Here is a 144,179-nt window from a genome sequence, read left to right as displayed (position 1 = left end):
CTGATCTTTGAGTTTGGTCATTGATTTACAGTCTAGAAGGAAGATAGCTTAAACATTATAGACATCATCCCTTGGGACTTTGTTTTGAAGTTTATGGTTTCTTATGTGAGTAATTGTTAAAGGTCCTTTTCAGGTGTATTTACAGTGTCCTACTCAGACCGTAGGTAAAGATATTGAACTGCTTATTTTGTTAGTTTAATATCAGCAGTTAAAGGTGAAAGTTTAACTTTATTTGTCACATTTACATTGAGACATACAGTGAAATGTTTGTGTCAAAATTGAGTTAGCAAGGATCATGGTGGGGTATCCCGCAAGTGTTTCCACACATGTGGCACCTATAAAGTATGCCCACAATGTACTGACTCTAATCCTGACCTTACGTCTTTGGAATGTGGGAGGAAACCAGAGCACCTGGAGGAAACTCACTTGGTCACAGAGAAAACGTACTAACTCCTTACAGAAAGACTTGGGGATCAAACCCTGATTGGTGAACACTGGCAACGTAACTGCTGTGCTACCATGCCACTCAGTTGGTGTGGTAAATGTGCAGCAATAACATTTGGGATGACTTCCAGTTAAACTTGAGTGCTATATTAGGAGATAAGTGAACATGGAAGAGCACGTTTCCTGAATGTTCTCAAGGGTTTAACTATACTGTGGGAACTCCTGCTAGTACTTTTAACCCTGTCAGCTCCCTGTCCAGAGACAGGTTGACTGATAAACTAGACACCTGCCTGATGTCTGAAGAGAGTTCAGAGGGAGAGAGAGGGTAGGTATGCATTGTGGGCAGGTGGGCTGAAGGCTTTGGACCACAAGGGGTTAGGTTTTGCTGATCAAGGTGTGTGTCGCAGTAGGAAGCAGGTGTTGGACCTGCTCATGTGGTAGGTGGGATTGCTTAAGCATGCTTCCAGCCATGACAACATTAGTCAGTGTGTCACTGTCAATGTCTCAATTTTTGTACTAACAGAATTCCCCATCACATTGTGTGGAAACACTATTGGCCTGCTTTGCCATTTATCAAAAGCATGGATAATCTTCTATCTCCACATCATTTTCTTTTACCAGACCCATCTCCCGTGTTTTCCTTAATACCCAGCTATATATAGATCTATAAGACAGGATTAGCATTAGTTTTCACATGGACATTGAAACTTACAGTAAAATGCATTGTTTGCATCACTGACCAACGCAGTTGAAGGATTGCTTGGAGCAGTTCACAAATGTTGCTGTGGTTCCGACACCAACATAGCATACCCATAACTTACTAACCCATGCTTTCTTGGAATGTGGGAGGAAAATGGATCACCTGGTGGAAGCCCACACGGTTATATGGAGAACATACAAACTCCCTACAGACAGCGGCGAGGATTGAAAAATGGTTACTGACACTGGAAAGAGTTATGCTATCTGCTATTGATTGGGCCACACGAAAACCTATGGATCTATTTTGAATTAACTCAATGACTCTGCATTCACAGCCCTCCAAGGTAGAAAATGCAAACTAAAATTACTCATATTAAGAGATCTCTAAACACAAGAAATTCTGCTGGAAATTCAAAGCAACATATACAAAATGCTGGAGAAACTCAGCAGGTCAGGCAGCATCCATGGAAATGAACAAACAGTCGACATTTCAAGTCAAGACCTGTCTTCGGTGCTTTAAAACACTTCTGATCTTTTTTAGTGCTATGCTGCTCAGTCACATCAACATTTTCCAAGTGACTTGAAATCACGTTCTTCATTAAGGTTTCTAGCATTTTCTCTACAATTGACATCGGGTAGCTCTCTCTCCCTTTCTCGGCTTCTGCAGTGGCACTTCCTACTATTTCAGCATCTACAGAATTTTGGAATATAAGAAACAGTATATGCATGATCCTTTTAAGTCATCTCTTTCAAAACTTTGGGAAATAGATAATCAGGTCTTCAGTATTCAGCAGTTTTAATTTGTTTCTTCACTAGTATTCTTCTACTAATATGAATTTCTTTTATTACTGCACCCTTGGTTCTAGGGAATTTTTGTTTGCATCTTCTTCTATGAAGAAAACAAAAGGTATCTGTTCAATTCCTCTGCCATTTTATAATCCCCCATTATAAATTTTCTAGTCACTTTCTATGAGAGACCATATTGGTTGGTACTGCTATTTCTCTTTCTACGTTCCCGTAAAAGTCTGTATAAATGTTTCCTCCAGTTTACTCTCATATTCTGTTTTCTCAGTATTAGCATCTGAACTCCAAACCACATACATTTCTCAGGCTTCCTGCCTTTTTCTGTCAACTTTATAATGTTTCCTTTAAATATAAGTTTTATCTTGAAAATTATTTAAATCTATGTATGAATCACTTTCATCGTTCTTTGAAGGAATATTTATTGCAAATCATGTACTGTTTCTTTAAATGCAAGGCATTGCCTGTCCACTATTGAATACACATTTCCAGTCTACCCCAGCCAATCTTCATTGCTTACTTAGCTTAGATTGAAAAGTCTGGCTTTAGATTGAGCCGCATGACCTTTGTACATAAATTTGCTGACGACACAGCTATTGTTGGCCAAATTTTAGATGGTGATGTAAGGCGTACAGGAGCGAGATAGATCAGCTGGTTAAGTGGTGTCCCAGCAGCAACCTGGCTCTTGACATTAGTAAGACCAAAAAATTGACTGTGGACTTAAGATGAGGGAGCAAATGCCAGTCCTCATAGAGGGATAAGAAGTGGAAAGAGTGAGCAATTTCAAGGTCCTGGCTGTCAATGCCTCAGAGAATCTATCCTGGGACCATCTTGTCGATGCGGTTATAAAGGAGGCATGGCAGCAGCTATAGTTCATTAGAAGCTTGAGGAGATTTGCTATGCCACCAATGACACTACCAAATTTCTACAGATGTACCATGGAGAGTGTTCTAAATGGCTGGTATGGTTGGGGGAGGACATTGCACAGGATCAAAATAAGCTGCAGGAAGTTGTAAACTCAGTCAGCTCCATCACAGCATCCGGGTTATCTTCAAGGACTGATGCCTCAAGAAGGTGGCATCCATCACTAAGGACCCCCATCGCCTACAACGTGCCCTCTTCCCATTGCTACCATCAGGGAGGAAGTACAGGAGCCTGAAGACACACACTTAATGATTCAGGACCAGCTTCTTCCCCTCTGCCATCCGATTTCTGAATGGACATTGGTCTGATGAACACCTACTAAACAGTATGTTAATTTAAATAAGTATAGCAAAAAAGTAATTCTGATCCTCTGTGAGGATCCCTCTATATAAGTAGTGCAAATATATACATATATTTATCTTTACTGTAATTCATGGTTTTTATTATTTTGTATGCAATGCATAACAACAAGTCTCATGACACATCCCAGTGATATTAAATATGATTTTGATTCTGATGTAAAACTATATCATTTTCTGTTTCTCTTTTCTGTTGGTTCCTTTACAAACTCCCCCTTTCTTGTCACACAGTACCAAATCTGTTTTCCAGGCACTTCCTCAGCAGAACCCAGAAACCAGACAACATGTTAGCGACTTGAGCTACTTGTAGTAACATATTATTTCCCCTGGCTTCTGGACTAAGTTTACCTTTGACTATAGGCTACCATTAAATCTATGGGTGTTACAGGACAGAATTGCCTAGCGTTCCTGGTTCTGACCTTCGTAGATACTATAAAACCTACATGCTAAATCAAACACAAGGCTTTACGTGCCTGATAGCTTTCTCCGGATCCTTTTTGTCCCTAAGGCCACACACAAATCTGCCTCTGATGCCACAATCTAAAATCTCTCTGGTTACAATAGCTGGATAAGTCCTTGAATGCGACAATGTAATAGCGCATGCTTTTCCCCAGCATTTGATTGTGTGTGCTGAATTTATGGCCTTCTGCAATCTCAAAGGACTGTGGATTGAAGTATTCTTCCAATCTCTGTATGACCTCTAGAATCTGTAGCTTTATATCTTGGTAAATATATGATACACTTTAGAGCTGAATTGGTAAGTAATATAACTTCCAATCCCTTACTGGAACTTCCAATATTTTCAGCACCATCTTCCAGTTCAAGTATTTCGTTGGTCATAAGATCTAACTTCATTCCCTCCACGCAGAATATGAACGTTTTGCATCAGCATGTCAACAATATCTGCTTGTGCCTAAGCATTGATTTTCTTTCTTTTTCTGCCAAAATTATTTCAAAATACTCAGGCCTCATATGTACTTGGACATAAACACTGAGCTTGTTGCATTAAATGCAGCTGTGTACAGTCACCCCTGATTTAAATTTACTTTAGGAATGCATTGGTGCAGCTGAATGACAAAAAAGTGTTCACCCAAGGAGAAATGCTGTCTATCAGCCTTTCGCTATCCATAATGTTAAAGACTTCTGCTTGTGTTTACTGAAATGTGGATGTCCAGTGGTGGAATATTGAAGAGCCAAAGAGAGAGACTGGGTATCACTTTACATTCAATCTTTAAGCTGGACGCAGGGGAGTGAGCCAGTGTATGGATGGTGACTGTGTTTGTTAAAATGGGGTTGACAGAAAGGTGCAAATATTTTGGTATTGGTTTTGGTTAAATATTGTCACATGTTGGACCCTGATACTTTTGGGATTCAAAGGTTCTTTGGAAATCAAGAATGATGCATAAAGCTTGTTGCTTATGATAACTTTATTATGTATTACAAGAGGTGAAATAAACAAGAAAGAGGAGCCAAGAGAACAAAGAAAAGCCATCGTGGTCATCTCATACCCAGACTAGAAATAATAGCAAATGCCAGTGATAACAATTAACAAATATAATAGCCAGATTAAGGTAGCGTGACATCTACTACCGAAAACTAAGAAGCTTTGAGAAAAATACAGAAAATAATTACTGGAAAATCCACTGAGCAATTGCATGTACAGAACTATGCAAAAATCTTAGGCATACATATAAGACTAAGACTTCTGCCTAGTGCTGTATTTGCCAATATGATGTAGAGAGTGAATTTCTAAATCTGGAAGGAGCAAAGGATGCTGGGAATGGTGAGGGTGGCGTGCCTTTGGAGAGTTGTGGGACAGGTGGCGGAGAAGGAGTGCCAAGTGCAGGGGGTGGCGTGGGTGAAGACTCACCCAGCCCTGAGACACCAGGCAAGGTCATTTGATTCCAAAAAATTGGTTTGTTGATCATTAAAGAATATCTCTCTGATGCTTCCTGCTCCCTCCCCTCTCCCTTCCCCTCTCCCTTCCCCTTTTCCCAACCATGATCTCTCTCTCCCTGCCCCTTCACTCTCCTAGCCCACAACAGAGACCCTCATCATAATCAGCTTTATCATCATTCACATATGTCATGAAATTTGTTTTATCTGCATCAGCAGTATAGTGCAGTACATAAAATTACTGCAGTGCTGTGCAGAAGTCTTAGGCACCCCAGGGCTATATATACAGTATGTGTCTATGACTTTTGCACATTAATGTATATAGGTGATTATAAACAGTAAATATATAAATATCCATAGAAAAGTTAAACTACCAGGAAAATACAGGAAAAATAACAACTCGATACTCTAATCCAACACATGCACCAAGATACAGTGAAAAGCTTATCTTGTATACTGTTCATACCGATCAATTCATTACACAACCCTCTAAGGAGAATGAGCAAAATAATAACAATGCAGAATAATGTATAAACGCTACAGAGAACGTACAGTGCAAGTAAACTAATACAGTGCAAGATCATCATGAGGTAGATTGTGAGGTCAAGAGTCCAACTTATCAAACAATAGGTTCATTCAGGAGACTGATAACATTGGGATAGACTTTGTCCTTGAGAACGATGATACACCTTATCAAGCTTTTGTATCTTCTGCCCAATGGGAGAAGGGAGAGGAGAGAATGTCTGTGGTGAAAGGGGCTCTCAGATTATGTTGGCTGCCTTACTGAAGTTTTCACTAAATTGCAATTTTACCTTTGGTTTCAAAAATTTCTGAATAATCTTTAGTTTAATTAAATTATTGAAATGTATTTTAAAGGTTTTTAATTCTTTGACAGCAGTGAACTGCTAAAGACTGCAGGGGGTTTGAGAGATTCAGCCTCAGTGATACCCCACCTGAAGCCCAAATACCACTTGGAACCCAATCCACTGCACAGGACACCTCTCAGGTGTAAAGGGCCAACTCCTTTAGCCCTGTTCACCTGGAAACGATAAGCCAAGTTGGGTAATTACCAGGGATAGATGAGCCTCAGCAGTGAACCAAGTCGTTATGTAACTTTTCACAGATATAAGTAACTTTCACAAGTCTTGATATTATGGTTGGGTATTATTGTTCAACCTACTTCAACCATTAATAAAATTCAAAGACACAACATGTTGCTAGAGTCTTTGGTTGTTTTGAGTAACAGAACAGGATGACAGAGGAACACTTCCTTTCCCAGGTATCTCTCTCACAGAAGTGGTGTGCAGTTGACCATATTTAAGTCTTCTACCTATTCTGCTAAATAACTAATAATTCACCATGGCAAAATCAGCTATGGAGTGTTTCTCTTCTCCCTTAACTGGCCCTCTCTACCCCTGGAGAAATGAAATGCTCCCCTCCTTAGGAACTTACCATCTGTAATCCAGAAGGACCAACGCCAAGGTGACATTTCAATTGATGTTTCATTGATGGAGAACAGTTGATTTTATAAACCTGGATGTGTGAGTTGTCAACTGCTCTACACTCCCTATGCCCATGACTGCATGGCTAGGCACTACTCAAATCATGTCTATATGTATGTTGATGCCACAATCTCAGGCGATGATGAGAAGTCATATAGGAGTGAGACAGGTCAGCCAGTTGAATGGAGCGGCAACAACAGCCTTTTTTTCAGTATCAGTAGGAAGTGATTATGGACTTCGGGAAGAGGAAGTGGAGGGATCACATATCAGTCCTCATCAAGGGGTCAGCGGTGGAAATTGTTGACCCTTTCAAGTTCCTGGGTGAGATCATCTCTGAATATTTATCCTGTGTCCAACATATTGATGCAGTTATAAAAAGGGCGTGATAGCGACTATATTTCATTAGGAGTTTGTGAGAATTGGTAAGTTGCCAAAGACTCTAGCAAATTTCTACAGGTGTACTATGGAGAGCATTCTAACTGGTTGCATCACTGTCTAGTGTATAAGATGATGAGAGGCATTGATTGTGTGGATAGCCAGAGGCTTTTCCCCAGGGCTGAAATGGCAAACATGAGGAGCACAGTTTTAAGCTGCATGGAAGTAGGTACAAGGGTGATGTCAGAGGTAAGTTTTTTTTACACAGAGAGTGGTGGGTGTGTGGAATGCACTGCTAGTGGCAGTGGTAGAGGGGGACACAATAGGGTCTTTTAAGAGACTCTTAGATAGATACATGCTTAGAGGGTTATGTGGTAGGGTAATTCTAGACAGTTTCTAGAGTAGGTTACTTGGTCAGCACAACATTGTGGACCGAAGGGCCTGTAATGTGCCGCAGATTTCTATGATTCTAGTATAGAGGGGACACTGCACAGGATCAGAAAAAGCTGCAGAACGTTGTAAACTCAGCCAGCTCCATTATGGGAACTAACCTCATCAGCATCAAGGACATCTTCAAAATGAGATGCTTCAGAAAGGTGGCATTCATCATTAAAGACCCTCACCACCTTGGATATGCCACTTCTCATTGCAACCATCTGGTAGGAGCCTGAAAACACACACTTAATTGTTTTGGGACTGCTTTTTCCCCTCTGCCATCAGATTTCTGAATGGACAATGAATCCATGAACAAGACCTCAATTTTTTAAATTTTCTTCTCACTTTGCAATACTCTTTAATTTAATTATATATATATCTTACTGTAATTTATAGCTTTTTAAATCTATTGCTGCTGCTGCAGACCAACAAATTTCACAATATATACCAGTGATATTAAGCCTGATTCTGATTGCAGTTTGTTCTTTTTAAATCTTTTTATTAATTTTAAACAAACATAAATGAAACATGAATACAAAGTGTTTGAGAGTACATAATTAATAGTTTAAATAGACATTCATATAATAATAAAATAGATAACCTCCCAAACTCATAACATTGATGAACAAAGAAATAAAAAGAAAAAAAAAGACCCCAGAGAAAAAAAGAGAAAAAAAAACACTAACCAACATGGGCCATTGAATAATGTTAAGTACATATACAGTAGTGCCAATAACTCCGAACCTCCATCCAAACAATTAAGGATAATATAAGTAAGGTTTAGGAAAAGACAGTTCAACTCATATGAAAATGTTGAATAAATGGTCTCCAAGTTTCTTCAAATTTAACTGAAGGGTCAAAAACAACACTTCTAATTTTTTCTAAACTCAAACAAGAAATGGTTTGAGAAAACCACTGAAATATATTTGGAGGATTAATTTCTTTCCAATGCAATAGAATAGATCTTCTAGCCATTAGTGTAACAAATGCAATCATTTGTCGGGATGAAGAGGATAGACAACTATTATCCACCATTGGTAAACCAAATATTGCAGTAAAAGGATGCGGTTGGATATTAATATTCAAATCTCTTGAAATAATACTGAAAATATCTTTCCAGTAATTTTGTAAACAAGGCCAAGACCAAAACATATGGGTTAATGAGGCAACATCAAAATGACATCTGTCACAGGTTGAATTAACATAAGAATAAAATCGAGCAAGTTTATCCTTAGACATATGAGCTCTATGTACAAACTTAAATTGTATTAGAGCGTGTTTAGCACAAATAGAAGACAAATTAACTAATAGTAACATTTTCTCCCATTGCTCAGTGGATATAAGACAATGAAGTTCTTCTTCCCATTCCTTCTTAATTTTTTCTGATACATCTGGCTGTATATTCATAATAATATTATAAATGACAACTACTAAACCCTTTTGAGAAGGATTCAGAGCCAAAATTCTTTCCGTAATGTCTAATGGACCTAGTTTCAGAAAAGACTAACTCATTATACAAAAAATTTCTAACTTGCAAATATCTAAAAAAATGAGTTTTAGGTAAATTATATTTATTAGATAACTGTTCAAAGGACATAACGTTATCATCTAAAAACAAATCACAAAAAACATGTTATGCCTTTTGTTTCCATAAAAAAAAGTTTGATCCATAAAAGAAGGCCGAAAAAAATAATGATACTATAGGGCATGATAGAATAAACTTATTCAAACCAAAAAATTTACGAAATTGAAACCAGATTTGCAATGTGTATTTGACAATAGGATTAGTTAATTGTTTATTCAATTTAGATAAAGAAAAAGGAAGAGAAGATCCTAAGATTGAAAACTACGAAAAGTCTAGTACAGATCTGATTGCAGTTTGTAAGGTCACCTCATTTGTCAATCAGTTCTTTCGTCACCTTTGAATATAATTTTAGAAGCTTGACAGAGTTTTGAAAGAGGGTGAGGCTCTGTCCCTGGTAGGTTCTTTGTGGTACACCGTTCGTGGACTTTTCATTACCAATGCCTCATTATGTTTGCAGGACACTGGGAACTTAGGGTCTCAGATTTGTTGGACCAATTCAGCTGTGCTTGTGGACAGTGCAGGTCAAGGGTGGGGCAAGAATTTGTGCAGCAGGTTGAATTGAGCAGGATTTGGTGAAGTGCGTTTGAGTACAGCAATGTCATTTTCACACTCCAGATGTTGTGCTGATGGTCAAAAAGTTCAGACATAGAGTTCCTTCAGAGCGTTGTCTGAAAATTGGTTCTCGTAGACATGGTATATCATATTAACCCTTTTCAGGTTGCACTGCACTGCATTGGAAAATTCACTTCCAGATGAGATTTTCTTGGCTCATGGTTTCTGTGTCAGACGTACCTCATTCCCTTTGAGGTGGTCCTTTTGGAAAATGGTGAGAGAATTTTGTTGAACATTTTTACCAGGATGTGAGTGTCACTGGCAAAGCCAGCATCTATTACACATCCCTCAATGCCTCTGAGAATGCATTAGGTAAGCATTAGGGGTTGCAGTCCATCGGGCAGCACAGAAGCATAGTGGTTATCACAACACTTTACAGTACTGGTGACGCAACTTCAATTCCTGCCAGGGCCTGTTAGGAGTTTGTACGGTCTCCCCGTGACTGTGTGTGTTTCCTCCCACAGTTCGAAGACGTACTGGTTGGTAGGTTAATTGGTCATTGTAAATTGTCCTGTGATTAGGCTAGGATTAAATCAGGGGATTGCTTGGCTGCGTGGCTCGAAGGGCCTATTCTGCATTGTGTCTCAATACAAAAAATATATCACTGGAAGTGTGCTTGTAAGTGCTTTTTGTATTTCTACCATTGCTTTGAATTTAGTTACCTTTAGATTAAGTTCAATTGATAGCCATCTCTCCCCTGACAACTCCCATCGTAAAGCCAATCACTCCCCACCCACGAGTCTTGTCCTTCAATGCCCTCAGTAAACTTAGCACTCCACACTACCCCACCCCCCACCAAAAGCTGACAACCAAATTGTCATCTGACTTTCTGATCCTTCAACCACGTCAATCGACACACTCCTGGATGCCACAATTCCACTCCCCTCTGATAGGATGTGAGTCCAGCTACAACTCCCTTCCCAATGAAGGGCCGTGGTCACTGGACCTGGCCTGCTGCCAGTCTCCCCGGTCAGTAAGAAGTGTGTGCAATGGCCAATCATTAGCACTTGTGGCCTTGTATATCAGATACCAATGCAGTGAATACACTCAGGGTGAATGCACTCAGACTTCTTCCCTGGAGTAGGGAATCAATAACTTGAGGGCATAGGCTTAAAGTGAGTGGAGAAAGTTTTAATACGAATTCAAGGGGGATTGTTTTTACACAAGGGGTTGATTTGTAAGTGAAGTTGCCAGATGAAGTGGTTGAAGCAGGTACAATAACAACTTTTAAAAGACAAATGGACAGGTACATGGATAAGAAAGATTTAAAGTTCATTTGTTATCAAAGTATGTATACTTTACACAGTCTTGAGATTTGTCTCCTTACAGGCTGCCATGAAACAAGAAGTCCCAATGGAACTCCTGAAAACAAAAGAAGACCGTCCAACACCCAAAGTGCAGAGAAGAGAAAAATACAAATTCTGCAAACAATAAAGCAAGCAAACAGCATTCAGAACTGAAGTTCATAACACTAGGCATCATTGCAGCTGATTCTGAAGGTTTCAGTCCAGCAGAGAGTTGAGCAAACTCTGTGGAGCGGCAAGCTGAACCGGGCCGTCTCTCGCCTCTGATCCCAACACGCTGACCATTTCAATCTGGCCTGGCACTTAAATCGTCCAAACCTCGGATTGTTCTCCACTCTCGGGCTCAGGCTACATTGCCTCCATAAGGCCAATACCCATCCTTTTCAATTCTGCTCGGCTCTTAAATCATTCAAACCTCAGATCTTCTCCTCGCTTCTCCTCACCTTGACCCTGCCGCTTTGAATTATCTGACCTTTCCAATTCAACTCAGCTCTTGAATTGATTAAACCTTGAATCTATCCATGCCTCAGCTCCATCGCATTGAATTGCCTCCAACTCCAGCTCGGAGTTGGTGCAACTGTCCTACCCCAGTGAGACTCCAGTCACACTGCAAAAATGCCTGATCGTACAAGTGATTCTACTTAACTCCCATAGAGGAGCCACAGTCCATTCTGTGGAGCAATTATTTACCAGAAAAGTGTGAATAACGAAGTATTTAGTTGCTTTTTAGATGTCAATGAGATCAAACATAGGTAAAAGAGTCTAGCTTGTATGGACATTCTGGTCAGCATGAACCAGAAAGACTGAATGGCCTGCTTCCATGGTCAATGCCCCTAAGATATAATGACCATCACGTAGGTCAGTACATCATACAATGACCCTATGGCTCACCTTTCAGGACATGCAACAATTACCTATCCTATTGCTTGAACTTTTACATCAGGGTTTATAAAAAAAGGTTGGGAACCCTTGTTTTACAGAATTATCTGCCTAGTTCTTCTTCCTCCAAATTAAAATTCTACTTGCTCAGTCCAGTTACTTTTATATGGAATTGCAGGATCTGTAGTTTATATATTTAGACGACTATGATCACAGATAAAATATGTATTTTCCACAAAATGGAATGAGCTTCCAGTAGAAGTGGTAGAGGCAGGTTCGGTATTGTCATTTAAAGCAAAATTGGATAGGTATATGGACAGGAAAGGAACGGAGGGTTATGGGCTGAGTGTGGGTCAGTGGGATTAGGTGAGAGTAAGCGTTCGGCATGGACTAGAATGGCCAAGATGGCCTGTTTCCGTGCCGTAATTGTTATACGGTTATATGGTTAAAAAACAACATTATGGGGATTATAGATGGATAAGTGCAAGCAGGATTTTTCCAACTGAGATTGGGTGAGACTAGAAGCTGAGGTCAAATTGAAAGGGAAGCTGAGGGGGAGCTTATTCACTGAAAGGGTGGTGTGAGTGTGGATCAAGCTACTAGTCGAAGAAGTGGATGTGAATTCGATTGCAACATTTAAGAGAAGTTTGGATAAGCACATGGATGCAGGAGAATGGAAGGTAATGGTCCAGATGTGCATCAACGGGGTTAGGCAGAACAGCAGCTGGATGGGCCAAAGGGCTGTTCCTGTGCTGTAGTGTTCTCTGACACATTGAAATTATTTCTCTGGATAGAATAAATCTGTAGCAGAAACATTGTGTTTGAGGTTTTCTTAACCGTACTGTTTTTCTCTAGGGCATGGAACAGTACAGTCAAACTGTTTCTCACACTGCAATTGAGAGTCTGGATGCTTTTCTCACTCTCTGACTCTACTTGCCCAGCTTGTGTTACACCTGGGCACTGCCTCCAGCTTGCCAGCCAGTAATTACAGTTCTTCATACCTCTTGATTGAAAATCTGTCATTACTATCGTCAATTGCTATGCACTCCTCATTACAGAGAACCATTTACACCACCTACACATAGATGATCCCACGCCCTATCGCTTCCCGGTTTCAGCAACGTGTTCCGAAATACCTATTTAACCATTAACCACATACTTTGCATTTGGCACAGGATGAAGGAAACGGTGAGAGTGTTTACTGATCGGAGATTGGCAGTCGTGGCTGCAGTTCCAAACAGCAAAAGGATTGTTTTTGCCTGAAATAAATGTTCCTGGTTTTCTTTTCCTGCCAAGGAGTTTTTCTGAGTCTTGCCGAAGGGTTTCTACAGATTTTTTCATAGATGCTGCCTGGCCTGCTGGGTTCCTCCAGCATTTTGTGTGTGTTGTTTGGATTTCCAGCATCTGCAGATGTTCTTTTGTTTCTTTGCTTTTGCCTCTCCTGTTTTAGAAAATATAATCTGCGGATTGCACTGTTGCACTGAAGTTCCATTGATCCCAGTTTTTTCGGCATTTGTAGAATCTTTCATGTCCTTTTTTTCCGAAAACAGTCGGATAAATGATGGTGCCTCAGCTCAGATGCACTAAATACATTACATGCTCATTCAGTGAGAGAATTTGTTATTCTGTTTTATTGCACTTTATTAAGACCAAATGGAAGGCCATGCATCCTCCTTATAAGTGACTGTTAGACCATAAGACATAGACGCAGAATCGGACCATTTGGCCACCGCTATTCCACTCTGGCTGATTTATTATCTCTCTCAATCCCATTCTCCTGCCTTCTCCCTATAACCTTTGACACCCTGACTAATCAGGAACATATCAATCTCTGCTTTAATATACTCAATGATTTGGCCCCCATAGCCATCCGTGGCAATGAACTCCACAGATTCACTACCCTCTAGCTAGAGAAATTCCTCCTCACCTCTGTTCTACATAAAGCCTCAGCATTATATCCTTGCTTTTATATTCTAGACCTCTTGAAATGAATGCAAATAATGCATTTGCCTTCCTTACCAGCAACTTAGCCTGCAGGTTAGCTTTTAGGGAATCCTGCACAAAGACTCCCAAGTCCCTTTGCATGTCTGATATTTGAATTTTCTCCCTAAAATAGTCTATGCCTTTATTTCTTATACCAAAGTGCATGGTTATATACTTCTGTACATTATATCCCATCTGTCACTTCTTTGCCTCTTCTCCCGATCTGCATAAGTCCCTTTCTAGTCTCCCTGTTTCCTCCAATCTCATCATCTGAATCATTGACATATAATGTGAAAAGAAGTGGTCCCAATACCGACCACTGCGGAACACCACTAGTCACCGGCAGCCAGCCAGAAAAGGCCCCCTTTATTCCCACCCTTTGCCTTGGGCCAGTCAGCCAATCTTCTATGCATGCTAGTTCCAGGGTGTCAAGATCTCTGAGGATCTAACCTGGTCCCAACATATTGATGTAGTTATAAAGAAGGGAAGACAGCGGCTATACTTCACTAGGAGTTTGAAGTGATTTGGCATGTCAACAAATACACTCAAAAACTTCTATAGTTGTACCGTGGAGAGCATTCTGACAGGCTGCATCACTGTCTGGTATGGGGGAAGAGGCTACTGCAAAGGACCAAAAGAAGCTGCAGAGGGTTGGAAATGTAGTCAGCTCCATCTTGGGCACTAGCCTACAAAGTACCCAGGACATCTTCAGGGAGCGGTGTCTCAGAACGGCAGCGTTCATTATTAAGGACCTCCAGTACCCAGGGCATGCTCTTTTCTCACTGTTACCATCAGGCAGGAGGTATAGAAGCCCAAGGGCACACACTCAATGATTCAGGAACAGCTTCTTCCCCTCTGCCATCTGATTCCTAAATGGACATTGAACCCTTGGACACTACCTGACTTTTTTTAATATACAGTATTTCTGGTTTTTGCACATTTTTAATCTATTCAATATACATATACTGTAATTGATTTACTTATTTATTATTATTTTTAGTTTATTTATTATTTTTTTCTCTTCTATGTTATGCATTGCATTGAACTGCTGCTGTTAACAAATTTCACATCCCATGCTGGTGATAATAAACCTGATTCTGATAGTATCTTTCTTGTAATACAATGGAGTCTTATTTTGTTAAGCAGCTCAGGTGTGGAACCTTGTCAAAGGCCTTCTGAAAATCCAAGTAGCAACATCCACTGATTTTCCTTCATCTATCCTGTTTGTTATTTCTTCAAAGAAGTCCAACTGGTTTGTCAGGCAAGTTTTGCCTAAAGGAAACCATACTTACTCCAAGTACCATGTGCCTCCAAGTACCCCCAAACCTCATCCCCAGTAATGGACTCCAACATCTTCTCAACCAATGAAGTTAGGCTAACTGGCCTATAATTTCTTTTCTTCTGCCCCCTTCCCTTCTTAAAGAGTGGAATGATGTCTGCATCTTCCCTGTTCTCCAGAACCATTCCAGAATCTAGTGATTCTTGAAGGATCATTAGTTATGCCTTCAGATACTTCTTTTAGAACCTGGGGATGTAGTTCATCTGGTCCAGGTGACCTATCAACCTTCCAATCTTTCAGCTTCCCAAGCACATTCTCCTTAGTAATAACTACTTCAATCAATTGTGCCCCCTGACACTCTTGAATTTCTAGCATACTGCTAGTGTCTTCCACAGTGAAGACTAATGCAAAATGCTTATTCAGTTTGTCCACCATTTCATTGTCCCCCATTACTACCTCTCCAGTGTCATTTTCCTGTAGTCTGATATCCACTCTTGCCTCTCTTTTACTCTTTATATATCTGAAAAACTTCTGGTATCATCTTATTTTTTTACTTGCTTCCCTTTTCATATTTCATCTTTTTTCTCCCTATGGCTTTTAATTGCCGTATGATGGCTTATAAAACTTCCCAATCTTCTACCAATCCTCTAAACTACCACTAGTTTTTGCTGTATTATATGCCCTCTCTTTTCCTTTTATGTTGTCTTTCACTTCCCTTGTCAGTCATGGTTGCCTCATCCCACCTTTAAAATATCTTTTCATCTTTGGGATGTATCTATCCTGCATCTTCTAATTTTTCCCCAGGAACTCCTGCCATTGTTCTTCTTGCCTGTCATCCCTGCTAGTGTTTCTACTGATTAACTTTGGTCAGCTCCTCTCTCATGCCTCTGGAATTCCCTTTGTTGTACTATAATACTGATACATCTGGTTTTATCTTCTCCCACTCAAATTGAGGGGTGAATTCTATCATATTATGATCACTGCCTCCCAAAGGTTCCTTTACCTTAAGCTCCCTAATCAAATCTGGTTCATTAAACAACACCAATCCAAAATTGCCTTTTCCCTATTGGGCTCAGCCAATCAGGATCTTACATGCTTCAATCAAATCTGTTTACTCTCCTAATCTCCAGCAGATACAAACCTAGTTCATTTAGTTTTTCAATGTAAGATTAACAAACAATCTGCTGCAGGAACTCAATGGACAGAGCAGCAGCTGTGGGAGAAAAGGAACTGTCAACATTTCAAGTTGAATCCCTGCATGAGCTGTAGTCTCCAGCTTTCTATCTTCATCACTTTTTGAATAAAGAAACACATTTGGTATTTCTGAAAAATTTTGGAAAACTAAAGCCAATGCATAAACGAACTCACAACTTGTTCCTTTTAAGACCTTAAGGTAAAGTCCATCAGGCACTGGGAACGTGTCAGTCCACAAATTGTACAATTTGCTCAGAACTACTTCCTGGTGGTTGTAATATCCCAAGTTCCTCCCTCCCCTCTAGTTCCTGATTGACAACTGTTTCTGCCTTGTGATCTACATATTTAATTATTAGTTCTTCAGCATTACTTTCCATAGCATCAATGCTCACTGGCGTAAAGTTTTACTTTTGTAAATATCTGTCAGAATTGATATTGAAAAAGGATCTAGTGCTTTCCCAGTGTATATGATGAACAAATGGTTATCAGGCTTCCAGCCAGGTACAGGTATGATTTTAATCGATGCTTCAGTAACAAACTCTGCCATCTTCATTTTGGATAATGCCTGGGCATATCTATTCTGGTGGTATTTATATCCCCGGCGTCCATCTCTCCTCATTGGATAGTCCTTATCCAATTAGGTGGGACAAACAATAAATTGACTAGCCATGCCCAGGCATCATCCCTGATGAAGATGGCAGAATTTGTCATCGAAATGTGCGTTAAGATTGAAAATTGCACCTGGCTGAAAGCCTGAGAATTCCTATTATCTATTTTTACATTTCTGGTCAGCCTTGTTTACAACTCCAATCTTAAGACAAAATTGAGATATGTACATAATTTGGTTTGGAACATTGGAATGTTTAATTATGAAGTGGCATCAGCTTTAAAGTCCTTCTGTCTAAGGAAAGATGCACTATGTGTGTTCTGAGTGCAAGGATCTGCCACACGGGGATCATATTCCATTCCAAAGTGAGCAGAGGAAAATAAATGGATTCAAGTCACAGGTCCTGGGAGTGGGCGATCAGATGAGGGTTTGATTTGCAAAGAAGGGATTGCGACGTTGGAGAAGAGGGCTGCTGATACTGTCAGAGGGGATTAGTGGAGAGGTGAGTCATGATCAGCAACTGGGGTTGAGTCAGGATCGTGCTCAGGATTGGACGGGTATGCAGGGTTTGATGTTCAGATGGAGTGAAGGTGTTGGTGGTCATGATCAGGTGCAGTGTGGGGTGCCCACAGGAGAACAGAGGCAAGGAATATAATTTTAACCAAAATGTTTTAAAAGATTCAAAGATTCAATGTACATTTGTTATCCGGGTACGTGTGCAGTATACAACCCTGAGATTCTCCTTCCCACAGATAGCCACAAAACAAAGAAACATCATGGAACCCATTCAAGTAAACATCAAACACACAACATGCAAAAAAACCGAAATTCCACAAATGGCAAATAACACCCAGAATATTAAACATCAAACCACAGAGTCCTTGAAACAGCATAGGACTGTTCAGTTCCGTTCAGTTTAGTTCAATTTGCAGTACATTTAAAAGAAGAAGGAGAAGAGAAAGTAGTTTTGTGAAAATCATCATCTGCAACAGATTCTCAGTGTCAGTTTCCATGAACTGGAGATGGACCAGGCTCATGCACTTTATTGTTAAAGCATTGTGTAAACATTTTAATATTAGAGTAAAGAGTGTAAATTGGAGCAACACATCAACATGCTCACTTTAATCTCGATTTATACCAAAAACAGCATGCTAAGAATGTCAGATGCTTCAGGTAAAACTGCGATTTTATCTTTTCAATACAATTGGAACAGCAAAGAGCTTAACATGATGCAGGAGTTTGTCAGTGCACTCAAACTGAGTGATATGAAGAAAAGAAAAGGGTTATAATTTTAGTGTGACTAGATTCCATCCCATTTCAAAAGCATGTGGTGGACATTCCAGTGCATTAATATGGGTCTGTTGCAATAACAAAAAGCACACATTTTAGATAAAACAATCAGCTGAGTTGCCCCACGTGCATTTTTGTTGCAGCTTAACTCTGGTTCCCTCGCTAACTTTCAAACCCACAATCAATATCACCAAAAGAGATTAAACAGTCGATATTTTCCATTGTTTTGTATTTGAGACATTACTGTGTGCAAATTTACCTTTGTATTCCCTACAATGGTTAAGAGTATTTATTTGAATGTTAAGTGTAATAGGACGTCCTGACATTTTAAGGTTGAGCTATACAAAATCTATATCCCCCATAGTAGCATGGATGGGTTTTGCTGAACACCTATGCTCTGTCCACCAGAGGAAGCAGGATCTCTCAGTGGCCATACATTTTAATTCCATATCCTATTCCCATTCCGATATGTCAATCCATGGCCTCCTGTACTGTCGAGATGAAGCCACACTCAGGTTGGAGGAACAACACCTTATATGCCGTCCGGGTAGACTCCAACCTGATGGCATGAACATTGATTTCTCTAAATTCCATTAATACCCCTCCTCCCCTTCTTATCAAAGCCCTATTTATATATTTATATATTTATCCATCCATCTATTTATTTATCTATCTATCTATCTATCTATCTATTTATCTATCTATTTATTTGTTTGTTTATTTATTAAATACATATTTTTTCTTTTTTTCCTCTCTCTTTCCCTCTCACAATAACTCCTTGCCTGTTCTCCATTTTCCCCTGGTGCCCCCTCCCCCTTTCTTTCTTCTAAGGCCTTCCGTCCCATGATACTCCCCCCTTCTCTAGCCTTGTATCCCTTTTGCCAATCAACTTCCCAGTTCTTAGCTTCATCCCTCTCCCTCCTGTCTTCTCCTATCATTTTGGGTCTCCCCCATCCCCCTCCCACTTTCAAATCTCTTACTATCTCTTTTTTCCGTTAGTTCTGACGAAGGGTCTCGACACAAAAGTCGACTGTACTTCTTCCTACAGATGCTGCCTGGCCTGCTGCATTTTGTGTGTGCAGCATGGATGGGTGTCTATTTTGCAGAAAGAACACAGTGTAACTAAAATGTAAGGACATTTGTCTTGTTGAAGATAATTGACTGATTGAAAAACAAATATGAACAATCTTTAATGTGATCCCAAATGGACACAGTAATTTCCTTGGGCAAAGAACAGAAGCTGGAGAGACACTTAAAAATTTGTGTTTAAATTGGAGCAGTTGAATGTGTTGAAATAACCAGTTCTCCATGGCAGAAGGCTGAATAATATTAAATGACATGACTGATGAAATAAAGCATAAAACAGAAATAAATAAAAATCAATGTTGAACACTATTGAATCACAATTAGAAAAAATGATGTAACTGAAGTATTGTGAAAAAAGTATTAGGCACATATATATATGGAGCTAGGATGCCTAAGACTTTTGCACAGAAATGTACTTGTCAACGTGAAACAGAGAGCAAGTTTGTAAATCTGGCGGAAACAAAGATGTTGGGAATGCTGAGAGCGGAAGTGGCGTGGAACAGGTCACAAAAAGAATTATCTGGGGCAGTGGTAGCGTGGGTGCAGACACACCCAACTCTGAGACACCAGGCAAGGGCATTTGATTCTAAACAACTGGTTTATTGATCATGAGGAGTGGGAATAAAAGAATCCTTTTCTGGCCGGCTGCCAGAGACCAGTTGTGTTGTGCAGGGGCTGGTGTTCAGACGTCTTCTTTTAATGCTGTATATCAATGATTTAGATGATGGAATAGATGGCTTTGTTGCCAATTTTTCTGATGAAATGGAGATTTATGGAGGGACAGGTAGTGTTGAGGAACCAGGTAGGCTGCAGAAGGACTTAGACAGATTAGGAGAGTAGGCAAGAATGTGGCAATTGAAAATACTGTATTGGAAAATGCACTGTCATGCAATTTGGTAGTAGAAATAAATGTGCAGTCTATGTCCTATATGGGCAGGAAATCCAAAAATCTGTGATGCAAAGGGACTTAAGTCCTTGAGCAGAACAGCCTAAAGGTTAACTTGCAGGCAGAGTTGGCAGTGAGGAAGGCAAATGCAATGTTAGCATTCATTTCAAGAGGTCTAGACCACACAAGCAGGGAAGTGATGCTGAGGCTTTTTGAGGCACAAGTGGAGCCCCAATTTGAGCATTGTGAACAGTTTTGGGCTCCTCATCTATGAAAAGATGTGCTGGCATTGGAGAGGATTCAGAGGAGATTCACAAGGATGATTGCAGGAATGAAAGGGTTATCATATGAGGAACGTTTGTTAGGTCTGGGTCTGTACCCGCTGGAATTTAGAAGGATGAAGGGGGCTCTCATTGAAACCTTTTGAAATTTGAAAGGCCTAGACAGAGTAGACGTGGAAAGGATGTTTCCCGTGGTGGGGAGTCTAGGAGAAGAGCCTCAGGATAAAGGGACATCTATTTGAAACAGAGGTACAGAGAAATTTCTTTAACCAGAAGGTGGTAAATTTGTAGAATTTGTTACCACTGGCAGTTGTGGAGGCCAGGACTTTGGGTGTATTTAAGGCAGAGTTTGATAGGTTCTTGATTGGACATGGCATCAGAAGTTATGGGGAGAAGGTTGGGAAGAGGGAAAAAAGTTCAACCATGATTATTCAATGGCAGAGTAGACTTGATGGGTCAAATGTCCTAATTCTGCTCCTATGTCTTATGACAAAATGTCTTTCTGGTGCTTCCCATTCCCTCCTCTCTCCATTCCCCTTTTCCCAACCTTCTCCCCTCCCAGCTCTTTTCCCACTCTCTGTCCACAACAGAGACCTGTGTCAGAAACAGATTTATGATTACTCACTCACATTTACCATGATTTTTTTGTGGCAGCACAAAAATATATACGCCTAAGACATTTGCACAGTATCGTATAGTGACATTATCCTATACAGTTTGAGTTTTATTATTACATGGTCAGGTATACAACTCAAAATTGCTGAGCATGTTTGAAGTAATTGAAATTCAGAGACTCATTTTTCAGATTACAGTGGCTGTCCTGTATAGATTACAGCATTTATTCTTTTCTCCCTTGTATAACTCAGGTGAACGTAAAATGTTCATTTGGTGATTTTGTGAAATTTAGACTATTTCACACAATGTTCTCTCTACACTGGTTGACCATAGAGGGACCCTTAATAATTGAACATCCCTTTAATCCACGAAGTAATGGATAGAAGTTGGTGGCAATATTTAATGTTGTACTCTTTCATGAAATTGCTGGGAAGCCAATAAACTCTGAATTTGTTTGAATTTTATTTCATTAATAAGTTTCTTATATAGATAGTGCAAAATGAACCATGTTAGCCCCCCACTAATAATTTAAAAAACACTCAATGTAACCATACAGGTACTGCAACAGGAAACAAGAATACAGTATTTTGGAAATATTTATTACCCTTCAGTAATATATACAAGTTGCTTCTTCTCCTCTAGGCTTGCATTTGAAGTAGATCCCATGTAGAATTGCAAGAATGACCATTGAACCGAAACGTCAACAGCGCTTCTCCCTACAGATGCGGCCTAACCTGCTGTGTTCTACCAGCGTTTTGTGTGTGTTGTTGATTGAATCGATTTTGGTGATATTCTTCCTCTCCTTCTTTTAAATACACTTCAACTATTAATCTGCATGCGATTGGAGCCTGTAATTTACATTTTGATATTGTGCTTTTGGGCTGACTAAGCAATCTGCTGCTTTAGCTGTCTCCAGGGGAATTCTGTGTGGTTGAGGGGCGAGGTTGAGAATGGAGTCATAGCATCAGAGAGAAATACAGCACAGAAACAGGACTTCCATCTATCTACTCCATGCCAAAACCATTAAAGCACCTCCTCCCATCAACCTGCACTGGGACCATGGCCCTCCATACCCCAACCATCCATGTACCTATCCAAACTTCTCCGAAATGTTGAAATCAAACTCACATGCACCACTTGTGCTGGCAGCTAATTCTACACTCTCACAACCCTCTGAATGAAGAAGCTTCCCCTCATGATTCCTTTAAACTTTTCACCTTTCACCCTTAACCCATGACCTCTGGTTGTAGACCCAACCAACCTCAGTGGAAAAAGCCTACTTGCATTAATCTTATCTATACACCCCATTCACCTTCACTCTATCTAAACATCAAACCCCACGCTCCCCTCCAAACCTGAGCACAATCCTGACTGTACCCCAATTATTCATCATGATTTAGCTCTCCATCAATCCCCTTTGACAGCATCAGCAACCCTCTTCTCCAATCTCATCCTCTCTCCACCTCAATTAAATCTCTCTTCAGTTTCCCCACTCCCTTGACCTGTGACCTGGATCCACTATTTTCCTCTGCTCACTTTGTAATGGAATATGATCCCCGTGTGGCAGATCCTTGCACTCAGAACACACTTGGTGCATCCTTCCTTGGACAGAAGGATTTCAAAGCGGAGGCCTCTTCCTATTTATTCATTCCAATGTTCCAACTAAATTATGTACCTATCTCAATTTTGTCTTCAAAATTGGAGTTGGAGACAAGACTGGTCAGAAATATAAAAATAGATGATAGGAATTCTGACAGATATTTATAAAAGTAAAATTTTAACTCAGGGAGCATTGATCCTTTGAAAAGTAATGATGAAAAATTAATAATTAAAAACAAGGAGATAATAGATAGATAAAACAGTCACTTTTTATCAGTCTTCACAATGGGAGATACAGATAACATGATAGAAACAGCTGGCAATCAGGAATTCGAGGGGAGGGAGAAACGCGGGATGCTACAATTACCAGGAAGCAAAATGTTGGATTTGTGGACTGTCAGGTCCCCAGGTCCTGATGGACTTTACCTTATGGTCTTAAAAGGAACAATTGCGAGTTGGCTTATGCATTGGTTTTAGTTTTCTGAAAGGTTGTCAGGCCTGCAGAGGCAGGCACCTCCCAGTCTCCACCCAGTTAATAGGAGTCATCTGCCACTTGTTTCCAAATCGTCACCTGCAGCCTATTTAAAGCCAGCTCTCATCTACAATTCTTCTTCATTTATACGAGCTAGCCAGCCTCAACCAAATGTCACACAAAATGCTGGAGGAAGTCAGCAGGCCAGTTAGCATCTATGGAAAGGAGTGAACAGTCGATGCATCAGCCTGAGAACCTTGGTCGGGACTTCTGATCTGTTTTTCCAGTGCGGACTGAACGAAAATTGCCTTTGTCATTTCTCTCTTGACTGGGCAAGCTCTGATCTTGGTTGTTGCTAACTGCGACAATAAAACCACCGATTGCAATAAATATGCAGATAGTACCGTTGAGGTGTGCTGGGTTATCAATTCTCTGGGAAGTGGAGGAAAGTCAGTGGATCAGCTACTTTGCCTGCTTCAAGGCTCATGGTCGGTGCTGAATTACTCAGTGGAATTCAAGACCCTTGTGGCAGAGAATGGCTTGAACATGGAGGCACTGCTGACCCTTTACCATTACTCAGAGCGCTTGTTAGATGAACTGTCTAACTGGGAGTTGCCCACCAACCTCAAGCCTCATCACTCACTCTGGTGCTCTGAATTGACAATTGTCTTAAGGCATGGTCCTCCAGGTCAACAACCAGAACCCTCACTCCATTCCCAGAACCACTTCAGGGCTGCAATTTCCTCATTTTCAGTGCCTCCTGAACCCAGGCAATTAGAGGGAGTTCCTTTAATCCCCCAACAGCATAACAGAAACAACCTGTCCACTTACTACCGAGTTACTGATCACCCACACATTCAATGCCCTCTGCATCTGGGAAAATGACAACATCAATTAGAGATGAGGGTCCTTTTACCTGGTGAGCTCCCGCTCAGCCTCTTGTGCCAGCACCATGATCTGTCTCACTTTCTCCGCTCTCCTCCACATCCCGGTGGCTCTATGCACACAGGAGGCTCTGGTGGAATCTGGGGCAGCGAAGAACTTTCTGGACCAGACTCCGTGTGTGTGTGCAGCTTGGAGTCCCTATGAAGCCTAGCTCTCATCTTTTTCGCATCACAACCATTGATGCATGTCCCTTGGGATTCTCAGAGTGAGTACAGGGCATCGGAGAGCAATGCAAGTCCATTCGATTCCTCCTTATCGACTCCATATGAGTACCATGATGTGGCTGAATGAATGAAGAGTTTCTGCACGGGGAGTTCAGGGTGTTAGGTGCTAAGTTAAAGGGCAAGACATCCAGGGTTGTGATCTCAGGAATGCTACCCAATCCATGTGTTAGTGAGGCCAGAACTAGGAGGAATATACAGCTTAACATGAGGCTAAGAAGTAGGTATAGGAGGGAGGGCAGAAGATCCTTGGATCATAGAGCTCTCTTCTGGGGAAAGTGGGACTTATACAGAAGGGATGGTTGCACCTGAACTGGTGGGGGACTAATATCCGAGTGGGAAGGTTTGCTGATGCTGCACAGTGGGGTCTTAACTAGAGATGCAGGGAGATGGGGACCATAGTGCCAGAACAGATAGTAGAGAGGTTGTGGAGACGGATGTTGGTAAGACCCCAGACAAAGTCAGGAATCAAAAGGTTGAACATGGTGTGACTAATGTTCTGAGCTGTGTATATTTCAATGCAGGAAGTATCGTAGGAGAAGCGGATGAACTGAGAGTATGGATAAACACCTGGAATTAAGACATTCTACCCATTAGTGAGACTTTGTTGCAGGAGGGGTAGGACTGGCAGTTCAATATTCTGGGGTTCTGTTGTTTTAGATATGACAGAGTGGAAGGGATTAAAGGAGGAAGAGTGGTGTTACTAGTCGGGGAAAATGTCACAACAGTGCACTAGCAGGACAGACCGGAGAACTTGACTAGTGAGCTGAAATGGATGGAACTGAGAAATAGGAAAGGTACGACCACATTAATGGGGCTATATTACAGACCATCCAACAGTGCTAGGGATTTAAAGGAACAAATTTGTAAAACGATCACAGGCTATTGCAAGGTTGTTATCGTAGGTGATTTTAACTTTCCACATATTGGCTAGGAATCTCAAACTGTAAAATGACTAGATGTGATAGAGTTTGCCAAATGCATTCAGGAAAGTTTCCTTCATCAGTATGTAGAGGTCCCAACAAGACGGCGTGCGATACTGGATCTGCTATTAGGGGATGAAACAGGGCGGCTGACAGAAGTTTGTGTAAGGGAACACTTTGTATCTGCTGATCACAATGCCATTAGTTTAAGAGTAAATATGCATAAAGATAGTTCTGGTCTTTGGGTTGAGATTCTAAATTGGCGAAAGGCCAATTTTGATGGTATCAGAAATGATTTGACAAGTGTGGATCGGGACAGGCTGTTTTCTGGCAAAGGTGTGCTTAGTAAGTGGGAGGATGTTACAAGTGAAATTCTGAAAGTATAAAGCTTGTATGAGCCTGTCAGAATAAAAAGTAAAGATAACAGATGTAGAGAACCTTGGTTTTCGAGAGATATTGAGGCTCTGATTACGAGTAAAAAAGGAGGTGCATAACAGGTATAGGCAGGTAGGAATAAAAGAGGTACTTATGGAGTACAAGAAATGTAAGAGAGGACTTAAGAAAGGAATCAGGAGGGCTAAAAGAAGGCATGAAGTTGCTCTAGCAGGCAATAAGAAGGAGAATCCTAAAGGATTCTACAGGTATGTTAAGAGCAAAAGGATTGCAAGGGACAAAATTGGTCCCTTGGAAGATCAGAATGGCAATTAATGTGATGAGCCAAAACAGATGGGTAAGATCTTAAATAAATCTTTTGCATCTGTATTTACTCAGAAAATGGACACAGAGTCTATAGAAGTGAGGCAAAGTGCCACCGACTTCATGGATCCTATACAGATTACCGAGGAGGTGTTTGTTATACTGAGGCAAATCAGGGTGAATAAATTTCCAGGGTCTTACAAGGTGTTCACACTGACTCTGTGGGAGCAAGCACAGAAATTGCCAGGTGCCTAGCAGAGATACTTAAATCAATCTTAGTGGCAGGAGAGGTACCAGAGGATTGGAGGGTAACCTGCATTTTCCTGCTGTTTAAAAGAAGCTGTAAACATAAACCAGAGAAGTATAGGCTGGGAAGTTGGACAGTTGTAGAAAAGTCATTGGCATGTATTCTAAGGGACTGGATATATATATAAGTATTTGGATAGACGTGGACTAAGGTTATTCAGAATGGCTTTGTGTGTGGTCAGTCAGTTGTTGTTTGTCATGATCTGGATAATAATGTGGTCAACTGGATTAGCAAATTTGTGGATGACAGCAAGATTGGGGTGTAGTTGACGGCGAGGAAGGCTATCACAGCCTGTAGAGTGATCTTCTAGAAGAATGGGCTTAAAAGTGGCAGGTTGAATTTAATGCAGACAAATGTGAGGCTTTGCACTTTGGTAGGACCAGCAAGGGTGGGCTTACACAGTGAATGGAGGACTGTGGTAGATAAAGGGATCTGGGAATACAAGTCCATAATTTATTGAAAGTGATGTCACATGTAGATAGAACTGTAAATAACCTTCTGGCACATTGGCTTTCAGAAATCAATGTTTTCAGATACGGGAGATGGGACGTTATATTGAAGTTGTAAAAGACATGGTGAGGCCTAATTTTGAGTATTATATGTAGTCACCTACCTACAGGAAAGATGTAAACAAGGTTGAAAGAGTGCAGAGAAAATTTACAAAGATGTTGCCGGTCTGGAGGACCTGATTTATAAAGAAAGATTGAAAAGGTTAGGACCTTATTCCTTAGAACATAGAAGAATGAGGGGAGATTTGATAGAGGTAGACAAAATAATGAGGGGTATAGATTGGTAAATGTAAGCAGGCTTTTTCCACTGAGGTTGGGTGGAATTACAACCAGAGGTCATGGTTAGGGGTGAAAGGTGAGAAGTTTAAGGAGAAAGTGAGGGGTAACTTCTTCACAAAGAGGGTCATGAGAGTGTGGAATGAGCTCCAAGCACAAGTGGTGTATGCGAGCTCGATTTCAACTTTTCAGAGAAGTTTGGATAGGTACGTGGATGATAGGGGTATGGAGGGCTATGGCCTTAGTACATGTTGATGGGAGTAGGCAGTTTAAATGGTTTTGGCATGGACTAGATGGGCTGAATAGCCTGTTTCTGTGCTGTTTTTCTGTTGGACTCTATGGCTCTATGTGAGAAGTGGCAATTCTGGACCCAACTTGAATCACTGAAGGATGCTCGACTGCTGTGCTATCACCTCGTACAAAGTGAAACCAAGTGACATAGGATTCATTCCCAGCTGAGCCCAGTGCTTTTTATGCTTGATTTGACCAACAAAAAATGGAGGCACCTTCACAAACTCACACAGCCCCTAAGCATACAGTCTATCACCCCAGTTGACTCGCAGGTGAAGTGGTGCCTCACCTGAAAGGACTGTCTGGGGCCTGGGATGGTACTGTATCCGGTGCTCCCGATGTGGCCGTTTATACATTGGGGAGACCCGCTGCAGACTGGGAGACCGTTTTGCCGAACACCGGCACTCAGTCCTCCAGCAGTGGCGGGATCTCCCTGTGGCCACACACTTCAATTCCACAGACCACTCCCACTCCGACATGTCTGTCCATGGCCTCCTCTACCGTCAAGATGAGGCCACACGCGGGTCAATAGAGCAATACCTTATCTCCCGCCTGGGTAGCCTCCTGCCTGCCGGCATGAACATCCAACTCACAGACATCCGTTGATACGCCTGCCCCCCCTTACCCCCATCCTTATCTATAATTTTAGTCTGGTTCTCATTCTCTCTCTTTCCCCCCCCTCACTATAATCTCCCCCCAGCCCTACCTTTCTTTCTCTTTTATTTCCCATAATTCTCCACCTTCCCCCTAGCCCATTTCCCTCCAGCCTATCACTTCCCAGCTCCCTACTTCATCCCTCCCCCCACTTCTTATCCCCTCTTCACCATCCCATGTTACTTCACTCCTGACCCGAAACATCATCACTACCTCCTCCCATAGATGCTGTCTGGCCTGCTGAGTTCTGCCAGCATTTTGTGTTTTTATACAGTATATGTACTTTGATAATAAATTTCCTTTGAACTTTGAAGACACAAGAGGCGTGTGTACAAAGCACAATGGAACACATCAGACCAGAACACAACAAGCAGCAAAACAATAGCAAAACAAGCTCCTTTCTTTCCTCCCACCTACACACATGCACAGTCCTCTTACCCCAAGCTAGACCATCATCTTTGGACTCTCACCTTGGACTTTAACTCAGACATACAGACATTAAGTCTTTGGACTCGTTGAGGTGTTTTCTAGGTAAACAATGGAGCAATGATAATGCTGAGCTGTGGGTTGCAATCTGATCAGCTGTGATCTTATTAAATGCTTGAGATGTCTTGTGAGCCCACTTCTGCTCCAGACTTGTATGGTCGATGATGTTTCCATAAAATCTTCTATGTCTTTAGCCCAGTTCTCTTAGACACCCCTGGCAATGCCCTAATATTGGGAACAAGAAAAAAATGCTATGTAGTGTTCATTTCATCCATCAAATTGACAGCACCCCCCCCCGTGATCTGTCTGGGGTCTCATACTATTCCTAGACTTAAGTATTCAGTGTTGCCAATTTTAATTTTTCATTTGCTAACTATCCAAAGACATTTTTAGTGCAAAGGGGAAATCAGAATCTGGTTTAATATCACTGGCATATGATGTGCATTACATTTCAGTACATTTCAATACATAATAAAAAATATATTCCTATACAATATATATAAAATTTAAAGTAAATAAGTAGTGTAAAATTAACGAAAGAACCTTGTATTTGTGTTTTTCTTCTGCATCTGTCAATGAAATACATTTGGAGATCAATACTGTTGTATTGTAGGAAAAAATTGCAATCAATTTTCACTTAATGGAGACTCCCAAATCAGTGCATCATAATGACCGGGTGATTCATCTTATTGATACTGGGTTGAAGAATGAACACTGGGAATAACTTCCTTACTCTATTACCATAAGATGTCAAGCACTCTTAAATATGTGTTTGCAATGAAGTTCCTGGTGTGTGACTTGAACCCTGACTTTCTGACAACAGGATAGAGTCCTGCAGGGAGCATGAGTTGTTTGTACATCCTTGTATTAGCTCTTTGTTCTACCAAATCCAACATAATCTCAATGACCTACTTTTTCGCAGCCTTTTGTCTTCACTCAAATCCTTAACTACATTTCCCTTAAAAAGGTACAATGGTAACTGTCTCAAAAACAACTCCAAGATACATTCTGCCTAAAAAAATGTCTTTAACCTTTTCCCTTACTACATTCATGAATTTAACCTTGATGATCAGTCTCTTTCCAATCAGAATAAATAGCATTTCAGTGTTTATTCTGCCACTGGATCCTTGCCTTCCTGACCAACAGGCTACAATCAGTGAGGATAGCAGCAACACTGGTGCTCCACAAGGTTTTGTCCTCAGCATCCTGCCCTACTCCCTCTGTACTCAAGACCGGAAGGCCAGATTCTCCTCTAGCTTCATCTACGAGTTTGCAGATATTACCAGTTCAGTGGACAACATCTCAGATAATGAAGAGTCAGAGTAAATAAAGGAGAGAGACTTTAATGACATGGTGTCATGACAGCAATATTTTCATCAGTGTCAATTAAAGGGCTGGCTATTGACTTTGAGAAGGTACACATGCTTCAGTCTACGTCAACAGTATTGAGGTTGGGAAGGTTGAGAACAAGTTCCTGGGAGCAAGCACCATCTCTCTTTGTCCAACCATATTGATGTCACAGCCAAGAAAACAAATCAAAGCCTTTAGGTCATTAGGAGGCAAAAGACATTTGGCATGATGCTGTCGATCCTTACCAATTTTTATTGCTCCACCATCGAAAGCATTCTACCTGGCTGCATAAAAGATTAGGATGGCAACTACTCTGCCTGTGACCGCGAGCAACGTAATTCAAAATATTGAGCAAAGAAGAATATTCACTTGAAATGAAAGCATATATATTCTAACACCCTGAGTGGCAATGTCCAGCAATTGATGGTACAGTCTCCCGGCAGTGTACAGACACACGCAATCCAGCCTGTCACTCCACCACTCTAAGATGGGAGGGCAGCACCGATGGGCGAGGCGAGGTGAGGCCCCAGATGGGCTCAACCACGTTGTAGTGCTTCTGCATCTCTCACCTGGTCTACAGTATCACACAAGCCTGAGGCATGAGGCCTAGTTCTCGCCATGACTGTGGCTACATAGCTCCCATGTCGACTGTCCCTCCACCAGACAAGGGTAATAGACCTGTGTCAACTTACATTATCAATATCCAACAGAATCTTGCAATCGCAAGTGAAATTTGAGACCATCTCCCATGGTTATACTGCACCAACTCCGAGTAGGGGCAGCAACATGTTCTGCAGCCAGGTCAGCTCCTCCATATCCAAACCGGCTTCTCCGATACATTGGTGAGGTCTTCTGATATCCCACAGGGCTCCCCCAACGTCCTGACCAGCTCCTTCGACCCCTCGGCCAGTTCTGCCACCAACACCAGTCCAGCTATTGCATCAATACGCAGCTCACATTTGGAGCAACCCTGCAGTATTTGATGTTCTTGGAGCAGAATTGCTTATGGATCATAAAACACAAAGGTGCATACAAAAGGATGCTCTTTATTGATTACAGCTTTGCATTCTATATAATTATACCCTCAAAACTAATCAATAAGCTAGAAGCCTCAACACCTCCTTGTGTGATTGGATCCTTGATTTCCTCACTTGCAGACCCCAGTCAGTATGGATTGACAACAATAACTCCCCCACAACATCCATCAGCACAGGTGGACCACAAGGCTTTGTGTTTAGCCCCCTGCTCTACTCACTTTCCACTTATAACTGTGTGGCTAAGCATAGCTTCAATGCCATATCGAAGTTTGCTGATGATGTCGCTGTCATTGGTCAAATCAAAGGTGGAGACAAATCAGCATATAGGAGGTAGACTGAAAATCTGTCTGAGTGGTGCCACGAGAACCATCTCTTGCTCAATATCAGCAAGAATAAGGAGCTGATTATTAATTTCAGGAAGAGGAAGCCAAAGGTCCATGAGCCAGTCCTCGTCGGACGATCAGAGGTGGAGAGGGTAAGATGAGGTTCTCACACCAGTCTCATACAGGGATCAGAAGTGGAAAGAGTGAGCAACTTGATGTTCCTACATGTCAATATCTGTGACAATCTGTCCTGGACACACCTTATCAATGCAGCTACAAAGAAGGCACACCAGCGGCTATATTTCATTAGGAGTTTGAGGACATTTGGTATGTCAGCAAAGACACTTGCAAATTCCTACAGATGTACAATGAAGAGCATTCTAATTGGCTGCATTACCATCTGGTTAGGGGGGACAGTGGCTACTGCACAGGATTGAAATAAGCTGCAGTGAGTTGTAAACTCAGTCAGCTCCACCATGGACACTAGCCTCTACAGGATCCAGGACATCTTCAAGGAGCGATGTCTCAAAAAGGTGACATCAGTCATGCCTAGTCCTGAATGCGATCATCAAGAAGGAGGTATAGAAGCCTGAAGGCACACACTCAATGATTTGGGAATAGCTTCTTTCCCTCCAGCATCTGATTTCTGAATGGACATTGGACCCATGAACACCACCTCACTACTTAACCATATAACCATAAAACAGGCCATCTCAGCCCTTCTAGTCCATGGCGATGCTTACACTCACCTAGTCCCACTGGCCCGCACTCAGCCCATAACCCTCCATTCCTGTCCATGATACTTCAATATTTCTAATTTTGCACCACTTAACTAATTTAACTATTACTTCTTGTAATTCACATTTTTTTCTATTATATATTGCATTATACTGCTGCTGCAAAGACAACATATTTCACAGTCTGGTGATATTATACCTGATTTTGATTCTTGTGTTTTTCAGCACTTTAAGATACATTTGTTGTGGTAAAGTGTTAAGCAAATTCAAGCAGTGTTTTAGCGGGCTGGAAGGTAATTATATTGTTCCAATGCCCTCCTGTAGATCTTAGTCCAGTTAATTATACAACAGTGGAACAGGGTTATGGGAATGTAGGAAGCAAATTGAAAGAAAATCACATCTGATGATAATCACAGACCAAGGATAACGATTCAAAGAATACATTTTGGCTTGAACTTGCTGGGAAGCATTGAAAATTCTGAACTAAATTGCTGGATTTTTCTTTTTAAATGTCAGGAAGTTTGGGCCTCCCAAATGAACACTCAGTCCATTTCTCACCTTTTGTGCTCTGACATTGAACACTTTTTTGCCCCAGCAGTGGAACTCAAATTTGCTTCAAAGTGTACTATGGGAAATCCTCCCTTTCCGTCTGTGCATTGTCAGAAAGCAAATGCATTCCTTTCAATGGAGTAAAATGTCTAAGAGGGAAAAGAGTATGTTCAGGAACAGTTATTATTCTACAACTATATACTGGCTGTTCTCAGTATATAGTGGATTCCAGTAAACTGGGACTCATTGGGACCAGTACATTCTGGCAGCCCCAATTAACTGAAGTTTCATGGAAACAGTTTAATAAACTACTGTTTAACTAAGTAACAAATCATGTACTTAAATAAAATACAGAATTAATTAGAACACTACCAATATTACTACAGTACTATAAAACTGTGTATTAGTTCCTAATAGTTATTGAAAGAGGAACTAATCCGGTGTACATTGGTATATTCTTTTGATTGACTGTAAATTAACAAAGTCAATGTAGACATCCAGTGCAGATAATGGACTGCCTTCAAACAATGCTTTCGATGACTGCATCCTCCAAGTCTTCATTTTTATTGCAACATTGAAGATGATTGTCCATACTTTCAAATTCTTCATAGTTTTAGCATGTTGAAGTTGTGAACTTGTTTCATTTTCACTGTCATTTTATTGGCGGAGGAACTAATCCAGTGAATGCTGGTGTGTTCTTTTGATTGACTGTAAAAGAAGAGAATCAGAGTTGACACCTAGTGCAGATAATGGATTTTCGTCATTGCCTTCCTGCATGAAATAATGCAATAATGCAACAATAAATTTCCTGTCATCCTGTGTAGGTTCAGTTGCGTCATCCTCATATTCCCACCTTGGTGTTTTGATACAATGTTTTTGATGATTCCATCTTCCAAATCTTCATTTTAATTGTAACCTTCGTAGTTCCTTACTTCACTAATTCCTGTTGAATTAGTGAAGTTTCATTTTCACTCCTGCCAGTTTCTGGCATCTCTAAACCTGAATGCTTGAAACTGCAGTGAGCAAAACAGTTCTGAATTATCTTGCTGCTTAATTCTTGCCAAACATCACTGAAAATCTGTAATGCCTGTAAAAGGTTAACCCTTTCACTCACTTCCTTGGCTGTTGGAGAAGATGTCAATAGATATTCCTCAATTGTTTTGAGAATGTGGTTCAGCAACTTTCTGTGATACAACCGCTTTAATGTTTTTAATATAATTCCCATCTGATTGCTGCAACAAGGATGTTGTATAGGCAGGCAGAAATTCCAGCTGGATGGCACTGAAAAGAAGAAGGAAATGGCAAACCACTTCTGTAGAAAAACTTGCCAAGAACAACATCATATGACACGGCACATAATGATGATGACATTTCTCAAACAGTCTACATTAGCATGTGCTGCTCAATTGTTAACAGGCAGAATGTTGCTTAGTTTCTGCTGTAGCTCCATATTCCAACTCATCAGCTATTTCTGAAAAATTTGTAAGGCGTCCATGCATCCTTACTAGGATAGTGACCAATCAGTAAACTATCCATTCTTAGCCCCTTAAAGCTTTGAGGTTTAATGCTTTTCCCAAAAACCAACAACATTTTTTCATCAGCTCCTGACATCTTTGAACAACACAACACAGATATGCCATTCATTGCTTTCTTTGAGCCTGATAGCATTGCATGTTTGTAGCAAAGGGAATCGTCCAGCATGGCATGATAGAAAAAAGGCTGGTTTCATTGATATTGTAGATATCATCTGCACAAAATTTTTGAAGCAGGTCGGGGAGTTTTGTAGATTTCCAGGTTTCTGTACTTTCAACGTCAGCACTACCTTTCTCGTCATGCGTTTTCCTAAATGTAATGTGCTGCCTTTGTTTTCATTGAGATAACCAGCCATCTAAGAAACAAATCAGTTTCTTAGCAGACTCCTCTGGCTTGTTTCTTAATATTGGTCCAATGTAACAAACACCTCATCTAGGTACAATGGAAAACCATTGACTGAGGGCATCTTCAACATCTGGATCCTTAGCTTTGTGGCGACTGACTTTCCACGCAGGCGAACGGGCTCACAAAATGGCGTGTGCGTCGGCAGAGAGGCCAGCCCCAAAATAGCGCTGGGCCTTCTTCTAGGGGAGAAAGCCCAAGCATGGAAGAGACTTTTGTAATGCACCTCAGACGTCATTTCCGCCTGGAGAGGGTGGGAACGGAACTGCGTAAAAGCCAGCGCCACGAAGTTTGAATAAACTAGTCTGGAGTGCAACTTACAGACTGTGTGTTGTTATTTCTAGCTCTGTGTGTAGCACATCGCTACACCTTCACACTTTTGTTTTTGGGATTTTCCCTGTTTTCCCTCACATAATGCCCATTTTTCTCATAGTGTGTCTGTGAGATATAGCGTGCTATTGCAGCTTTTGGCACTGCCGTTGTCTCTGCTAGCTGACACTGAGTGGTGTTAAGCAGATGGCTTTTAATTTAGTCCAGTAGGGTAACTTTTTGGGCTAGTGTCAAATCTTTTTGTGGCATCTTGCTGAGGATTTCAAAAAATATTTTGACATCAAAATAAAAAAATGATCAAGAATCATTGTTTTTTGAATTGGTGTTTGTCGGCCCAAATTGATAACATAGCACAAGCAGAAGCAACTAACATAGTTGTTTGCTCTAAGCATAGTGTAGTGTCTAACAGCCACACAAGTGCATGTGACTGACTGACTCCTGTCCTACTTAAGTGGCATAGTGTCCCAAACAAACAAAAAGAATCCCGGTTATTTTCTTTATTTAATTTTGTTTTGTTCAAATTGTCTGCCCCAATTAACCAGAACCTCTTGCACATCAGTTGTTTATCAGTCTTTATTTATGCATAGTTTCTCATAAATTCTATTGCATTTCTTTATTTTCTCGTGAATGCTCAAAAGGAAATGAATATTAAGGTAGCTTATGGTGACAAATGGTTTGATATTAAATTTATAATAATTTGGTAATAAATTTACTTTGACTTTGATTGGTATTTGCTAATCAGTCAGTATTTACATAAACATTTTTATTTATTTACATTTTTAATGATTTCTGCATGCTTCTAAATATCAGGAACGTTCAGAAACAATTCATAGATTTTCACAGGTTTGAAAACTGACTGTATTAGGGAATGGCTTTGCCAATTGTCTCAGTTTTCTCAGTGGCTGAGTGGCTTGCTCTGGTCCACCCACACGACTGCTTTTTGCCTGAAAAATGCAGGAATCCATTAATAAGATAGTAGTGGCAAGATTACATCAAGCAGAATCTATATGACTTTACAAAATGAAAGTAATGTTTGACAGCTTTATTAAAGTTTTTTGAGAATGTAACAAGCTGATATAGCAAAGCCATTTGGAGTAGTGTATTTGGATTTCCAGAACTGAACTCTCAGTACAAAAAGTATTGAACTTCTGGTTTACACTTAGTACCTTGTATTTTGTAGTTTGGATTACATGCTGGCATATTATTTCACTTACTGGGCTAGCAGTGGACTTGGTAGTTCATTGACTTCAGAAGCATGAGGTCAAGTCCTATCATAGTAGCTGGGGAATGAATCACAAGTAATTAAATAAACTTGGACTATTTTTGAGAAGAAGGTAATGGCAAATACAGAACCAGGGGATTGGTGCAAAATTACACATTGTTCACTAATGCCCTTCAGGAATGGAAATCTGCCATCCTTAGCCAACTGTCCAAAACGTGACTCCAGACACATCTATGTACTGTAGTTGACTTTAGCTTTATCCTCAGTTCTATGAAAAAACAGGAATGTAAACAACTGCCAAAACTTCCAATGGCATTCAATTCCCATAAAGAAAAAGTAAAACCAGAGCTAGCATAAGGATATAATTATAAGGTCAGAAAATAATCAAAAAAAAGTTTTCAATAAACCGCTGGGGTAAACTATTTTCAGCAATGGTGGGATGATTTTCCCCTCATTGAACCAGCCTGCAATTATCACCTGATTGTAGTGTAAAACTAAGCATAGAGAATCACAATGATAATTTTATTATTTTCTTTGTGTACATGCCCAGGAAATCTTCTGTACCCAAGAATTTAATTGAAGATACGCAGACAACATTCTGAACTAACTCTGCAGGCCAGGCAGCATCTATGGAAAGGAATAAATGATGTCTTGGACTGAGACCTTTAATCAGGAGAATCTCTTGTGTTTAACTGAAGCCGCCCAGTACTAGTAAAGAAATACATAAATAAATCTGTGATTTTAATATTAGCAGGCTGCTCCAAATGGTGGGGATATTGTAATAGTTCTAAAGTGCAGCAAATATGCCTTTTATGACCTTTTTCTTGTTTCATAAAATCAGCAAATCCACTTAAAATAAACATGTTGATACACTTATTCAGATATCACATAATAAGGTTTCACACAAGAGCATTAACACACAGGTAATTTCAAAACAAATGGAATATCTTATTTCCCATGTAAGCTCTCTTCGAACTATGCAAACTTTCTTGCTGCAGTGTGAAAACTAAATTGCCTTTCTTCACTGATGCATCAATTCAATCAACGGTGAAGTGTACCCTGAGGAAGAACCTCCCAGAAGCTTTCCAAAAACATTCTTCAGTGTTGTCAGAACTGCAATAGCTAACTTCTTGAACCTGGTTATTTTAGTCACAGCACAGAATGCCATTCAGGTTTGAGTGAAATTTCTTGCCAATTTCTAGCTCGTGAATGGTGCTTATACTGTCTGCGTTCTATCCACCAATTCAATCATTCTCTGTCCCATTTTTATGAACTGACTGTGGATCAACTAAGTGTTGAGTAGAGGTACTGAAAGCAAACAGTATAGTCTAGCTCTTAAAAGAATTGAGCCTTCATTCTCGAAGAAATTGTTTATTTTTCTTTTAGTTATCTCTGACTTTAGTGTAACTGGTTTATTCAAATATTCTTTTCCTCCTCCCTTTACATTGCTTTATTTTCTTTATAAGACCATAAGAAATAGGAGCCGAATTAGGCCATTTGGCCTTTTGAGTCTACACTGGCATTGCATCACGGCTGATTTATCATCCCTCTCAACCCCCATTCTCCTACCTTCTCCTGATGATCTTTGGGACCCTCACTAATCAAGAACCTACCACCTTCTGCTTTAAATATACCCACAGCAGTCTGTGGCAATGAAATCCACAGATTCACTGCCCTTTTGTCAAAGAAGTTCTTCCTTGTCTCTATTCTAAAGAGACATCCTTCTAATTTGAGGCTGTGCCCTCTTGTCATAGACTCTCCCACTATAGAAATGTACTTCAACATATAGGTTACAAGTGTTGAAAAGATAACTTACTTATTACAAGGAAGTATTTGAAAAGTTTGGAACATTTTCATGGAATGTGTCTATAGGAAGCATTCTTAGGGACTGGAGAACGGAATGCGATAGATGCTTACTCAGCGATTGTGTGAAATGACTGATAGTGAATTGACACCTCATATAACATCAAGCTAAAAAATTATTTCAGTTGCCTATAAATCAATAGAGCTGAATTGCGGATTCAGTATTGTTTACTTTGGAATACTGCAGAATTAATAAATACCCAGATGAGATAGCATACTTTCCTTTTTATCATTGCATCAAACACTCAGCTTGGATTTATGGAATTAATGTTGACAAGAGTTTTATTTAATTTGTCAAAGCAGTCTTACCCCCATTCCCTGTGGCTGAAGAGTGACAGTATATAAATACCCAGAAATTCACACTCAGTTGTGGATTGTACTTCAGAGAAATGCAGCTAGCAGATACGAGTGGTGAAAACCAATATCACAGCACATGCTTTGGGGTCTTTTAAGACTGTGTCAAGGCACGTCAATGTGACAGAAGAGAAAGAAGCTTTGCTCTGTCTAGTAATGGCCTTCATCAGCTGAGGCCGTGTGGCACTGATACTAACCACCCCACAATGGGAATAAAATGTTGATGCAAAATGATAGGAATGTAAAGGACTTGAAAGTGTATAACATTCAACTCCTTTATGTTACCCTCAGAAATAATTCCACTGCTCAGTGGGTTAGGTTCAGTGGTCCCATTTAATATCAGAGAATGAGTACAGTTTACAACCTGACCTCGTTACACTTCACAGGCATCCGCAAAACAGAAGATGGCTCCCAAAGAATTAATGACAGAAAGAAGTTAGAACACCAAAGCCCGCCCACCCCTCTCCCATGCACAAGCAGCGGTAAGGTACCAACTGCCCCCGCCTCCTCCCCTCACCCACCACCCAACGTGCAGTAGCACCCACCTACCAAGCAAGCCCCCAAAGAGCCCATGATATGCAATCCACCAACAACTACAGTCCATAAACCTTGACATGCCACAGGCTCTCTCTCTCTCTCTCTCTCTCTCTCTCTCTCTCTCTCTCTCAGTCACCCTTTCCACAGAGAAAGGGGATTTAGCAATTCATGTAACCACAATGATACATTCAAAAAGGGATGCAGATACAAAAAGAATTCCTGCAAAATCTTTTGTGACTCATGGTTTTTAATTATATACATTAGAAATAATTTGTGGTTTTATTAAGTAAATTTCGCAAAGCAAGAGGTATTAGAAGCATATTGCACAACTGATACACTCATCTTCAGGTAATGAGTCACAATGTGTTGAACAATTTACAATTTTTAGCTTTAATGGTACACACTGTATAAACTGACACACAAATGTATTCTGATTCTCACTGCCCTACCTAAAATGAGAACCCCAATACTAGCACTGAGTTTGGGGAAACTGTCGTGCATTGGTATGTTTACGAACTTCAGAATAAGAGGAATTAGGAAGGGTCCTGATAAAGGGCCTTGGCCTGAAACGTCAACTCTTCATTTTCCTCCATGGATGCTGCCTGGCCTGCTGACTTCCTTCTTCATTTTGTGCGTGTTGCTCCAGATTTCCAGTTTTGGCAGTCTCTCTTGCACCTGTTCTTCTTCTTAAGTCCACCACACCCTACTGGGGCATTGGCTACCAACAACAGCTGTCCAGAGTCCCTCTGTCCTGAGCATGCTTTTGCGTTGACCCCAGGAATAGCTGATCTTTGACGATCCTTTCTCTCCCAGGGACGAGGTCTTTGGAGCTTCTGTTGGCATTTCTGTAGCTCTGGGTTTTTATGGGATGGGACTTCTAGACCTATGCTTAATGAACATCTTTAGAAATGTTGAATGTTAGTTTTTACTAATCTGAAGATGTATCAATTACTGCATACAGTTCCAAAAATCTGAAGATATTTTATTAATATATCTTGTATCTTCCCTCCCACCATACCTGCCATTTCCTCTACATCGCATCAAAAATTCAAAGGATATGTAGTACTTTTGCTTTGAACATGGACCGTCCTGTTCCAGCATAAACCTATGCATTAACTCAAAAGTATTATCCAGATGAAGAGTCTCGACTCAAAACATTGATTGTCCACTTGCTTCCATTGGTGTGCCTGACCTGTTGAGTTCCTCCAGCACTATATGCGTTGCTCCACGTTCCAGAATAAGTAGTCTCTTGTGTTGCCCCAAAATTTGTAGCTGGCTTACTGAGCCTTATAATAACAATTCAGGAAATCAAATGAACTTCAAAAACTGTTTAACACCCTCCTGCTTTCAAATCTCTTGCTATCTTTCCTTTCAGTTAGTCCTGATGAAGGGTCTGGGCCCGAAACATCCACAGTGCTTCTTCCTATAGACGCTGTCTGGCCTGCTGCGTTCCACCAGCAGTTTGTGTGTGCTGTTTAACACACTCTATGATTGTTTCATTGGAGAAAATTAATCTGCGGAAATTTCAAAGTGCAAATCTGATTCATTTATTAAACACTCAGTGGGCATTTTATTAGGTACAGGAGTGAAATTATGTGGTGTTCAAGACTCAATGTGTTGTGTATTCAGAGATGCTCGTCTACCTACCACTGTTGTAATGTGTGGTTATATGTGTTACTGTCACATTCCTGTCAGCTTGAACCAGTCTGGCCATTCTCCTCTGACCTCTCTCAAATACAAGGTGTTTTTGCCCACAGAACTGTCACTCACTGGATGTTTTGTTGTTTCTTCGTCTATTCTCTGTAAATTCTAGTGAAAATCTCAGATCACCAGTTTCGGAGATATTTAAATCACTCTGTCTGGCACCAACAATTATTCCACAGTCAGACACTTCTTCCCCATCTGACGTTTGGTCTGAACAACAACTGAACATCTTGACCATGTCTGCTCATTTTTGTACCGCCACATGTCTGACATATTTGCATTAATGATCAAGTATATAAGTGGTACCTAATAAAGTGGTCGCTGAGTGTATTTGTTGTTTATAAATTTATCAACATAAAAGGGAAAGGGGGTGGCTGTCACAAATTTATCACAGTTCAGCCTAATTATATGGTCCAGTCATTAGCTAACAATCATGCTCATACAGTTACAGTTTACTAGATAGCATTCAGGAATGACAATGCTCACTATTGATGGTGCCTTTATTGCCTTCTGGCTGAAATGAGCTTCCTTAGTGTCAACAATATGTTGAACTTGGAATCGCTTGTCTTGTCCACTCATTGGATAAACCTACAGAACTTTCATGCATTTTGACAGACAGGTCATTCAGAAATTTCTCAACTGCAAATTAACCTGTATCAGGGAACCAATATCACCTCATCATATTTTTAAAGAGAGAATTTAAGTGTTGATGCCTGCTAAAAAGACATATCATATCTACACATATTTGAGGACCAGGTTTTTTTTTTTGTTGAACCCCGATTGAATTAGAATGTGACTAAGAGGAACCGGATGTTTATTGCACTGCTGCAGAGTATGTTTATACCCTTGGTACTTGGATACTTACAGCAGATTTATTTGGGGACATCATAGTTCACTAGTTTGGATAAAAGAATTGGAGAGAAATAGAGAGGATCATATTAAGCAAAATATATATTAAGATAGAGATTTGCCCTGGCACATCTTAGGATCTAGATGTGGTATGGTCTGACCCAATGCTGACTTGACATGCTCATTGAAACTCCAGAGTGTTAGGGCAACACACGGAAAATACTGGAGGAACTCAGCAGGTCAGAGAGCACCTATGAAAATGAATAAAGTCAAAAGTTTGTGCTGAGACCTTTCAGTAGGGCTGGAAATGAAGGGGGTTGAAGCTGGTGGGAGGATACAGGGTACAAGCTGGCAGGTACTAGGTACTAGGTATGGGTGAGGAAGAGGGGATGAGGTAAGAAGATGGGAAGTGATAGGTGGAAGAAATGAAGGGATGACGAATATCAACCTGATATGAGAGGACAGTGGATTGCGGGAGAAAGGGAAGGAAGGGGGACACCAGAGGGAGATGATGGGCAGATGAGGAAAAGAGAAGGGGTAAGAGGAGAGCCAGAATGGGGAATGGAAAACCCCAAATGTCAAGTCACTTTATAACTTGGTGGGGGATTAGAATTAAACTTTAGAAGGGCATTGTAAAGAATATTGGGTCAGGGTGATGTCAATGGTGCTGAGGTGGAACTTCTATTCCTCTTGGTTCCAGAAGGAATTTTTTTTTAGAGATAAATGTTTGAGGTGATTTACCTTTTACAGGTAGGTATGTTAACCAGAGCAGAGCCGAGCAGTCCTGCTATTTGGTCTATTTATTATAGATTAACTTCAGAGGGTTCCTTCAACAAGACTTATTTCTACTTAACATATGCAAAAGATCTAATACCTGTGGCTGGTATATACACGGTAAGTCTGCAAAAGCCTCCTGTAATAACCCTCACTTCATTTGCTACTGCCCATTGATTGTGCAAGAAGTGCAAACAGTGACTATGTCTTTGGATCGGCACAGCGGTAGGAACAGGGAGAGAATTGTACCTATGATATCTAAAAACAACATAATGTGCACATACACAGAGTGGCCATGTTATTAGGGTAACCCATACATCCACTTTCAGGTTCGACGTGTTGTGCATTCAGAAACGCTCTTCTGCACACCACTGTTGTAATGTGTGTTTATTTGAGTTTATTGTCACCTTCCTGTTAGAATTCTCCTTTGACTGCTCTCATTATTGAGGCATTTTCATCCACGGAATTGCCATCCACAGGAAGTTTTGTTGTTTTTTGCACTATTCACTCTATATTCTAGAGTCTGTTGAGCATGAAAATCACAGGAGGTCAGCAGTTTCCAAGGTTCTCAAACCATTCTGTCTGTCTTCAATATATCATGCCACGGTCAGTCCTTAAGATCACATTTATTCCCCATTCTGATGTTTGGTCTGAACAACAACTGAACCTCTTGACCATTCTTTTAGCTTTGAGATGCTGCCATATGGTTAGCTGATAAGATATCTGCATTAACAAACTGGTGTCCAGGTGTACCTAGTAAAGTGGCCACAGAATGTAGATGGGTCATAGTATATTGAATTCAAATGTCAGCATGCCCTGGTGGAGGATGAGAGGTAACCTGATAGAGGCATTGATCGTGTGGATAGTCAGAGGCTTTTTCCCAGGTCTGGAATGTCTAGCACAAGAGGGCACAGTTTTAAGGTGCTTGGAAGTAGGTACAGAGGAGATATCAGGGGCACTTTTTTTATGCAGAGAGTGGTGAGTGCGTGGAATGGGCTGCCGGCGACGGTGGTGGAGGTGGATACGATAGGGTCTTTTAAGAGACTCCTGGATGGCTACATGGAGCTCAGAAAAATAGAGGGCTATGGGTAACCCTAGGTAATTTCTAAGGTAAGGACATGTTTGGCACAGCTTTGTGGGCTGAAGGGCCTGTATTGTGCTGTAGGTTTTCTATTCTATGTTTCTATGGCCATTGAGTAATTGACGTGGAGAGTATCAAGTGTGGATGAGGGAGCCCTAGCTGGCTTTATGCTTACTCAGAAGGTATTGATCTTCAGTGCTAGTTTTAAATGGCTGCTCATTGAAAAGGTGGTTGTTCTTCAACTGGCCATGCAGAACTCATTAGTATCATACTTTCATCAATTAAGGTTACCTTGCAGGATTTATGAGATCATTCACATTCTCAGCATTATCAGCCTTATCAACATTTATATAACCTCCTCCTCTGGAATTAACCATTCTGCTGGAGTATATCCAACCCTTTCCAAAAACATTTCTGTAATAGAAACAAACTGTTAATCCTTCTGCTAGCTCATCCCAGATGAGGAATGTCTGGACATAGACCCAGAGTTGCTACCCATATCTTCATATTAATAAACTCAGCATGATGATATTTAGAACATTCCAACTTCTCATGTTTCTTTCCAGCACTTTATGAAAACATGTTGGAGGACAGGCAACTGAACCCACTGTGAAACACAGTAAATCCTTTTTAACAATGATACCTTCATCTCCAGACTTGATTTGGTTTGGAGTGATGCCTTCTGCTTGCTCTGCAATGCAAACTGAAATTTCACCCAAATCGAATCAGCATGACGTTAGTCACACAAGTCTTGAAAGGGGACTGATAGGTGTATCTAGTCTGGAAAGATATGGGCACCTGGCTTTGTGCAAAGCTGAGCACAGCACTAGACTGGAGTTTGTCCTCCCCATGAGATTTCACACAGACTCTTGGCAGTCCTGCCAGTAGACCACGAAATTCATTCTAATTTTCGCTTGCACCATCAAATTCACCTTCTGAACTTCCTGGAGCAGAAATGGTGTTTGTCTTGGCTCTGCGGAGAATTTCTGAGTCACTCTGTCCACCACTTGTGCCTAATGACTCACTGCTTAAAGATGCCATTTCTTGCCTGCAACGTTCAAAATTTGAGCTGACTGCTGAGTGGATCAGGAATGGTGATGAAGTGTCTTCCTCTTTGTTGCCTTGAGGATGAGCTGCTGTCAGTTGGCCAGGTGGGAGCCATGAGACTTGAAAGGAGAAGAACACCAGGATAAAGATAGAGTGAGGGGAAGAGTGGAATGTCAAGACCTTAAGCCATCTGCCATTTCTAAGTTCATGTGAGACTGGTAAATTGAAGGTAAAAAGAATTAGGGATGAATTACACTGTGAGTTGTTAGTTCATAGGCCACCATGGATCAGAACTGAAGAAGCCTCTCGGATGAGTGAGAAAACATCTTCTACAGAACACAGCAAGTCCAGTTGCCCTGATTTACTGCTGTTTGATAAAGAAATAAATAATAAATAAATCAATAAAGATCTCTCAGTGATGTTTCCCTCATGGCTGAATAGTTGGCAGTGCTAATTTGCTGTAGGGTAAAGCTGTACCCGAAGCACTATGCCCTCTAAGCTGTGCGTGTGCATGGCCGTGCAGTAACTGAAATGTCCCAGCTCACATAGCCATGGTTGCTGCGAAACAGGAATTCGATGCAGCTAGGAAAGGTTTATGAAACGTAAATGATTTTTTTTGTTGTACTGTATTTCATTATACCCTTCAATTATTTTGAGTTTGAATTATTTGGGGTATTGTGTACAGTTCTGGTCACCAAATTATAGGAAAGATGTCAACAAAATCGAGAGAGTGCAGAGGAGATTTACCAGACTGTTACCTGGGTTTCAGCACCTAAGTTACAGGGAAAGGTTGAACAAGTTAGGTCTTTATTCTTTGGAGCGTAGAAGGTTGAGGGGGGACTTGATAGAGGTATTTAAAATTATGAGGGGGATAGATAGAGTTGATGTGGATAGGCTTTTTCCATTGAGAGTAGGGGAGATTCAAACAAGAGGACGTGAGTTGAGAGTTAGGGGGCAAAAGTTTAGGAGTAACACGAGGGGGAGTTTCTTTACTCAGAGAGTGGTAGCTGTGTGGAAAGAGCTTACAGTAGAAGTGGTAGAGGCAGGTTCGGTATTGTCATTTAAAGTAAAATTGGATAGGTATATGGACAAGAAAGGAATAGAGGCTGAGTGCAGGTCGGTGGGACTAGGTGAGAGTAAGCATTCGGCACGGACTAGAAGGGCCAAGATGGCCTGCTTCTGTGCTGTAATTGTTAAATGGTTATACGGTTATAATAAATAAAATCAAAAGTATGTAATTTTTCAATTTTAATTTTAAATATTCATAGTATGCATATTACAAAAAGAATTTAAAGTGCTGCACAGTTTTCAGGCCATGTAAAAATGTTATGCTCAGAACATTGGTTGGTCTGTGCAGCTGTAAAAATAATTGGAGGAACATTGGACAGGAGCTGCAACTCTGATGGGTAGGGTTAGTTGGGAGGTGAATGATGCGTTGCATTGCTTGAGGCAAAGTTTGGGACTTAAGTCATAGTTGTTAGAGGCTGGATTTGATCGTGGAGATTGAACTTTTTTTTTGTACATCTGAGATATTTTAACTTCTTACAAGATTGTGGCCACTTCCTGGGGCTGGAATTATTCCACCCATTTCACTACTGCCTCCTCCCGTAAGGATTTGAATATCTGACTTGGTGAGTTCCAGTAGCCTCTGTGGGGAAGTCATATTTGAAATTTGCAATCTCTTTTCACCCTTGCTCAGCTACAGCTTCCAACTCAAACACACGTTCAAATAACTTGCACCCTTGGTTGTGATCCCAGGCTGAATTAGTGTGAGAAATACATGAAGTGGAGCCTGGTGGATATGGCCACAGAAATGAACAGTTACTAACCTTGCTGGTCACTGCTATCATAATCATGAGTTTGCAGTAAAGATCTTCTGCTTGTCTTGCACTGGGCCAAATTTACACAGATTAATAAAACAAGATCTGTTTACTTGCTGTATCCAATTTATGCCCCAATGTGTTTTGCCGGTTTTAAAGGTTTCAGTAATGTTCTATTGATCAGCTGTTTGCTCAGATTTAAAATGACAAAAACATGATTTAATGTTTACATAGCACATTTTGCAACCTCTGGGTGTTCCAAGTTCTTTAACAGCTAATGAAGCACTTTTGAAGAGCACACATTGGCATAACACAGGAAACGCAAGAACCAATTTGTGCACAGCAGGGTCCCAAAACTAATCATTTGATAATGATCAGATCTTCTTGTACCACAGTGATAGGTGAGGAGTGTGTCTTTGCCAATGTATATCAATGAAGAAGAGATGAAGATGATATGTGAACATGATACATAACACAAAATCAATATAGGAAAGAGCAATTGATCACCTTCATAGCCTTTCTCATTGCCTTCTATACATTTGGTTATCCATCGTGACCCATACCTATACTCCATAGTGTAGGGGTTTTCTCTGTGTACTTGTATTAAAAAAATAGTAAACATTGATATTCCTATTAGATTCCTTTTTGTCCAGCCCTCTTCCATCCATCATCTCCCAGCTTTTTACTTCATCCTTCCCACCTTACCCACTGACCTTTCCCTTCACCTGATCTCACCTATTGCCTACCATCTTGCTTGTACTCCTTCCCTTCCCCCCAAAGGCTTATTATGGCTTCTGCCCCTTTCCTTCTAGTCCTGTTGACTGTTTACTTCCCTCTGTAGATGCTGCCTGACCTGCTGAGTTCCTCCAGCAATTTGTGCGCATTGCATTGGATTTCCAGCATCTGCAGAACGTCTTATGTTTATAAGTTATTGGCACTGTGTTGTTACACAAAAATAAAGAGAAGTCTTTCCCAGTAGTAACTATACTGACTTTTCCATGACTGCAAATGCAAGAGATTCTGCAGATGCTGGAAACCGTGAGCCTAATTGTACTTCTCCTTTAGGATCTCGTGGTCCAACCATCCAGTTGTACTGCCTTGCTAATAGATTGCACAGCTGGAAAGGATTAGCGGAAGAAAAGACCAGTGATTGGGGGTGGCATGGTAGCATAGTGGTTAGCACAACGCTTTCCAGTACCAGCAACCTGGGTTCAATTCCCGCTGCTGTCTGTAAGGAGTTTGTCTGTTCTCCTCATGACTGCGTGTTGGTTTCTTCAGGGTGCTCGGTTTCTTCCCACAGTCCAAAGAGGTACTGATTGGTGGGTTAATTGGTCACTGCAGATTATTCCATGATTAGGCTAGGCGTTAATCAGGGGATTACTGGGTGGCGCTGGAAGGGCCTACTCTAGATAAATAAATAACGAAAGCGAAGTTAAGCAAAACAAATGGGGAAATAGTTAATAAATATGAGTAAAATTACCTACATGAAATGCAGACTTTTTTTTAACAGCCACTAAATCATGATGGCAGTCACATGTTTACAATTCACCTCCATACTTGATTAAAGAAGTTGCTTGCAAAAGTCTGCTGTACTTTAACTAGTACATTGCATCAACTGACTTAATTCATGGATAAAGAAAGGCCTGCACTATTGCAAAAGTATACACCACTGAATTTATGAAGACAAACAACTGATGTTAAAAATAAATTAGTTTAAAGGCATTGGCTTAATGAGTCAAAGTGCATAAAGATGATGAAATTTCACAGAAGTCCAGCAGATGGCACACATTTATTAGCTCTTTCTATTATTTATCACTTCATGGCTAACTCTTTGTTATTGGAGCAATTCTAAGGAAGTCTCAAACACAACAGATTCTGCAGATGCTGGAAATCCAGAGAAATACACATAAAAAGCAGGAGGAACTCATCAAGTCAGGTAGCATCAATATAGAGGAAAAGACGATCGGTGTTTCTGCCTGAGATGCTTCATCAGGACTAAGGAAGTCTCTTTCTTCAGCAGAACATTTTGCTCAATTGATGATTTGTTTCCAGTTCTTTGGACTTTGGTGTCAAGGCAGAGCTTGAGGCCTCTGCCGCAGGTGGAACCGAGATGTTTGGTGAGGTGCTTGGGAGCACGTGCACACACTCTGCTGTTTATGCTGAACTTCAGTCTTCCTGATGTACGGATGTGAAGTTCTTGAAGTCATCCCAAACATTCTTTCTCTTCTTTGAGTTGCTATGGGCCAGGATTCCCACAAGTCAGTGCAGAATGTTACACTTTTTCAAGTGGGCTTTGAGAATAACTTTGACATTTCTTGCTCAGTTTACTAATAATTATTAGCTGTGACTGAGCTCAGAATAGAATATCTATATTGCCAGTCATTTGTGAGGTGTACAAACCATGTTCTCTTGCTATGGACAACACCTACATGTAATTAGAACTTTAATGCTGGAGATGTTGGCATGAGAGGTTCTGGCAGAGACAGTACAGATGCTAACTCTCTAGTGTTTTGTGGTTGTGGTTGTATGCAGCCAAACTTCAGATGGGAGTGCGTGGATCACTGCTCCTCCGTATTTAAGTTATCTGCTCAGATTGAGCACATGATCTTCAAACTTTCTATGGTAGGGATGCAGAGGCTTTAGAGAGGGCACAGAGGAGATTTACCAGGATGCTGCCTGGATCAGAGAGCATGTTTTATGAGGTAGTTTGAGTGAGTTAGTACTTTTCTCTAATGGAAAGGAGCAGGACGAGAGGTGACTTGATAGAGGTGTACAAGAAGATAAGAGTGCACAGCCAGTGACTTTTTCCCGGAGCAGAAATGGCTAATACAAGAGGGCATAATTTTAAGGTGATTGGAGGAAAGTATAGGGGAGATGACAGAGGCATGTTTTTTTACAGAGAGAGTGTGATGGTTTGTGTGAAACATTCTGCTGGTAGAGGCTGATACTTCAGGGACATTTAAAAGACCCTTAGATAAGCACAGGGATATAAGAAAAATGGAGGGCTATGTGGAAGGGTAGGGTCAGATTGATCCTGGAGTAGGTTAAAAGATTGGCACAACATTGTGGGCTGAAGGGCTTGTACTGTGCTCTACTATTCTATGTTCATTTTCTTCAGAGGCCTAAAGAAAGTGTTGTCACTCCGGAGGAAAAAGGTAAACTTCATCACTGATATTTGCCTCCACTGAGCAGTGGCTCTCAACTTGTGGGAAATATCTTAGTTTTTCCACTTACTTGTCATGTCCATTCCTGATCGGAAACTCATGATACCAACCATTATCCTCGCTCATTCCACAAACTCCAAACACCTTCAATGGCTTGGTTGAAACCAAAATGTTCCTCTCTTGGAGGATGTTGTTATCCGTCATGTGAAGATTGCTGGAGAATCTTTGTATTGTGAATGTTTCAGACACTTCAGTGCTGAAGCAATGTGACTTAGTGTTCCACCTCTAAAAATGTGCCCTTACAATTGTGGTGACTGAAGTTGGGATGACTTTGGATTCTGGAGTGGAGCCAATATAGGTAGAATCATTTCCTTTTGGTCCTGGAGCGTGGCTCTAATCTACTGGGTGGCTTGTTAAAGTGAGGTGCAGTATTAAGATGGGAAAGGTCAACCAGTATCTGGGATGATAGTGTAACTCCTTTGACGTCATTCCGCATTGGAATTGCCTCAGGTGTCGGCACGATAAATAAAATAGTGGCTGCGTCAAGTTCTATGGGCTGTCATACCCGAGAAGAATGTTATTCCATCTCACTCAATTTTTTTGGGCCAAAGTCTTTTGAGAGGCCAAAAGGAAAAAAAATAACATGTATGATAGTAATTTGGGCACATTTAAGGAAGTACCTGTGGTTGATCATCTCTCCAGAAGTCAGGTTGGATGTAAGAAACAATTTTTTTCATTTCCTCCCTTTACTTGTCCTGGAAATTTGAGATGAATGAGTGTGTTGGCAAATTTAAAGTTTCTTTTGCAGAACAAGGAGTGAGTCTGCTATTATTTTTGACAGGAATTCACCTTATTGTGTTTTATACACTTTCATTCACAACCTCAACAAAGAATTGACATTTTTAATATTAGTTCATTGGTGGCTACACATATTGCAATTTCAAAGCAAAAATTCTTGAAACAAGTCATCTAATATTTCATGTTACTCGGAGAGCCAGTACTTCATATTACATTGAACAATCAATATGGGTTATATGGTGATATGTCATGAGTCTGATTTTATGGCCAACAGTTTACTTCCCCTGTTTGATACTGACTAATGATTGAATTTAGCTCCACATCCATCTCAAGTTTCTCCAGCAAAGTCACCGCTCCATCTGGATCATGGTCCTGCAGAGACCTTCTGGTTGTACACTCAGTGGCTACTTTTATTAGATACACCTGTACAGCTGCTCCTTAATGCAAATATCTAATCAACGAATCGTGTGGCAGCAACTCAATGCATAAAAGCACTCAGACATGGCCAAGAGGTTCAGTTGTAGTTCAGACCAGACATCAGAATGGGGGAGAAATGTGATCTAAGTGACTTTGAGCATGGAATATTTGCTGGTGCCAGCCGGGGTGACCTGAGTATCTCAGGAACTGCTGACTTCGTGAAATTTTCACGCTCAACAGTCTTGAGCATGTACAGAGAACGGTGCAAAAAGAAAAACATAAACAACCAGTGTGTGGCAGTTCAGTGGGCAAAAGCATCTTGTTAATGAGCGAGGTCAGAGGAGAATGGGCAGTAGTTAAAGATTGCAGGGAGGAAGACAGTAACTCAAATAACCACTTATTATAAACGTGGTGTGCAGAAGAGCATCTCTGAACCTTGTTGAATCTTGAAGTGGACGGGCTACAGCAGCAAAAGACCACAAACATACATTCAATAGTTAGGTGTATAAAGGGTGGACAGGAAGATGAATATAGGGCCCTGGAGGAAGATATCGAACGGAGTAAACTGAATCATCTGAGGCTTAACATCAGTAAGACAAGGGAGATGGTGAAGCACTTTAGGAAGGCCAAGCCTGCACTGCTCCCTGTACTATTGATGGTGAGGATGTGGATGTGGTGAGGACCTGGGGGTTCACCTGGATGACAGGCTTGAGTGAAGCACCAACACAGAGGCTGTGCACAAGAAGGGCCTCTGCTTCCTGAGGAGACTGAGCTCATTTGGAGTATGCAGTCCTCTCCTTCACATGTTCTACCAATCTGTCATCGCCAGCACAATCTTCAGTGTGATGGTGTGCTGGGGCAATGGCGTCAACAGGGGTGATGCCAACCGACTCAATAAATTGATTAGAAAGGCTGACCCTGTTATAGGAGTCATATTGGACACACTGGAGGTTACGGTAGAACAGAAAATACTGGCCGTTCTGGACAATGTTTCTCACTCTGTGCATGTTACCTTAGCTGAACACAGGAGCACTTTCAGTAATAGACCAAGGCAACTGTGCCGCTCCAAAAAGCATTATATGACAACATTCTTACCCTCTGCTATTAGGCTCTATCATGAGCCAATCTATAGCTGGGGATGTGTTCTTTCAATCTTTGACTTGTAGATCTTGCACACCTTATTTTTAAAGTATCTATCTTTATTAAAAGCACCTAATAAAGTGGCTACTGAGTTTATAACCTGTAACAGAGGCAGGGGTGGAGAATAACTGCAGAAAATGTTCACCAAAGTGCTGAAAAAGCCTTGAGTCACAGCTGCTTAGCCAGCTGTCGGAGTTATCATTCATTATGAATATTTCTGAATACTTAAAACATTCAGGAACATCCAAAACTATTGAAGTGATACTTCAGTAACTAGAGTTATTCATATGATTGGTCAAAGTCACTGAGAAACTGGACTAGTACACAGGTACTAGGCTTATTGATCTTGAGGCATGTTTTTGAGTCCCACTGGGCGACTGAGAGTTTGGTTAAAATTCAGTCAATTAGATATAATCGGGAATTAGAAAGCTGGCATCCTTAAAGCTATTGGATTGCTGTAAAGAAAGTCAATAACAGTCTTCACGAAGAACGTATTTGCAATCTTCCCTTACATAACTCCAAGCCCACAGCAATGTGGATGATGCCTTTAGGAATAGCCAGTCATCCAATTAGTCCAGGGGCAATCAGGAATGGACAACAAAGGTATCTTCTAAAATTTTAAAGATTTAAATAAAATTAAAACTGCAAAGCACTTGAATACATAAAACAATTAAAATAATTAAGTAAAATAAATCAATTCCAAAAATGTAAAATTTACCTTGCTCCCTCACATCTGTTTCCCTTTTCTTGGAGGGTCTTGACCTATTCCTCATCAGGGAATCAGAAGTAGAGAGGGCCAATAGCTTTAAATTTCTTGGTGTTAACATTTCAGAGGATCTGTCCTGGTACCCGTGCATATGTGTCACTGCAAAGCAGTCACAATAGCATCTCTAATTTTTGGAGAGTTGTGTAGATTTGGCATGTCACTAAAAACTTTGGCAGTCTTCTCTAAATATACAGTAGAGAGTATCCTGACTGGGTGCATCATGGCTGGGTATAGAAACACCAATGCCTCAGAATAGAAAAGGCTACAGAAAGTGATGGACACAGCTCGATCCATCACAGGCAAAGCTGTCCCCTCCATTGGATATTTAAATGCATTGCTGCCACAAGAAAACAGCGTTCATTGTCAAAGACCCCCACCATCCAGCCCATCTTCTCATTACTACCAGCAGGCAGGAGATACAGGATCGTTGGCCAGCTTGCATCACTTATGACTTGTGCATTCTATCACTACCTAACTGCAAAACAGCTGTGGCAGGAAAACGTTGCGATCTTGCCAGAGACGCCCAAGTCCAAGCTTCAAGCCTGACGACCGTGCAAAGCTGACAATTGGCTGTTGATTTAATTGAACTGGCTTGATCCTGTTAATTAAATGAAAAGGTAAGATGAGCTATTGCTAATTCAGCTGCTCAGAAATTGGTTGCAAGTGGTGATGACTGCAAATCTGCTGGTTTGTTGGCTCAGACTGAGGTGCTCTTGGGCAGAGTAGTCAGAGAAATTACATTCTGGCTTCGCATTTGCACATGCCCTCAGATAAAATGCTTGTGGTGTTGACTTACTTGAAGAAAAAAAGAGAGAAGCTGCAAGACTTGGGAATATTATAACATTCTCAATCAGCCTTTGGGCAGAAAGCAAGCAAATTAAATTTATGATGATTCTACACATTGTATGGTTGGTAGTGCACTCAGAGAGCAGTATATTGGAAAGAGCTCAAAAAACCTGATATTCTACTAAAACTAACCCACAGTTGACCTTAACGCATAAATGGTCATCTTTAATTGGATAACTTTAACATAACTTCCACGATATTCTTGATTTCCAATTGCATCAAGGTAGAAAATGTATTTAAAAGAAAACACCAGCAAAAAATTAACATAAACCAAACCTATTATTTTAGTTTTGATGATGATAAGTAACAGGAAATGAGTAATTATTTCCAGAGAAGTTGATGCTCTGCGTGTTCTGAACCTATCACCTAAAATCTGGTAAGCTTGACTCAGAACAGTCTGATGACATATTGACACAAATTCAGATCCCTTGTGTCATTTATACCCCATTGTTTCTACCTAAACTTTTACACTATGAATATCGGTATCAGAGCAGCATTCGAAAGCGGATGATGAGGTCTTGAGTGTTGAATTTTGTTATTTTAATAACAGATCCAGAAAATGAATACCTGAAGATCAGTTTGAGACCAAAGTTTTGTTTGATTATAGTCAACAAGTGATTAACAAGTTAACATGTCAACAAGTTAAGTGATCAAGTATATTGGAAGAAATCAAGCACATCTGATAATATTTAGAAAGGTATTAAAATGTTCAAACCCTCTGAAAAGAAAAAAAAAAGTAGAAATATTGTACTGGTTAGAAACAAGACAGCAGCAAAGTGGTTAGTGCAATGCTGTGCAATGCCAGAGACTGGGATTGTACAGACCATCACTGTCTGTAAGGAGTCTCTGCATTCTCCCTGTGATGGCATACATTTCCTCTGGGTGCGCTGGTTTCCCACATGCCAAAGATGTATGGGTCAGTAAGTTAATTGCTCACATGGGTGTAATTGGGGATGGGGTGGGGTGGATGAGAGCTCATTGGGCCAGTAACACGGTTACTGTATTGTAATTCCAAATGAAGTTAGATTTTAAAAGGGGTTGATGAAGAGTGTCAGCCCGAAATGTCGACTCTTTATTCCTTTCTATTGATGCTGCCTGACCTTTTAATTTATTGAGATACCCGCCCTTCGAGCCACTCAGCAATCCCCTGATTTAATTCTCATCTAATCATGGGACAATTTTAACCTACCAGCTGGTAGATCTTTGCAGGTAGGACCGTGCTAGTAAACTGGAACACCTGGGGTGAATGTGCAAACTACTTACAGGCAGTGGCGGGAATTGATACCAGGTTGCGTGTACTGTAAAATGTTGTGCTAACTACTATGCTACCCTGTGACCCTTTGAGTCCCTCTAGCATTCCGCAGTGATATCTCTTGTGCTTATCATTTGTGTGTGTGTATATATATATACACATAAATACACACACACATATATATACACATATATATGTACTTTTTGACAGCTAATTGATGGCGAATGATGTCATTCTGTGCTGTAACATTATGAGTTGATTAGTTCGCAATGGGCATCTGAACTTAGTATTGCAGAAAAGTGTGCTTTTGAAAATGCTGTATAGTATTTTCAAAGGAGTGTGGGATATATTCTCAGATATGACTTCTCTTCTCCATTTGCACTTTCTCTTTGTAATTTACTAATTTCTAGTTGCGTGGTGAGGTACTGTACTGCAGCTGGGACGTGATTAGGTCTTGTGATGGAACGGAAGACAAGTGGACCATAGGCTGACAGAGAGCAGACAAGGTTCACTGGGACAATAATTGAACTTACTGGCAGCTCACAGACTTGTGCCCTTCTTCAGTTATCAAGACACCTCATGTTGCTCCTGTGCTTAGGGTCAATTATCACAGTACGCCAACAAGAAATACAGTGCACCGTGAATGAATCTTGTGCGATCCTAGTTATCCTGCACATCTGTGCTGGAGTTACATAGTCAGCCGCCCATCCTGACTGCTTAACTGCAAGCTTTTTGTCACTCCAATACTAGCTGAAAGGAGTCATCTTCCATCACATTTCGTAGCCAATAGAGTGTCTAAGAACAGGAATTGACTGCTTGCATATTGATATCACAAAACTGCCTTTACACAGTGTCCTTCACCTTCAGGGTAGTTGGTTTATCTGAGGGGAGGAGTTTAAATCTAAAGTAAGGTCCCAAACTGACACTTAAATCCAGGTAGTGACTCTTTCTTTAGGGAACCTCCTTGTTTCCGTTGAAGCTTGTTTATCACATATACATTGAAAATCTGGAACATATGGTTTGTGCATTGTTTGTGTCAATGTTCAACACAGCCTGAGGTGTGCTGGGGCAGGCCACGTGTGTCACTGTGCTTCTGGCACCAACATACCATTCTCACAATTTACTATTTCTAACTCACATGTCTTTGGAATATGTGGAGAAACCTGGAGGCAACTCTCACCGTCATGGGGAGAACATACAAACTCGTGACCAAGGTCCTATATGGCTGCAATATTACCTCCCGGCTCCTAAATTCAATTCCACGATTGATGAAGGCCAATACACCTCTAAACCACAGAGTCAACCTGCGCAGCTGCTTTGAGCGTCCTATGGACTTGGACCCCAAGATCCCTCTGATCCTGCTTACAACCAGTGGCAGGAATTGAACTCTGATATTATTGTTGTAAAGTGTTATGCTAATGGCTATGTCACTCACACCAGTTGTTGTGCAACAAAAGCTAACCGCGTACACATTTTTCAGTCCTGAAGAAGGGTGTCGTCCTGAAACGTCGACTGTTGATTCTTTTCCATAGATGTCGTCTGACCCGCTGAGTCCCTCCAGTACTCTGTGTGTGTTGCTACATGTTGATATTTTCAATTATACAAGTTCATCAGTACTTCTTAACAGTCTAAGTGTGTAGATTTACTTACTAATATATGACAGGTTAGGGTTTACAGTCCTGTGGTGCTAAGGTTTAAATTTCTATTTGACTTAGCAGTACAGCAGTCAGAAATAAAGGAGGCTGTATTCTTCGGTGAGTGCACAGAACTAGTGAACTGTAGAGATGAAGCACACTGCCCCTGTGATTCCAGTGCAATGGCAGAGCTGATTGAGGTGTGAAATATGTGCATTGAAACACTGATACGCATTTTAAACTGCCTTACAAACTGAATGTGAGTAAAAACCAGACAACAGTTAACACTGTCACTATCAGTATTGCAGTTAATTTTTGTTTATTGCCATTTTAAATCTTATCATTATATAATTTTAATAGGAACCAACTAACTTGTCCTTGTGTCAGTGGAAGGCTGCTCTTGACATTTCTGTTCTGCTGCAACTGTCTGGCAAGCGCCCTCTGCTGGAATTTGTAATTACAGCAGAAGCAGGAATATATATATCAAAAAATAGCACTGGTTTCAGATATAGGTATATAATTGTTCTCCGAAATTAATAATTGAGAAATGTTTGGACGTTAAAATTTGTGTTCTTAATTTAGCCTGAGATCAAACTCTGCACTTCCAAATGATAAAAAGTTAATGCGTTCAGGAAATAAAAATCAGGAATCATATTTTGCGTGAAATTGTTTCTGAACACCAGTGCATTTTTGGCCATAACCTACAATGAGTAAATTGCTACTTTTATGAAGCTATAATACTTGAGCTCGATTAAATTTTAACAGGCAGTGCACTGGATGTCCAAGGCACTATCACAGAGGATTAGAGCATGCACATCTGATTGTGATTATTTTTAACCAGTGTGATAGACCTTTCAGAAGACCATAAGACAAAGGAGCAGAATTAGGCCATTCCATCATGACTGCTTTATTATCCCTCTCAAACCCATTCTCCTGCCTTTGCCCTGTAACTTTTGATATCCTTACAAATCAAGAACCTATCAATCTCCGATTTAAATATACCCAATGACTTGGCTTCCACAACCATCTGTGGCAATGAAGACCACAGATTCAAAACCCTCTGGCTAAAGAAATTCCTCCTCATTTCCGTTCTAGAGGGACGTCCTTGTACTCTGAAGCTGCGCCGTCTGGTACAAGACTACCTCACTATAAGAAACATGTCCACTCCATCTAGGCCTTTCAGCTTGTTTTGAGGGCATATAACTGGAACACGGCAAAGAATTGTCACTATATCAGAATCATATCATTTTCATCTCCATAGAAATCAGAGGAAGTGAATCGAAATAGGTGTGTTCAATAATATTACAAAACCTGAATATTAGGGAGTAGGTAAATTCCATTATCTTTCTGTGGTGATTACTCCCAATTCAAATAACATGTCATCTTCATGTTCTCAGCTAAGCGTACAAGTGGTTGGGAAGTCCAGTCAAATAATCTTTCTGCTATAATAGTGGGAGAGAAGCTGCAAGAAATTATAAGTATTTCCAGGTTTAGTCTGGAAGGCCGTGACCCTTAAATTTTAATGACTACCAAGGCCTAGACATCCATTAATACTGCTAGTGGATGTTCTGACTGGTATATCTACTAATGTTGCTGCTCTATGGTTGCATTTAAGGTGGGATTTTAGTGAAGATTACCTTATTGTGGTCCAAGGATCTCACACGCAATCCCGTGCAAAAGTTCACAAATGAGAATTAGAATATAGAACATAGATCACTACAGCACATTTTAGGCCCTTCAGCCCACAATGTTGTGCTGGCCTTTTAACCCACTCTAGATCAATCTAATCCCTCCCTCCAACATCACCCTCCATTTTTCTATCATCCATGTGCCTATCTAACAGATTCTTAAATGCCCCTAATGTATTTGCCTCTACCACCACCCTTGGCAGGATGTTCCATGCACCACTCGCTGTGTAAAAAAAAACCTCTCCTCTGACATCGAGACCCTATCAACCTCCGCTTTAATGACTTGGCCTCCACGGCTGTCTGTGGCAATGAATTCCACAGATTCATTCTGGCTAAAGAAATTCTTCCTCAGTTCCATTCTAAAGGGATGTCCTTATATTCTGAAGCTGTGCTCGCTGATACAGAACTCACTGTACTCTCCTCCAAACATCATAAAATTACGCCTCCTTAAAATTTTGAAATTTTAAAAATTAAAATGACCCCTGGAGTATTTGGAAGGTTGGAACCTCCTCCTCACACTCCCTTGCTTGCTCAGTTTTACGTCGTCTCTCCATATTTTCCAGCTATGTTGTTCTCTAAGTGGAATGTCTATGAATTCACCCACATCTCTGAGCTGGAGATTTGATGGCAGGGTAAAATTCTTCAGCACCTTATGCATTATTCTTTCAAAAGTCAAAAAAACATTAAAAATAAGCCTCTGGAAAGCTCCAGCATGAGTAAGTGTCAGAAGGAATCAATATCAACAAAACTGAAATTGGTTGATAACTGGTTGATCAGGAGAGGAGGGTCATTTATGCTATTCATTAAGAGAGTGTATTTTGGCTGATGGGTCGAGCTCTGTAATGGAAGTACTGGCATGAGATCAATGTTACATGTTGAATGATATCACCATCATCGAGCAGGTACATGCTTTCGGGTTTTTGTGTCTTCTGCCTAATGGGAGAGGGGAGAAGAGAGACGGTCCAGAGTGGGTGAGCTTTTGATTCTGACCATAAGACCATAACAGATAGTAGCAGAATTAGGCTATTTGGCTCTTCAAGTCTATTCTGCCATTTCATCATGGCTGATCCATTTTCCCGTTAAACCCCATTCTCCTGTATTCTCTCTAGAATCTTTCATGCCCTGACTAATCAAAAACCTATCGAACTCCACCTTAAATTCATCCAATGCCTCTACAACTGTCTGTTGCAATGTATTTCACAGATAGAACACTCTCTGTCTAAAGAAATTCCTCATCTCCATTCTAAATGGACATTTCTCTATTCTGAGGCTGTGTAGACCTAGACTCACCCACCATTGGAAAAATCATTTCCACATCCACTGTATCTAGGCCTTTAAACACTCAGTGAGATACCCCCCCCCCCCCCGCCCCATTCTTCCAAATTCCAGTGAGTACAGGTCCAGGGCCATCAAATGTTCCTCATATGATAACCCTTTCATTCCCAGAATCATTCACATCAACCTGGACCCTCTCCAATGTCAGTGCATCCTTTCTTAGATAAGGAGTCCAAAATTGCTTACAATACTCCGTGAGGCCTCACCAGTGCTTTATAAAGCCTCAGCATTATATCCTTGCTGTTGTATTCTAGTCCTCTCAAAATGAATGCTAACATTGCATTTGCCTTCCTCGCCACCGACACAACCTGCAAGTTAACCTTTAGGGACTCTTGCACAAGTACTCCCAAATCCCTTTGTACCAAGTCTTTTTGAATTTTTCTGCCCATTTAGAAAATAGTCTGTGCTTCTTTTCCTTCCTCCAGAGTACATGACCATCCACTTTCCAACACTGCATTTCATTTGCCACTTTTTTGCCCATTCTCCTAATCTGTCTCAGTCCTTCTGCAAACAAGAGCAAATTTGCAGATGCTGGAAATCCAAGCAACACATACAAAATGCTGGAAGAATTCAGCAGTCCAGGCAGCGTCTATGAAAAAGAGTATAGTCAATGTTTTGGGCTGAAACCCTGAGTCCTCATGAAGGATCTCGGTACAAAATTCCTTCTGCAGCCTTCCTGTTTCCTCAACACTGCCTATCCCTCCACCTACTTTTGTATCATCTGCAAACTTGGCCACAAAGCCATCAATTCCATCATTCAAATCATTGACATACAACTTAAAAAGGAGCAGTCCCATCACAGACCGCTATGGTACACTACTTGTCACTGGCAGCCAATCAGAAAAGGCTCCCTGTATTCCCACACTTTGCCTCTCGTCAATCAACCAATGGTCTATTCATGTTAATATCTTCCTGTAATACCAGGGGCGCTTATCTTGTTAAGCAGCCTCACGTGCAGCACCTTGTCAAAGGCCTTCTGAAAATCCAAATATGTAACGTCCACCCATTCTCCTTTGTCTACCCTGCTTGTTATTTCCTCAAAGAATTCCAACAGATTTGTCAATCAAGATTTGCTTTGAGGAATCCGTGCTGACTTTGGCCTATTTTATCATACGCCTTCAAGTACCCTGAGAGGTTATCCTTGGCAATCAACTCCAATATCTTCCCAAACACTGAGGTCAGGCTAACTAGCTGATAATTTTCTTTCTTCTGCCATTCTCCCTTCTTGAAGAGTGGAGTGACATTTGCAATTTTCCAGTCTCCAGAACCATGCCAGAATGAAATGATTCTTGAAAGATCATTACTGTTGCCTCCGCAATCTCCCCAGGCACCTCGTTTAGAACCGTGCAGTGTATATGCCAGGTGACCTAGCCACCTTCCAGTTTCTCAGGTATCTTCTCCCAAGTAATAGTGACTGCACTCACTTCTACCCCCTGATTCTCTTGATCTTCTGGCATACTTCACTCCTTCCACAGTGAAAGTGGATGCAAAATACATATTTAGTTTATTCTCCATTTCTGTATCCCCTATTTCTACCTTGCCAGCTTAATTATTCAGTGGTCTGATATCTACTCTTGCTCGTCTTTTACTCTTTATATATATATTTGAAAAAACTTTTGCTATCCTCTTTGATATTATTGGTTAGCTTACCTTCATATTTCATCATTTCCCTCTATGACTTTTTAGTTGCCTTCTGTCAGTTTTGAAAAGGTTCTCAATCTTCTAAATTCCCTTTAATTTTTGCCCTACTTTACTTTTGTGTTGTTTTTGACTTCCCTTGCCAGCCACAGTTATGTCATCCTGCCTTAAGAATACTACTTTTTTCTTTGGAATGCATCTACCCTGCGTCTTCTGAATTGCTCCCAGAAACTCCAGTCATTGCTGTTTTGCCATCAGCTGTGCTAGTGTGTCCTTCCAATCAACTTTGGCCAGCCCCTTTCTCATCCCTCTATAGTTCCTTTTACGCTATTGTAATACGACGCATCTAACTTTAGCTTCTCACTCTCAAATTGCAGGGTGGGTTCTGTCATAGTATGACCACTGAAGCCTAAGGATTCCTCTACCTTAAGCTCCCTAATCAAATACATTTCATTACACAACACCCAATCCAGAATAGACTTTTTCCTGCAACAACACACACAAAATGCTGGTGGCCAGGCAGCATCCATAGGGAGAAGCAATGTCGACGTTTCGGGCTGAGACCCTTCGTCAGGACTAACCGAAAGGAAAGATAGTAAGAGATTTGAAAGTAGAGAGGGGAGGGGGAAATGTGAAATGATAGGAGTAGACCGGAGGGGGTGGGATGAAGCTAAGAGCTGGAAGGTGATTGGCGAAAGTGATACAGAGCTGGAGAAGGGAAAGGATCATGAGACGGGAGGCCTCCGGAGAAAGAAAGGGGCGGGGGAAACACCAGAGGGAGATGGAGAACAGGCAAACAACTAAGTATGTCAGGGATGGGGTAAGAAGGGGAGGAGGGGCATTAATGAAAGTTAGAGAAGTCAATGTTCCTAGTGGGCTCAACCTCAAGCTACTCTGAAAAGCCATCTTGTAGGCATTCTACAGTACCAACCTAATTTTCCCAACTACTTGCATATTGAAATCCCCCATGACTATCATAATATTACCGTTATGATATATGTTTTCTATCTCCCTTACTGAGGCAGCGAGTGGTATAGACAGAGTCCACAATGAGGATGTTGGTTCCTGTAATGTGTTGAGTTGTGTCCACAACTCACTGTGGTTTCTTATGATCATTGTGTGGACCAGTTGCCATGCCAAGTCATCATTCATCCAGACAGAATGCTTTCTATGGTGCAGTGGCAAAAATTGGTGAGAGCTGATGGTGATATGTCAAATTTCTAGTCATGAAGGCTCTTAGTTTCATGGCTTCTGCGTAGATGATTAGCTGTTGCATGATCTATGATGGAGGGGGATGGACAGGGTAGATGAATTATAGAACTCTAGAGAAAAATAAGACTGGATGAGAAATGGAATATAGGAAACCCATGGAGGTGAAACGCAAATTGCAATAAACCTGGTGCCCTGATAATCGACTGCTTCTTCAAAATGCAAAGCAGAATAATTTGTTACAGCACAGACTTCTATGCACTCTCCTTGTATTTTAAGTTCAAAAGTTCAAAGATCAAAAATTTATTGTAAAATTCAATTTCTTATGGGCATTCTCAATAAATCTGTAATAGAATAACAGCCATTATAGAATCAATGAAAGGCCACACCAACCTGGGTGTTCAACCAGTGTGCAAAAGACGCAAACTCTGCAGATACAAAAAGAAAGAAATAATAATAATAAATAAGCAATCGAGAATATGAGATGAAGAGTCTTTGAAAGTGAGTCCATAGGTTGCAGGAACACCTCAATGATGAAGTGAAGTTGATTGAAACGATCCCCTTTGGTTCAAGAGGCTGATGGTTGAGGGGTAATAACTATTCCTGAAACTGTTGATTTTAGTCCTGAGGCTCCTGTACCTTCTTTCTGATGGCAGCAGTGAGAATAGAGCGTGTTCTGGGTGGTGGGGGTCCCTGATGATGGATGTTGCTTTTCTGCAACAATGTAGATGTGCTCAATGGTGGGGAGGGCTTTATCCATGATAGACTGGACCGTATCCATTACTTTTTGTAGGTTTTTCTATTCAAGGGCATTGGTGTTCAGCATATTTTTATTTTAAGTAATAAGTTCCCCAACATTAGTTCACATATCTGTTTGTATCACATCTTTCCCTTTACTGTTGTCACCAAGTATTACAATGTTTCTGTTTATATTAAACCAAAATGTCTGACCCTTTTATAATTACATAAACAAATGCCTCATAAAAATACACAAAGGTATAAAACATAGATGGTTAAGCAATGTTCTATACAGAATCATGCCATTATTATATTCCCTTCTCACATGAACAGAGGAGATTTCAAATCATTTAAAAATGATATTCTGTAATTGTAGCATTCAGATGTGGCTCCTGAAATAATTTATGTTCGATAGGATTGATTTTGTAAAGTGAGTGTAGAAAATATTAATTTCAACTGTCTCCTGTTTGAGTAGTTTTTGATTTTGGTGACACTGACATCAATGTGTCTGTCTCAAATCAGTGCAGTACAGGTGACTCTGCCAAACCTGATGTTATGGTATTGCTTCCAATGGCCTGTGAGTGTGAGCTAAATGGTCTGCAGATCTTTTACTGTTCCGTAAAACATACAAAAAGATGCCTGTACAATTAGGATGCTCATTGCACCTTCTTCCTTCTAAGGACAATTAGATTAAAAAAAAGCAGGATCTTTTAACTCATGGAGCCAGCAGCAACTGGGTACACTCATGAAAACTAACTAACCTTGCTCTGATCCAGCACTTTACCATCTACCTACATGGCAATTTCCAGCAGCTCTTGCACTTTATTACTTATCACCTCCCAGATTCTTACTTCACCATTCCTCCCCCACCCATCCAACTTCTTCCTCACTTGGACTCACCTGCCAACTTGTGCTCCTTCACCTTCCCCCTCTTTCTTATTCTGGTTTCTTCCCCTATTTTCCAGAACTGATAAATGGTCTTGGCCTAAAATGTTGACTCTTTATTCCTCTCTACAAATGCTGCCTGATCTGCTGAATTCCTTCACCACCTTGTGTCTGTTGCCTACAATTATCTGCATCAGGGGACTAACTCTTGTCAGTACTGATTTATTTGGCCGTGTTGTTTTTTACCCTCTCCTAAATACTGCAGCTGATTGGGGCTTTGTTTCTCCGCTGTACCTACTTCTATTTTTCTTATATGATGCACAGGGCTACAGATACATTTATAACTTATTGTAATTGCAACCTGATTTTTGTCACAGAAAAGTGGAACAAACAAGAGGAACCCCCATACAGAGCCACCTTTTACTTTATTTTTTACCTTCCTTAGTTCCAAAAATAATTATAGTCTGCTGAGCATCACAGTGCAATGTATTAACCTTCACTAAAAGGAAGTTTCCCTCAAAGGTATTCCCATCAAATTTGTACTGAGGGCAGGGCTACTGCGTTCACAAGCAGGAGTGGATTTGATTTGTCATTCATGCGCAGGCCAACTTCCCAAACTCCTGCTTGGCTTCTGCTTTGAACTGTCTAATTCTTTTAAGTCTGGTGAAAGCCAGGGAGTTCTGCTAATGGATGTTGAGTTGAATTTAGTATTTTGGGACAGCATTTGTACTTCAGGTTTTGTCTTTACTGTTGGAACAGAGGAGATGAGTGGTGAGGGTCCCAGGAAATTATGTGGTGGTTTGAGAGGTAATGTTAGATAGATTACCCGCAGCTCTTTTAATTCCTATCCCTTGCTTTTTGTTTCATAACCTGTTCGACCCATGTCAGTATATTATCTCCAGTTTTACACACTCTATAACTTTATAATGCAGGGGTTCCCAACCTGAGGTCCAAGGACCCCTTGCTTAATGGTGTTGGTCCATGCCATAAAAAAGGTTGGGAACCCCTGATTTAATACATGGCATCTGAAAATTCAAGTACTGCACATCATTAGCTATTCTGCATCATACACTGTCAAAGGACTCCAGTAGATTTTATTAATATACAATTTCCTTTTCATAAATCCATGTTGGTTCCGCTTTATCCTCAAGAAGAAAAGAAAAGGCAAGGTCAAAGAGATGGACTTTTATGAACTTTTTAGAAGAGGAGTGTAAATGGAATGATGATGAAGTATAAAGAGTTAGTCCAGAATAGCACTCTTGGCATCCAAGTTTTGGATAAATGGCGAGGTTAAAGTCAGATATCAAAGGTACCTGGAAGGGCTTCAATGCTGGAGGAGGTTGTAGAGACACGATGTGATAATGTCTGGATGTGTCAAATTACAGATGTTATGAGGCCTGAAAGCAGCGATGAGGCCAAGCCAGATCACGTGAGGAAAGGTGACGCCAAGTTTGTACCAGAAACACTGATGCACGGAACTCCTGGACTTGAAGCAACACAGGAGAGAGTAACCATAACATGTTTCATATTATGGATAATGAAACCCGCCCAGTGTTACACATTGTTTTATTATGTCTAATTTATCAGGGACAGAATATTTGAGTAATCTCTACTAATTCTTAACTTTTCCAGTGTTTCAAAAATACAAGTAAAGTTTGATCCCCTTGACAAATGGAAATTGCACCTTGTCTATACGTTGCACTTAAAACATTCTATCAACTTACCCGTCATTGACCTCCTAGGCAAAATAAGAGAGTCTACTTTTGATTCTTTGGTTACGGAATCGGCTGAGGAACAAATACGGAGTTATCTATTAAAACACATCCACAATTCATCATCAAACAGTTAAGTGAAGCAACGTTGGGCAGACTCACTTCCCAGCTCACACCTTGACAGATCCGACATCTGATTCTGGTTAGTGCCAGGTGATCCAGAATGGTGTACTGAATTCAAGTAAATACATTTTTCTGAAATTTCTGTTTAATAACGTGAGAGTGCTGATAGATGTGGTTGTTCCACAACTAAATGGAGATGATAAGACATAGGTGCAAAATTAGGCCATTCAGCCCATCAATCTTGTTCTGTCATTCGATCATGGCTGATTTATTGTCCTTTTCATTCTCCTGCTTCTCATTGACACACATTCTAATCAAAAACCTATCAACTTCTGCTTTAAATGTATTCAATGACATGGCGTCCACAGCTATTTCTGTCAATGAATTGCACAGATTCACCACTCTCTGGCTGAAGAAATTCCACTTGTCTCTGTTCTAAAGGACATCCTTGTATTCTGAGGCTGTCTCCTCTCATCCTAGACTTCCCCACTGTAGGAAACATTCTCCATGTTCACTCTATCTAGGCCTTTCAAAATTCAATAGGTTTCAATGAGATTCCCTACTTCATTCTTCTAAACTCCAGCAATTACAAATGGCAGTCTGGATCAAACCTGAATCGCTGAAGGATACTTGACTGCTATGGCAGGGCTTGAATGCTATTAACTCTTACAAAGTGAAACTAAGTGACTTTAGTAAGAACAAAGCTTCACTCCCAGATGAACTCAGTGCCTTCTATGTTTGCTTTGACCATTAAAACGAGGAATCTTCACAAACTCCCACAGCCCTCAATGGCGCTGTGATTTCAGGCTGTGAGGTTGATGTGAGAACGTTTGTCAGGAGGGTGAACCCACAGAAAGCACCCAGACCAAGTGCAGAACCTGGCTGAGTACCAAGGACCTGTGGTGATCAATTGCTGGAGTCTTCAACAATATGTTTAATCTCTCGCTTCAGCAGTCTAAGTTACCAACCTGCTTCAAGCAGGTTTCAATATTATACCAGTCCTAGGAAGAGTGTAGCAATGAGCCTGAATGGCTACCATCCAGCAGCACTTACATCTACTGTGATGAAGCTCCTTGAGAGGTTAATGACGAAACGTATCAACTCTTACCTGATAAGCAACTTGGATCTTCTCCAACTTGTCATCTGGCACAGCAGGTCCTCAGCAGTTGCCATTTCATTGGGTGTTCACTCAACACTCAGGCAAAGATGCATACATCAGGATGCTTTTGATTGACTGGAGCTTGACATTTAATATTATCATCCTCTGAAACTAATCAATAAGCTTCGAGACCTTGGCTTCAATACCTCCTTGTGCAATTGGATTATCAATTTCTTCACATGCAGACTGCAGTCTGTTCAGGTTGGCAAGATGTGTCCACAATCTTCATCAGCACTGGTGCTGCACGAGGCTGTGAGCTTAGCCCCCTGCTGTATTCACTTTATGCTTAAGTCTGTGAGGCTAAGCACAGCTCCAAAGACATAGTTAAGTTTGCTGACAAAACCACTGCCTCAATCAAAGGTGGTGACAAATCAGCTTATAGGAGCGAGAGTGAAAATCTGGCTGAACGATGCCACAGCAACAGCCTCTCACTCAATGTCAGCAAGAAGAATTATTAATTATTGACTAATCACCTAATTATTGGAGGTCCATGAGCCAGTCCTCATCAGAGGAAAAAAGTTGAAGAGTCAGTAAATTTAAATTCCTTTGTGTTACCATTGCAGAGGGTTTTCCCTAGGCCCAGCATATAGGTGCAATTACAAAGAAAGCATGACCACTCCTCTACTTCCTTAGAAGTTTCTGATGATTTGGCATGACATCTAAAACGTCGACAAACTTCAAAGATGTGTGATGGAGAGTATATCGATTAGTCGCATCGTGGTCTAGTATGGAAGCAGCAATGCCCATGCACAAAAAAATACTACTAAAAGTAGTGGATATGGCCTAGTCCATCATGGGTAAAGCCTTCCCCGTTATTGAGCACATCTACATGAATTGCTGTCTCAGGAAAGCAGCATCCATCATTCAGGCCATGCTCGCTTCTTGCTGCTTCCAGGAGCCTTGGGACCCACACCACCAGGTACAGAAACAGTCATTATCCCTCACCCATCAGGCTCTTGAACCAGAGGGAGATAACTTCCCTCAACTTCACTTGCCCCATCTCTGAAATCTTCTCACAACCTTTGGATCCACTTTAAAGGCCATCTCAGGTTCTTGATATTTTTTGTTTATTTCTTTATTATTATTATTATTATTATTATTATTATTATTATATTTTTCTTTCTTTTGTATTTTCAGTTTGTTGTCTTTCGCACATTGGTTGTCACCATTCTGTTGGATGCAGTCTTTCATTAATTCTATTTTGTTTGGATTTACTATGAATGCCCACAAGAAAATGGATCTCAGGCTTGTATATGGACGTGCGTATATATATATATATATAGATAGATAGATATGTACACACACACACTGTACTTTGATAATAAATTTGCTTTGAACTTTGAACTTTGAATTTGAGAACAGGCCCAGAGCCATCAAACACTCATCACTTGGCACGGACTAGGAGGGCCAAGATGGCCTGTTTCCGTGCTGTGATTGTTATATGGTTATATAAGTTAACCCTTTGATTTCTAGGTTCATTCTCATGACCCTCCTCTGGACTGAGCCATAAATTGTGGCTGCCTGATATGCTTTCATCATGTCATGTCTTCATGGCAATATGGTTTTTAATTTCCATTGGTAATTAACCATAGGTAAACAGAAGACTTAGAAATGTCCAAGCAATATTTTACTTTAATTTTCGCCTTCCTTGGATTATTTTATTCTTCTGAACACTACTGAGTGCCATGACAGTTTGACATTAGCACGGAGAGCATGGCAAGATCTTGGTATTTTCAGCTGGCTGTGACTGTGGTTTCGATGAAAAAAAATGACAGTTTACAACAAAGTTTTTTACTTCTGCGCATTATTTTTGGTGTGTTTTCTGTGAGGAAATAATCATTTCTGAAGGGGTAATTTTGATGCAGGCTGCACAGAAAGCATGCAACTTTCTTTTAAAATGTTGGAATAAATTCAATTTTTTTAAACCAAATTTTAAAAAATCAATGTAAAAAGGGAAGCTGCGGGTTCAGCACTTAGTTTGGTAAAACCTGCTGACAGCTACCTCCTTTAAAAGCAGACAATGAACTTTTAAAACAACTTCTGTGCCAATTAGTGGCAACTGAGGACAGTTTTGCTCAGTGGAATCATGTACAAAGGGAACCAGAGTGCTTGACGCTGAGAGCTTGAACAACGTTTACATTGACATTTAAATAATCATTAGGGAAAAGATAAGTTCCAGAAATGAAAAGATGTGGGGAAACTTTATATGGTTCTATTGTCTCTCCAAGGGCATTAAGGGCTCAAGAGATGGAAACAGCATATTTTCGACCAAGTGAATGATTGTATTGTAACTTATTTGTGCTCATCAACTTGCCATGTATAGCAGAGACGACTGCAGTAAACAACCCTCCATTTTATCATGAGAATGAGCTGGAGTTTGCTGAGTGGGAGTCACCTTCTGTACTTGACATTAAACAAAGGCAACGTTGAAGGCTTTGGGGAGGAAGTCCTATTAGCAGAAAGTCCTGGAGCTGACAAGTATATCCCTGAGCATGCCTTGCACTGCACAGTGATGACAAGTGGGAAGACCAATACAATACTGAGCTGAAGGGAATTTTATTTACTCAGAGTGTGGTATGTCTTTGAAACTCTGGTTAACAACTTGAGGGTGTTGGTAAAGATGGTTGTGCCACACCTAAAAAAAACGAGCCATAACTGTGGCTGTCTGAAATGTCTTCCTGATGTAATGTTGTCATGACAATATGGATTTTAAGGGCTATAGGTGCTCAGTCATTCATACATCCAAGACTGAAATTGGTGGGCCTTTGGACACTAGATATTAGAGGATATGGAAATTAATCAGAAATGTCTACATTACTAATTATGAATGGCAAAGAAGGGTTGAGGAGCAATATTCTATTTTCCTCCATTCTGTTTGTTTATTTATTTACAATACTGTGCAAAAGTATTGGGCACATACATACATACCTAGAGTGTCTAAGACTTTTTAATAATACTGTAGTAATTTTATGTTTTGCACTGTAGTGCTGCCACAAGAAAAAAGCACTGTCTCAGCCACCCTGATTTAACACTAACCCACTCATAGGACCTGATGCACCATCAATAACTCACACTGAGACGTAAGGCGAGATATCGGCTTTTATTGACTGGAAGAAGGAACCAGGAGTGAGTGTCTATCATACAATGTCCTGGAGACTGAGGCCGAGCGTCAGGCCGCAGATCTCCTTTATACAGGGGCCTGTGGGAGGAGCCACAGGAGCAGTCAGCAGGGGCGTGTCCCGACAGGCACATAGTTCACCACAGGACCACTTACAATGACCAATTAACCTACCCAGTACATCTTTGGACAGTAGCAGGAAACCCACAAATTCCACAGGGCAGGTGTAGAGAGACTCTTCACAGAAGAAGCCAGAATTGAACTCCAAACTCCGACACCCCTAGCTGTAATAGCATTGTGATATGTCTTCACCCTTGTAGTAAATGATTGATGCATGTGACTGGAAACTGAAAAGTTATGTCCACACTGGATTGGGAATTGTTAGTTGCAATTAGTTTGACTTCTGTGAGCAGGTTCGTTACAGTAGATCCACAGAAGACATGTCTGAACTGAACGCACAGGAGTGCAGCATCTTGGCTTGCCATTAGCAGAAATTCGCCTCCTTTACATTTTTATTCCTTGCACATTCACCCCTAGTGAGAAAATAAAGCAAAAATGATCAGCATGCAACATTATATAGGGAAATGGCGTTCAATTCCCACACAACAATATTCCAGAATCAACACTGTTATTCTAATCAAGTAATTTTATTTTTGGTTGTATAATAATTGTTGGACCGAATGCTGGTAATAACTTGTGAGGAGTCAGCAGCATTTAAAAAGTTGTTTTCAGTGAAGATCTTGTTTGTCCAATTTTTCTTTTGCAGGCTCGAGCAGAGTATTATAAAATTCCCTAGGCTGTACCTGGAATATTGCATTCAATTCTGGACACCCCTTAACAGGAAGGATGTGGAGGCTATGGAGGTGGTACAAAAGAGGTTTGCCATGATGAAGGGTCTTGGCCTGAAACGTTGACTGTACTCTTTTCCATAGATGCTGCCTGGCCTGCTGAGTTCCTCCAGCATTTTGTGTGTGTTGCTGCGTGGAATCCAAATCAGAATCAAAATCCAAAGCTTCAATGTCCATTTAGGAATCGGATGGCAGAGGGGAGGAAGCTGTTCCTGAATTGCTGAGTGTGTGCCTTCAGGCTTCTGTACCTCCTATTTGATGGTAACAGTGAGAAAAGGGCATGTCCTGGGTGCTGGAGGTCCTTAATAATGGATGCTGCCTTTCTGAGACACCGCTCCCTAAAGATGTCCTGGGTACTTTTAGGCTAGTGCCCAAGATGGAGCTGATTAGATTTACAACCTTCTGCAGCTTCTTTCGGTCCTGTGCAGTAGCCCCTCCATACCAGACAGCGATGCAGCCTGTCAGAATGCTCTCCATGGTACAACTATAGAAGTTTTTGAGTGTATTTGTTGACATGCCAAATCTTTTCAAACTCCTAATGAAGTATAGCCGCTACCTTGCCTTCTTTATAACTACATCGATATGTTAGATCCTCAGAGATCTTGACACCCAGGAACTTGAAACTGCTCACTCTCTCCACTTCTGAATGCTCTGTGAGGATTGGTATCTGTTCCTTCGTCTTACCCTTCCTGAAGTCCCCAATCAGCTCTTTCGTCTTACTGATGTTGAGTGCCAGGTGCTGCTGCAGCACCATTCCACTAGCTGACATATCTCACTCCTATACGCTTTCTTGTCACCATCTGAGATTCTACCAACAATAGTTGTATCACCAGCAAATTTATAGATGGTATTTGAGCTATGCCTGGCCACACAGTCATATGTATATAGAGAGTAGAGCAGTGGGCTAGGCACACATACTTGTGGTGCACCAGTGTTGATAGTCAGTGAGGGAGATATGTTATCACCAATCCACACAGATTGTGGTCTTCCAGTTAGGAAGTTGAGGATCCAATTGCAGAGGGAGGTATGGAGGCCCAAGTTCTGCAACTTCTCAATCAGGATTGTTGGAATGATGGTATTAAATGCTGAGTTATAGTTGATGAACAGCATCTTGACGTAGGTGTTTGTGTTGTCCAGGTGGTCTAAAGCTGTGTGGAGAGCCATTGAGATTGCATCTGTCATTGACCTATCATGACGAAAGGCAAATTGCAATGGGTTCAGGACATGAGTTTGTACAAATTTAGTTAGATTTTCCTTTGGAGGGTTGCGGCTGCAGGGACCCAATAAAGGTTGTTAAGAGGTATAGAGAAGACTCCACCTATTTCTGATTCTTCTCTCCCCTTTCTCACCTCTGTCTCCATCTCAGGAGGCAAACTGTCTACTGACATCTTTTATAAACCTACCAATTCCCATGATTATCTTGACTATACTTCTTTTCACCCTGTCTTCTATAAAAATGCTGTTCCCTTTTCTCATTCCTTCATCTCTGCTGCATCTGTTCTCAGGATGAGGCTTTCCTGATGTTCTCCTTCCTCAAACAGTGGGGTTTCCCATCCTTCAATATTGATGCTGCCCTCACCTGTGTCTCCTTCAATTCCTGGAATATCTTCCCACCACCTTAACAAGGACAGAGCTCCTCTTGTTTTCACCTACCACCCCATAAGCCTCCACATCCAACACACCATACTCTGCAACTTCTGCCACCTCCAATGGGATCCTACACCGAAACACACCTTTACTGCCCCCCTCCATGAATCCCTGGTCCACTTGTCCCACCTCACTAATCTCGCATATCCCTGTAAGAGTTGCCTACGCGTTACACGTCTCAATCGGTTTCAGCAGGTACATTTAATGTCAGAAAAATGTATACAATATACATCCTGAAATTCTTTTCCTTTGTAGGCATCCATGAAAACAGAAGAATGCCCCAAAGAATGAATGATGGCTTAAACGTTAGAACCTCAAAGCTCCCCCCCCCACCTCCCCCTCCCACGTACAAGCAGCAGCAAGGTTATGTCCGCCCCCACACCCTCCAGCAAAAAAATGTCAGCACCCTCCACTGAGCACTCCAGAGTGCTGCAAGGCTTCAATAAAGACACAGACTTGCAGTACCCCAAAAGCTGCCTGTTTACCCAGTAATTCAACATAGCACAGGCTCTCTTTCTTCCTACTAAGGGAAAAAGAGGTGTCCCCATTTCACAGCGAGAGGGGACACATACCAAACAACTTGCAAATTTATGATGTTAAACGTCTGTTGCGTCGTTTTTTCCGAGCTCTACTCCCAGGGAATCAGCTCAGGTCTTTGGACACACAGCCCACGGCAGCTAGCCCCCTGCTCCTGATGTTAGGTGTTCTCCTGCAACGCTACAGTCAGGGGCACCGGCTGGAGTCAGCCTGTCCCCAGAGACACGAAATCCCTGAATCTTGAAGAAGCATACAAGAAGAACTACACCTGCCCATTCACCTCCTCCCTTACCTCCATTTAGGGACCCATACGGTATTTCCCAGTGAGGCAACACTTCACCTTTGAATCTGTTGGGGTTGTCTATTGTATCCAGTGCTCCTGACATAGCCTCCTCTACATTGGTGAGACTCGAAATAAATTGGGGGACTGCTTTGGAGAGCACCTCGGCTCCATCTGCCAAAAGCAGAGTTTCCAGATGACCGACCATTTTAGTTCCTCTCCCCATGCCCATGACAACCCGTCAGTCCATGGCCACAATCAGGCCACACCGGGCGGAGGAGCAACACTTTATATTCAGTCTAGGTAACCTCCAACCTGATGGCATGAACATCGATTTCTCCTTCTGGTAAATTTTTACCCTCTCCCTTCCCTCTTCTTCTATTTCCCGCTCTGGCCTCTTACCTCTTCTCCACACCTTACTGTCACCTCCCCCTGCTGACCCTCCTTCTTCCCTTTCTCCCATTCCCCTTCCTCTTCAGCCTTTTACTTTTCCCGCCCACCTGGCTTCAGCAATCACCTTCTAGCTGGTCCTCTTTCTCCTTCTGCAACCTTTTCATTCTGCGGTCTTCCACCTTCCTTTCCATTCCTGAAGAAGGGCCTTGGCCCAAAATGTTGACTGTTTATTTATTTCCAAAGATGTTGCCTGACATGCTGAGTTCTTCCAGCATTTTGTGTGTGTTGCTATAGAGTAGATTGGACAGTACCTTTTTCTCAGGGGTGAAATGCTATTATGCATTTAAGGTGAGAAGGGTTAAGTAGAAATGAGATGTATGGGGCAAGTTTTTATTTTGCACGGAGATTGGTTGGTGCCTGGAATGAGCTGCCTGGGGTGGTAGTGGTGGCAAACCTTGTAGAGGCATTCAAGAGGCTCTTAGATAGGCTTGTGAATGTACAGGAGGGTTATAGACATTGTATAGAAAAAAGAAATTGGGTTTGTTGTCTATTTTGTAACTAATTTAACTTGTTCGGTACAATGTTGTGGACTGAAAGCCCTGTTTCTATGCTGTACTGTTCAATGTTCTATGTTCTAACATCCCTGTTCATTTTTGCACTAATGGAATAAGATTTTTTTTCTCTGTTTTATCCACAAGGCTTTTCGCATTTTCACATCTTATTCTCAGAATTGTACCTCTGACAGCTTAGCCTTGACACAGTTTACCTCTGTAATGTCAACGTTTTCTGCTGAAGTCTCTGAAATAGGATTTCTGCCAGTAACAGATTGAGGGGAGTGGAGTGATGCTAATGGAGTGGTCAAAATGCTCTCCTCCCATGAGATAACTGAAACAAACCAGATGCTCCTTTTCCATTGAGCTATTCCATCAGGTTCTTTGTTGCTCCTGAAGAGTTGCCCTATCCCTGCACCTTTTCTGGAAAGGCATCTTAACTCAAAGGCAATGTTGAATCAGATTTTTGATTATAAATTGAGTAGAGACATATATATATTTTGGAGTGCCTCATGAGCAGTCCAGTCATTCACCCAATTGTCTGCTTTTGCCACTGTGGAATCGACTAATGTTGGCGAACCTATGGCATGTGTGCCATCTCAAAAATTGTTGGCATATGGCATATGGCATGTAGTGCCGCCCCTCAATTCTTTAAATCTCACCCATAATAATAAATACGTAATGATAATATTTACTGCCAAATGAAACAGCAAACTTTTTTTTACAGCCTAAGAGCAGTGAAATGTCTCACATTAGCTAGAATGATGGGAGAATACATAACATTGGATGATACATTCTGAAATTTTCACAGACCTGGTGTACACGCCTGAATTTGGACGATAAATGGTTTACCATAGTAATACTATTTAGAAATGATGTTATTTTTCAATCATCTTTTTAAAAGGTTAATCTCAATGATTTTTGAGCAGATTTTCTAAAATGCTTCATTTATTTCAATATGTTTCTGTTATACTTTTATAACAGTAAAATCCTAAATAAGCAACAGAACTCATCCTTTTCCCTTCAGAAAGTCCATAGTTATTGCCACTAATTAATTAATCATGAAAATCTCTGCTCAAGATTACTGTGGGACATCAGCAAAAATTATTGCCAATTGGGTCACAGGTTCTGCTCTTGACCATTTTTGGGAAAGCAGCATTCGCATTGCCATGTCCACTTCAACATTTGAATTTTTGTATGCTGTCTCAACATGCTAAGTGCACACATCACTTGAGTTCTTGCACGATGTCTGTGGATAAACGTCATTCCTTGAAACATTTGTTCATTGTGTGCTGTGTTGTGTGACATGAGTGATCGTGGTCTTTCCAAGACCATGAACGTTCTTGGCAAATTTTTCTGCAGAAGTGGTTTGTCATTTCCTTCTTCTGGACAGTGTCTTTACAAGATGGGTGATTTTAGCCATTATCAATACTCTTCCGAGATTGTCTGCCTGGCGTCAGTGGTCGCAAAACCAGGACTTGTAATATGCACCAGCTGCTCGTACGACCATCCACCACCTGCTCCCATGGCTTCATGTGATCCTGATCGGGGTGCTAAGTAGATGCTACGCCTTGCCCAAGGGTGACTGTCAGGCTAGCAGAGGGAAGGAGTACCTTATACCTCATTGGGTAGAGATGTATCTCTGCCCTGCCAACAGGTTGTTCCCGGGGTAAAAGGGGAAAGGTAGAAGGGATGATGATCTACAAATTAAGGATGCTCTCAGGACCCAGAAATGGATATCTCTGTATTTTCCTTTCTACACAGGCACTCTGGGTATGTGACTTATCTTAGTAAAAGACATGCTGAAACTGGAGAGGGTTCAAAGGAGGTTCACAAAAATGATTCCAGAATTGAACAGCTTGTCATATGAAGAGCATTTGATGTTTCTGGGCCTGTATTCACTCAATTCAGAGGATTGAGGGGGTGACCTAATTGAAACCTATCAAACAGTGAAGGGTCTTGATAGAGTGGACGTGGAGAGGATGCTTCATCTGGTGTGAGAGTCTAGGACCAGAGGACACAGTGTCAGAATAGAGGGGCTTCCTTCAGAATGGAGATGAAGAAGAATTTCTTTAGCCAGAAAGCAGTGAATCTGTGGGACTTGTTGCCATAGGCAGCTGTAGAGGTCAAGTTACGTATATTTAAGGCAGAGATTGATAGATTCTTGATTAATCCGGACATGAAGGAATAATGCGTGGGGGTGGGGGGAAGGCAGGAGATTGGGGCTAAGAGGGAAAATAGATCAGCCATGATGGAATGGCAGAGCAGACTAGGTAACCCAAGTGGCCTAATTCTGCTCCCACATCTTACAGACTTCTGGAATGGAGAATTTCCAACCTATGATGTGGTTTCCTAGCACCATGCATCACTTGAATAATCCAGCAGCATAAGAGACTTCCCTCAAGTGTGTCCATGCTGCTAAAAATCTAATTCTGCTTGCAGTCCTGCAGATTAAACAATCGTAAGAGTGCCAGGTGCTCGAAAAACGCAATCCCCAGGGTCGGCTAATATAATATGCTCGCAGCCTACTGGGATCCTCATTTGTCAACCTTTCAAGCAAGGGTAGTTCATTGACATCTACCTGTGCACGGTTCCCCCAAACTCCCAACCCCCGATGTGAGACAGCTGGAACTGACAGAATGATAGCAGTGACCTGTGATCGCAGTGACGGATGATGAACGTACTAACAGTTCTCCGCTCGCCTGAGTCTTCACAGTGAGCAAAGCTACATGCCCTAACTGTGCCTGAACAACATTCCACTCTCGTGCAACAAGGCTAACAGGCACACGTGAACGGGCGACTGGGCGCATGCAGAATGATTGCTTTCCACCAGATTTACCGACTCTGGTGGTAAAACAGTTGCTGATGCCATAGGTAGAACAGATAGAACAGAAAGCCTTTGTGGAAAATGGAGATTCCATTGTGAATTTATAAATTCAGAAGCTGGTTTACATTGAGTCATAGAGTACAGCACAGAAACAGCTAGTCCTTGCCATTCTGGTTTTCTGCCTAGTCCCACCTATCTGCACTCAGACTTAGGCCTCCATACCTCACTCATCCAAGTACCTATCTATCTGATGTGTTTGTCATTATCGATACTGTATAAAATATTACGATACAATGCAGTTTTTGCCATCGGAACAGAGGTACAGGAGCTTTAGGCCCCACACCTCCAGGTTCAGGAACACTTACTACCTTCAACCATCAGGATCTGAACCAGTGTGTATAACTAAACTCACCTCAATACTGAACTGATTTCACAGGCACATTTTCAAAGACCCTACATCTTGTGCTCTCAGTGCTATTAATTTATTCTGTCTTTTTATTTGTACACTTTGTCTTCTTTTGCACATGGGTTGTTTGTCTGTCTTTGTGTGTAGTTTTTAATTGGTTCAATTGTACTTCTTTGTTTTACTGTGAATGCCTGTAAGAAAATGAATCTCAGGGTGGTACATGGTGATATGTACCTACTTTGATAATAAATTTACCTTGGAGGAGAATGTTTGTCAAGAACCTTGATGTGCACAATTCCAGAGCAATCAGTTTGAGTGACTATTTTGCTTTCCTATTGGCATTGTGAATAATTCTCACCAATATCCCTTCAAAGCTTCAGCGACACCTAACATTAACACTTTCATTGAAATGCTACCTTGGATTTTGGGGGATCTGCTACAGGTTCAAAGCTTGAACTACACTTTAAAATGTTCATTGAAACATTTCCTTGGATTTTTGGAGGGATATGGTATAATTTCTGAGCAGTAACCGTGTGGAAATAGCTCAAATAATAGTGTGTCATATGAAGCGAAGTCAGGGCCACCAGTGAACCAGCATTATGGTAAATGGTGCTTTGTTATCAAAGTCTGCACATGACCCTAGTAAACTCAGCTCAAGTGAATCAATACTATCAGATCCAATTGATTCTTTAATTTATTTAAAGATACAGCACGGTAACAGGCCCTTCTGGCCTAACGAGTTCATACTGTCCATTTACACCCATGTGACCAATTAACCTCCTAACACATATGCATCATGAGAGATTCCCACCACCCAGAGCATGCTCACTTCGCGCTACTGCCATCAGGTCGAATGTACAAAATTCTCAGGACTCGCAGCAACAGGTTCAAGAATAGTTACCATCAGGTTCTTGAATAAAAGGGGATAACTGCACTCACTTGCCTCATCATTGAAATCTTCCCACAACCAATGTTCTCACTTCAAGGACTCTTTATCTCATGATCTCGTTATTTATTGTTATTCATTTATACTTGCCATTTTTTTTTATTTTTTTAAGCCATGGTCCTATACTATTAAACTAGAGGTCCATGGACCCCAGGTTAGGAACCCCTGATCTATAGAAATCTCACTTACCAACACCTGCTATGTAGCTTTCTTTTTGATTCAAGTGTTACCTAGATACTTTGAGAGTATCTACCTCTACCACTTGTTCATCGTATGCATTTCACATTCGAACCAACATCTGGGAAAAAAAAACACTTTTTAAAATTTTCTCTAAACTTCGGACATCTTACCTTAAAACGATGCCCTCTAGCTTTAGACACCTCTGCTATGGGGCAGAATTTCTCACTATTAAGCCTTTCTATAGCACTCACAGGTTTTTAAAAAATATATTATTAGTTTTATTGGTCAAATGTAGAATGAAATATTGAAACATACAGTGAAAGGCCTTGTTTGTCTCAGTGACTAGCAGAGTCTGAGGATGTGCACTGGTTTTGCGATGTTTCTGGCACCAAATCATATATACAACTAACCCATCCATCTTTGCAATGTGGGAGGAAACCAGAGCACCAGGAGAAAACCCATACAGTCACAGGGTGAATGTCCAAACTGCTTACAGATGGCGGCGGGGATTGAATCCCGATTTTTCCGATTGTTGGCACTGTAAAGTGCTACACGAACTGTTACGCTACTGTGCACACATTTATCTGGTCTTTCCTCAACTTCCGCTGCTTCAAGGCCAACCCACCCATCTGTCTAGTCTCTCCTCATAAATGAAAGACTCTGTTCCCAGGTGACATTGTGGTGAACTACATGTACCTGTCTGGACACGTACCCCTGCTGACTGCTCCCGTGGCTCCTCCCACAGACCCCAGTATAAAGGCGATTGGAGGCACAGCCCCGGCCTTGGTCTCCAGGATGTAGTGTGGTGGTCATTTGCTGCTTGTTCTTTCTTCCAGCCAAAAAAAGCCTATATCTCACCTCACATCTCCGAGAGTTATTGATGCATCAGGAGTCCAAGTCAATTTTGATATGGGATTGGACTACCTAATCCGGTAGCTGAAGAACTCAATCCAGAGTTTCAATTGAGATTTCATCCTTCAACTGTTACCTTCATTCCTGTCCTATGGAAAGAACATATAGAGAGCAGCGTTTACCACTATATTCCTGTCATATGGAAAGAACATGTAGAGAGCGGCGTTTACCACTATATTTGGCCGTTTTCAATATCAAAGGCCTTTGGCTCCTTTGACCAAGAAAGTTAGTGGATAATCCTAAACACGAGATTCTGCAGATGCTGGAAATCCAGAGTAATACACATCAAGTGCTGAAGGAAATTAGCAGGTTAGGCAGCATCTATGGAAAGGGATTGAGAGTTGCTGTTCCAGGACTCAGGCTGGAACATTGACTATCTATTCCTTTCCATGGATACTGTCTGACCTGCAGCGCTCCTTCAGTATTTTGTGTGTGCTAATGGATAATCCTTCTTAAATGTGGCAACTCTCAAGAAATACTTTACACTTCTGCGTTGACTAGACAATGGCATGCATCCTAACGAACAGGTGCACCACAGACCCAGGTACAGCATAGGCAGAGGTCAGGCAAGGTTGAATCATTGTCCCAAAACTTTTCTCAATCCTTCTCACTCTATTGCTGCACCTTAGCTCCAGTAATCTTCTAGACCGTATCTTCAAGATAAAATGTTCCCGCTGATGGTAAAGAATGGGTTACCATTGAGCACTTTGATGAAATGTACTAAAGAATGTACAGACACAAGCAGTTCTGACAAGGTTAATGTATTATCTATAAGGGCTCTTCAGAAGCAGCTTCTCAAACTCTCTATAAGTGATGTTGTAGCCCAGTGAGTACACCAATGCCTTAAAAGGGTGACATGCTTTACAATGAACTTTACCATATACTGTATTGTAATAACAATTCTGCATGTGGTGATATAGCAGCAAAGAAACTTCTTCATTTAATCTTCATTGTCTCAAGTGCTAAGAATACCCCAACCCCAGACATTATGTTCCTAGAAGCTGGCAATCTGGATGCAGCCATCAGACAATTTATCTTCTCACATCGCATCGAGTGCTTCCCTCAGTGTTGATGTCCCACTATAGAATAAATATACATACATGCATACATATATTTTTTATGTTCACAAGACTCTGCTGGATATTAAGAACTAAGTACTGCAGGTCTACCCCTTCAGCGAGTTACTGGTTGGTGGAGAAAGTGAAGGAGCTGGCCTTGGTGTGGCCCATGCTGCTGCCTGCGTCAGAGAGGCAGCGGAGGAGTCATGGCGTGAAGTTGGCGTGCCTTCTAACAGCAAGTCGTCATCTCAGGTACTTTTCTCGTGATCGCAGGACACTGTTGGACATTGTTAATGTGGAATGCAGCAACTCTGATTCTCTGATTTATTAGTGAATGGCAGGCAAGCAGCGTGACCTTGGTCCTAGTAAGGACTAGTTCTTAATCCACGGACAGCCACCCATTGCAGTCATCGCATTCCACTAGAGTGCCAGGGGCAGGGTGGCGTGGCATCCCAGCCAGAGTCAGTGCTGCCCCCCAGTGTTTGCTCAGCAGAAGACAAGCCATAATTTTGTTTAAATGCAGACTGCTGCAACGCTTAGGGACTCAGGGCCTTAGACTATATTTTTTGTGTGAATGTTTTCACTAATATCTTACATCTGGTTGCTGTCTTATGTGTGCTACCTATGCCTTGTGTGGTGTGTGACCGTTGGTACAGTGTTTCTCACCTTGAACCCTGAATAGTACTGTTTCATTTGGCTGCATTCATGAGTATTCACGTTTGGTTGAATGACAATTGAACTTGAACTACTTCACCAATGTTATTGTAGTATATAGTAAAATTGATTGTGAACAATAAAAGTCTCTTTAAGACCGCCACTTCTTTAAGCGAAGTGTCATATTCTCTAGGTTGTAATAACATTTATAGGAAGTTTCAGAGGCAGCCCGTGATGAGACCTTGAATGTATTACACGTACCTTTCTAGAACTGCTTGTATCTTGTAGTGCACTCCATAAGAGGTTAAGAACTCAATTGCTAACACATATTTCACAGTTACCAGGAAGGTAGCTGTCTTTGTTACATGCCCACTGAAACACTGAAGCATACAAAAAATGCTTTGTTTTATGTCAAATCAAATCAGCGAGGATGTGCTGGATGCAGCTTGCAAGTATCTCTGCTTTTTGGTGCCGATGTGGCATTCCATAACTGACTCATCCTGACTTGTATGTCTTTGGAATGTCGGAGGAAACTGGAACACCAGGAAGAACCCCATGTGATCACGAGCAGAACTTACGATCTCCTTACATACAGCAGTGGGAATTGAACCCTGCTCGGTAATCGCTGGCGCTGTAAAGCAATTGCGCTAACTGCTTTAAAGATTTAAAAATTTTAAATCTTTAAATTTAATTTTAATTAAGATTTAAATTGTTATATTTTACCATGCTTTGAGAATAACCATTGGTCAAGGACACCCATATTTTCTGAAAATAGCTGAAGGCTAAAAGAGGTCAAAGTGCAATAGATCCATATTCTTCACACCATGCATTTGAAAGGTATTTAACATTTGAAGGTGGAGGTCGATTTTATTAATGACCAGTTAGTTCGCCACTGCAGCTGACCACCTCTCTTGACCCCATCATTCCTGCCAATCACTTGCAGAATTCAGGGCATGGAACAGAGGTCAAAGTGGAAGTAGACAAGGCAAATCTTTTCCAAATAGATGGTGTAAGCAAAACACTCCATTGCTTTGAAGATTGATCCAATTCAGTTTGCATCTACTTGTAAAGCAATCACAATTATTGACAGCTCGTGGCAAATTAATAAAAAAAAACTCAGCTCCCGTTGCAATTGAAATGCAAGCATTGCAAAAATGAGAGCTGCTGAAATCGGGTATTTTTAAAGCTTTATTTGTCACATGTACATTGAAGTATACAGGGAAATGAGTCACTTGTGCTGGGGCAGCCACAAGTGTCACCATGTTATCACTGTCACCATAGCATGCCCACAACCTATCAAGTGAAAAATAAGTCGGCAGTGACGGGGTGGGGGACTCCAAGGCACAGACTACAGTGTAGCCTTTCATTCATTGGAATACCGATCTCAACACATGGAGTCCAGTGAGGCCACACAGACCTCCTCAGATCTCCCAGAATTTAAGCTGGGAAGTCTTCCCGCTGACTCCTCCCGAGGACTCAGCAACATCAACGAACAGGAACAAGTATCCATAGAGCAGTGGGTACAAGTTAGTTCCTGTTTAATTAATTTTAATTCAGAATTAGTTTATCTATCACATGTAAATCAAAACATAACGCCATTTGCGTTAACAAATAACACACCCAAGAACAGGTTGGGGGCAGCTACAAGTATTGCCACACATTCCGGCACCAGTATGCCAACAAAGCTCAGCGGAACAACACAGAGCACGCTCAAATGGAACACAACAGCAATAAAACAACAACTACGAAACAAGACTCTTAACTCCCTTCCAACTACTGTCCCCACAAACATGACAGTCCAACAACTCTGGGCCTCCAGCCTCTAGGCTTCCACCATTGGGCTTTGATTTCTGGACGTCTGATTGAACTTTAACCTTTGGCCCTCGGTATCAACCCCCGGACTAGCCAATGATGGAACCCCAAACTCCAGGCCCGCCGAAGTGAGTTGTTTTAACAATATTTTATTGTACTAATCTTATGCCTGAGGAGATGTGAGTGCTTAGATAACCTTTAATAATCATCCATTTTTTGTTTTCTTTTTTGGTGGAGCTCAATTGTTTGGGGACATTCACAGATATTCAATTTAAACAGCTTTGCTACTCAGTGACACCCAGATGTTAAAGCTGTCTATGGGGAGGAACTAGTGACAATGCTGTGGAGATGCTCTGTGTACTCTGAGCCTGTGCAATCCACTGGATATCTTGTGAATCACAGTACCGGGACCATGCAAGAACATAATCTAAGCAGCAATGCTACATAGTAATCTAAGCAGCATTCCGCAGAAGGTTTGATTCCATTAGTTGACTCAGATGGGATATTTTCACTTAGTTCATTAATTCAGGCTCAGCATTTGTTTCAGTCCTGAAACAAAAGGCGATGGAATTGAGAGTATATTTTCTCACCGTCCAACTTCTTCAAAAGTCTTCCCACCCAACTTCACCCATTCATTTTCACCACCCATCGAACCCACACAACATACAGGGGACGTGGAGGAAATACGTTTGAGAAATCACCCATCTCTTCTGTCTTTAATGGCAGTGTTATTTGGGAGGACAGTCTGCTGGAGGGTCCCAAAGTATATTTTCAACCCAAGGTCTTGACTATTTCTTTCCTCCCCCCCCCACCCCGATGCTGTTTAACCCTTTGACTTCCTCCAGCAGATTGATCATTGCTTTAGATTCTAGCATCTGCAGTTTCTTGAGTCTCTCTTATCTGTACTCTAAGGAATATGAGACACTCTGATCCTGGAAGGAATTTGTTTGAAATAAAAATTGCATTATCTGCAATGAAGCAAAACAATTGCTGCCATTAAGTAAATGTCAAATACCGACTATTTCATTTCACCTAATTTTTTTAACACCTTGTAATTTCCTCACTAACAACTTTACTAATGGCTCACTAACACGAACCACCAATGGTAAGCCCACAATTTAATGAGGAAAATACGACTGCAACATTTCACCTCTGAAACTGTGCAAATGTTTTTGTAAGGTCCCTTTCAAAATGCTAGGCATGATTTTAATTAACTTTTGGGGAAAAAAATCCTGAAAAATGTGTTATAAGAAGCAAAATAATTCTGCACGGCAGCATAATCAGATTAACACGTACCACAGCCAGTCTTTTTTTTCAAAACTACACTAAGGACAGGAAATTCCAGTTGTCACCAAGCAGGCCTGGAGGATTGATTCTAGCTCTTAACTGTGCAAACACAGCTCTTTACCCATTAGCATTTTATAAAGTTGAAATCACACTTTGAGAAGTTTGTATTTTAACATTATCCACTGCCAAGATGTGCCTCTGCCTAAGAAAGAGTTAGAGGCAGCACTCGGAGTATCATTCAGATAGCTGTATAAAAGGCTAAAAGGAAGCTAGAAAAATAAACTATTAGGTAACAGGAGGAAAGATAAGTAACCTCCACCACATCTGGCAGTGGTGTAGGGTCAGGCAATAATCAATAATGAATTGGGTAGGTCCCTGTTTGCATATACTTCACAGTGAGTGTCAGCCCAGAGATCTTCCACAGGGATTAATAGCCACACTACTGGCTTTCAAAGCAATAGAGTACTTTTCACGTCAGGGTTTTCTCCAGTGACTTATGAGAGCTAAGTGCATTTTCTGATTGGCTGGAACCAACTGAGCAGCACAACCCAGACGTGGACCAGATTGTCCAAAGTGACTCAAAATATCCCCAAGTTGCTCTTTATATTTCAGCTCTTTTCCTTCAGCCTGTTACTTTAGATCATCTATGTTTATATCGGCATTTTATCATTACTTAAACAGGCATTTCTGAGGGTTTTGCAATACCTCAGAATGACCTTATGTTGCCTGTAAATTGTAGCGCAAATGATCAAATCCCATTTATTGCATGTTGCCCATTAGATTTCGTTTATTAAAAAAATAACAAAAATTACTTTGATATTTGAGCTGGAGGGTTTCTATCTGGAAATGTATATTTTTACAAAATGCTTGATAGAAGGTCAGTACTAGAGGGAATGGGTGTTTGACATCACTGTCAAGGCAGTTGTAACTCGCTATTATTTATGTTATCTACAGAATGTGTGCTTTCATATAATGAAACCAATCACTTTCAATTATTAATCAGTCAGTGATCTATCATTATTTAGGATACGTTATCAGTGGACTGCTTTCCTAAACCGTCCGGTGTACTGTAATTTGTCAAGTTGTTACTCATTTATTATAAACTCAAAAAATAGGAATTGGAATTGCTACAGGCATTGCTGTTGTCGTGGATCTTTCATCTGAGGAGGCCTCTATTAATTTGATCCTGGTCTTTATGGCTTTCACAACAGACTTAACAACTGCTCAATCCTTGCACTCTCTTTCTGATTAAATAGTGAAGACTGGACACCCATTGAATCTATTAAAACAGCAGAGGTGAACTTTGTCCACGAGCAACTAATATTCTTGATGGAGTATTATGCCATTATATATGAATGTGGTAAATAACTGGGAGGAAAGTGCTTTCCCATAATTCCATTAAGAGCTTCGGTTGATGTCATAAACTATGAAAAAGCTGATCTGGAGCAATTTGTTACTGTAGACGTAAAATGATCAAATCAGTTGCTTTAGGTTTCCATTGAACCTTTTTCAGGAAATGCTGACTGCATAACTTCACGTGAACACATGCAGTTAGAGGCCATCTCATTGGAAATTCGATTCCTATAGTACAGCCTGTTAGTGTGCCTAGTGCTTCCTCAACTGGATGTGGATTCACATATGTATGATGTGCGTGGGTATCATATGATGTCACGCATTGAAGTGGCAGGGCCCAGGTCTGAGAGCAAGGAAGGACCCGAGGTTTGGATGACTAATTGTTGGGCCAGATTGGAGGGGTCAGGGAGACACGGCCGGAGGTGGGGGATGGCCAGTGTTCTGCTCGCTGCTTGGTGAGGTTTACTCGTCTCTGCGCTGAACTGAACCTGTGGCCTGCAACTAATGAGCTCCTGAATGGGCTGCAGTGGCCGTGAACTTGAATGGTGATTGCTATTTGCTTACTTTCATTTCATGAATGATTTGGGGTTTTTTTCCGTTCTCTGCGTTTTGTGTATTTGATGGTCTTTTTTTATGGGTTCCTTTGGGCTTCTGTGTTGTGTGGCTGCCTTAAGGAGACAAATATCGAGGTTGTATAAAGTATACATGCATTGATAATACATTGAACTTTTTTGTTTCAGCAGTTGTTCTGTGAATATATGCGGCAAATTGCTTTGTACAAATGAGCCCTACAGATATTGAGGGCATTTCATGGAAGCAGGATTGAGGCCTATTTTGGCAATAGGTGTGGGGTGTGTAAACTTACCTTGGCCATTACTGGGGAGACTGAGACACAACTTTCTGATAGGCTCCCCACCAGTATGTTCATGTCCCAGTGATGGTTCCTTTGGGGCACTCTGTCATCTCACCAGCCATCCCAGACCTTAATTACCTCATTAGTGGGCACTCCATCTGACCACTGACCTCTGATCCCTCTATCCATCTCTAGATTGGTTTTCTATCTGACCTTCTCACCCCACTGACTCCTGATCACTTGTCCACCTAACCCATGCAAAGCTTCACCTTATCAATTGGTTCTCCACCTCTGAGCCTAGTCTGATCCTCTCTGATGAACACTCCTTGACATTGAACACTGACCCTGGTGCAATTCTCCCAACATACTTCTGATTTGGCCTCATAAACCCCATCAATTCTCCCTCCTTCTCTTAATCCTCTCTAAGCAGGGTACCTTCACCTCCTCCTCAACCGTAATCATTCCACTGCCCAACTTCCTTCCATTGCTAGTTACATAAGGTTGCATGATGTATGAGTGCAATCAGAAAGTGGTGAGGTCTTCCGTCTTTTGTGTCCAGTGTCTCCTGCATAGTTGAACTTTGGTGCTGTTGGCTTTGTGCAAAGTTTTCAGGCATCGTGCAACTTCTGAGTCAATGCCAGTTTCCACATAAATGCTGTTGACATCTATTGCCCTCACCTCTTTCCACCTCCTACAACCTTTACTTTGTCAGTATGCCTTTCTGAAAGAGTTACTATAGGAATCATAGAGTTACCACTGTATTAAGAAGTAGAGGCTTCATTGCCTGAACTGGTTCGGGAGGCCATTTTCAATACACTGCAGAGAGAGTCTCTTGCTTCCTCATTGTTATCTGAACACTCCTTTCTCTTGACTTTAAGGATGTGGTCCTTCTTTGTGGGAGGAACAGCAAAAGCCAAAGGAGGATCAAAGCAAAAGGCAATAACAAGAAGCAACATGCACAAAATTAGCGTTGCAGTTAGCACAACGCTGTCACTAGTTCGGGGTGTTCTGGAGCTCGGAGTTCAACTCCGAAGTTGTACATTCTCCCCATGAACCATATGGGTTTCCTCCAGATGCTCTGGTCTCCTCCCACAGTCTAAAGATGTACCCATTAGTAGGTTAATGGGTCATTGCAAATTGCCCTGTGGTTAGGCTAAGTGTTAAATAGGTGGGCTGCCAGGCAGTAGGGCTCAATAGGCCAGAAGGACCTGTTCTGCACTGTATCTCTAAATAGTATCAAATAAAATGCTGGAGGAGCTCAGCAGGTAAATGAACAGTTGATGTTTGGCCTGAGACCCTTCATGAGGTTGGCAATAATGGAAAAAAATTATTTTGCAAAGGGTCTGTTTAGTGGCTCTTAGACTATGTTCAATAGATTAAGGTAGAATGGGATTGAGAAAAGGGGTTAAATCACACCTTCAGTGGCCTGATTCATTACAATCCAAGGAGCCTCTGATGGCTGGTCAGAAGTGGCCAGCAACTTCCCTCCATGCTCCTGAGTGATTACCGCAGCAACCTTCTTCCACGAGAGCATTAATGGAAGTGTTGCAATGTCTTTCAGAGGGGTGGATCTTCTGTGATTTACTGATAACAGGTCATTGAGCCATGAGGTGCAGGAGTGAGAACTGTGATAGAGTAAGCTTGCAAGGTTTGTTTGTTTATATATTGAGATACGATGCAGACTAACCCCTTTTGGGCCTTTGAGCCACGCCACCCAGCAGCTTCTGATTTAACCCCAGCCTAGTCACAGGACAACTTAAAATGACCAATTAACCTACCAACCAGCATGTGTCCGGACTGTGGGAGGAAATCGGAGCACCAGGAGGAAACCCACACGGTCACAGTGAGAAGGTACAAACTCCTTACAGGCAGCGGCAGGAATTGAACGTGGGTTGTAAAGCGTTGTGGAAAGGCATAGCACTGTTGGATGTGAGTTGTGCTCGACAGAGGGGCTGATGGCCGAGTAACAGAGGTGTAAAGCATAGGGCAGTCTGCCGGACTCGTAATGGACTTGTTGAGTGATGGATTTTCTTTGCTCACCTCAGGGTCATATAGAAGGTTGTCTACGTGACGTCAACCACTTTGTGCTGCTGGCACTCTGGGATAGATCTTGTAGCCTCCTGGACGACTATGTGTGTGGGACTTTTCTCCTTTCCATCTGCCACCACATCTAAAAATCATGGTGCCCTCTCTGCTCCCTACTCTGACTTCCAACAAGCTTCCCCCATCCCTTGTATTGACATTGAATAGTGTTTGGAGGCAGAGATTACCTGAATATAGCTTCAGTCATTGATAGCTAACTTCAACAACTGCCGTTCACAAGAATGTCCCTCATATGCTCATTGTGATAAATTGTACCATTTTCCCCGGCTGGTTCCTATAATTAGGAGGAAACATTATCATAATGTATGATTTGGACTGGGTCAAGCCTTTCTAGAGTGATCGAGTCATAGAACACTAAAGCGCAGAAACAGGCCTTTTGGTCCATCTAGTCCTTGCTAAACTTTCATTCTGCCAAGTAGTGGATCAGAAGTGTGTTGTGAATCCACACTACGGTATTTCTATATATTTTTTGGTCTAGAGCAGGGGTTCCCAGCCTTTTTTATGCCATGGACCAACGCCATTAGGCAAGGGGTCCATGGACCCCAGGGAACCCTAGAGTCTCTGGTGTGTGCTAAAGTGTAAGCCAAGTGATTACAACTGCCTCAGCCACCTCCATGCTGAATTATTTCATGATTGTGATTTGCAACAGCAGCTATGAAACATGCCTGAGTGATTAACAGAGGACCTAATTTTTGTCTTCCTACCTGGCAATTGAACATGAAGACTAAGATCTTAAAAATTCTCAGTCTGTTATGGCAAGTTGAAAAGCATCTGAGAGGGAAGTAGCCTATTATTTTTGTTGCCTACATGGAGCTGTAGTTCACCTCTACACAACACAAATCATCTTGAGCTTCTACAGTTCTTGTTCCTACCTCTACAGCCCCAAACAGCTCCCTTCTTTGAATATAAATGGCCATTGTTGCAGTGGGCTGGCTGGCGTGCTCAGACCCCTGGATTTATTTGTGCCCCAATGCAGAGTAGGCACAGCCCTCAAAATTAAGCAGGAACTCAGCTAGTTGGGGCAGCTGCCAACAAGTCTCTCAGAGTCTGGTTGGGGGGGAAACTCTATCCCATTGAGTGTAATAAAATAGAGAATGAGATTTATGTAATTACACGAGTAAAAGTTGAGAAAAAGAGTAACTGCAGACAAAGGTTAAACCCTTTGAAGAGATAAATTATCTCTGTTTAGCCAAATGCTTTCAAAGCTTCTTGTTGTAAATAGGTTAGGTCTCCACTGGGGCTAGATACAAATATTTTACTCTATATAATGACACATTCCCAATATACCAGGAATGTTGGCGAGAAAGGAAATATGACTTTAAGGTTAATGATTTCACAGCTGAATTACCTCTTTATAACTACCACATAAAGATACAAGAAAAACAATTCTGAAGCTATTACAGTTTTTCCATTGAAATGCATTGAATCCATAACACTGTGTATTAAATCTGTAACTGTTATGACATCGACACAGCATTAAAGCAAAAGTCACATTTCTCTTCGAACGTCATTCGGTGACAGTACATCAGAGTGTAAACATCTTCAGTCTAATTCATTTCTTTCCAACCTTCTCTGATTGAAGTTGCAATTTTCTCCATAGCTGCATAGTACAAGAACTTATCAAAGCTCCGTCAGCATAACACACGCAGATATAACATCTATGAAGGAGTGACCATTTTCATAAACTTCCATCTAAAGGAAGGTATAATCACAAGAGAAATGATCAGGTTTAAAAGCATCCTATTTTAGCTGACAAAATAATTTGTCCCTTTTTAATATGTGCCCAATATGTTTGTCATTTATAATGCATAATTTTGTCAATAGTTTTACATGCAACTTGAGCTGTGTTGTAGGTATGTAAGTTCAACAGAACCCCTGTATGTTATACATGGATTAATTCTTGATGAAGACAGATATTGATGATGAGAACATTGAGGGCTCTGCAACTCATGTTCTTAGAATTATTTAACTATCCATCTATCTATTTTCACAGTTTGTCTTCTTTTGCACATTTATTGCTTGTCAGTCTTTGTTTGAGTCTAATTTTTCATTGTGTCTATTGTATTTGTCTGATTTCCTGTAAGCGCCTGCAACAAAATGTATCTCAAGATAGTATGTGGTGACATATATGTACTTTGATAATAAATTTACTTTGAACTTCGAATTTCCATCACCATCTTTTATGCCATGCAGTCAAACGAGGGAAAGAACATTTGAAGAGCTTTGATGTTGTGGTGTTTGCTGAGCTTGGCAATTAGCTTGCGGAGTTTCATCACCAGGTCGAGATGACTCCCTCAGGGCACAGTTGCTGATGTTTCTTTCTGGGAGTGTTGACACTTATTTGGCTCTTTAGGTGTTTGCAGATGGCATCTATATGGAAATACACACCACCTATGAACCCCACAGAGCCAAGAAAGTTGAGCCAATAGGTGAATTGAAGGGGTAGCCAATCAAGACTGAGGAAAGCAAACGGGGCCGGGGGGGGGGGGGGGAGAATTTGCTATATAAACGTGAGCATTCCCAAAGGGAAACACCAACAACTGTGCATTGAGGATGTCTCCTCGACTGGTGATAAGTCAACTTCAAGCTAATTGCCTCGCTTGGTGAACACCAGAACATCAAACACTTCAACCTGAGCTACCATTGTTCACCACTATTTGAAGATCTGGCGCAAAATTCATATTGTAGTCAGCAGCAGAGATTCCTGCCCTCCTATAAGATTCTGAGAAATGGATTACTACAGCAGACCTTTTAAGACACTGGAAAATGTACAGCCAATCTACAAAATCATTCAAATTCACTGAAAGCATGAGTGAACCAATATCAGCACCTTCTCCCAAGCCAACATCCCCACTATAGGTCCGTCCCCTCTAATGTACTCCCAATCCTCTATGATGCCTGGTGCTAGCCACCCAGGCAGTCAATTCGAAACTCTGTTGACTGATGTATTTGCTTGCATTTATTGTTTGCATGATTTCTTTTCTTTTCTCTCTCTGCACATTGGGTGTTTGATGATCTTTTTTTAATGAATTCTATTGGGTTTCTTTGTTTCGTGGCTGCCTGTTAGGAGACGAATTTCATGGCTGTATAATGTATACACACTTTGATAATAAATGTACTTTGAACTTCAAAGTTATCTAACAGATAGAGAAAAAAGACTCAGGATTATGCTCTTAAGTTCCTGAAAAGAAGATATAAAATTCCTATTGATTCCTGGGAAATTTTGACCCATGACAACAAAGCTGGGTGTTAGGGATGACATTGGGAGCCTTGAGGCTGTGCATTGGGGACACACTAGTGTACAGTATAAACAGGAGCATAGAAGGGAGAATGTGTAAGAACGCTCTGGAGCTGTGAGCAGTCTGAAGTGCCACCCTACCTCTCTATCGGAAACATTGTGATCTTATAGTATGATTTTTTAAATGTGCAACGCCTGCAAACTGGATTCAATTTTGCTGCTGTATGCAAGGAGCCTGTACGTTCTCCCTGTGACTGTGTGGGTTTCCCCTGGGTGCTCTGGTTTCCTCCCACTTTCCAAAATTCATACTGGTATCTTGGTGTCAGCAGCATGGGGACACGTTCAGCTGCCCCGGCACACGATCATTGAAGCAAAAGATGCTTTTCATGTTTCAACGTACACGTGGCAAATGAAACAAACCTTTAAGAAAATCTTAAACAAAATCTTTAAATTAAATCACCATTTTGAAAATCATTAAATCGTCACCGGTGATCTGAAGTTAAAAGGTTGGAAAATTTCATCAGCTTTAGCAGAATGAGTAGAAACGGAAACAGGTAAAGTTTCAAGTCAGAGAGCCATCTCAGAACTGAGAAAGTGTGGTCTTTCATCAGTTCTATTATGGTTATTCTATTATTGAGTAGCCCACAAGAAAATTAACCTCAGGGTTGTATATGGTGACAAATGTGCACTTTGACAATAAATTTACTATGAACTTTGAACTTTAAAAGGGAGAAACAAGTTGGTGTAGGTAGCAGAGAAGTTGGAGGGCAAGGTATGGAGCAGTGGAAATAATTCATGATCATTTTACCTTGTGTTAACTGTCATCATATCAAAGATTTCATTCAGCTCTCCCTTTGACTTTCCCAGTTCACATAAAAAACAAAGTTTTTCTTTAATCTTGCGATAATGTTAAAATATCTTTCTAAAGTCAAGACTTTAACTCTTCCAGTGTTTTAATATCTATCCTTTCACGTCATGGTCAGAATTCTCTGCAGCTCTCCGACTGAAGTCTAACCCTAGGTTTTATATATTTTGAACAACCTTTCTTTTGTATTCTGTACCTTCTCCTACAAAATTCCTACCATTCTGCTTGCCTCTTTTTTAATGACTATAGTTATTTATATTTATTAATAGCATATTTGAACATCATGGTTCTATTTCTCTTCTGCTTCATGTAGAACTTTACACTCACTTGCAGTATTGTTGGGTGCCACCTTAATCCTTACCCGGGAACTTGTGCAGAGCAAGAGGGTGAAAATTTCATCGTACTTCCAAATTTACCATATGTATTCCAGGAGGCTTGTACCAAAGAAGAAACTCATTTAGGCAAATGGATCTTTGTCAATGCAACTATAATTACTTGTGCTATCATACAGATTACTCTTCAGATTCTCAAGAACTAAACACAGAGGATAAAATATTGGTGATCATCAAATAAAGGACTAGTTTCATAGAACATGCTGGCCGCATCTTAAAAACATGAAAAGACGGTTCCCTTGCGCAGGTTAACTTTTTATCTCTCATTATAGCAAGTCCACAATACAGTGGTATTCCGATCACAGAGTTAATGCTATGCAATCTTGAATTGATTTTATCATGTCACTAGATACTTTTTAATTTTATCTTCATTTTATTTCCACATACATTCAGCTCCTGCAGTTTTCACTGATAGATTCAGCACTTGAAGTTCTCATTCACAAATCCAGCATCTGCCATTCGTATGCTCAAACCGAACACTTGCCCTTCTCATTCACTAATCCAGCACCTGCCACTCCTATTCAAACATCCAGCATCTGCCATTCCAAACCAAGTATCTAAACATCAGTTATATCCTTCATGATTTCAGCACCAGTCTTTCTGATTCACAAATCTAGCGTCTGCCTTTCTCATTCACAAAGTAAGGAATATTCAGAAGTTCTTCTGTGTCGTTAGGAAGAGTGTGCGCAGCTTTAAGTGTTGGTGCGAGATTCTTCTTAGAAACAGATATCTAAACTCCTTGTATGGTGTCAATTCCAAAAATGTTTCTTTCATGCAATATTATGTGACATGAAAATCATCCGTTTTTGGCTGTGTCACTTGCTGAAAACAGTTAATTGGTGAACGAACCTTTGTGTAGAAGCAGGCTGGATATTTGGATTAACTGTCTGGAGGTGAAATTTATTTGAGGGTGTGGATGTGGCAGACATTGCAACAAAGAGAGTGGATATGCTGGCTTGACACATATGGAATCGGGGTGATTTCTGCTCTGCAGAGGGAGCTCAAAGATGGCAATCAAAAAACTTGCCATCTGCGAAAGCAGACCAGAAAGAAACCTATAGTTTGTCCACTTCTTAATTTAGTGCTTTGGTATTGAACGTTGTATAAGAGTGGGGATGTTGCTAGGGTGAACTCCGATGATCAAGTTACAGCACAATTATGACACTGAATAAGACCATAAGACGTAGAAGCAGCATTGGGCCATTGAGTTATGGGAGAAGACAGGAGAATGGGGTTGAGAGGGATAAGTCCACCTCTTCTTTTCCATCATGGCTGATTTATTATTCCTTTCCATCCCACTCTCCTGCCTTCTCCCCATACCTTTTGACACCCTCCCTAATCAAGAACCTATAAAATTCCACTGTAAATCTAGCTAGCACCCCAACGCTCAGTGTAGTTCCTCTCAGTTAAATTCCTGATGTACACCCTGTACATTTATATCTCAGGTATCTAAATCCTATTTTTTTAGAATTAGCTAAGGGGAAAGGTACCATCATCATTTAGTTTCCATTCTCACAAAAGCATGATCTTATCCACTGCCTAATTTAATCGATGATTTATTATATTTTCTTTGGCAGTTAGTGAGCTGCAACTAAAACCGCACAATATGGTTTCACACTGATTTTTAGTCAGAATTAGTCCTCATGAAATCACTTGTCCAGTGTCATAATGAAAGTCAAGTCAACTCAAGTTTAAGTTTATTGTCATTCAGCTGTATACCGCCAAATGAAACAATGTTCCTCCAGAGCAAGGTGCACAACACAGTGCATCTAACTCACACACAACACACAAGGTAATAATACCACAAATAAATTAACAGATAATAAGGTGCATTTATGACACAAGTCAAAAAATAAACAGTATTTTCCACTGGTGCTTCATACGTGATGATACCTGGATGGTGGCAGTAGTCTCACCCCAGGGAAAGAAGCTGTTTGCTACCCTAACATTCTTTGTCCTACGGCTATGGTACCTCCTTCCTGATGGTGGCAGGGGGGAGGGGAGGGTTTGTGTTAAAAAGATTGTTGGAGTGATGGGAGGGATCATTGACAATGTTAAGGGCCCTCCATGTAAAGGGTTAAACACGATCAAAGATAGCATTGTCTCACCACTTTTCATAACATTTTTTTACCCTCAGAACAAATGGACATCAGGCAGGTGAGTGAAGCATGGGTTTCATTATTCTTTTCCCCTGCCCCCAGTAATTCCTGCTAACAAACAATAATTGGCCCCCAGATTCTCAGGATGAATGAATAGGTCACAGACCTTCTAACATCAATCAAATAAGCAAAAAAAAAAGAAGAAAAGGAAGAAGGCTCAGTGGGCCTAGTTAAGATTGTCTGATCCCGGACAGCATTTGTTAATCTTTATATTTGATGAGATGTGCCTGCATGTTTTCCCTCCTTTTGCAGGTGTCTACAGAACGTACCTTCTTATTGTTTGAAAAGACTTGCTCCTATGTAGTACATCCCTGATTATTCCTTGGTGTCATTAGTTTCTGACATCCAGATTTCTTTATCACTGGGATAATCCAGTGTTCTGACCCCAAAAAATCAATAAGGACAAGCCGCAGCCGTTTGTCAATGCCTGGTGAGGAAAAAAGATACAGAATATTCCCCACAATGCTATCCTTCATCCTTTCTTCATTATTTACATTTTTTTTGTATTAAATTTAGAAATATTTAGTAGCATTTTAATCATCCAGTCACATTTTCTCTTTTTATGTCTTTGATACCATATAGATAAACTTTCCAGATGATTGCACCAAACTGTGAATCTAATAATTGCATATCCTGGCTAATTTAATTCACAAAACTATTACTAATCCCTTGTATGCTATTTAAATGATCCCCTTGACTGCACATCATTTCTTTGGTTTAGAAAATCATCATGCTGTTCACTTCTATTTTCTTTTACAACAAAGCTTATTCTAATATTCCCAGTGCCTGACAACCAGTAAACCACACATAAAGAATTCAACATTTCATGTTGACTTCGATTGAGTGTTTCTTTTATGTCATTTTTGGAAGTTGTACATTTTAGAAAGCTATTAGAACCAAAATGACGTCTGATACTCACTTCAGTTTAAGCACCCTCATTCAGTCCATTGATAAACCCGTAAGTTTACTTTTAATCCAAAGCAGATTGTCTTACTCCAATGCTACTGAACTTAGCAAACTAACAATAAAAAGGCATAAGTGTTACTTTCTTCTTCTTGATTTTTGATATTTACCAAATTATACACTCAGTGGCCACCTTAATAGACATATCTGTACACCTGCTTGTTAATGCAAATATCTAATAAACCGATCATGTAGCGGCAACTCAATACATAAAAGCATGTAGCTATGGTGGAAAGGTTCAGTTGTTGTACAGACCAATCATCAGAATGGGGAAGAAATGTGACCTAAGTGACTTTGGACATGGAATGATTACTGGTGTCAGAAGGGATGGTTTGAGAATCCCAAAATTGCTGATCCACTTTCATGCACAACATTCTCCAGTGTTTTCAGAGAATAATCAAAAACAAGCAACCAAAGAGGAAAACATCCAGTGAGCAGCATTCTCTGGGCGAGAATGCCTTGTTAATGAGAGAGATCAGAGAAGAATGGCCAGGTGGGTTCAAGTTGACAGGAAGGCGACAGGCAATCGGATAAGCAAGCCTTACCACAGTGGTGTGCCGAAGGTCATCTCTGAACACAAAACACCTCAAACCTTGAAGTGGATGGACTACAGCAGCAGAAGGCCACGAACATACACTCAGTAGCCACTTTGTTAGGTACAGGTGGCACCTAATAAAATGGCTACTGAGGTGTAGGTTTCTCTAATGTGAAATGCAGCGTGGTATTAGATAATCAGTGACAGAGGCAAACTGCATTGCAAATGGTAGAGGTAAAATGAGAGCCACGTCAGATAAGAGCATTCTCTGTCCAGATTTAAGTCATGAACTTGTAAGGCACATCTTGCTCAGTGACCCATATTTAATTATAGGCTTTCAAAACCGGGAGCTCAGCATCCCAGCAGCTTTCTTTAAGTCTTTCAATCTTTAAAGCCACACACAGCAAAAACATTTTAGATGCCAACAAAATGTGTCAGTGATTTTTATGTATTTCCTGGTTTACCATATGGCTCCCTCTGCAATGATTAACCAAGATTCCTTTTGGGTAGGTGACATTCGCCTGGAATTCTGTAACGAGCTGAAATATGGGTGGAGCAGAACTTCAGCAGCAAAGAAAACTGGTAAAATTAAAATTAAAATTTAAACACTGGAGTCCAGGGAAGTTTATTTCCACATCACAATGGGTTCCTAAACCAGAGGGGCATCAGTATATTGGAAGTTAATGTCCTGATCGTCAAATTCTGAGTGTTCTGAAATTCAAATTTGTTTTTAAGATTTTTAAGAGATCAGAATCAGAATCTGATTTAATATCTCTGGCATGTGTCATGAAATTTGTTGCTTTTGCGGCAGCAGTACAATGCAATACATAATATAGAGAAAAAAACTATGAATTACAGTATATATAAATAATACAATATATATGTATATTAAATAGTTAAAATAAATAAGTAGTGCAAATATAGAAATAAAAAATAGAAATATAAAAAAGTAGTGAGGTAGTGTTCAAGGGTTCAATGTCCATTCAGAAATCGGATGGCAGAGGGGAAGAAGCTGCTCAAGAATCATTGAGTGTGTATCTTCAGGCTTCTGTCCCTCCATTCTGATGGTTGCAATGAGATCAAGGCATAACCTGGGTGATGGGAGTCCTTAATGATGGACACCTCCTTTCTGAGGCTTCACTCCTTGAAGATGTCCTGGATAAAACGGAGGCTAGTGCTCATGATGGAGTTGATAAGTTTACAACTCTCTGGAGTTTACTTTGATCTTGTGCAGTGGTAGCCCCCACCCCACCATACCAGACGGTGATGCTGCCAATTTGAATGCTCTCCACAGTACATCTGTAAAAATCTTAGAGTATTTTTGGAGACATACCAAATCTTCTCAAACACCCAATGAAATACAGCTGCTGTCTTGCCTTCTTTATAACTGCATCGATATTTTGGGCACAGGTTAGATCCTCAGAGATATTGACGCCCAGGAATTTGAAATTGCTCACTGTCTCCACTTCTGATCCCTCTTCGAGGACTAGTGTGTTCTCCCTTTTCTTACCCTTTCTGAAGAACACTATCAGTTCTTTGGTCTTACTTACTTTGAGTGCAAGGTTGTTGTTATGACACAACTCATCTAGCTGATATATCTCACTCCTGTACTCCCTCTTGTCACCATTTGAAATTCTGGCAACAATGATTGTATTGTCAGCAAATTTATAGATAGCATTTGAGCTATTTACCTTACTGTTTATAAGTACAAAGTTAAGAATGTATGTGTTCTAAGAAACTTCTGGATTCCATAAGTTTGTTGGTTGTTTTCATTTGTTGAGGATGGAGTAATCTTCATCCTGCCCAAATTTCCTGTCTGCTTGGATTAATGGGAAGGAGAATCAGCATTTAGTTCATGGAATCCTAGGCTAGCTGTATGCTTTCAATGGGAAATTTATCCTTCATCTGGTTGTCTGCTGTTTACAGTGATGAAAAAGTACAACGACACATTAAAAATGTACGTATTTTGTGGCATGAGTTATCATGCTGAGATAGTATTTAAACTGCTGAGTGTTCCTAATCCTCCATCTCTACCCCACCAACAACAAACCCACAAACCTCCAAAGAGAAACTTAGCATATGAGTGCACCTGGAGTGAAAGAATTGGAATTAAAGATGTCAGTGTGGGGTGTGGCTTGTCCATGAAATTCTAAACCGAACAATTGCAGAAACAAAAGCAGCAATGCTCCTTTAAGCAGACAGATGATGTGTGTTTTGTAAAGCGAGTGACATGGGCAACTTCACTCACCACAAACTTGATTCCACAACCTGTAGACCCAGTTTTAAGGACTCTATAAATCATATTCTCAGTATTATTTACATTCTTATTTGCATAGTTTGTCTGCTTTTGCACATTGGTTGTTTGTCAGTCTTTGTTTATGAATAGTTTTTCATAAATTTTAATGTATTTCTTTAATTTCCTGTATGTGCCTGAAAGAAAATGAATAACAAGGTAGTACATACTTCAGAAATAAATTTACTTTGACTTGGAATACAACTGTGGTGATGAAGCCTATTCATTAATAGCCTCAGTGGAAGTTGATGTAGTTTCTGTAACTCACAACTGAATTTTGATAACAGACCATGGTTTTCTTCACTTACCTTTTTTTTAGAAAGTATTCTTTCCTCCTCCAGTGTAATTAGTTTGTCATTATTTAATAACATTGAAAATAAAACATACCCCATAGTAAAGGATTTATAGTTTGTACACAGTCTGAATAATTTTTTGTTCATACCATACACAAGGTATCTATTTCAGATTTTCCTGCTTCATATCTGATTAATTGCTTTTTTCCCAGTAAGTATACAGATTGTTCTCTTATTAGAATATTTTGATCAGAGGATTTAAATGCCATTTACTTTCTGGTGGTTTAATAGTTCCTGTAAGAGGACCACAACCTTGTCATGGTTTCGGAGGCTTATGTGCCTCAATGACGCAGAGAGTGATGTTGGCTGGAGTCAGCTCTTGATAGGGTCACCCATGCCCAACAGGTCAAAGGGTGGAAGCCAGACTAAGAGTGGTCTACCGGTTCTCCAGGTTTTGGGGTTCAGCTCAGGGATAGCTACACTGACTGGTCAGGCAAACCTGTTACGGAAACAGCAGTGAAGAATCCTCCGACATCTGAGTGTGAGGGTATTCCTGACTCTCCAACCAGGATGGATACAGACAGACAGACATACTTTATTGATCCCGAGGGAAATTGGGTTTCGTTACAGCTGCACCAACCAAGAATAGTGAAGAAATATAGCAATATAAAACCATAAATAATTAAATAATGATAATAAGTTAATCATGCCAAATGGAGATAAGTCCAGGACTAGCCTATTGACTCAGGGTGTCCGACACTCCGAGGGAGGAGTTGTAAAGTTTGATGGCCACAGGTAAGGAATGACTTCCTATGACGCTCAGTGTTACATCTCAGAGGATAGTAGTGAAAACAAAGAGGAGGCAATTGACACGATGAAGGAAGACTTGAACACCATCGGAGATGGAGGACCTTCAGTGCTGCCCTAAATGTCGGTGGCTTAATGGGCAGTAAGTAAGTAAGTTTAACAGTAAATGTAAAATATGTCATAAGGGCTAAGATAAAATGTTCACGAGCCTGAGAGGCAAACTGGCAACAAGAAGTTCAGAAATTGGTATTGGTTTATTATAGTCATATGTACCAAGATAGAGTGAAAAGCCTGTCTTGCTTACTGTTTATACAGATCAAATCATTGCACAGTGCATTGAGCTAGAACAAGGTAAAACAATAACAATGCAGAATTAAATGTCATAAAATAATTATAACTGTATTGGTTAAGGTGACAAAAAGCATTAGTCTTTAGTTACTTACACACCAAAATGTTCATGGAAATGGATAATGGAAGTAACTTTACTTTAATTGATGACATCGACTCAGGCCTGAGAGGCCAGCGTCGGGCATTTTCATGCCCTACAAGGCACGGAATGAAAGACTGTGTGGTGCGCCACTCCGCACACAGACATTCCGCAGTATTTTTCTTCATTTTACGAGGTCCAGTTGCAGGGTCAGCACCCGGCGCGGATGGAAAGTGCACTCGGGAGCGGCCCGACTGGATTCAAACCTGGGAACCTCCATTCCGGAGTCCGGCGCTGATGTCACTGTGCCACCAGCCGATCAACTAGTTGTGCATAATTAATATATCTGGACAATTCAGAGAGGATATACAGCTTAAAGAGAACATATATTGGAAGTAAGTGCAAGTGAGTGCTATTTAGTAAGTTATTTCACACATTGCACTGATTACTTAATATGCAGTCTTCTTAAATAAAGATGTAGCTATAAACTCTGATGATTCTAATTAGAGGAGAAATTATTGCCCTGCTGAACTTGCTTGGGAAATAAAACCCTTCTATGATCTTGTTAAGAATAACATCATGCTCAAAGCTGCTATTTTATTTGGCAACACATATGGCAGTTATTTCAATTTATGTGCTGGGTTATTGTGATAGATTTCAATGTGAAACCCACTGGGAAGCAAGCTACCTTTCATCGCTTGGTGCAGTTTACAAAGTAACAAAGATGAAAGTACGGTGCTAAACTGAAAAGGCTTGGTTGCAGGAGGATTTTATCCCCGTATGTTCCTCCCATCGAGAGCAGGCAAGCAGAATTGTGCATGTGAAACACATTCAAGAGCAGAAGCCTGAAGTTCTGCTGCCCTCTTGCGCTGCCATCGTCTTAGATGGAGAAGAGCCTGGGATGAATTATTTCAATCTAATGTTCAAAAGTTAGCAAGTAATTGCTCTTGGATTTTCTAGAGAAACAAAAATTGTTCGATAACATGCCAGCCTGCCTCAATGAATTATTTCCCATGTATTGTTTTTGAGTTACTGCAGCAGCAAGAAGATATATGGACTAAACTAGAGTAAAACACACACAAAATGCTGAAGGAACTCATCAGGTCAGGCAGCAGTTATGGAGAGGAATAAACAGTTGACATTTGGGCCGAGACCCTTCATCCAGAGTCTTAGTGAAGGAACTCGGTCTGAGTGTAAGCTGTCTGCGAAATATGGAGAGGGGCAGGGAGTGCAGCAGGTACAGGCTGAGTATGAGGTGGGTGAATAGGCCGAGCGAAGTGAGGGCATGGAGGCAACGGGCAGCAGGGAGAGGCAGATACACCAGACTCAGTGCAGGAGGGAGCCCAAGCGGACCTGAAAGGAACATGGCAGAATGGCGCTCAGGTGGCGCCACAAGGGTGTTGGCCAAATGGATCACGTAGGGCGAACCAGAAGCAGAGCACCTAACAACCCAGAAATGTGCAGTTGTAATCGGGCACGGGGCTGAATCGTGGTGGCAGGCTGACTGGAAGCTGTCTGCAAAATGTGAAGAGAGACGGGGTGAGGAGGCAGTGCACCATGCAGGGGCAAATATAAATAAACTGAGAAGGCAGAGCGAAGCAAGGGCAAAGCGCGCAGACGGTGCAGATCTGCTGGGGGGGGTCCTGAAAGGAACACAGCAGGAGAAAATCTGCAGACATTGGAAATCCAAGCATCAGATATGAAGTACCGGAGGAAGTCAGCAGGCCAGGCAGCATCTGTGGGAAAAAGTACAGTTGACGTCGCAACGTAGCACAACTGTAGAAGTCATTAGAAGATGGCTTTCCCAATGGGAATGTGGAATGATCATAAAATTCTGGCCTTTTCCGTATGAAAAAAATCAAATCATTGAATAAAAGTGGACGTGAATTCCCTTTCCATCTTCCTTTCTCACATTGCTGATCATCACAGCATTCCATTAACCCCACTGAAGGATGCAGGACCAAAGCAATTTGACGTCGCAAACCAGAGAATTATCATTAATCAAGGCAAAATTATGCCAACATTAACTACTTCCCTGATGTATATCTTTATTGTTTTCTTTCTGTATGTCTTTGCCCATCCCACTGCCTAGCAGTACATCCCAAATGCTGCAGATTAGGAGGCTGTTGACTTCCATCGGAGGAGGCTTAGGAAAGTGGAAGATGACCTGATGCAGCTCCAGGTTTTGGTGACCCTGCATTGGGCTGCACCAACTGGTCTGTGCTCTGCATTGCTGCTGCCACTACTTCCGGGCATCACACTAGCATTCCTGGCTACTGCAGAAGCGTGCTCGCCCTGCCCTGTGATTATCTAAACGCCACTGGACAAAGCTGCTCAGAGAGCTCATGTCTCTCTGAGACAGCATGGCAGATATCTGAGCTTCCACAGCAGCACTCAGTTATCGGGATACTTCCTTTTAAATAACAGAAGGTGAGAAATCATCTTCTATAATACATGCTGAAATGAAGCTGTTCAGCTCTTGCATGTTAGAAAGGATAGTCTCCAACTTTTGCACAAAGCCTAAACTTCTTTGCTCCTCAAAATTTTATAGATGACTTTTAGTCAGAACTGAGAATGCTCCAAATATCTCAATATGTACACCGATTAGGCTTCAGCTGTGCAGCTTCTTCATAGAACTTAATTTAGTCACTGTAGAAGAATTGATGGTGACCTTACCCTTTGCAGAACCAGTATCGTGGAGACCCTTTACCTTTGCCCTGCTCTCTAGCCACTCAGAGTTTGATGATGAACAAAAGCCAGATTGTATCTTTAAATTGCCCAGCATAAGAACATTAGCTGAAAGTAGGAAGTTTCAGATAGAATGACAGGGTGCTATCTTCACTGCAAAATTTGCTTGGGCCAATGCTTGGCCAGTTGGGAGTACTTGGCGGGTCTGAAACTGGAAAGATGAATGGTCAGGATCACAGTGAGAGAAGACATTCAGGAAGTTTCTGGTAATTTCTCCTCCATTGCTCCTCGTTATTTTCCATTTCCCATTCTGCTTAATCTCTCACTCCCTCTCTTCTTCTCACCTGTCCCCTACCTCCCTTTGGTTTCCCTCCTCCTTCAATTTCTTCCATTGTCCACTGTCCTCTCCTATTAGACTCCTTCTTCTTCAGCCTGTTAACTCTTCCATCTATCCCCTCCTAGCTTCTTACTTCAATCCGACCCCCACCCACCCATCTTCCCTCTCACATGGTTTCACAGGCCAGCTATACACTTACCCACCCTCCAGCTTCTTATTCTGGCTTCTGCTGCTTTGTTTTCCAGTCCGAGGCCCAAAATTGCCCTCCATGGATGCTGCCTGACTTGCTGAGTTCCAAAGTATTTCGTGTGTGTGGCTCAAGATTTCAAGCATCTACGGAATCTCTTGTGCTTAAGCGAAGTGTCTCTCTGCTTCTTCTGGCTTGGACTTGAGAAGGAGGATTAGATCTGAGAATAACATCAAGAGTTCTCTGTGCTGCCACTGACTGACTGGCGAAGGCCAGCCACCTGTCCCTATCATAGTGAATCTCTGTGTGCGCTCTTTGCCTCTGACTGGTTTATACCCCACCTTCTCCTGCAAGAGAGATAGAAGTATTACTGTTGTCATGGAATGACTTAATATTAGACAGCGCGAGGTGTGAGTGTGAGAACTAGAGTATTAGTAACGGTGTGGGAACATGTTGGAACATGTCTATTGGGCAGATGTTGGGAGACTGAGAACTGACATTGCTTATGCTGATACTGAGCAAACAGATGAGATCACTAGAGTGTGGAGTGACTACTTATGAGAGTATTTGATCTAATTGTCAAGCAGAGTTGCATCTGAAATCAAGTTGACAACTCTCGGAACTGTTCTGCTTCAGCTTCATCTAAGCTCTTTGAATTGCAAAGTTCCCGCTTCAGCCTTCATTTGTAGCCAGTGCTGAGGCACCAAGTATTGCTTCTTGCAAACTATTTCAAATGTTGGTGGGTGCTACTGAAATTGAATGCAAATAAATGTTGAGGAAATAAGAAGTTAGCGCCACCTGGATATTGAGATCAGAAGAAAGAGCTGAGAATGAATCTTGTGTATATTCCGGGATCGGAGAAAGAAATGGTACAGAATTGGAACGCGATGTAGTGATGTGGTTATCACAACACTTTACTGTGCCAGTGATCCAGCTTCAAATCTGCTGCTGTTTGTAAGGATTTTTTACATCCTCGCTGTGGCTATGTGGGATTTCTCTGGGTGCTTTGGCTTCCTCCCTCCCACATGCCAAAGACATAAGGGTCAGGGTGGTAAAATGTGGACATGCTATGTTGGTGCCAGAAACATGGTGACACCTGTGGGCTGCCCCCAGTGCATCTGCAGACTGTGTTGGTTCTTGAGGAGAATGACGCATTTCTCCGTATGTTCTGATGTATACATGACATTTTTGCTGGTGGGGGGGGGGGAATGGAGGTGTTGTTGCTTTTGCTGCTGCTTCTGTTTGGGAGGGGGAGCTGGGGGGACTTTGGGGTTCTAACATTTAACTGTCATCCATTCTTTGGGGGCACTCCTCTGTTTTTGTGGATGTTTGCGAAGAAAAAGAATTTCAGGATGTTTATTGTATACATTTCTCTGATGATAAATTTACCTTTGAAACTCTAAAACCTTTGAATAAAGCTAACCTTTAATGCTGATTACATGTACACCATAAATGCAATGGAAGTTTTCAAAGGCTTCTCAGTACCTCTTGCACCCCCTCCCATTATGTTATTATGTTGCAGAACTGAGTGCTGATTGCTCTAGGCCACATGGGAGATGACAAAGGTTCCATGTAACTGAAGCACAATCTCCTCCCATTGTCTGCCATCATGATTGATGTAAGGGGCTGATCTGGAGTATTATTTTACGTAAAAATGTAGGAGTAAGTTAAAGAATACAATTCAAATACATAACATCTCGGTTGTTGGCAATGTGGCAAAGTGTTTAGAAAGAACTCAGAATCACTACAGTTCATCTGTTAAAAAGGCTGCTTGTAAAAAAGGCACAACAAAGACTCTCCTTCCTCAGAAAGCTGAAACAGGCCAAACTCCCACAAAAGCTGTTGTAAAAACTTCTACAGAAGCACAATTGAAACCATCCTGACCAACAGCGCCACAGTATGGTATGCCAGCTGCACAGCCGCTGAGCGACAAGACCTGCATCGCGTGGTGAAGGCGGCCCAGCGAATTGCCAGGACTGGACACCATCTATTCCAGCAGACTCAGGAGGAAAGCAATCAGCATAACCAGCACACCCCGGCCACTCCCTGTTTGACCCGCTGCCGTCAGCAAAAGGTTCAGGACACTAAAAGCCAGAACAAATAGACTGAGGAACAGCTTCTACCCCAGAGCTGTGGCCTCCATCACACCACTCCCACAGAACAATGACTGAAACAGTGAGCACACACTTGCACACACAAGGACTCAAATATTTGCACTAATGGCACTTTGTGCGTTACTGTGATATTCTGGTGGTGCTGCAACTTAATTTCTGCTACTTATCTGTTTAATACTGTTTTTCTATTACTGTCTTGTTTTTATCTACCGCTTTATTTAATTGCCTGATAAGAAGCCAAACAGAGTTTCATTGTCTCTATGTATAATGACAACAAAGATCATTCATTCATTCAGTAACATGGTTCCAATATTCCATTGGAATATTCCAACAATGATCCACCATATCATTACAAAGACCTATACTTCTCCTCTATTCTAATTATGATATAAGATAGGGGGTTGTGTATGCAAGATATACAAGCATACAAGGAAGTAGGACCAGCAGTAAGCTTATAGGTCCTTCAAGCCTGGCCACCATTTCATATGACTGTGGTTGATTATGCTGACCTCAACTTCTCTCTTGTGTCATTTCTCCAAATTCCTCTATTTCTCAAATGTTGATCCACGTCCACTGTAAATACTTCTAAGAATTCAGTTTATGCCACCCAGCTGGCAGAGGATCCTGAAGATTCACCACCCTCTGTGAGATAACTTTTCTCTGTACCTCTGTGCTAAATGAATAGTCTTTTATCGAATCCTCTTGTCTGAGACTCCCATTGGTGAAAACATTCCCATATCATACCCCATCAAGCCTCTTTGGGATATTATATGTTGGAGTGAGATCACCACTCATTTCTCTAAACTTCAAGAAATACAGGCTCAAGCTGTCTCACTTGGTAGGACAATCCTCTCATCCCATGAATTTGGCTGGTGAATCTCCTTTGCACCATCTCTAATGTCACTATATCTGTTTTGTAGGTGAGGGAACCAAAACCATACACTATATTCCCTGTGAGGCCTTCCTTCTTTTAGACTCCAAGCCCTCTGCAATGAAGGCCAAGATGCGTTTTCTTTCTTAACTACTTGTATCTGAGTATAAAACTGCTCTAACTTTCTGCATTGTTAATATGATTTATGGCTGGTTCCTGTCAATTCCAAATACTATTTTGGATTATTTATTCAGAATATGCATTTCACATTGACCATAGAGCAAGGCTTACACTAGATATTACAGACACTTACATCACACGCTGCATCCGCAAAGCTACCAGCATTGTGAAGGACCCCATGCACCCCTCATACAAACTCATCTCCCTCCTGCCATCTGGCAAAAGGTACCGAAGCATTTGGGCTCTCACGACCAGACTGTGCAAGAGTTTCTTCCCCCAAGCCATCAGACTCCTCAATACTCAGAGTCTAGACTGACATCTACATCATTTATTATTATATTGTAATTTGTCCTCCACTGTGCCTATTGTCTTGTTTATTAATTACTGTACTGCCCTGCACTGTTTTGTGCACTTTATGTAGTCCTGTGCAGGTCTGTAGTCTAGTGCAGTTTTTACATTGTTTTACGTAGTCTAGTGTAGCCTTGTACTGTCTCACATAGTCTAGTGTAATTTTGTGTTGTTTCATGTGGCACCAGGGTCCTGGAGGAACGTTGTTTTGTTTTTACTCTGTACTGTACCAGCAGTCTATGATCGAAATGACAATAAACCTGACTTGACTGGACTTGACCAGATGTCACATCAATGTATCTACTCATGACTTGACCATCAAGCAAGCGCAATGACCACCTCTATATCTGTAAACAGGCCATCAAATTAAAGCCTATTTTCAGTTTTATATTTTTGATAGAACTACTTTCGAATGGACTTTCTGATACTACAAAGAAAACAGCACAGGAGGAAGTCATTTGTGACAATTGGTTCATAGTGGCGCATCCACTTGCGTGAGCCTCCTTTAACCCTTCTGGATCCAGCTATATTAACAAAACCTTTATTGTCCTTTTTTCTCATAGTTATTTCTATATCACAAGACCCCTGAGCCAGGTACGATTTCATCTATTGATGAGTTTTCTGATCAGATCCATTACATTAGTGACTAGCCGCATGGTTCTTGATCTCAGTGTAACCAGAAGCTCCCCCAGTATTGCTAAACGTGCAGTCCTGCTTGGAAATATTGTAAATGTTATAGGTTTTGCAGCAGTGTGTCCAATTTTTTTTTAAATGACAATATCGAACCTGCCTCTACCACTTCTACTGGAAGCTGGTTCCACACAGCTACCATTCTTTGAGTAAAGAAGTTCCCCCTCGTGTTACCCCTAAACTTCTGCCCCCTAACTTTCAACTCATGTCCTCTTGTTTGAATCTCCCCTACACTCCATGGAAAAAGCCTAGTCACATCAATCCCCCTCATAATTTTAAATACCTCTATCAAGTCCCCCCTCAGCCTTCTATGCTGTAGAAATGGATAAAATTAGGGAGTAGGGGAAACGAAGTACCAGATCAACACAGAGGAACACAGTAAGTCAGGCAGCATCTATGGAGCAGACTAAACAATTGATGTTTTGCACCAAGTCCATTCATCAGGACGGGCCTTTCCAGTATTTCCAGAAGAGAACGCACCCATCTTGTCCTTCTTTCTGGTCAGTGCTCTGTATCGATGAAGGTAGGCACCTAGTGATAAATCACGAAGCTGACAGTAACACAGTCTTTTCCTGTTTGTGTCCAGATGGAGATTACAATTGTACTAGCATACGAAATAATGCAGAGAGCAGAGTGGTATCTGCTCTGCGCTCTATGGTATGTTTACATCCCATGGAGAAGTACGCTACAAAAAAAATGTGCATTAATTAAAATTAATTAAATGCCTTTTTGAAAATGGAAATTAATTAATCGGAATTGGTGCGGAACAAGTAGTACTAATGGAAAGCTGAACAGCTGCAGAGAAAACAGCAAGGAACCTGATAGGGCAAATATGGATGTGTAAACACATTCCAGGGTAACATTTAAATTCTGAGATTTTCCAAAATGTACCAGGATTACTTAAAATAAAGGGGACTACAAGGGAGGACAAAGTAAAGCAGAGCTTTTGAAAATATGGGCTAACTCATGACTGAAAGGTAAAACTATACAGAGGAGCATTAGTGAAAGACCCCACTTTAAATTTCCCATTACTCAAGCTTTGGTGGCACCCCAGGGAGGCAACTTTCTTGCCAGTTCACATTCAATATAAGCCCATCATGGATGAAAAGATGGCTAAATGAAGACGTCATTTTGTAATCAAATATCTCACATACTGTTTATCTGATCAATGAGGAGTGCTATCACAAGCTGTCTAGGGTTAATGTGCACATTTCACTTAAATGGTTTCATATTGACCTCAGCAGACATGGGAATTCCAAAAGTTAGAAAAAAAATCTGCTCCAATTTCATGCTTAAAAAAATACCAATTCCAAAAATAAAGAACGAACGGTGGGGGGTGGAGATTGAAATGAAGAATCTCTTGTTATAAACACGCAAAATTCACAACATTACAGAAGTTACATTTTCTGGGCATGTATTTGAAGAAAAATGAAATATAATTTCAAGCAATTTCCTACTAATGCACAGCAAAATAAAACTTGGTTGTTCAAATTTTACAATATTGTTGAAATTAAAATTTCCATGATAAAGCTTAATTTGTCACAGGTACGTAGGAAACAGCAAAACATGCAGCGTCTTTACCCTTCCATCCCAGTCCTGAAGAAGTGTTTGGCCTGAAACGTCAACAGTTTATTCATTTCCATAGATGCTGCCTGACTTGCTGAGATCCTCCAGCATTTTGTGTGTGACGCAGTGTCAATGACCAACATAGTCCAAGGATATGTTTGGGGCAGCTTTGGCGACCATGCTACTGGGGTCAACATAGCACGCACACAATTCACTAACCCTGACTCAAAACATCTTGGAATGTGGGTAGAAACCCCATGCAATTACAAGGAGTACTCACTGGAATTTAGAAGAATGCATGGGGATCTCATTGAAACCTACTGGATGTTGTAAGGACTTGATAGTGTGGTTGTGGAGAGGATGCTCCTATGGGGGGGGGGATATGCAGAGCTAGAGGGCACAGCCTCAAAATTGAGAGGTGACCTTTTGGATCAGAGGTAAGGAGGAATATTTTTAGCCAGGGAGTCGTGAATCTGTGGGATGCTCTGCCAAGACTGTGCTGAAGGCCAAGTCTGTGAGTATATTCAAGGCAGAAGTTGATCGTTTCCTGATCGGTCAGGGCATCAAAGGGAAGGCAGGCGCTGGGGTTGAGTGGGATCCAAGATCAGCCATGACGGAATGGCAGAGTGGGCTTGATGGGCTGAATGGCCTAATTCTGCTCCTATGTCTTATGGTCTTATGCACAAATTCCTTACAGACAGCTGCAGGAATTGAACTTTATCACTGGCTCTATAAAGTGTTATGCTAACTGCTACATTAACATGCTGCCCCTGTGGCAATTATAGTTCACTGTTCTATTTCATTTTTCTTCAGATGCATGCCCAGAAGCATCTGATACTTTTGGAATTTATTACATTATGTCAGCTCTTTCAATCGGAAAAATTATACCTAACAAGAAAATTATAATAGGTAATAAAAACTGGAAGGATATGTTGTGCAAACAATCAGGGTAGTTAGCATTCAAAAAACATTAAAGGCAAGTTAATGATGTTTTAAGTAGGCTATATTTAAATATACTGGCTTATTTCTAGATGGTTTTACATTGCTGGTTCTTGATTGACATGAAATAAATGAAAACAAAATTGTGGATTGAATGGTAACATTCATGTTTTGTTGTAAATACACCTGTATGTTTGATAAAAGAAGGACAGATAGGAGAATATTAGCTGGTTCAGATTCAAATACGTTTGAAGTTTCTCAGTCTCCTACTGTTGTAGACTTGCATTCTGGGACATGTTTCATCAGAGCAGTGTGAATGTGGCAAAATTATAAACCTAAATTGCAAGTTTGACAAGTGCACCTACACCTTTTCCCTCATCACCATTCAGGACCCCAAACAGTCCTTCAAGGTGAGGCGACATTTCACTTGTAAACCTGTCAGGGTCATCTATTGTATCTGCTGCTCCCAGTGCAGCCTCTCTACATCGGTGAGATTTGATGTAGACGAGGTACCTTGTTCTTTTGGGTTTCTTGTTCTGTGGCTGCCTATATTGAGATAAATCTCAATGTTGCATAATCTATACATCCTTTGGTAATCAATGTACTTTGAACTTTCAAACCTTGAAGTTAAAGGGACCACTTTGGTGAGCATCTTCACTTTGCACACCCCAAGAAGGCAGGATCTCCCGAGGGCTACCCATTTCAATTTGACTTCCCTTTCCCATTCCAACATGGCCTCCTCTACTGGCATGAAGAGGCTAAGCTTAGGTTGGAGGAGCAGCATCTCATATTCCATCAGGTTAGCTTCCAAGCTGATACCATGGCATCGATTTCTCCAACTTCCAGTAATTACTTCCCCTTCCCTTCTCTCTTTTTCAATTTCCCCATTCTGTTTATCCTCTCACCCCTTCTCTTCTCATCTGCCCGTCATCTCCATTAGTTCCCCTCCACTTTCCCTCTCTTCTACGGTCCACTACACTCTCTTATTAGCCCTTTACCTCTTCCACCTATGTCCCCCTTCTTACTTCATATCCGTTCTCCCACCCAACACAACCACTTTCTCTCTCACCCAGGCTCATCTATCAACTGTCAGCTTGTACTCCTTCCCATCCATCCTCCGCCTTATTCTGGTGTCTTCCTCCTTCCTTTTCCAGTTCTAATGAAAGGTATCCACCTGAAATGTCAACTCTTACTCCTCCGCATAAATGCTGCCTGACCTGCTGAGTTCCTTCAGCATTTTGTGTGTGTTGCTCGGGATTTCAAGCATTTGCAGAATCTGTTGTGTTTAAAATCTACTTTGTAATTTTTAAAACACTTATATCTCCTCTTTTACTTCTACCCTAACAGAAGGGAATTTCCTTAAGAGTAATCAATCCCCTGACAATGTAGTGGAACTTGACTAAGCATTTTATTGTACAACAGTGGAATGAATCAGTAGCTCAGGGGTGTCAAACTCATTTTAGGTCACGGGCCGGATTGGGCAAAATGCAGCTTCATGTGGGCTGGATCAGTCGGGCGCGTCCGAACGCAGCTTTCATTGCCTCCGTTTTTTCAGCCTGTTCTCATGTGTCTCAGTCTCTGCTATAACTACAAATTGTTTCACTTCACAAATTCTGTTTCTTATGAAGAAGACTGCTGAGCAAGCATTATTTTTATGATTGGTATTAACTTACAATCACAGGCTTCATATCGCCGGGCCATTAATAATTAAAATAATAGATCTATCTAAAATGATCTCGCGGGCCGGATATAATTGTACGCCGGGCCGGATATGGCCTGCGGGCCTTGAGAGTTTGACACCTATGCAGTAGCTGATTTCATATCTAGTCTAGGTTAATATCTGTTAATTGTAATGAAAATATTCAGGAACAGTTTTAACAGAAATGTTAGCTGTTGGCAGAATCAATAGGTTGGCTGGGTGAGCGGTGTCACAACAACAGCTTTGCACTCAGCAGCAGCAAGACTAAGGAACAGACTGTGGACTTCATTAAGGGGAAGTTGGGAAGGTATGCATCAGTTCTCATTGAGGGATTGACGGTGGAAAGGGTAAGCAGCTTTAATTTTGGTGTCAACATCTCAGAGGACATATCTGGCTCTACACATTGATGTAATCATGATGAAGGCATGCCAGTGGGTTTGAGGAAATCTGGTCATTCACCAAAGACTATAGACGTCTGGTGGATAGTATTCTGGCTGGTTGCATTACTGCCTGGTATGGAAGCTCCAATGCACAGGATTGCATGAGGTTGCAGACACAGCCAGCACCAACATAGACACCGCTCTGAGGGCATCTTTAAGATGTGATTCCCCTAAAAGGTAGCATCCATCACTAAGGGCCCCTCATCATCCAGGAGATGCCCTCTTCTCATTACTACCATTGGGATGGAGGTACAGGAGCCTAAAGTCCTACATTCAATGATTTAGAAACAATTTCTTCCCATCAGATTTCTGAATGGCCCATGAACTCATGAACATCATCTATAATTCCTATCTCTTCACAATATTTATTTATTTTGTGGTATTTATATTAAATTTACGTCTTTGCACTGCTCTGCTACAGCAAAACAATAACTTTCATGTTGTATATTACAGTGATAATAAACCTGATTGTGATCCTACAATAAGCTATAAAGTCAGGATCGTAAATGCTAATGTATGTTGAGTTCTCCCACATTAATGACTCTTTGCCAGCATCATCACATTAGGTATCTCAAATTAGTTGTATTTTATTGTCCATTGTAATATTTCTAGTGAATAAACTGTTCACCATGCAATAGACAACTGATAATTGTAGAAATTATAAATGATAAATTATAATTGTAGAAATTGATCATTGATATTATAAATTATAATTGTAGAAATTGATAATCTGTAAAATGAGTTTGCTAACGTTGTGGCTTACCAACTCACCAACTCTCAATCGACTGCCAACGTTTTAGGTTTGATAATGTATGGCTACCTGTGACCTTTTAATCTCTAGATATTGATCCAATGTTGATTGAAAGATTTGGACCTACATCCACAGTAAAATCTAGAAATGACAAATACGCTTGTAATTATACAACTTATTTGCAAAAGTTAAACTAAGTTCTATTCTGTTTTACAAGGAACCCTCCAGGCTTCTATCACTACAAGTTAAAGGCATTGCCACCCACACCCGTCAGATCTTTTGACTAGTTGGTTACTGTTTTTTTTCATGACACTTGGTACCTTTGGTTGAAACATAAAGCTCAAGAGTTTAAAGCACAAAGAAAGTGTTGGACCTGGTGAATTCCCATCATCTTAAAGGCCAAAATTTCCTTACAACAGTGGGCATCCTGAACTTAGTTCATTATCCTTTTGGCATACACTTCAGGTAACACAGCTTCTATTCTTTTTGGTTGGTTTGCGGGGTGGGGGTGGTGTCATGTGGCCAAGGCTAAACAGGCTTCAGCTACAGAAACACTAAGAAAAACTTAGTTGTTGTTCCCTTCTGTGCCTTGTGGCACATCAGGCGGCAACTTCACCGTTCTTTAGCATTTTTGTCCCATTTTTCACGAGGCCGAGTTGCCACCTTGGTGCTCAACCCAGCCTGAACGGAGAATGTGCAAGTAGTCTGCCAGATTCTAACCCAGACCACTGACCTCAAAGTTTGGTATGGATGCCACTACACTACCGGCTGGCGGAGAAGCACATTGATAGCCCGCTCAATCACAACCTCTGGGCTTCTTCTTCCTCTTGTTATTATTATTATTAAATTTTTATTGTGTACATTATTATTATGTACTATATTGTTAGTTAAGTCTGCACACTGCTATGTTTTTAAATGTTGCTACTGTTATGGAAGAATTTCCCACTCGAGATCAATAAAGTATTAGTATTATTATTAATACAGTAATTGGCTGTTAAAGCTGTCAAGCAATCAGAAATATTCAAAAATATAACAAAAATTAATTATACCATTGCATTTTTCACAAAATTATTTATGTAAAAAGGACACTTGAAACATATAAATAAAAAATTCAAGTAAACATAAATTATTTAAAAACAGATCAATAGTTAAGTTATTTTATCAGGATCTGGGCATTGTTGGATTTTATTACTGGCACTAATTGCCCTTGAAAAGACTGCCCTTGACCTTTTTCAACATTTAAGTCTTTCCAGTGAAGCTGCTCACACTATGCCTTGAAGTTGAGTAGGATGTTCCAGGATGTAGATTAGTTGTGATCTATCTCCAAGTCAGGATGGTGCATGACATGGAGGTCATTACGATATTGTTCCTGCGTGTTTGCTGTTCTTGTTTTCTTTGGCAAAAGATGTTGTGACTTTAGGGGGCAGAATCAAGAGGTACAGCTTTGGGAAAGGCTGCCTGAAGATTGTACATTTGTGAGAAACAATTGTAAACATTTGTGAGACATATCTGTGTTCTTCATAGGCAATTTTCTGCATCGGAATTGATGGCATTACTAAGTCTGGCTCAGGTTTTTATGAGTCAATGAACAGTAATGAAGATTGCAGATGAGCACCTCCCAGGAAGTTTGGGAATTTACACATAGATGTGTGAGTCCTGAGATTATTGACACTTATGTTTGCACATTTTGGCAGCTCCACTTGGAATCTGTGGTATTTTTTGCAAAAATCTGTCCCAATAAGCTCACAATGAACTGAGTGTGATTCAGAGAACATTGGCAAGGAAAAGAAATGAAAGTGATAGCGTATGTGTAGTATGAAATGAAAAAGAAACAAATATATGTGCTTGGTACACTTAATTGTACAACTACTAACAATAATTCTCTGCTCATCAAATGGGCAAGGAAATGGACACAAAGCTGACAAAAAGATAATTCAAAGAAACAAACATATCACTGACAAGGATTAAGGAGGCTGATAATTCATCATGACATTTACATTAGAAATGTCTTAATTTGGTATAACACTTTGAGCCCAATTTAATAAAATCTATTCCTAGGAGAAGGGTGGTTTCTTTCCATTGAGATGTTGTTTGACATTGATAGTTAGGAATTAACCATTAACTGATACCTGATTGTATACTAAATTTAATCTGCTTCTGAAATTGTTGTCCTTGTAGGTAGACTGGACTTTGGCCTCTTGTGGATTAGTTAGAAATAACATTGTACTATATTATATATTTATAATATGATTTTGTGACTAACGCGTGTCAGTGGCATAATAAATTTCACTGACATGGATGTCATAGAGGCTGCTGGATTATAATTGTATAATTGAATTTGAAAGAACTAACCAATGTGAAAGATAGAAGGAGTAAAGCTGGAGTTATCAGTTCATTTACCTGTGTCCAAGTAGTACCACTGTATACACAGCTTTTCTCCAAGAGGCCCACAACCTTTTTGCATCACCAACACCAATGCTACTCCCCCAATATAAAACCCTAAAGAAGACTGCACTCGCTACAAAAAACTGTTAAAAGATCTCCAAGATCCTGCTGCACACATTGAAGGTTCTCAGCTTCCTTAGAAAATAGTCTGCTCACCCCCTTCTTGTAAACAGCCTTGGTGTGGTTTTCAAAGTTCAAAGTAAATTTATTTTAAAGGCACATACAACGTATGTCACCATATACAATCCTGAGATCCATTTCCTTGTGGGCATCACAGTAAATCCATGAAACACAATAGAATCAAAGAAAGGCCACACCCAACCGACAATGTGCAAAAGACAACCAACTTTGCAAATAGAAAGGAGAAAAATAGTAATCATAATAAATAAATAAGCAATAAATATCCAGAGCATGAGATCAAAACTCTTTGAAAGGGAGTCCATAGCTTGTGGGAACAGTTCAGTGATGGGGCAAGTGAAGATGAGTGAAGTTATCCCCTCTGATTCAAGAGCGTGCTGGCTGAAGTGTGATAACTGTTCCTGAATCTGGTGGTGTGGGACCTCAGGCTCTTGAACTATCATCCTGATGGCAACAGCGAGAAGATAGCACTGCCTGGATGGTAGGGTTCCTTGATAATGGATGCGACAGTGCTTCGTGTAGATGTGCTCAACGATGGGGAGGTCTTTTCCTGTGATGGACTGGGCAATATCCACTATATTTGTAGGGTTTTCCATTCAAGGGCATTGGTGTTCCCTTCCCTGGCATGATGCAACCAGTCAATATACTCTCCACCACACACCAACAGAAATTTGTCAAAGTTTTAGATGTCATGCTGAATCTTCACAAACGTCTAAGGATTTAGAGATGCTACCGTGCTGTGCTTTCTTCTGTTCAGTTTTTCAGTTTTACAGCACCTTCATAATGAAGTCCAGAAGTAGCGGGCAGAGTTTCTGAATAGGTGGGGGTGGAGGAAGAATTTCTGCTTTAAGTTCCTGAATTCTCACGCATAATCAATCTGATCTTGGTTCAGGTGAGGAAACAAGAATGTGCATATCCAGGAAATGCAGCAACTTTAGAGTATTAGAGCCATAGATCACTACAGCACTGAAAAAGGACCTTCAGCCCTTCTAGTCTGTGCCGAACTGTTAGTCTGCCTAGTCCCATCAACCAACACCTGCATCATAACCCTCCAATCTATGTACTTATCTAAACCTCTCTTAAATATTGAAATCAAAGGGCTGGAACCACACTTCCACTGGCAGCTTGTTCCACACTCACACAACCTTCTAAGTTAAGATGTTTCCCTTAAATAAATATTTATTTATTGAGATACAGTGCAGAACAAGCCCTTCCAGTCCTTTGAACAGCACTGTCCAGCAACTCTCAATTTAACCCTAGAATAATCACAGGACAACTTACAATGACCAATCAATCTACCAACCAATATGACTTTGGATTGTAGGAGGAACTCAGAGGAAACCCAGGCGGTCATGTTGAGAAGGTACAAACTCCTTACTGGCAATGGGGTGACTTGAGACCATGTATTTCACCTTTCACCCTCAACCTATGACCCCTAGTTGTAGCCTCACCCAACCTCAGTGAAAACTGAAGAATCAATAAATAGCAATTGAAGTAGGGTCAATTGTTAATTTTAAATCTAAGGTTGATGGATCATTGTCAAGCTAAGGTATTGAATAATGTGAAACAGAGACATGTATATGGAGCTTGACCAATGATCAGCCATAATTCACTGAATGGATCCAGAGACTGGGGTAAATAGCCTGCTTTTGGTCCTATGCCCCCTCAACATCTGTGAAGTCAGAGGGAGAAACCAAAGAAGTAACACATCTTATGTACCTTTAAATAAATGAGCTTCCAGTAACTGCTCGACCTCTGTCTCTTCATGCAGCCATTGATCCACAGGCTCCATAATGAACTCTAATAACAACTCTATTACTGCCAGCTCCCTGATTGGTGCACACCAATACAAAATTAGCTACAAAGGAGCTAGCCTGTCAATATTAATTCCACAACAGAGATTACTTGTTGTCGGAGAACAAAGGTGTTCAGCCAGTAACTGAACAACTTAACTCCTCGTCTCAAAAAAAATTAAGCCAGTATTGATTTGCCTCTTGTATTCTGGAAAGGGACACAGACACATATACACAGAGAGTTGTGTTCGTACACCAAATCACTCTGGTGTTTTCTTCCCTGTCTGGTACGAATCATTCAGAAACATGAGGCAAATTAAATCAATGAATTCATCTCAGCAGATGGGTGCTTTAACAGGCAGTTAGCCTTTAGATAATTGAGGCGTTGACTCTGGAATCATAAAACGGATGGCTCGTTTATACATTTTACTGAAATAGATCACTGGGGTTAAATAAATGAAATCCCATTTGTCAGCCTGTAATAAATGGCTCCGTCTGCAAACAGATCTATTTGCCCTAATAAATACAGGGATGTTACAGTGCTCCTCCCTTGATAGGGTTACAGGTTAATGAAATGGTCTTTCCTTTGCTTGTTTTTTTGCCTCCTCCTGCACTGTGTGATAAGTAGCAAACCAACGAAGCTTGTAATTACAATCTTACAGAGAACCAGGCCAATCTGTATATAAATCTCGCCATCCAATTACAAGATGTAATAATTTTGCAGTCAAGCTGGTAATGAGGTCTAATACTCATGCATGTGATAATCCCCCCGGATGCTGACTCTATCAGATGTTAGCTTTGTAATTATACTGGCAGAAAATCATTATTTCATGTTCAGCAAAAAAAATGAGGTTGGTGGGAAGTTAATTTTCTCCATGCTCTGTGAAGCATAGACAAAATTTTAATGATTTAATGATTACAATTATCCTTTTTGCAATTGACCCACATTACTTGTTCAGAAAAACTTGCACTTAAAAAATGGATGAAAATGTTTGTCTGCTGACCAGGCAGGTATTAAAATATTTTTAAGAAATATTAACAATAAATAGCACTGGTTTTACCAATAATCCTTTGACAGTACATCTAATTAAAATGCAACATCTTTTGTTTAACTATGCAAGTGAATCTCAGACTGCCTACATTGATACATTGCCTCTTCCATTCACATCTTGATCCTTCAGCAAAGATGTTTTAAAGAGCTGCTTTACATAGGTTAAAAGACAATAAAGTGAAATGTTACTTATCGCCATGCGCAAGCAATGTAGTGATGAGTTGGTAACATGAATCTATTTTCAAGCTGAATTATGTAAGCCCATTATGGATCATCTGCATCTCATGGAAAATAAAACATTGCTGGAGAGTAATACAGTGTCCTTACTATGTTATTAATTTTTCTTTGAAGCTGTGCTAACCCATTATCGCTCGATAGTAAAAATAGTACAAGTCATCATGAATTCATTATGGTTTACGTCCAAAATTAATTTCTGACACAGATAGTCAGTGTTTACACAGTGTTAATCTCTCTTTCAGTTGCTGATGGTTAAATATGTAAGTTCTATAAAAACGTGCTGATCGATGGTACAATGTGTAAGTCATACCTTTCTCACCTACTTTCTTTTTGCCAAATATTTCTTCCTTTTGTGAAGCTATTAGCTACCTGCTGGAGAATAGTTCTATGGTCAATCCAATGTCACCCAATGTCTCCTTGATGACTATTCTTCATGCTCAAGCTGAGGCAAGAAGAATTCAACTGGAAAGGAAGGGAAAAGGCAAGGGGTCATTTGTGGTTTCAGCTGTCTCAGCTAGGATAGCCTTATCGTGAATTATGGTGAATTAAGCTCAGCTATGTAACTGCTTGACTAGAAAGTGACCTTTTAAAATTATTATCCATAGTCACTTGAAAAGATGATGATAGGCAGATTTGTGGCAAAGTAGCTTCCAATTATTTTTTCCTGTATAGAATGTAGAACATAATGAAAAAGAAAGTTACATAAACAATTTACCTTAGAACAGAAGGAACAGGCTGTCTAGCTCCTCACTCCTCAGGACATCTCCAAAGGCAGGACGAAAATAAGGGGTTGAGCATTCTGGACAGAGCTGAGAAAATACCTCTTTATCCAGATGACAGTGAAACTTCAGAATTCTCACCAAAGGGCTGCAGAGGACTGACCTCTGAGTGTCTTCGAGGCAAACATTGCCAGATTTCAGGATAGATCAAGGGTTAGTACAGGAAAGAAACACTTGATAGAAGATTAGCAAGGTTCTCATGAAATGGGGGAGCAGAGTTGAGGAACTGGGTATTCAGTAGCGCTACTGTCCCTAATGTTCTTAAGTTGGAAAAATATGAAGTTTTGATTCACATAATGGCAAACCAGAGTATTTGTTAAATAACAGGAGAATTGATAATTTTATGCTCAAAATGATATAGATGTGCTTGTACACAGGTTGCTGAAGGAGAGAATACAGATGCAGCTTGTGATTGAGAGGTCAAATTGTATGTTCTGAGAGTATTTGAATACAACAAGATGCAAGATCATAATGAAGTGGATTGTCAGCTCAAACATCCAAGTAGTCCCTATTGAACTAGGGAAATATTTACAAGTTTTATATCAGCACACAATGCACCTGAAGTATTATCTGCAGTCTTGATCACTTACCCTAACAAAATTGTATTTGCCACAGATAGACTGCAATGAAAGTCTGGTTTCATAGAACATAGAACACAGTACTGTACATAGTTCAGTGCAGTACAGGAACAGGCCCTTCAGCCCACAATGTTGTGCTGAACAGATTAAATTAGTAATTAAATGGCTAACTAATCTCTTCTGCCTACACAGTCCATATCCTTCCATTTTCCACATATTCATGTGCCTATCTAAAGTAAGTGTCTCTTAAAAGTCCATCTTGTTTCTGTCTCTACCACCACTCCAGGTAGTTCATTCCAGGAACACACCATCTTCTGTGTAAAAAACTTGCTTCTTACATATCCTTTGAAATTACTCCCTCTCATCTTAAATGTATGCTTTCTGGTAACAGACATTTCAATCCCAGGAAAAAGATCTATTCTGACTATACATCTCATAACCTTATAAACCTCTATCAGATCTCCTTTCAGTCTCTGCCACTCCACTGAAAAGAACAACTTCTGGTTATAGTACATGCGGTCTAATGCAGGCAAGATCCTGGTAAACCTCATGCACTCTCTCCAAAGCCTTGACATTTTTCCCATAATCGGACGACCAGAATTGAAAACAATACTCCAGGTGTGGCCTAACCAGAGTTTTATAAATCTCCAAAGTAACTTCTTAATTTTTGAATTCAATGCCTCAACTAATAAAGGCAAGCTTGTCAAATGCCTTTTACGCCACCCTATCAACTTGAGTAGCCACTTTCAGGAAAGTATGAACTTGGACCCCAAGATCCCTCTGCCCATCAACATTCTTAATTGCTATGACTTGTAACTCCAAAACATAAAAACAAATCAAAAGCAAAACCAGGAGCCAGGAGATAGCTCGAGTACATTCGGTTTTACTTTAAGCGAGGTGCATACCTATGACGTGGTGATGTGGTGACATAGGCAATTTACATATTTTTACATATAACCCACAAAGCACCACGGAAGCAGCAAAGAATGCTTAATCAAACAATACACCTACAATATTACCCAAATATTCCTATAATTTTAAAAGCACAACACTCCTTTCTGCTTAGCTATAAATTCCAAATCAATATTCGAGGGGTGATTCATATGTTCGTGGAAGGAGCATATGGATCTTGGACCTTCAGAAAGTGTCCACTGCATGGGTGGTTGATAAGTTTGTGGCCTAAGGTAGAAGGAGATGAGTTATACAGTTCTTGTTACATGCACATGTAGGACAACTCTATGCAGAAAGTTTGAAGTTAATAACTCGTCTCCTATCTTAGGCCATGAACTTATCAATCACCCCTCATACTAGAATGTATCTCAACTTACATACATGCAGTTAATACAGATATATACAGTATACTACATGGTACAACTGCTATATAGACATCCACAGCACAGTATGCTTTAAATTTTAAGTTGTTCCAGTTAGGCCAAATGATTTAATCGTTGTGGAGGATTTTTCACTCTTGAGGGATAATGTCTCTTCTGACAAGGGAGGTCACTCTGCTTGGCAGTTTGAGACGTAGCTGTGAAAACAGTCTCAAGTTCTGGGGCCACCTTCGTAGCGGTTGTAGGAACTGAACCTGAGACTGCAGAATTGTTTCTGACAGTTCTGGAGCTGACTCTGGACCCCTTTCTTCTGGACGTGTTGGCATCTCGAACAGTTCATGACGAACTTCACTGGACAATGTGAATCATTGGATCATAAAGTATGAGTACAGTTTCTGACATCACCATTTCCTTTACCTTTCTGAAAGCAACCTCGTGCATCATCGGTGTGCTCAGAATAAATGATGCTTGGTTTAAATATTTCATACTTGCTGCTTTGTGATCTGAGCCCATAATCTTCTAATCTTTTTAAAATTGTCTTGAGATATTGGAGATGTATGTTCCTTGTCATTCTTACCAGTAACAATGATGTCATCCAGGTAACTCTGAGTACCTGGACAGCCTTGCAGCACCTTGTGTGTAGATTTCTGCCAGAGTGCAGGTGCAGATGCTACTCCAAATATAAGCCTATTATAGCAATAAACCCCTTAGCAAGTGTATATGATGAGAAACATTTTGGACTCTTCTTCCATTTCCATCTGTAGGTAGGTCTCAGCTAAGTCCACTTTGCTGATGTGCTTCACTCCAGAAAGGTTTACAAAGATATCCTCTATCCTGGGCAGAAGATACTGATCTACTTTCAGTTCTGGGTTGATGGTGATCTTAAAATCATCATATATCCTGAAAGGACCTACTGGGACCTTTGGCGTTGCACATGGACTTCACTGATCCTTGGAAAGTATTCCTTCCACTTCCATGAGATAAATTTGCTCATTGACTAATTTATCATGGATGGTATAATGAACATTGAAAAATTGTGCATGCCATTTTCATTCAACAGTATTTTACCTTTGATATATTTGAATTTTCCATTGCCATCCTTGAACACAGCTGTGGCATCATCCAGTACCTTTCTTAATTCACTTTCAGTTGACTCTATTGCAGGAGATGTGGCATGTGAATGGTGGATGGATTTCCAGTCAGGTTATTGTTGTCTCAGCCTCTCACATCCCTACAATGCTGACCCTCCTGTTTTTACCACATATTGTATTCACTGATGCAAATGTTATTCCCACAGGAGTTATATTTTCTCCAGTATAAGTTCTTAGATGGATGCTTCAATTCAGTATCTTTGAAATGCTGTTCAAACTGATTTGATGGAATAATTGAAGAAGCCAAGACAGTGTCCAATTCCATTTTAATTAATTTGCTATTCACTCTTGCTGTAAGCCATGTTGCTTGGCTATTGTCCGTTTTCACATTGTAAATCCCAAGACTACCTATTCCTCGGTCACTCTCATCATTTTCAGGTTTCATCAACAGCAGACAGATTAGTGCTCATCCTAAAACTGCAACTTCACTTTTTATCTTTTTCCCTACCTTGTGCAGTCCATTTATTTTTGTCTGCCTGGCAAGCTCTTTGTATCTGTCCTGCTTTGTTGCATTTTCTGCAAGTTTCACCTTTAAACCTTCACAAGTCTTGTATATGTGAGCTCCTGCCACAACAGTAAAACAATTTGTTCATCCAGGCCAGTTTCTGATAGATGTTGCAACTTTGTTCACACTCACTTTCATTCCTGACTGTAAATCAGTTGTGTCCTTGTCTGCTGATTCTTTTGATGCAGCTATTTCAACTGCGCTTTTAAATGTGAATCATGCTTCAGTCAGGAGCCATTTTTGAATGCTTTCTTTTAAGATTCCACAAACTAAGTGATCTTTCAGTGCATCATTAAGCCCTTCACTGAACTGGCAATGCTCAGACAATCTCTTCAATTCACCCACGTACACTGGAATGGATTCCCCTTCCTTTTGATTTCACTTATGAAACTGGAACCATTCTGCAAGCAAAAATGGGTTTGGTTCTAAGTATTCCTCCATTGCTTTCACAATATCAGCAGTTAAACTTCCAAGCAAACTCAACAAAATTGGTAGTTGTTTCTGCTTGGCTATTTCATTTGCTTCAAAATACTGCTGAATCTGTTCAGTATATATATTCCGATGATCTCTTGTGCAATCAAATGTGTCTATCCTTCTGACATTAAAAAAAAAGCAATTTCTGTTTTTTTTAAATTTATGGTTATTATCACCCGGTACTCATAGTTTATGAACCCATGAATGTAGTCCATTTTCTGCCTTTTTCTTAACTTGACATCTCTGTTTCCTTACAAGGAACAATGTCTGTGCTTTGTTTTAAACTCGAACATCTCGTTGTGCTTCAACAGTTAAACAGTCACTTCAGGTTCATATAAAACTTTTTCATCTCCGAAACATAAAAACTATTGAAAGCAAAATAAAGAGCTGGGCAATAATTTGTGTAAGTTTATTTTTACTTTAAGCAAGGTGTGTGCGTATCATGTGGTGACATAATGATGTATGCCATTATGTACTTTTACCTATAATCGACAATCCCACCATGTTAACAACAATGAATGCTCAATCAAACAATATACCTACAATATTAGCCCAAATATTACTGAAATATTAAATACACAACATTAAGGATGTTGTACTGTCTCTTTTCATTTGACTTACCAAGACGTAACAGTTCACATTTGGCCAGGTTAAACTCCATCTGCCATTTCTCCGCCCATCTTTGCAACCGATCTCTATCCCATTGTATTCTTAGCCAATCTTCTATGCTATTCACGACACCACCAATCTTCGTATGATATGCAAACTTCCTAACCCACCCATGTGAATTTTCATCCAGGCCATTTATATATGTATATCACAAACAGCAGAGGTCCCAATACAGATCTCTGCAGAACACCACTAATCATAGACCTCCATAGTTTCTAGGATTAACCCTGGTTCACTTCTTGAATAATGCAACAACATTTGCTACTTGCCAGGCCTCCAGGAACTCGCCTGTGGCTAGGGAGGAACAAAGATATTGGCCAAAGCCCCAGCAATTTCTTCTCTCGTCTCTTTCAATAACCTGAGGTGTATCCCATCAGGCCTGGGGGTTTATCCAGGTCAATGCTCTTTAAAAGAGCATTTAAAAGAGCACTACCTCCTCCTTTACCTTGAAATGGCCTAGCATATCAATCCACTCAGCACATCTCTCCCTTTCCTCCATGCCCTGCTCCTTGGAAAATACTGATGTAAAGTACTCATTTAGGACCTCATCCACATCTTCCACATCCAAGCAAATGTTCCCCCCTTTATCCTTGAGTAGTCCTACTCTCTCCCTAGTTATCCACTTGCGTTTGTTCTATATGTAGAATGCCCTGAGATTCTCTTTAATCCTACTTGACAAGGCCTTTACGTGGCCCCTTCTGGCTTTCCTAATTCCCCTCTTGAGTTCTTTTTTGGCTTCTTTGTAATCCTCAAGGGCTCTGTTTGATTCATGCTTCCTAAGCTTTACATACTTTTCCTTTCTCTTCTTGACTAAATTCATCACCTTTCTCGACATCCAAGGTTCTCTTACCTTGCCGTCCTTGTCTTTCCTTCTTACTGGAACATACCTGTCTGGGGCTTAGCGCAGTTGGTCTTTAAACACCCTCCAAATGTCAAATGTGGACTTGCTCGAAAGTAGCTGTTAACAATTAACTCTCTCTGGCTCCTATCTAATACTCTTGTAATTTGTCCTGCTCCAGTTTAATGCTCTGCTACAAGGTCAATACTTAGTCTTATCTATAGCTATCTTAAAACTTTAAGAGTTGTGGTCACAATGACCTACCTGCTCAGCTGGACAGGTTCATTACACAACAACAGGTCCAGCACAGCGCATCTTGTTGGATTACCTACATAATAATTTAATGTCCCCTCCTGTATACGCCTAACAAATTCTGCCTCACCTAAACCTCTTGCTCTCGGAGAGTCCCAGTTTAAATTAGAGGAGCTGAAGTCCCCCGTGACAGATTTGCTGTGTGAGGAGATGTTGAATGAACCATGGTTGCATTGAGAGAAAAACAACATATTGTGCAAACTATAAAAAAAGTAAACGAAAATTACGCAGAACGTGAACCACAGAGTCCCTAAAGTGGGTTCAGAGTGAAGAAACCAGCCTCGTGCTGAGGCGGGTGAAGCTTGTCCAGGAGCCCGATGGCTTCAGGCCATTCAGATTGTGGTGAAACTTTGGAATTCTCTGACCCTGAGACCCATTCCTCAAATGCTGATCTTCCATCACCCACCAGTACCAACAAAAGGAAATAAACCACACTGATAGTTCTCTATTTGGTATCCTTCTGTTAGTGTCCAGCTTAGAATCCCTTCTGTCCAAATCACTTATCCAATGTCAGTATTGGAAACTACTTGTGCAGTTCCACAGTGCTTGTCTTCCAAGTGAATTTCTTAGGCCCTTTCTGCAGAGGAGAAATGCAGCTGGCTGTGATGAGTGAACATATCTTTAGATCCGGACGACAAGGTTTTAATGTGCAATGTCTTGCCAGAGCAAGTTGGCTGCAGAGCGATTCTTGTGGGAGAGCATCATATTATCCAGGTCCGCTTCCAACGCATCTACCGAAAGACAGTCTGACATATTCCTCCTTATGGCGAATCCTGTGCCATAATGTCTGCTAACATGGTATGGTCTTCATGTCTCCATTGGGAAAGATTGGCTCTAGGTTCAGGACAAAGTCTGGAGCATGACTCAGCTATTCACTTCAGACTCTTGCTCCAAACTGCAGCATCTGAATTCCTCTTGTCTCTGGATTCAGACATATTCCTTAACATCTCACAAAATAATTTATGAGTGCTGAGTAATATCCAAATATGTGCTGAAGGAGGGTCTCAACCCGAAAAGTCGACTGTTTACTTATTTCCATTGATGCTGCCCGACCTGCTGAGTTCCTCCAGAATTTTGTGAGTGTTCTTTTGCACATTATTTGTTTGTCAGTCTTTGTATGTTATGTTTCATTGATTCTATTGTATTTCTGTGTTTTACTATGGATGCCTGCAAGAAAATGGATCTCAGGATAGTATACAGGGACAGGTACGTACATTGATGATTACTTTGAACTTTGAACTTCTTCCACCATGGCCTCTTGTGTTTTATTCAGCAATGTGTTTTATGCTTGCAATGTAAGAGTTACAAGAAGGTCAGATGAGATATGAGCACACTGCCCCCTTTGGGGATTTCCAGTCCCTCTCTTTATGGTTGTTTAGCCATTCTTACAATGTTTTATAATTGAACTGACCATCCCACTTGGGGATGGCTTCTCCACATCAGGTTGTGTGGCAGATTTTTCCTGCAATGACTGAAGTATCTCAAAGTTCAAAGTACGTATATGTTACCATGTACTACAGTGAGATTCATTTTCTTACAGGCACTTACAGGAATATAAAGAAATCATTAGAATTTATGAAAAACTATACATAAACAGGCAAGAACTGACAAACAACCAGTGTGCAAAAGAAGACAAACTACAAATATAAAGAAAATTCTGAAACATGAGTTGTAAAGGGTCCTTGAAAGTGGGTCTGTAGGTCAAACAGTGGTGGTTATCCATGTTGGTTCTGGAGCCTGATGGTTACAGGGCAATAGCTGTTCCTGAATCTGGTAGTGTGGGACCAAAGGCTTCTGTACCTCCAGCCTAATGGTAGTAGTGAGGAGACTGCATAGTCTGGATGATGCTGTCTTTGATAATGGATGCTGTGGTCTTGTGACAGAGCTCTGTGTAGGAGTAGTCAATGGTGGGGAAGGCCATGCCTGTGATGAACTGTGCTTTATTTACCACTCTCTGTTGACTCTTTCCTTGCTGGGCAAAAGTACCCAATGTGCCTGGGGTTCAAGAAATACACGTGAGTACTGGAGCAGAGTTTGCAGTGAGTTATGCAGTTCTTGTGTCGGCAGAGACGATGCTTGATTGGTTCCACTGCCCTTGACCACAAAGTATGATCATTGAACTTTTTTTTAGGTAATTAGGTAACTTTCACTGAGGCTGGATTAAGGATGTAAGGTAAAGTGCATAAAGGGAACATGAGGGGATCTTCTTTAATCAGAGGGTAGTGAAAGTGTGAAACGTGCTGCCAATGGAGCTGGTGGATGCGGGTTCTATTTCAATATTCAAGAGAATGGGAGAGATTTGAAGGGTCCAGGAGGAGGTCGATGGGCCTAGGCAATATAATAATTTGACTCTATGACTCTGTGTAGCCGGATATATGGGAGCCTGTCTACGTTTCTTGCAAATTCCTCCTTTACAGCTTTATCTTGGCAAAGGAATCACCTGTATCCCCTTGTGTGTGTGATGGCTATCCCTTTGTTAAGGATGTCAAGGGTGATTTTTGTGGATCTGCTACCAGCTCCCAGCCTTGTGTCATCCCCTGTGCAGATATCGCACAGGTTCAAGTTCAAGGTTCAAGCTAAATCTATTATCAAAGTACCAATGTCAATGTTATATTATATTATATTATCAATGTCACCAGATACAACCCTGAGATTCATTTTCTTGTGAGCGCACTCAATGAAAGACTGACCCAACTTGGGCTTTCAATCAGTGAGCAAAAGACAACAAACTGTGTAAATACAAAAAGAAAGAAATAATAAGAATAGATATCGGGAACATGAGATGAAGTCCTTGAAAATGAATCCATAGATTGTGGCCACATTTCCCTGAAGTTGAGTAAAGTTATCACCTTTGGCTTAACGGCCTGATGATTGGAGAGTAATAACTGTTTCTGAACCTGATGGTGTTTGCATAACGTTGCACCATGACTTCCAAGAGTCCCATAATATTCAGAAATAGACTTCATTCTTCAAAAATAAGTGTTTTTTCATAGTGTTGTTAGATCGATACATTTGTAGCGTTTGCACATTCTGTGAGCAAGCTGTCTTTGCCTCTATTATGGCTTCTCTGAGCAATGCATGCTTTGAGTATTTCAGAGACTTTCCCACAGGCCTCAGACCCTCATTGTCTTGTGGCGGCAATATATACTGTACCTAATAAAGTGGCCACTGGCTATATGTTCATGGTCTTCTGCTGCTGTAGCCCATTTACTTTAAGGTTTGGCATGTTGTGCATTCTGGGTTGCTCCTCTGCACACCACTGTTTTAATGTGTAGTTATTTAAGTTGCTGTTGCCTTCCTGTCAGCTTGAACCAGTCTGCCCATTTTCCTCTGAGCTCTTTCATTTATAAGACATTTTTGCCCACAAAGCTGCCACTCACTGGATTCTTTGTTTTTTCTTTCTGTTTTTTTGCACTATTTTCTGTAAGCTTTAAAGGTTGTGCGTGAAAATCCCAGGGGATCAGCAGCTTCTACGATAATCAAACCACCCCATCTGGCACCAGCAATCATTCCACAGTCAAAGTCACTTAGATCACATTTCTTCCCCATTCTGATACTGGGTCTGAACAACAACTGAGCCTCTTGAATATGTCGGCATGCTTTTATGCTTTGAGTTACTGCCGCGTGATTGGCTGCATAGATAATTGATTTAACAAGAAGGTGTACAGGTGTAAATAATAAAGTGGTTACTCAATGTATTTTTAAGTCTAGTAATAATAACAGCAAAATGTTTCATTAAGAACTGGATGCAGAATACATATTCAATAATTTAGGTAGTGGAAGGATGATTATTCAATGACAGGAATGAACTATAGCAAGAGTATGTATTATTTTATTTTATTTATTGAGATACAGAACAGAATAGGTCCTTTTGGCCCTTCCTGTTGTTCTGCCCAGCAACTCCTGATTTAACCCTAGTCTAATTAATTTAAGCCCTGATTTAACCCTAGACAATTTATAATGACAAAGTAACCTACCAACCTGTATGTCTTTTGAGTGTAGGAGGAAACCGGAGCACCCTGAGGAAACCCACATGGTCACAGGGAGAACGTGCAAACTCCTTACAGGCAGTGGCGGGAATTGAACCTGGGTTACTGGTATTGTAAAGTGTTTTTCTAACCGCTAGGCCTCGTGCTATGTGGTGTAGAGTGATATGATATGGTTAGCTATAGGAAATGTATCTTTCTGATGCAGAGAAACTAGCTTATGGACAGTTCTCGGAAAGGAATCCTTGAGTAACCCAGGGTTACCTAGTACTGGAAGACCAAATAGCTTTGGGCAGACCAATAGGCTTAGAGCTATAGAGCACTACACCACAGAAACAGGCTCCTCAGCCCAGCCAATATGTACTGGTCTGATATGCATCATCCCAGCTACCTGCACCTCTGTACCCTTCTCATCCAATCCAAGCTTCTCCTAATGTTACAATTGAATTTGCACTTACTTCTCCCAGAAGCTCATTCTACACTCATCCACCAGCTTTCACCAGTTTCCCCTCCCCTGGCTCCCCTTAAATATTTCACCTTTCACCCTAAAGCTATGACCTCTATTTCTAGTCTCACCCAACCTGAGTGGAAAACACCCTCTATTTCAATTGGCAGCAATCCCCTGTGGACATTTTGATGGGGTCAGCTCCCCCTAAACAGCTGGAGCCCTGATATCAAGTTGCATAGCATATTTCAACAAGGGCGCAAGAATGCAATGCCCACATTCAAAATGTGGTTAACTGATAAGTTAACATGAGGAAGTCTGCAGATGCTGGAAATTCAAGGGATTTCCCAGTGCTGGGATCTCCCAGTGGCCACACATTTTAATTCCACGTCCCATTCCCATTCTAATATGTCTATCCATGGCCTCCTCAGGTTGGAGGAACAACACCTTATATACCGTCTGGGTAGCCTCCATCCTGATGGCATGAACATTGACTTCTCTAACTTCTGAGATAATACATTTCTGTCCCCTCAGCTTCCTTACTGTATACAAGATTTATATTTATTTGTAATTTGGAAAAGGACAAAGTAATTGTTCTGTTTTCCTGCCATGGAACAGAATGAAATTCCATACATTATCGTTCACGTTCAACAAGACTGAAACATGTTTAAAATGTCTTTCCTCCGGTGTGATAGGAGACCCATTCATGTTAAAAATCTGGAGCTGTCACTGCTCAATAAATCACACTCATAATTTGCCATTGTCTGACATTGAAGCTCTGTAGTCCAACATTAACATACCCAACTCAGCTCAACTAAAGCTCGCCAAATATTAAGGTAAAGTGTTATTTTAGAAAAAGGTTAAAAAGAACAAGTTCCTTCAAATCACAGTTTAAGAACAGGAAATTGGCAGTACGCCCTTTGAAAAACTTAATCCCATTCCTGTGATTTGTGTACAAATTCCGATATTTAGGCTGTGAGATTTATGTGAAGAGGGCAGGCAGAATTGACTCCCAGATGGGAAATACTGATGAATGGGTTTCTTGGGTGCAAAGGAGACCATATTGTGAATGCTATCTGGCCTAATTTACTGGCCTTAGTATATCCTCACAAATAACCTTGAATAGGTTCCACTACTATAAATTATTTTCAGAGTTTCCTTAACTGTTTCATGTATTCCTCTCACTTGCTTGTTTAATTTTAATCTTCAGTACTGTTTGAGCTAGAAATTGGAAAATTACACCAGTTATTCAGGTATAAAATAAGTCCAGAATAAATCAGTTTGGTGATCTGTTCATGCTTTGATCATATTGCTAGGTTATGTAATCAGATCTTCTCCATCCCCACAGCCATCTTGGCAAGCTGGAAGAAAGTTTGATGGAAGAATTTACTAAGTCTACTGGATTCTTTGGCTGAATAAATTATAAAACAAGTTCATGAAAGGAATAGGTTTAATATACTGAATTACTTCTTATGTTCTGTGGGTTTTCTTACATGAGCTTAGGAGGATGATGGTGCCTAAAGACAACTCCTTTGCTTGCATCTTGGAAACAGCTTCATTTCTATCTTTAATATCTCTATTTTTCCGTTTCAGGGTTCTTTTGAAGACCCTGACCTGGAGTTACACACTAACTTTGGTTCTTTGTGGAAACGGGACCCATTCTCAGGGTTTCACGACTGGCCGCTATTCGATATGCCAAGGATGCGGCCTAGAAGACTAGTGCATCTTCAGAGTTCCGGGATTTCGTGGCTCTGGAGGCAGGTGGACTTGTGGTTGGTGCCGCCACAGGAAACTGGTGTGTTGTAGGAGACGGAAGATCGAAAGCAGCAAGCAGGCTGCTGGCTGTGTGCCAGAGACCTGAGTTCTTTGGGCACAGAGCTTAGAAGAAGTGACGCAACAGACTTTTAACGCCATAAATCAGTGAGCTGTTTTGTTATGTCTCCCTCTCACTGTGAAACAGGGACACCTCTTTTCCTTATTAGTGAGAGAGAGAGAGAGAGAGAGAGAGAGAGAGAGAGAGAGAGAGAGAGAGAGAGAGAGAGAGAGAGAGAGAGAGAGAGCCTGTGGTATGTTGAATACTGGGTGAATGAGTGGTCTTTGGGTTAATGTAAGTCTATGTCTTTATTGATGCTTGAGTGCTCAGTGGAGTGCTGTTGCTTCTTTGCTGGTGGGGCAGTGGTGGGTTGTTACTTTGCTACTGCTTATGTGTGGGAAGGGGGAACTGGGGGGGGCTTTTGGGGTTCTAACATTTAACTGTGATTCATTTTTGGGGGCACTCCTCTGTTTTTGTGGATGTTAGCAAATAAAAAAAAATTTAGGATGTATATTGTATACATTTCTCTGACATCAAATGTACCTATAGAACCTATTGATGTTTTGTTGGTGCAAACAATTGGGTTTACAAATGGGTCTATAGTTTTTTGAAGATTTGGTGACTTGACCAATCTTAACTTAGTTAAGTGTAGATACAGTATGTTGAAAATAAAGGTCTCCTGACCTCAAATGGCCAACATATAAGGAAAGAATATCGAGAAGTAATTATGAGTCATGATTTATTATTCCCAGGATCTCATTTGTATTTTATGCAACCTATCCTGTTATTTTCTACAAACTGTAAATGTATTGCCTCAGATTTCTCTCCTCATGTACTCCTTTTAGAATCGTGCCCCTGTCCTCAGTTGAAATTGCTTCCTCCCTTTCTTTCTAACAAAATGTAACAGTTCACATCTGTCAGGATTAATTCTCAGCTACCACCCATCCGCCAATTCCTCCAGTTTATTTTTCCTTGAAGTCTCTTCACAGTTCAATACAACTACAAGGTTTGTGTCATCTGGAGCTTTTGCAGTTGCCTTGCAGATGCTGATGAAGGATTTCAGCCCAAAGTGTCAACTGTTTATTCATTTCCATAGATGCTGCCTGACCTGCTGAGTTCCTCCAGCATTTTGTATGTGTAGCTTGTTTTACTCCATGGTTTTTCATCCTGAGGATGTTTATTTTGATGCACCTCATTACATGCCTTTAGATGGTCCAAGTATACCACATCAAATGCATTTCCTGCATAGAAATGCTGCATCATCAAACAACTCCATCATGTTATTTAGACATGATTAGGATGGCTTTCTTTAATCATTTCACACTTGTTCAAGTGACTGTTAATTCTGTCGCTGATTATTCAGCTTTAGGATGGGAGCAAAACAGATGGCTATGGATCGGCTGCCATCCAGGACAATTAGTCAGAGTGTAAAATGGGCAAACGATCAACAATAGCCATTATTAACTTACAATGGATTTGAGTATTCTCTTCACAATCTATTTATAGTAACTTGAAGCATATTGTGGAATTCAAGTCAATCACTTTTAACGTATCAAGAAATACCGAAGTATCATCTACAGAGTTCAAAGTAAATTTATTATCAAAAACAACCCTAAGATTCATATTCTTGAGGGCATACTCAATAAATCTTAATAGAATCAATGAAAGACCGCACCAACCTGGGCTTTCAACCAATGTTTGAAAGACAACAAACTGTGCAAATACGAAAGAACAGTAATAATAATGAATAAGTAATAAATATCAAGAACATGAGGTAAAAAGTCCTTGAAAATGAGTGCATAGGTTGTGGGAATATTTCCGTGATGAGGTGAGTGAAGATCAGTGAAGTTTTTGCCTTTGGTTCGAGAGCTGGATGGTTGAGGGGTAATAACTGTTCCTGCATCTGGTGATGTGAATCTTGAGGTTCCTGTACCATCTTCCTGATGGCAGCAGCGAGAAGATAGCAGGACCTGGGTGGTATGTGGCCCTGTTGATAGATGCTGCTTTCCTGAGACAATACTTTATGTAGATATGCTCATTGGTGGGAAGAGCTTTTTTTTCATAATGGACTGCGCCATCTCCACTAATTTTTGTAGGATTTTCCATTCAAGGCCATTGGTGTTCCCATCCCAGGCTCTGATGCAGCCAGTCCATTTTTGCACCACCACACATTGAGAGATGTTTGTCAAAGTTTAGGAGTCATACTGAATCTTAAACTGCTAAGGAAATAGAGGCACTGCTGCGCTTTCTTCATAACTGCACTTACATGCTGGGTCCAGGGCAGTTTCTCAACTGACTGCTCCTGAAGCATCAATGTCTGATGTCAAGGTGGAAGGAATGAAGAATTTAAAGGTGCTGACCCTCTCCACCTCTGTGTGACCTCCACAAATGCAAAGTACACTTATTTAACTAAGGTCCTGTTGAGGCTTACATCCTACCACAGATATACTGTATTCACTGGTAAAATGATAACATCAGAAAGAAATCTCACTGAGAATTCTGGTTTAAATTCAACATTAAATGGAAGAAAACAGATACAATCACTTGGCTTTCATCTTCACTATGTGTTTGCATTGTCGCACCCTAAACTTCCATATTATCTGCTATATGGATAATTGAACTTCCTTACAAACAATGATCATGTCTTCAAAGCTTATGCAGCTATCGTTGTTAAGGGATCAAGGCAGAATATGGCTTCAGGTAGTTCAATCAATGAGTATCCTCAATAGCTACTTCCATTGATGGAGACACAAATGCACAGCACTGAAAGTAATTGCCAATGGACAATTTTTAATTGCACACAGTGACCACTTTATTAGGTACCTCCTGTACCTAATAAAATGGCCACTGAGTGTACTTTTGTGGTCTTCTGATGCTGTAGCCCATCCAATTAAAGATTCAATGTGTTGTATGTTCAAACCTGTTCTTCTGCACACCACTGTTGTAAAACGTGGTTATTTGAGTTAATGTCATCTTGAACCAGTCTGGCTATTCTCTTCTGACCTCCCTCATGAATAAAGCATTTTCACCCACAGAGGTGCCACTCACTTTTTTTTTGTTTTTTGCATCATTCTCTGTAAACTCTAGGGAATATTGTGTGTAAACATCCCAGATCTTCAGTTTCTGAGATACTCGAACCACCCCATCTGGCACCAACAAACATTCCATTGTCAATGTCACTTAGATTACTTTTCTTCCCCATTCTGATGTTTAGTCTGAACAACAACAGAATCAATTGACTATGTCAACATACTTTTTGCATTGAGTTGCTGCCAGATGATTGGCTGATTAGATATTGGCATTAACAAGCAGGTGTACCTAATAAAGTGGCCACTGAGTGTAGCTTGTGTTAGTTCCCTTGTTTTCCTTTCTTTCAAATGATACAAAGTTGGATAATGAATAAGCTTCCATTCAGCTTGATGAGCAAATAAGAATTCTGATCAATCTTTAAAAATGATATCAAAGCTCAAGATCAACCAAAATCAGACCTGTAGTTTATATATAAAAGTCCACAAGATACAAGAAGATGCAAGAACATATCAGCCAAGGTATTGCTTAGGTTGCAGGCGGAGTATCGCACACAATTTTGACAGTCTTCATAGAAAGGGTGATGAAGAAAGGGAATGAGGATTCATTGGGGTAGAATTTATAATTAAAGCAAGAAATTAGAAAAGTTAGGCTGTTTTGGCTGTGACATGTAGAATGTTAATGTCTTAAGACAAAGATGAATTAGGAAAAGGATTGTAAAGTCACAGTAGACAGACCTTCATGACATACGGTGTTAGTCTGTTGTCAAAATGGTAAAGTTCAACAGTGATCATGATCTCATTTCTCCCTTTTTTCTGTTGAAGGCAAAATGAGGTGAGCTGTCATAGAATGCTATCAAGGAGATGCTCATAAGATTTTTCCAATTGTCTGCATCTTTCACATTCAAAATAACAAACAAAATCATGAAAATTTTGATTTTTCTATATCATTCGCTGCCTGGGAATAAACTTTGGGTTTTTTAGGAGTACAACTTACAGAATACTTCACTGATCTGTTATACAAGACCTGAAAAAGAAAATTAAACTAAGGAACATATATTAATAAAGTTTTTAGATGGATTTTAACTGAATTCACTTACTGCAATTAGAAGCATAGAATTACACCCTCAGAAAATTACAGCAACTTGGAAATATTTGTTGATTACAGTAGGATTGCCTTGAGCAGTTCTCTGTTGTGAAATGCATTTTTTGAATTTCATCTATTTTAATAACTACATTGAAAGCATTAAATTTGCAAGTTCTTATTAACTGTCATTTAGATGTTGTCCATCACACTCCACTTACATCTGGCATCTGTGCAACGTGAAATTTATTTATTGAAAGTTTTGGTCACACATGAAAAGTTCTCCAGATGGTGCCCTTTCATGCTCTCACACTTTGAGATGCAAAGTCTCTTGTTTTGCGGCGCTCCATTTGAAACAGATAAAATCTACAGTGTGTTAAACAAGAGTGGATCTTTTATGCATTCTGTGTTAGGACAAGTGAATCACAGCTGTAGATCAGTAGAATAAACAGCTCAGTCTGATTCAATTACAGCCCAGGCCTGACTTTTATCTGCCAGTGACATCATTTCAATCAAAATGTAAAATAATACAATACAATAGATTCAATTGCTGAGATAGGATACAGGCTGCTGCACTTAGTCATTTAATCAAAAATGAAAGAAATCCACTGACAGATATCTAGAACTTTCATACCATGCTTGCATTTCCTAGTAGTGTGGTGCTATTCAAGTAAATTGACTGTAGGAATCCATACAATCATTTTATTAATAGGAAGCAGTATTATAGAGTAATGCAATGCAACATAGGAGATTGGATACAAGCTGCTGCACTTGGTCATTTAATGAAAATGAAAACAGAATGTTTCTTCTGAAGGACATTTACAACTTTAATGCCTACTTTCACCTATAGCGTTCAAACTAATTTTGCATTGTTATTTTAATTGTTTTGTATGTAAAGAAAAGAATTCCCATCATCAACAATGAATTTACTGAATATTTCCCCATAGTAGTGCTAGCCACTATTTCTACACACATTGTAATTGCCTCTTATTCAAACCATTTACAAAGCAGCAGCTCACAAATAGAAATGATGTGAAATATGGGGCAGCAAAATATGAAGAAGCTTTAACCATGTAGAAGAGGAGAATACTGTCAAGTTTTAATGACAGCTGTATTTTTAATAAAGTTAATGAAACAGAATGTCTAAAATTTATGTGTTTGTCCTTACTTAAGATATAGAAATACAACGGAGAGATAATATGTTTTAAATTATTAAAGAACTGAATAAATTTACTTTCAGATCAATCACATTACTGAGGTGACATAAAAGTGCAGGCTGAACCACTTCATTCTCTTGACTATCACCTCAGTGTTAAAGGCATTTATCCCTCATTCTTTTAAGGTTTCATTCAGGTAATCATTCAAATCTTAGTGCATCATGTAGAATTCATTGGAATGATTGTGATTTCTGGGCATTACTGTTTTCTAGAAAGGATTTTCTTTAGTCTGGAATATAAGCACAACCTGATGTTGAGTCCTCCAAGAGGACACCAACCTTTACATGGTTTGTGTGCCTCAGTGACCCAGAGAGCTATGCTGCCTGGAATCAGTGCTTTATGCTTTGGCTCTTGGTAGAGTCACCCATCCCAAACAGGTCAAAGGATAGAGGGCAGACCAAGAGCAACCCACTGGTCCTTCAGGGTTGAGGTTTCAGCTCAGGCCTAACAATCCTGACTGGTGAAACAAAATTATTTTGGAAGCAGCAATGAACAATCCTACATCTGAGTGCAATGGTATTCCTGAGTCTCCACGTGGGACTTGCACGACTGACAGCAGTGAAAACCGAGAGGAAGCTAGTGACATGATGAAGGAAGCACTGAATACTGCCAGTGGCATAAGCAGGCAGTAAATAAGTAGGCAAGTGAGGTTGAGTGGAATTCACTTTGCAGCATCATTTGATGTTAAGCATGTGTTAATATTAATAAAATTAGTATGTCCATATGTGGGTAGGCCAGTTCTGAATTCATCTGCATCTGGCTTCTGTTGGGGGATCACTGTCATTTCTGAAACAAAGTAATCTGTCATTGTATATTATACATGTATATTTAATGGCAATAACATGTAGAGGGGAAAACTACAAGTTCTTTTGTATTGAAATAAAAGCTGGTAACTGATCATCATCACAGATCTCCATTAGTACATCTCAAAAGTTTTGCTTGATTAAAACTTTTTCTTGTTTTAAAATTTAAAGGCAATATATTGCAAATTCAGCCAAAGCATATTCCACCCTGTTTGATTTCATTAGACGAACTTAATAGTAATGAAGGCCAAAAACACCTGGCCATTAGATATGTATCAATAATTACGCCAACTTTGCAATTATCATGCAGTTACCAATCTGCTCAAAGACACATGGAGCATTTGGGCCCCTTATCTATGAAGATATGTGCTGGCATTGGAGACAGTCCAGAGGAGGTTCATGAGAATGATTTCATGAATGAAATGGCTAATGTATGAGAGGCGCTTGATGGCTTTGGGTTTGTACTCACTGGAGTTTAGAAGAATGGGGGGGGGGGGGATCTCATTGAAGCCTATCGAATGTTGAAAGACCTAGATAGAATGGATGAGGAGAGGATGTTTCATAGAGAGGGGAAGTCTAGGACCAGAAGGCACAGCTTCTAGATCCTCTCCAACCTTTGTATATCTTTTCTCAGATAAGGGGCCAAAGTGGCTGACAATACTCCAAGTGTGGTCTGACCAATGCCTTATAATACCACAGCATTACATGCTTGCTCACATATTCGAGACCTTTCAAAATGAATGCTAAGAATCCATTCGCTTTCCTTACCATTGACACAACCTTTTGGGAATCCTGTACAAGAACCCCCAAGTCCCTTTATACCTCTGATTGTTGGTTTTCCTACATTTAGAAAATAATCTGTCCCTCTGTTCCTGCTACCAAAGTGCTTGACCATACACGTCCCTACACTATATTCCACCTGTCACCTTTTTGCCCATTCTCCCAATCTGTCTAAGTGCTTTTGCAGACTTGCGGCTTCCTCAAAACTACCTTCCCCTCTACCTTTCTTTGTATTGCCTGCAAACTTGGCCACCATCAATTCCCTTATCCAAATCATTGATATATAATGTAAAATGAAGCGGTCCCAATACAAACCCCTGTAGAATATCACTAGCCAATCAGAATAGGCCTCATTTATTCCCACTCTTTGCCTCCTGTCAGTCAGCCAAGCTTCTATCTGTGCTAGTACCTTATGGTATCCTTGCACGTTAGCAACCCAATGTCAGCTCTGACATAACACTGAGGTAGTCAGTGGCGCTTTACGCTAAGTTCCTTGTGGCGTGTTGCACCTGTTTTGAAGGCATTTTGGAACAGATCCAGGAAAACAGAGAGGGCTGAGTATGGAAAGTGATTGTCCATATCTCTCAAAAGCCAACTTTCCCTGTAGTACAACAGTCAAGGTTGAGTTTATTATCATGTGCACAAGTGCATTGACAATCTTTTTGTAGCATCGTCATAGGCCCGTTGCCATATAGGAAACATTCACAAGAAAAGCATAAATTAATTATTTTTCACACAAATGAACACAATTAGAACAAAAATATACATTTTAGTACAGAGTGTTCAAATTGGTCATAGTGTTGCTGAACTATAATGATTAGGGTTGTACCAGTTGGTTCAAGAATTGAATGGTTAAAGGGAAGCAGCTGTTCTTGAACCTGCTAGTGAGGGGCATCAGGCTACTGTGTATCCTCCATGATGGGAGTTGTGAGATGATGGCATGGCCCCTGCGGAGGGGACCCTTGATTAATACCGATAGTGGGGAAGGACGTGCTGTGAGGTATTGGGCTGAGCGCCCAAGTTCACTACTCCCTGCAGCTTCTGACATTTCTGAGCATTCGAATTGCAACACCAGACCATGATGCACCCAGTCAAGATACTTTCAACATTACATCTTACAGGAGTTTGTTAGAAACTCCTTAATGTACAAAGTACTAAGAAAGTAAAGATGTTGGTGCACCTTCATTGCAATTGCATCCAAGAGGTCACCTGAGCTGGTCACCTGCCCAGGAATCTGAAATAACAGATCCCTTAATGTAGCTGGCACGTGCTCACCTTCCTTCCCTTTCCTGAAGTCAACAAGTTTAACTGGTGGCAAGTGAGAGATTGTTGTTGAAGCGCCATTTAACCAGGTGACCAATCTTACTCCTGTATGCTGCAAAGAGAAAAAAATTTCACAACATGTACCAGTGAAAACTCTTGATTCAGATGCATCACCACCTGTAATTCATCCAACAGTAGTGATATTGCTGGCAGGTAAGACTAAATATGATATGACTGCCTAATGAAGGTGTTGAACAAATGTACAATGTGGACATTCAATGTAGGAGTGATAACACTTGTGATTCTGGAGTGCTTTGAGCTCATAAATGAGGCTTGGAGTTCCACATTAGTGCATTTGATTTGCACACCTGAATTCTTTGCATTTTTGTTGTGACTTCTCTATCTTCTTGATAGAATAGCAAAAACATGGTGGTGTGTTTTACAATGTTTGTTCCTCTCTCCAGCAGCTGTCATCTCTGTGAGTCTCTCACCACTTTTCCTCCTCTAATATGAGCAGAGATAATTAATATGGGTAGGCTTGGACCTACTTCAGTTGCTCCAGGAGGCAGATCTAAGGACTCAATCTAAATCAAAATGCTGTTGTTTGTTCCCATTGTTTGCATAATACGTGTGTTTTTTTTCTCTATTTTGTGGTCTTTTTTATAAGCAGAGTTTTTTGGGTTTCTTGTTTTGTGGCTGCCTGTAAGCAATCAAATCTCAAGGTGTATAATTTATACATTCTTTGATAATAAATGTACTTGCATCCTGAATCATGAACCCTTGAATTTCCATTGGAATGTATAATCTGTAAAGTTTCACTGAGCACTCTTAAAACAACACTTTAACTTAGTTATGCATTGATGCCATTCTTAAAAAAGGTAAACGATGTGTACTGAATTTCTAGCCCCTTAACATTCATTATAGTCTTAGCTACTTCATGGTAAAAATAAGTTGAAAGTATTGTTCATTACTCACCCAAAATCCTCATACGATACTTGCTGTACCAACCAAATGAAGGATCACTATAATTCATTAATGCCATTCTTAAAAAATGCAAATAGTATGTTTTGAATTTCCAACCCCTTAGCTTTCATTATAGTCTTAGGTTATTCATCCAAATTGCCATTGTGAAGTGGTATGGGTTTGCAATTAACAAAGTTAGATTGTTTTTAAATGTATAAGACATTGAGTAGAGAGTGTTTGAATTTGCATGAGTAGTACTCAAAGAACTCTCAAGTCAGCCAACAAGAGCTGAATTAAGACCTGGCTGAGTCTAACTTGCAGCTTCAGTGGAATTGGTCTGAATCATCATTGTTTGACAACTGATAGTTGGGATGTTACTGGGTGCTGGGTTGAATGTTGGCAAACACTCTGAACTGAGTGACGTGTGGGTTCCAATTTTGATCTGGTTATTTCTGGGATATAACTGAGAATTTGGTTAGTCAAATCCCCACTCAAGTTCAAGTATGTTGGGACTGTCACTGGGCTGGACTGAACCTGGGTCAATGGGAGTTGGGTTAAGTCTAGTTTGTGGCTAAGAGTGAAGTTAAACCTGAATTGTAACAGAATGGGATGCTAAATCTGAATTGTTGCAGGGAACAGGCAGATTATTGGGATCTGGACTAACTCTTGATTCCCAATGGAAGCTGCTTTAATTATGGATCGTTACTGGGAGCTGGGCTGTGAGTAGAAGCTGGGCAAAGTTTTAGTTGTCACAGATCCAAGGATTATAGCTGGCTTGTCAGTGGGGTTTGAATATGCTATGATCTGTCGCTGAAAATTAGATTAAGACTTGGTTGTCACCAGGTACTTGATTAAATCTTGGCTGTGACTGTGAACAGTATTAAGCCTTGGCTGTTGTTGGGAGATGGTTTCAGACGAGGTTATCACTGGGGGCAGGGTTTAGCCTGAGCTGTCTCTGGAAGTCACCTTACAGCTGAGGATTGGATTAAGGTTTGGCTACCGAGAGCTGGGTTACGTTGAACTGTACTGGGAATTGGATAAACTCTTCATTGCCACAGAGGTTTGTTAAATCTGAGCAGGTATTTAGCGTCGCAAGTGGTTGTTGATGCTTGAACCTGGAGCAGAAAGATTAACAGCGGGAAGACCCCAGTGAGCCAAACAGGATCTGTGAAGGCAAAGGGATGTTCAAGGCCCTGGGCTTTAATGTTTAGAGAATGTAATTAGGTATTATTTGGACTGACACTGAGAGAAGGATTATTTTTATGTTGAGTCTCGATTTAAAACTGGTGTTTGGCTAAGTCTGAGTTGTAACTAGGTCATGGTTAAGTCTGGGGAGCTATTTTGGTGCTGGAATGTGAGTGGACACTTGTGGGCTACCCTCCACACATCCTTTGTTTGTGTTAGTTGTTGACACAAACAACGCATTTCACTATGTTTGAATGTTCCTGTGATAAATAAATGATTCTTAATCTGAATCTGAACCTGTGTTGTCTCTGGGAGTCATGTTAAGGGAAGGTTGCCATTGTTCATTGAATTACGATGCAAGATTCAAGTTTGTTTAAAGTCATTCTTCAGTACACGATGTAAAGTAGAACAAAATGATTGTTAATTCAGCTCTGATGCAGCATAAAAAGTAATAAACATATAAACAATAAATATAAATATAAAAGCAGTCCTATAAAACACAATGTACAGGTAACTGTTAAGTATGGCCATATATACATCAGGTTAGCTTGTATACATATACTGATTGTATGTACATAAAGTGATGCTAGACGCAGGAGTATCTGTCAGGAACTGATAAAGTGACAAAGTGACTCTTGGCAAGAGGAACTGTTCTAGGTAGCAGCAGGGCAAATGAAATCACAGTGGGACAGTGACTGTGTCGGTGTAGTTATGAGGTGTGGATTGTAAGTGTAAAGTGGATGGAGGTGCTGACGATGATAGCTTCTCACTTGCAACTGGTCTTAGTCTGGGCTGCCAGAGGGAGCTGGGCTAGCTTGAGGCTTTCACTGGAAGTTGAATTGCAATGTGATTGTGATTGAGGATTGGATTAAGAATAGGTTTTCACTGAGAGCTGGGTTAATGGTGGGCTGACTTTGTGAACTGCATTACTCAGAGTCATGTTTATCTCGATTTAACTCTCATGAGAAAGACAATTTTTCTTAATATATAAAGAGAAACTGTCATCTTTAGAATTTTAAAATTACTGTATGGTCATAAGTATTCTTGCCTCTTTTCTTTACAGTCACAGCCCTTTCAGCAATGAAAAGGTAAAGCTAGCAATAGTGAATATCATGCATATTATGTGCATTTCACATACAAAACTTCAATTTGTGGATTTCTTCTACTGATTTAAGCTTATACAGGAAATTTAAGGAGCTGGTAAGGCATATATAAAATGAAAGCGTAACAAAAAATCCACAAATCATGGGCCCCCTGAGTGCTGAGTAATAACATAAGTTGCCTTATTGATCTTCCTTGAACTTCCCTCACAGGAAATTATGAGTGTTTTGTAAGTAATGAATGCCTTCATAGAAAGCATTCATTGCATGCAAGGTAACTTCCATTAAAGATCAAAGAAGAAAACCTATTTTTATGAAGAATTCACAAGAATAATTAGTTTCAAGAAAAGACTGATAACGGTTAAATTGTGGTTTTTTGCTGATATTCAAACATGCAAAAGGTGGAGTCAACGGTGCAGAGCCACTTAATTAGGTATAGGAGGCATTCTGCTGTGGTCCATCAAGGTTCGACTTGTTGTGCATTCAAAAATGCTCTTTGGCACATCATTGTTGTAATGCATGGTTATTTGATTTACTGCTGCCTTCCTGTCAGCTTGAACCACTCCGACCATTCTCCTCTGATCTCTCATTAACAAGGCATTTTTGCCCACAGGACTGATGTGCACTGGATGGAGTTTTTTTTTGTTTTCGTGCCATCTTCTGTGAACTCCAGAGACTGTTGTGTGTGAAAATCCCAGAAGATCAGTAGTTTCTGAGATACTTAGATCTCCCTGTCTGACACTAACAATCGTTCCATGGTCAAAGTCACATAGATCAATCACATTTTTTCCCCGTTCTGATGTTTGGTCTGAACAACAAATGAACCACTTGACTATGTCTGCATTGAGTTGCTAATTAGATATTTGCATAAATGGGTTGGATATGGGTGTACACAATAATGTGGTCACTGAGTGTATATAAACTTTATCTTCAGTGGAGCATAAGATTAATCAGATACACTGCATACTAGCTGTTCTTCATGACAGGCAGAATCTGTCCACACTTTATAAGCCTTTTAGTATTATAGGTTGAGTACCCCTTATCTAAAATCTTTGGGGGCTGGAAGTGTTTCAGCTTTCGGATTTTTCAGACTTTGAAATATACATTGCGATAGAGTGGGATCATCTTCATCTTCAATTCTGAAATTATGTGCTACTGCTAAGCAGTCTTTGTCTTACACTTGTACATCACACATATGTACAGTTGCAGCTGTTCAGTGTGTTAGATTTGCATAA

General features: G+C 40.6%; 1 long non-coding RNA gene across 2 annotated transcripts; it reads right to left on the bottom strand.

Annotated features, from left to right (window-relative positions):
• Window positions 1-69,541: 69,541 nt before the first annotated feature.
• On the bottom strand, window positions 69,542-125,010 carry LOC132378658 (uncharacterized). 2 transcript variants are annotated; one of them, XR_009507146.1, is made up of 4 exons: window positions 96,359-96,492; window positions 79,023-79,165; window positions 78,174-78,282; window positions 69,542-70,082 (listed from the first exon to the last, which is right to left on the bottom strand). It is a non-coding gene; the product is annotated as an uncharacterized LOC132378658 (long non-coding RNA). The 2 variants fall into 2 exon arrangements; XR_009507147.1 differs by lacking the exons at window positions 78,174-78,282; window positions 96,359-96,492 and adding an exon at window positions 124,980-125,010.
• Between the last annotated feature and the right edge of the window lie 19,169 nt (window positions 125,011-144,179).

Source organism: Hypanus sabinus, chromosome 20 (assembly GCF_030144855.1).
Source record: "Hypanus sabinus isolate sHypSab1 chromosome 20, sHypSab1.hap1, whole genome shotgun sequence".
In the NCBI taxonomy this organism is placed as follows: domain Eukaryota; kingdom Metazoa; phylum Chordata; class Chondrichthyes; order Myliobatiformes; family Dasyatidae; genus Hypanus; species Hypanus sabinus.
This window is presented reverse-complemented; position numbering and strand designations above follow the sequence as displayed.